Here is a 110,965-nt window from a genome sequence, read left to right on the forward strand (position 1 = left end):
TCAACAACCATTATGAAAATGTAATAAAATGAGAAATGAGATAGAACAAAATGTTAGTAAAACCAGGCATGCATACTGTACACTTACATCCTCTGTGTCCTTTACTCGTAGAATCTGTTCTCTCAGGTCTTGGAGGTCGTTGAAGGTGGACTGTGCTGTGATAGAGTATACCAGGGCAAAGCCTTGGCCATTCTTCATGTACAGGTCTCTCATTGCTGTAAATTGTTCCTACACAGGGGAAAATGAGAGGAGGGAAAGGCCATGAGCTCTGTCATGGAGCTTGAATACCTTTGGATTAATCATATATTTAGCATGGCTGTTGCTGGAAATTACTTGTGTGTACTAGTGTGTTCAGAGATGCAGTATGTATACACTGAGCTGAAAGACCAAGTTTCTCTTTATTAAAAACTAAAGGATGTGGACATTTGAAGCATTTTTAAAACATTAGCTTGAGTAAGATTAACCTCTTTCACCATTATGAGACATCATTAAAAAAAAAAACACTTATTTTAAAGGTAGGGTTCGAGATTTCATTCTAATGCACTTTTTGTTATATTAGTGTAACTTCTCTTTACAATCCAATAGCAACCAATTAGTTAGGCAGTTTCGCATTAAAACGAAGAATATTAATCATCTGTGGAAGCTATCAAATGGTAAAAACATCAGCCAATCCTCCGGGTGGACCCTGCCCGGGTTATTGGCTGGTTGTCACTCTTCCTGCTCTGCGCGCACCAGAGGTACGTGCATGATGGCCGAAGTCACAGGCCGCAGCTCGTATTCAGGCAATGCGGGTCCATGTGATTGGGGGGCGTGGCTTCGGGGTGAGCGCCGAGAGAAAGGGGGCGTGTGTTTTACTTTTCAAATCTGGCTGACTCTCACTGAGTTTTCAAAAACTCCTACCCTACCTTTAAGGTCCCAGGTGGATACTGAAACAATGCTCAAACAGTGCAGGAAAAATCTTAGACCCCCATCAGGTTTTTTCCATTACAATTGGGCAGTGCGGGCTTCTGTACACACACAGAAGTACTGATTGATATTTAACTAAAAACAGATGCGTGTTGTAATGTGTTTGCAATGTACACAGTGCGAATAAGTACTTAGTACTACTCAGATTACCTATTGCAATTCCTTTTCAGCGACTGCAGTGTAATGAAACATGCTTTGTTATTTGAAGATGCCTGCCATGCAGTCACATCTTGTATCAAATGTAGTTTTTCTGAGTCAGCCTAGAATTTCTTCAAAATAAATTACTTTCCTGGAAGAAAGAGTTTTATAATTGACTCCAATTTAGGTTTCTGTAAAGTGATTCAGGAATGTCTACACAGAGCACCAGGCAAGGGTGTGTAGGGCTGGGTATTTAAGAGATTTCAGTGCTGTGGAGTCCACTTACTGTGCCGGCTGTGTCGAGAATTTCAAGCATACATTGCTGCCCATCTACCTCAACTTGCTGTAAAAAAAAAGAAAAAAGAAGAAACATGAGATGAAGACTAAGTGCATCATATTCACCTATATAAAGGAAAAAATCCTGTGCACTGTATAAAGAAATGGGGTAAATCATTCAACATCCAAACCAGCTAGAACCAGCTAGAATAGATGTTGCAGTTGTTTAAAACACAGGCAATGATACACAGCTTACATGGAGGAGAAAAACAGGCAAAGAATACAGTATAAAGACAAAAACTACAAGAATGAAAAACAAAAACAGAGGAAAATTTAGGGACTAGGGGAGACAGATGAGAGAATTCGCAAGAACAATATAATGACGTGAACCTGCAGAGCAGCTGCTAGCAATCAGCTCATTTCAGGCCAGTACTCAGCCTCTCCCTCTCCACTTCTCAAGGGACACTCACCTTTCTGTACGAGTCTTCTATTGTAGGGTCATATTTTTCCACAAAGATTCCCTGTACAAACTGAACTGTCTGCAAGAGAAGGCAGAGAGAATACCAAACATCAGATCAATGTGACCTCCTGAGTAGAGGAACAAAGCAGCCATAACTGTAAATGCAGTTAAATCGTCTCCCAGCACTGTGTCAGTCTACATTCATCACGACTAGATAGGAGATCATGAATGAGGATGTTTATGAAGGTGTTATGGTCTAGCCAAGAGAGTCACACATGGAAATGTAAAGCCAAAAGTTTGCACTGCACTATTTGAAGCACTGTGCATGGTGGCAGGTTTACATTAGGGGTAGACCAGGTTCACATAACATCTTAATCCTCCCTGTTTGAGGGATTAACCTGTCTTTGACACCTGGTTGAGGTTAGCTAAGCAGGGCATGCAACATTTCACAGACATCATTGACAAAATACATTACAGGTGAAGTTTTGTTTCTGTTCTCCATCAATCTAAAAAATAAAATACAAAAAATAAAAAAGGAACCCAGCTGAAAACTGCCATGGATTGATGTATTAAAGTTTTTTACCGAAACCTGGTCCATTTTTACAGCTAGAATATGGCAAGCTTACGACTGGGATGGCTGTAGAATCTCGGCAAAAATAAACCGACAAATGGAGGTTATGCAAAAACAGCTATTTTGTACAAAAACTGTCCAGTCAATGTGTTGACTGGACAACAAAGGCAAGTCTCTATCTCTATAGTCAAAGCAGAACCAGAAAGTAGAAGTATCTGCACGTTCTTTTTTTACTAAAATTATACTTGCTGACTTACCTTACCTTCTTTTATAGTTTCCTTCTAAAAACTTGTAAGGTGTCTTGCTGTTTCATTGACAATTATCTACAAAGTCTTTAGGAAACACACTGCAGGGGGGTGGGAAGGGGTTCAAGAGGGCATACTCACCAGAGCGGACTTGCCCACACCTCCAGAGCCTAACACCACTAGCTTGTATTCACGCATGGCGGGATTGCTTAACTGGACAGCCCAACAGTCTGTTGAAAACATAAATAAGGGACAAGCAAAATGAGAAAATGTGTAGAAAAAGACAGCAGGAAAAAAAGTCAATTTCTGCACAGAGTAACTCTGTATTCAAGCAGGACAAAAGAATTTTCCCAGTCTGGTCTGAGTTTTTCTACTCCAGAAAGGAAGGATTCTAGTCATTCCTGGAGGTTATGGACAAGAAGCAGCACAACAATGGAGGTAACACCCATAAGTGGAGCTGCTTTAGGGTGGAGGAGGTGAAGAGTATGTGACCCCTTTCTAACACAAACCAGCTGTGGTGTGTATGTGTGTAGGGGGAGCTGAAGGGGAGATGATACATGGATCTGGCAGATATTCCTCCAAATGACATAATCATCTGGCATTCGCACACCAAAACACACCCTGATGTCAAATTTTTTAGTCACTCATTTCTGGTGTTTGTAAAACAAAACATAAAGTGTCTGTCTCTTTGACTAATGACAGGGAACAGCTGAAGGAAGTGGAAACTGCAATAGTGAGGAAATTGTGAAATCACTGGAATATCCCTTTAAGGAACGTAGAGGCTTCGGATCATTGGCACACGTTGTGGCGTTAAGTCAAATGGGCTAGCCAACTGGGTCACTACAGAGCCACAGAGATGCTAGGGTTGATTTGAAGCAGGGCAAAGTAGGGATTCCTGATTCCTTGTTGACAACCCAGCTTCATATCAAAATCCAATAAAAAGTGCTTTATTTCCAACCTCATCAAATAATCATAATAATTTATATATAATCAAGTCTTCAGCCCTTTATTACCAAGTGTTTCACTGTAAATAGGTAAATGTCCTATAATTGGCAATGTCTTTGTCTTTTAGGGTCTACTATAGTTACGTCAAAAATGCTTAATTAACACTATAACCTAAATTTCCCTGAGGAAAATCTTAAACATCAGGTTTCTTTAAATACTTTCAGGGGACTGCTAGTGTGTGTTTTAATGATCCTTGGTCCTTTAAGTAGAAGCTTTTAATTCTGGAGGGTTGAAAAGGCTGCTGAAAATCAGAACGTGGCTTATGTTAAAATTGGGTCCTAGGAAGGACAGTGTTGCCTCACTTGATAATCAATGCTTTTTTGCAAACCATCAGAAGCTAATCGTCAGCCATTCTGGGAAGCAGATGATTCCTTCCTACACTGTTCTTTTTACAGCAGACTCCACTGAAATTCTCAGGAGGGGTTGGGCAAAGGACTAAGGACCTCCAACTTCAATCAGAAATAGTGACCGCGAGGGATATGAAGCACAGACTGTGAATAATTCATATTCCTTAATCCTCTACTCACAAAGAGAAGTTCTCCCTGCACAATTAGGGAGGAGCCACTATTTGTAAAAAGAAAGAACAAGGATGGATGAGTGCAAAGCAAACACAAGCTGCTGCACACTCATGTAAACACTAAAGCACACAGTCATGTGCGTGTCATATAAAGACATATAAATCTACACAATGTCACACTTAGATTTAGACTAGGCCCTTTCTTGTCAGCTATGTGCACGTCATGTTGCATGTGTAGAAGTACTGACCCTAGCTTCAACAAAACATCTGAGGCCTGCACTGTGACAAATGCAGTTCGTAGTTAGTAGGAAAAGACATTAGAGGTCTAAGATCTTATGCATGTCTATAGGTGTTTGCATAGCAAGTGCTATCCCATTGCTGTGTAAATACAGTGCATGTAAAATTTGCACCATGGTAGCTGAGAGCATGATGGAAGTTTGTGACTGAAAATCACGTTTCCAGTTGTTTTCAATAAACAAAAAAAGTCCTACATGCATCACAGGTTGATACTGAGGAAGGGGGGTTGGTTTCCTTTATGAAATTGTGGTTGCTTAGCACAGCAAAAGGCAGCGACATTCAAAAACACTGTTGATGGTCACAGATTTTTTTCCCTGCATGTTAAAAAACTGCAATAAGGATTTTAGATGATGTGTGAGCAATAACATTGATAATATGAAAAGATTGTATTAGATAGTAGGAGTGAAGTGGCAACATTTCTTAGCTCATTCTCACACAGTGAAGTGATTGAGCTCAATCAAGACACAAACACCACCTTGACCAACACAAATGACCTTACCGATTATGACCCAAACAAACTCCACCCGATATTCAATAGCTGGCAATGCCCCTATTATTTCTTCAAGTTCTCCAACTGTAACTGAAACCCGTTAAATGGAGAGGGGAAACTAAGTGATGAGCTGATAGTCTTCTTCTGACAGCTGGTCTCCACAAACTTTCACACTAAGAAAACTACACACAGCACTGTACTCCCATCCAGCTGCATTGCACACACACACACGGCCATTTAAGGACATCAGGCTTTAAAACCAAACCTCTCTTTCCACTCAACTACACACTGTCATTCCCAACAAAACAAACACACCACCACCGTTCCTCTGCTCTCGTAGTAACCCCAGCAAATAAGGAGCGAGGGAAAGCCACATGCCACAGAAAACATGCTCCTCCATGACATCACTGCATCACTCACCCTCTACAGCCAAAGGTATGTATCCATCTAAGGCTGGAAATTGGATTAGGTGCTGCTGGTAGCAGGAGCATGCAGCGACCGGGTGTCTGGATAAATTGCAAAACTGAATTTAAAGAACATGAGATCTACAACTAAACTACAACATCAACTATTTCCTGTTCTATTAAGCAATGTAGCTGTCACAGCATCTGACTCAGCAGGATGGGATGATTGGCAGCTACCCTCTTTATCTTCCACTGTGTGCGGATGGTGAGAAAAAAATGCACGCATCCGTTGGTTAAGCCAGAAGCACGATACCAACTTGTGTATGCATCTGTTTTCTTGTTAACCCACAACCCAATTACAGGAGCTACAATGAGTTAACACCCACTTATGGTTTATGGGTGGGGAAAAAAACAAGGTGATATATAGTTCCGCCTAAAGTGTTTTTTTTTAATTTGATAAGCTTATGGTTACTCATTTACTTTCAGACTGAAGGTAAATGAACCTTGTTCAAACACAAACCTTAGGCCCCATTCACACTGGAGAAAGTCATTCCAGCTAGAGTAGGATTGAGCCCAGACAGCCTTTAAGCTGGATGCAGCCTGATTCGAGGTGTTCACACTCAGAAAAAAACACATCTGGATTGATCTGGATGCGCCCGAATCCTGCTTAAGCCACATTTTTTCCCCAGTGTGAACGGGGTATTAGAGGTATAACTCAAATGACTACAGAAAACTGGCAATAAAATATGTGTCGGTGTGTGTGAAGTCAATTCCCACATATATCCTAGTAATGTCTTTACAAAATAAGGGAAAGAGATAATTATTATTATTATTATTATTGACACAAGTTATAGGGAGTCTTCAGGGCATTTAACTACCTCACAGATGTTTTTAATACATCAAATGGTACCTGCTGAGTCCAACTAACTAAACAATTAATTAGAATGAATTAGTTTGAAGTGCATCATTTGACCCCTGTCTTTAACTTACTATAATTAGTGCCAAATTAAGTAGCTGTGGCAAGAAAACTTCCCTAGGAAATCAGGAATTTACAAGCCTGTAAAATTAATCTTTGCCAGTTTTCAAAGTGTGATCTTAAGAGAACTCCTCGGGTGAGGCAAAAACAGTTCTTAACTTCATTCAGAGGATTAAGACTTCCAAGTAACCAGGTTGTAACTAATTTTATCCCTAAATCTTTTGAAACTATTTTATAAAATGACCCACATCAAGAACATAAAATAAAAAATGATCCCATTAACTAACTGTAGAGATTGTGCATCTCTTTTTCAGATCAACCTTAAATGTCCCCATTAGTCAGACCAAAACTGCAACTTAGCACACAAAACTTTACTGTGACATAATTATGACAAAGACCTGTAACTGACAAACACTCTCAGCCAAATGCATCTGTGTCACTGGGGCCTTGACCTGTAACCACATCCTCTTTCCAAAGCGCGAGAAGACTTCATGCTGATAGGATGGAAAAGGAGTAGCTACCTACTAAAATAACCTCTTCCAGTCTCTGTTCCTGTTCAGGGCTCCAGACAGCAGGCTTGCATGCTTTCTTGTTAAGAAGAGGAAGGAGGAGGGTGGAGTTAATAGGCTGTAACTCATCTTTAAACCAAGGCTGCTATAAGGTTCAGGGCGCAGGATGAGGCATGTGTGCCATTTAACATAGAATACATAAAAAAAACAACAGCACCTTACAATCAGCCTGTTTAAACGAAAAGCTCTGCTTGATCTGGAAACTGTGATAATATGTTAATAATAAAACTGACCAGCTGTGTGTTTATAGTTTGAAGACAGAGTGCACACCTTTCCTGTTTCTCATCACTCTCCCTGCAGCAGAAATAGCCTCCAACAGGCTTGGACAGACACAAAGCTTGGACACAGACAAGAAAATGTCATTTCAGCTCTTGGGTTATCTCACTGTGAATCTACCTAATATGCTTACGGCAGTGGCATATGCTTATCACTCCAGGTCATCCTAAGCCTGCAATCTGTGGCTCTGACTATGACAGCGAAGCAGCCAACACTCCGTCGATGTGTGATTACAACATTAGCTTCCACAACATTAATCAAATTCTGTTCAAATCATAAACCCGATTACAGATAAATCCTTAAAATGCCGTAATCTATAATCCAGGCAAGTGAGGCCAGCATCTGTCCATAAACAATCTGATTTCAAACCAGCAACCATTCTAAGTCCCGTTATCAAGCTTGTTAGCAAAATGCCGCTAACTAGCTAGCTTTAACTGCCTGGTAAGGGCCGCCGACACTTCACTAACCGCTAGCTGCGGCTCGTTAGCTAGCGAGCTAACCAGCCGACACATTCCTTTCCTCGGCGTATAATCAAAACACAGCTAACCCGTCATAAACGTGCTGCAAGCTCAAGCTCTCTTCTTAATTCAAACGTCAACCGGGCATGACAGATTTTAAACGAACCCGCATTACGATGTATTTGCTCGGCAAAGACACAGCAGATAGCTAACGTTACCTGCCCTTCCGCCTGGCCTTGACTAAAATGGGAGTGCACACTCCGGTTTGTACTTGCGGACAATTCTTCCCATTTATCCGACAGATAAAACACACACCGTGCACTCTGCTGTATTTGCTTATTGCCCCGCAGGTGTCGACGCAATGTGCTCCAACGCAAATGACTTATTTGACCGCATTTAGCATCTAGCAAAGTTTGGCACTCACCGTCTCTTGCTCGCTGTCTCTCGCCGCTCCGCAAGTGTCAGTTTGCCTCCGGCCTCTGTGCGCAGCAGACGTCACTCCTGACTATTTCTCATTTTTCTTAAAAGGGCATGACACAGCGGCCCGTCCCGCATCATTTACATGATAACGGGCTGCACAGTCAGGATGAGTGTCAACACAAATACACACTCCTGATATATTCATCGTTCCTACTATATTGCAAAACAGCTACACATTTCCTCGGGGGGTTATTTTTGAAAAGCATTTAAACACTGCAAAATCACACAATTTATGAAGGAAAGTAGTAAAGTGTCAAGTGATTACTAGTCATTGGGTCACAGAGGTTTTAAGTCTTTTGGGGGAAAAGTCTTAAGTCCCCCAAAGGGACACAGACCATTTAAGTATTTTGCTTTAAATGCTGGTAATGTTGATTAGGTATTATTACAGCCTAAATGATTAGTTATTTAAAATACATTTCAAAAGGTGGATTCTGTTTTATTGCATAAAACACCAAGAGTCTGAATACTAGGTAAATCTGATTGATTCAGCATCTAAAGGGTGAACGTTTGCTATTTTATATTGTAATAATTAAAATCCTATGAATCCTCAAGACACATATCCTCTCACAAGGTCTTTTTCTATGAACAAACTATGTCATTTTAATGTATGAACCAAATTTTTATTTAAAATGTTTTTAAATAATGTTGAAAAAGCCTCAAACGTTATTATTAGAATTGATTATTTTTGAAAATTGACACTATTTTGGGCGTTTTGAACCAGGTAGGTCTATACTGTCTTCTGACAACATTTACGCTAAAGTTTTACACATTTTTCCGCCTCATTGCTGAGAGCTGAACATTGCCATAAATAAACCATCCTTGATCCCAGGTACAATATTAAACAGCTGACATGCTATAGAAGTTGCATCACGGTCCTTGTGCGTCCTTCACCTGTAAATGCATAGCCCTGGCTTTAAAGAGATAAGTGTGTGACACAACCATAAAAGAATGTGAGAGGAAAGTGATCCCTTATGTGTCTCTTTGGTAAACACATGTTAAAAAGGGTCAGCTGCACAATTTGGGCAGGCAGAGAGAAAGCAACACTGGCCTGGATATATATGCGAGGAGTTCCCTCTAGTGGAGAGAGACAATCCTGCTCTGGCAGCAGGAGCGACATGTTAAAATTTTCTTGCATGCAATCTCCTCATACAGCTTCAACAGAGACACTTGACAACTCTTTTTTTTTGATTGTACAATCTGCCAAACAGATTTAATACAGTATGGATCAATCCCTTGCTTGAGTTTCTCCATTTGTCTGAACTGCCTGTGCCATCCTAGCCATTAACAGTGTTCTCAACAGCTGTGTTGAATGTAAAAATCACTGTCACCTAAAATAGAACAATCTGTTACACTTCTTTACAATCTACAATAAATAAATCACTTCAAAAACAAAAAGGATAATCCAGGAATGGCATTATGTCTGACAGGTGTTTGGCCTCTGAATACAAATCAAATAAAAAAAGGCCAGCCAGGTGGTCCTGGCCAACACAAGCACGTGACGTTTGAAAGGCGAATAAAGCCTAAAATAATGGAAGCTTTACTGTGTATATATATACATAGACGTATAATTCATTGTGTTCCATATGTGACAATCTTTTGCTAAATTCAACACCATCAGACACCGTCTGTTACGACACATGCAGTACATCCTGTATTCGAACAAAATAGAAACATACACCTCGTCCATACAAGCCCACAATATCAGATCTGTCTACATGTCTGTATTTAACCAGCTTAAGGTGAAACAGATACACACAACAAGGCTGAGAATGGCAAATGGCAGATCTGTACATGGCTTCTGAAAGAAGGGTAATGAAGATGTGTTTGTCCTTCACTTCTATGACATGGTCCATAAAGTTAGGTGTGCAGTTTCTACTATTTGATGTGTGGTATTCTGCATCTTCATCCCTTCTTGTTGTAACTTCAGCAAGGAATTCAAAAAAAGGCCTAATGGGTAAAGAAGTGGGGAGTCCTCTCACTGATATTGGCTGTAATTGCCAAATGAAGGGGAGGGCATGGGAGCAGGGGCAGGCTCTTCTGCAAACTGGGGGCCTGGAGAAGAAAGCAAAAGTCAATAACAGAATGACAAGAGAACAACCTGAGAAAAATATCCTAAACCCCAGCTTAAATATTGTATGTATACAATTGTGTTCATCTGTGGAATCTAATAATATACATTCAGTTTGCTAGAGAAGATAAATAAGCATTGACATTTTCACATTTCTCAGAATAAAAAAAAAATTAATGTTCAACAACTAACAAAAGCCAAAAATAAGTGTACTCATTTTACATCAGAATACAAGCTTATCAAAAAATATGACTTGATTTGTGAGTATGCCTGTCCAAAACACAAGGGAATAGGAACAGGGTACATGCAGGAATCCTGAGGTTAATTTCAAAAATATTTTAAGAACCCATCGCCCCCTTTAAGCTGTTGTTAGGAACACATCTTTAACAGTTGTAGTTTGCAATTTAACAGAAATGAGGTAAGCTGAATACATTAAACTTAACGCAGGTATATTGATTCCCTTCAGGCAGTTTTCAAATTAGTTATTAACCCTTGTGCAACGTTTGCTAACACTACCCTTTCGTGTTGTTCTGGACAACAACGTCATCTAACTTTAACAGTTTTAAAAATATATCAAATAAATACTTTTTTGCATAGACCTTTTAATTAACTTAATGGCTCTCTTTCTCTCTAACATACACACACAGTGTGTAGACACACAGTTATGTGCTAAAATACTCCCTATAACTCCATATACAAGCCAGAAACTACACTACATAAGCACAGCCCTGCAGGTAAAGGGTTAATAGGGTCATCAGGTTGTTAACTGTAAAAATCACAAATTTTACCTCCTGCCAACAGGGTAAACCACCAACAATCAAGAATGCATGATTATGTAGTGTCATGGCTGTGCAGTCAAAAAATGTGGTTATAATGGAAGTCTATGGGACAAAAATGACCACGAACAACATGTGAGGGAGAAAAAAAATGAAAATCCAGTGCTGTGCAAAAACTAATAATGCAATAAAGTCAATGTTGTTACTGATGTTTGACATGACCAAGACTGTAATAAAGGTTAAAAAAATCCATTCCACATTCACCTTTTCTATTAAAAAATGAGCCATTTTGTGTGTTTTTTTCCAATTTTCAGCACCACCCCTTATGAAATTAGTGATTGAAGGGTTAAAATCCTGGGGGAAAATTATTTTCACTACTTTTGATCAGAACTGAAGTTAATTAAAAGGTCTATGCAAAAAAAATTCAAAAAAATATTTATCTGATATATTTTTAAAACTGTAAAATTTGCCAGTCTGTTATAATGCTACAACCACGTCACTCCCCCTCCCTGAACATGAACGGCTCGTTATCATCCCTCATTCAGGTCAACAGCAAATTAGCAAAACCCGCATAGTAGCAACAAATCCTCCTCCTCCGCTACATGTTCAGCAGTGAAAGGTCTTTAATACCTGTCTGTCTGTCTGTCTGTCTGTGCGCGCTGCGCGGTGCAGTGAGAGGGCCGTATGAGGAGTTCTGCACAAACAAACTTTGTTTTGTTCTCAGTACCTCGGGAACACGAACAGATTTTTCCGTTTTGTGGAGTATGGAACAAGCTTTAGCACACAGCATCAGAATATCTGATAGTTTTTTTGCCGTCGGGTGACATCGCGAAGAGGAAAGTAAATATTCATGGATACTTTCTGGAGTCAAAGTTTGAATCACAATAAAATTTAATACCTCATGAAATGGGGATTAAGACTTTTCAATACTTTTTAAAGGCCTTCATTTTCCCACAATTGATTTATCAACTTTTAGTACTTTTTCAGACCCCGCGGACACCCTGAGGAAGACCTGTAGGAAGACCCATTTTGCCATCAGCATTCAAACTTATTATGGCAGATAAGGCGACATCTTGTCATGTAAATAAATGTCACGCTGTGTGTCTGTCAGTCTGGCTGATGACATACATCTATTATGTGTAGTACAACTCACCAGTTGGGAACTGTGAAGAGGCAAACCTAGTAAGCAGGATTCCAGCTCCCTCTATCAACGCTAGCAGTATACCTCCCATGGCTGCAGAGCCAACCATGGCTACTGGACCATCTGCAAAGGAACAAGCACACAATACATTAATATCCTTATGTATCCTTTATAATCTCTGTTTAATAAGGCTTGTGATGTTTTAAAAAGAATGCACCCAGGTGTTTTTGTTTATCATATCATATCACTGGCATACAAGTCCTGAGAAAAGGTCAGATCACATAAAACAATTTAAAAAAATTGTTGCAGCCTGGTTGTTTAAATCGTAACTCAACAAGATTCATTTTTAAACTGCACAGCCACATTTGTCATCTGCCATTTGCATGAGGCATATATTTGCTTTCTGTTGACTATCAACTGGCAGTTTCATCTGAACTTACTTCTCGCAGCAAGGATCGCCCCAGTCATGGCCCCACTTGTTATTGAGTTCCAGGGATCCTCCTTTCCTCGCACTTTTACTAAACCACAATCAATCATTGAGAAGAGGCCTCCCCATACTGCAAAGCTACCTGAAACCCAAACGATAAATACATATGAGTTAAAGCAGAAACATTTTGGAAATTCACTAGATATAAAGAAACTGTCAACTTTGGACAGTGTCTGAGCATGAAGATGGTGTCAAAAAGCAGGATATTTTTACATGTTTTGACCTAATTATTATTGATTGGATTATTATTATTGGATTTTTCTTGAGATGAACTTATCAACATCACAACTGTAAACAATGACTGACTCAGCTGATTAGAACAGTTTTTACCTCCAAGCTGTGGGGCTCTGGTCTTGATGGCTGTTAGGCTACCCCTCATTCTGTGGTTCATGCCCTACAAATAAGAGAAACAACATTAAAAAAGAAAGATCAACTATCAATTCAGCATTTCAATATTCTTCCCAAATTCAATATACCACAACTGCAGGTTATAATCTTAACACTACAACTGAAACAGACATACAATTTAATTTTTTCCTGTTAAACAAGAAGGACACCAGCTCCTCTGCTGTATTTCAAACTGTCCTTGAGCAGGACACTGAAACCACAAGGCCACTACCTTGAATGACACTTCTACAAACACAAGAGTTTGTACATGAGTGACATTTAAGTTAGAAAAAAGGACAATACGAGTCAGTCCTTTTAATGATCTGATATAAATAGAACATAGTATAATGCTGGCTTGATTAGATTACACAGCATTACACTGACAGCAAGTTTGACAGCTGTCTAATTTGCTGTCAGGTCTCATGCTGTATTAAATGTGATACATGTCAGGATGTAATGTATTCAGTGTGCTGACCCATACAAGTGAACTTACAGAGGGCGCATTTCTGAAGCCCTTTACTGCCTGAAATATTCCTCCTCCAATAGCTCCCATGGTGAAAGCTCCCCCACAGTCATCCACAATCCTCCAGGGGCTGAAAGCAGAATACAGCCATTAACAACAGTTATTAATGATGTGTACGATCCAACAAAACAATGTTAATATGTCTCATGAGTGTGGCTGGCCTAATTTGGCAATCTAAAGGTATCACAGGTGAGATTCAGAAATATGATCGTATCACCATGCTACAATAAAGCTGACAATTCATAAACAAAGAGGTATCAATTTATCTATGCAAATTAATCCTCTTCATATCACATTTCTTTGAGGTATACCAAGATATAAAACCTTACTGTTCAGTTCCAATGCATGTCCACAACTAGGAAAGTGAAATCCACCTACATTAATCTTCTTGACCATGTCATGTCATAATGTCACTACATACTGAAAACATTCAAGCATTATGATAAAACCAACTAGGAAGTTTCAGGCTAAAAAACAATTACAACTTTATTGCTCCCTGATGGTAACTTTATTCATTACAGCGCCAAACATTTAGCAGGACAATCCAGTGCAGATGTACTACTAGGATGAAAAAATTAAAATAATAATACAAAACACAGTTTATATATATTTGTTTTACATGTTTGAGGAACTGAATATTGGTTTTATATGTTTGAGTAACTGAATAGAAGCAGTCTAGATATAATTCCCGTGTGCTCCCTGGTTGTTACACTATGTACCATCTGTTCAGGTGTTAATAACTTTATCCAGATCGATCGTGAAGGATAAAACAACACAACGCCAATTTAATGTCACAATATTTTGACACTGTTAATTTCGACGGTGCGGTTTAACGCACTGGATGAAATGTTAATGAAATGTACTCTTCTCTGCTTGTTGTGAAATCCTCAGGTTGTCACCCCCACTTAGCACCCAGGTTGCTAACTTAGCTAGCTTTCCAGAGCGCTTTGCAAACTGACTTATCTTACATTATCTTTAAAAGCAACATATGTTATATCAGCGGCTAGCATTCCTTGTAGACAATCTGTCGCTTTCAACTAAGTCAGTTAGTGGTGGCAGTACACTGACTGTACTGGCATGTGTGCCAGGAAGCCGACAAGGTCACCAACAACGTGACGCTTTAATGCTAGTACACACTGCTAATACACTCGTATGTAAAGCAGGCATTTCTGCTAACGTCAGTTAGCTAGCCGGTTTTGAGGTGTTTCAGCTTATGCCACGTGTCGTAACATAAAAAAAATACTGAGACACATCTGACACGATAGTAACTTCAAACTGACATACAGAGAGACCTTACTGAAACAGTGTAAACGTGATATTTTATGGTTTTAGGACTCACCATGGTTCTCTGGCATATTCCTCCATTTTGTTCTTTCGCTGTTCCCCTGACGTAACGCAACCGCCTACCTGCGTAACCCTGTCACGTGATGCATTAAAGGAGAATTATGGGGTTTTCAGTGGATGACAAGTTGACTTAACATCAATCTAACGTCCCCTGGGGCTATGTAACAAAACAGTAAGGCTTTAGCATGAGTTGGACTTTGTGGAACGACACGTTACCTTCTCCAGCTCCGACCAGCACTGACGGTTCTCTGAGGTGTTTTAGGCTCGCTCGAAGAAAGCCACTGGCTTTGTTAGGTCAGTTACTATAGTAACGGTATTGTAGCGCTGTGGTAACCAGGTAAACATGGAGTGGATTTTATCGGTGAGGTTATTTCTCTGGGGGCGGGGGGATCCAGACGGGTCATTTTAAAATGTCCCCCTCTGATATAATGGTAGCTACGCCTGTATTATAGTCAAACTCAAAGGCTAAACCGGGAGAGTGTTTCACTGATAAAAGCTGTGCGAGACCAACCATAAGTGTGCCACATAAAATGTCTACTGAGTTCTGGCATTCAGATGATGACACTGGTCTCCACTGTTGGCAGTGAACAACCAGCAATCTCAACATTTTCATTCCTTCCATTCTTTTTTTTCCTCCATTTGAGACCAGCGCTGTTGGTCAGGGGAGCAGCTACAGCCTAGAGACAGGCGGCTGGCCCACAGCCCATTATTAGGAAGGGGAAAGGAATGACTTTCAGAGCAAGCCTTCATTGAAAAATGACCAAATATAGGCATTTCATGGACGCAGAGACGGAGGAAAGGCCATGGAGATAAACTGGCCTGCTGTGGCTCTCCTCTTCTCTCTGAACACACTAAGGATGATGGCTACGTTTCCAGCTGGTGGTAGGACACTAGACAGCTCCCACTGTTTCCGTGCAGAATGGTATGTAAAGAGCAACAGAGAGTAGAAGGGATCTTCCTTGCTGCATGCAGACACAGATGACAACGAAGCAGACATCGTTCTGGGTACAATAAGCCCAACTGATGCTTATTATTATACTACCAAATGTAATGCTTGAGTTTAACTACACAAAAAACATCTCTTACTTCCCTGGAAAGCAGCTGCACACAGGATGTTTGAAGTTGCAGGCAGCTGTAGATTGCTTACTGTACCAACAGGTGTGACTCAAAAATTGACTTTTTAGGGAGTGTTTACACAATGTTGAGTGTTGAAGACTTCCTGGAGGCTCTGCATAAAAATATTGGCATGTCTGTCAGTGTGGACCACAGTAGAAAGTGATAGTTTTGTCCTAGGTTCTCTTAATGTTAACATGGCACAAAAAAGACACAACCTAATTTCTTTAAATTGAACTAATGGTCTGAAACAAGAGCATCAATGTAAATGTGTGAGCACAAAGCCTGACATGTCCAATGGTTTGATAACAACAGAAACCTGGCAGTGTTCTGATTGGCTGACGGACAAACGTCAGCCAATCAGAACGCTTCGTACTGTAGTTCCAAACCTAAAAAGAAAATATTCTAGATTAAAATCAGTCCACAGAGCAGTGGGTGGAAGGACAACCATCTATAATAAAGAAAACTCAGCAGTGTGCACAACAATAAGCAAAACACATGTAACTCAGGGGCCCCTAAATATAATGATACTATAAGCATCTATGGCTCTGTCACTGTTATGCTTTCCTAGCAACAGCCCAAAATAATATGTACACAGTGGAAATACCTGAGAGCATAAATCAGTGATTTCATATAGACAGCCCGACGGAGACATACTTCTTTTATCACGCTTACGATGGAGCCAGGCAAAACATCAGACTTGCAAACATACCAGAATCTTTTATTAAAGACATACAGGCTCTGTTAGATATATGTAACAGTGTGTCCTCCATTAACACCACTCTGGTTTTTGTTTTTTGTCACATTGGAGTTCATTCACATGAAAACTCGACATGACCAAAACAGGACAGTTGACTTAAGCCTGTAATGTTTTCCAAATCCGCCCTATAAGATTAAGACATGTAGATATATTACATAAAAGTTATGTAAGATATTCAAACACTCAGGCTAGAATGAGTCTGTACAAAATCCAACACCAGAAACTGAAGGACGGTCTTTTGCACTTCCTGTTAAAAAATGTGTTGTGTAATTATTTCCATGCATAGAAATCCTTCATCGTGCACTGGGCTGCTTTGCACGCCTGCCTGAGATGTTTTGAGATTTGACAACGAGACACACAATCAAACATGTTTTTTTTTTATTTTCCTACCCAGATTTTCTTAAGTCAGGCCGCCATGTTTGTTTATTCCCTGATATTTCCGCATTTTCAGAATTCCCAGTTTGAACAGATTTACAGCTGATAAGGTGGATTTCCTCTCCACAAATAAATAAACTGTCAAATTTATTTTCACTGTACCAATAATAGACTTTTGTATATTAGAGTTTTTATAGAGTTATTTGAATCTCTTATTAAGCTCATCACACACTCACCACGCTCACATTCAGATGCATATACTTATAAGCCAACATGTTATATGATCGGCTTCATATTTTCTAGTGCAAATAACCAGCAAAGCATCAATATGAACTGAACACCAACTCTCTGCAGTGGGCTTACAGAGAGCCCCGCGTCACTCATTCTCCACAGAGTCCCTTTGGTCCAGTGTTTGAGGGGAGAACTCATAGTGATGGCGAGTCATCCGACCATCTCCTGTTTCACTTCCTCCTTTATCCGTCCCACAGCGCAGCTTTTAAACCAGCTGGAGGAACGTAGCGTTTATCGCATAGAAAACCTGTAGTGAGATGTTTGTTCTCCCTCTCCGTTGTCTTTTTCACTTTACATTCCAACAGGAAACATTACTGCAGCCACTTTGGCACCGGCACCTGTGGGAAAAAAATAACATGTGAGTGTACTTGTACGCAACATGGCTAAGATAACCTTTTAAGAAAAACTTAGCTAACGAACCTTTTTCAGTTGCTTAAGATTGCTCCCTCTGATCGAGGCAAGCAGTTGGTCCCTTGAGTTCTTACTACTGCTGTTCTTACTACTGCCTCCTATGCCCCCATCCAGCATAGGAGGTGGAGGAGGTGGGGGTCCACCCCCAGGGGGAGGTGGAGGCGGTGGAACTGGTGGAACTGGACCCCCAGCTCCTTTTCGAGGAGTCAGCTTGGGTGAAGGCATAGGTGAGGGAATAGGAGACGGTTTCGGGGAAGCCTTAGGCGAGCTCCTCAAAGATCCTCCACCTCCGGACTTGGGCACATCCAGCGCCCCCTTTTTCTCCCCATTGGCCTGGGCCTGCTTTTGCTCCTGCAGTCGCTTCTGCCTCTGTCTGTCCATGTTGCGACTCAGAATGTTGGTCGTAGTCATTCTGGGTCCTGCTAGCTCAAAGTGGTAGCCCAGTTTAAGCAGGGTGGTGTTCTCTTTCAGGATCTTGGTCATCTCCATCTCTGTCTTCCCTCCACAAATGTGGCGCTGGTTTTGAAAGCGGAGCTCTGTCAGCGTCGAGTTGTGTTGCAGCGACTGGATCAGAGACAGGATGCCCTTACCAGTGAGATGGTTGGAGTCGAGGTTGATGCTGGTGATGGTTTTGTTGCTGCGTAGCATGCCTGCGATGGCGTACGCCACGTGGTCATCAGCACGGCAGTTAGCCAGAGCGTAAGTCTTAATGTGGGTGTTGTTCTGCAAGGCCTCTGCGAACTCAATAAGCGTTTTGGTCTTGATGACCTCCGAGTTGTTGACGTTGAGTTCAGCGAGGGACGGGTCATTGCTTCGAACCTGCTGCATCAGCTCATCAAACATGCTGGAGTCTTCATCCTCCTCTTCCTCTTTGGCCTTTGGGCTGTTCTTGGTCACACAGTTGCCAAGTTTCTGTTTTTCCTCTGCTTTTGTGACTTTTTCTATAAGTTCCTCTTTTTCTTTTTTCTCTCCAGCTTTCTTCTCCACACTATTCTTGTCTTTCTCCTTCACGTGGTCACTGTGGTTAACCAGCTCTTCGCGGTCTGTTCTTTTTTCTGCCTTTTCCCGTTTCACCTGCTCCTCACCCCTCTCAGATGGCTGTCGCTCAAGTTTGACATTAGGTTTGTCTTCGACTTTCCTCTCTTCCACCTTAGACTTCTTCTCTTCTGATTTACTCTCTTGAGCCTGACTTTCTTGTGCCTTGCTTTGCTTCTCAACCATTTTGGAAACAAGCCCTTGCGTCCTGAAGCCCTCCGATCTTCTCTCCTTGCCCACATCCTTCTCACTTTTCTCTTTGAGCTTGGAGATGATGTCTTTGGTTTTGCTGTCTTCTCTCCTCCGGCAGTCGTCTCTCCTCTCCCTCTCTTTGCCGTCATCCTGTCTGTCCTGCAACTTAGAGACCATGTCTTTCGTTTTGCCGCCCGTGCTCTCCCTGTTTTCTCTCCTTTCTCTGAACTTACTGTCCTCATGTTTCTCTTTCCCATTGGTTTCCTCCTTTGCATTGCTCCCTTTGCTTTCCAGGAACCTGTTTCTGCTCGAACGCCAGCTTTGCTCCTCTTTTGCACCATCAGGACCTTTGCTGTTTCTGTCTTCCGCCTTGATGTCTCGTTCATTGGTGACACTTGACTGTCTTCGCAATCCTGCTTTCACATCATCATTCCCCTCCTGGCTGAGGCCCATCTTCCTCAGATACTCCTGCTTCCGGCTCTCTTTCTTCTGTTCACCCTACAAGAGAGCAAGTATTAGGAGTGTGATGTGTCAAACTTTTATGACATGATGAACTTAGTGCGTCATTTTGCATCTTTAGTATAATTTCTTCTTAAAAACCTGTCACTGTGTGACATGTAGATTACTACACCATGTATGTGACACCTAATGCTTGTGCAAATATAGTATTCCATCCCTGTAAAGTAGTGCCTCATCCATCTGCTCCTTGTAAACACGCGCACTCCCTCTGACACTGTATGGCATGTGTGTTTACAGTCAGTAAAAGGACAAGGAACCACTTTTTATAGCGCAGGACACGTTCGCAGTGAGTAGCTTCGCTAAGTGTTTGATTTGTGAGCCTCCATCTGTTATGCTGTGTGAGGCTGCGGCCCTGGCAGATGTATCCTTAAAAGGCAGTGAGCATAGAAGCAATCAACCAAGGAATTCCATCAGGCCGGGATTAAGAAGCTCCACAGGGCCGCCGCCTCCATCCACTGGAAAGCCTCTCTCTTTAAATACCACAAACTGCTCCATGACACTTTACTCCCAGTTTCTACATTGATGGAATTAGGAAGAATGCCTCTGCAAGTTTCTGAGAGGCCGTCTCTCTGCGTTTGAGAAGATGATTACAGATGTAAGCGAGCCTCAGAAGGCCAAACAATGTTTTTCCTGGCACAGAAAACCAACTCTAGGGACCTCTATTTTTGAGCTGATGGACTCAGAGTGCATGAGGTCCGGTTGCTTTAAACAAATGACGGCTATCATTAGAACACCTTGGGACAGTGGATATTATTTAATGCTATCAATCTATCAGTCCCTAAAGTCACACAGTTACTTTTTTTTAAAAAGAGCTTGAATAAAAGCAGCTGAACAGAGAGATGTGACATTTCCTTACTTACCTCGAGTGACTGCTCCCTCTGACTGAGCCTCCCTTTGCTGTCCCGGACATTGTTGGTCACTGGTGCTTGCGCAGGTTGGCTCTCGCCTTGATCCATGATCTTTCCATCATCTGGGTTGAGGTCGGGCACTTTCATCATGTCCTTCTCTAGCTCCTCCATCTCCTCGGGGGAAAGGGTGGACAGCAGGTTGTCCAGGTCCGGGTCCTCACTGACCTGGCGCCCTGTGCGGGTCAGGCCTCTCACCTTTCGCCTGGACATGACTGCCTAAAAAAATTAAATTGCTACACCCGTGGAGAAGGGAAGAGAAAGTTGTAGGTATGAGGGAATAAATTCCTTTTTTTTTTGGTCAGATTGTTTCTCTCCTCTTTGTGTGAGTATCCCCGTGTGTCTCAGCTTATGTCCAGCCGCCCTGCTGCGTCCAGCTTAGCAAAAAGCCACCAGATGCATCGATCCTGGTGCAAAAGAGGCTGGACATGCAGAGAGAGGTACCAGTGATGATCTGCCAGAGGCTCGCATCATGAAAGTGCACTGTGAGGCTGGGACATTCTTTAAAATCCTGTGAAAGTGCATGTCCATATTTAGTTCAGGGTCCACACTCCATTAAAGGTAATGGGAAGGGCTGAAGTTTACAGAGATGCCAAAGCAGACTAATACAGACTTCCTATTACACAATATGTGTTTATATTGGAGACCAGTTTATGTAGGACTTACAGAGAGAAATGTCAGGGTTTCTTTTGTGGTACTTTAAATAACATATCTGTATTTTAGGAGATACACAACTCAAGTTAAACGTATTGTTTTTGGTATCCAATGTGACACCAGTGGGCAACAGTTTATGAGGAAACAAAAGTTCTCCGACAGTCACACAGTCAATAAATATTTGCAGTGATTTTAAGCTATAAATTATATTTATTTTAAGCATAAAAGATGCTTGTCCAAAACAGGGCTACACTCTTGATATAATTCAGACTGGAGCTTTCAAAGAGCACGTCTTTGTGAAGAATATATAAATAGATGTCCAAAAAATGTATGAAAACTTCATCCATGGAATTTTTTTACAGGGTTGAATTTATGTGACTGTTGCAAAGGTGGATTCATTTAACTAATTATTGTCATGTAACATGACAATAGTGGTACCCAATATACAGTAGACTGAACAAAGGTTTGATGATGTTTTGTGTGGGAAACCAACTGAAGATTCAATTGTTCGTCAACCTAAATCAACAATATACCAAACATCATGCTTTGCTGTCTTAGCAAGTTATATCTACTGTGCTAACGATGCCAACAGGCTGCTCTGCAGTCACATAAGTGTGTGGCTTACAGGGTAGGCACTTAATCGACTGTTTAACTAAACAACCTGTACTTACTAAACTGGAGTCACATTTAAGATATCGGTATTAACAATATATTCAGGTCACCCGTTTAAATTATTACTAAGCTGCTAATAGTTTACTTCTAAAAATGTATTTTTTATGCTGTACAGTACTGTTTTGTTCCAGATTTCATTAAATAAAAAATAAAATTAAACAGGTAATCAATTTAATTTGATCAGCTATAGCAGCCCAGTGTGTAATACTTTTGGAATTGTTCTGTATTATGTGAAATATAAATGTCAACTTCCCCCAATGTGAATCTGTGTTTGATGGAGGTTACTATGGACATCTAGTGGCCAAAATGATGTCCACATATATTCCTTGTTTTACACAAGCTCTACTCAAAGACGAGACAGACATATGTATTTTACATTCCAAAGTTAAATTTTATGTTAATAGAAATACACATTTTCACACACTTTATATTACAATGTCATACCATCCATATGACAACAGACAAAAAGCCATATCTACACACGTTATTCTGCCACCAGATGTCAGTCTCATTAAAACACACTCATGGAGTTGGTTTAGAGTAAACACATGAACAGAAACATCTTTGAGCAAATGTTATGTCAAACTACATATGAAAGCATCTTACTAAGAAAATCCCAGAGTTCTCCTTGTGCTTTACAACAAATCTTTACACATGGACGTTGCCACTGACGACGTGATTAATTTCTGCTGGTTAGTAGTTCACATTTGATACACGGTTTAACAGCGAGACACAGCTGTGAGTCTCAGGGCCGTGCTTCTCCAATCAACAGGGCTTTTAATACCTGACCTTAAGCTGTTTAAAACACTACACCAGACTAAGGAAGACCCAGGAATCACCTATTAGGAAGCAGACAACACATGCTTAATACACCTTAAACAAAGGGCTGCTGCTGTCTGTCCAGGACGTGGAACTGAACCCAAGACTACAGGACACAGGCACCTCTCTGGAGCCATACTCTGTCAGTGAACATTGAAAAATGTTTGACATTCTGGGAAATCCACCAATCTGCTTTTATGTTAAGAATAGGAGACATGTGAGTGTAGATATTTTCCTGTTATCTTAACACAAATATATTGTTTCTTCTTCTTTTTAACACTTAAGCTTTAGTGCAAATTAAAATCTTCTTCATGCTAACCTTGGCTAACTGGTGCCATCTATATGTAACCAACAGTTCCTTCACAACAATGGATCCAGTGGAACCAACTTATCCTCACTGCACCCTGATGACTTTTTGAAGAGAATACAGCTGAGGAGTACACTTCTCAAATATAACATCAACTGTAGATGTCAGAGTTGATAACTTTTTGCAGCACAAAATTTACTTGATCACTTCACAGGACCTCATTAATATGTCCAACAAATAATCTCCTTCAACGCCTTCACCATCACATAAGACATCAAGCAGAAAATCATCTACATCAAAACGAATTCCAGGATGTAACACTGGAAATAATGACAGTTTTGTCACTTTTTAGAAGTTTAGTATTTTTTAACTGTGCAGACGGGTGAGATGTAAAAGTCGTAACTTTCAGAACTTAAACTACACCATCTTGTAGACAGACACATGGACAGCTGAAGACGCATAATTGTTTATCCATATTAGTTTACAGATAGAATGGAAGACGCCATGATGTGCATGTCAATCAAATACTAGTGCACCTTTGTGGACTGGGGTGATGCAGAAACCATGATTAGTAAATGAGCTTATTTCCAAAAATGTCAAACGAATCCTTTACTGTGACGTGTTCAACACAGTCTACACTTGTAACAGTAGTCGTTTTTGGCTTTGTAGCTCAGTCCAGAGATGAGAACCCTTTCACAGTAAAAGTAGTAGTAATAAATACTAAATGGAAAGACGACGAAACTCCCGCTCTTATGTTACAATAATAACAATACACCACTTTAAAAGAACTTATTACAGTTCATAAATTATTAAGCATAGGAACAGATTTACAAAATATGGTTTCAAAATAGTTAATCTCTTCTTTTTCATGGTTAATTATTGTAAGGCAGGACATTTTGTTTGAATCAAGCAGCATGACCTGCGACTCCCCTGATAGGATATGTTACAAGGAATACATAATCAGAGTGAAGCATCCTAAATGGCATTATGGGATTATTAAGACTTGCTGTCTACTCATTCACAACCAGGGAATAAGCAGAGAAAGGTCAAGTAACTTTGACAGGGTTGCATGCTGATGAGATGAGAAAGGCGCCACTATTAAACTACCTTGAAGTAATTACTCAAGTTAGATGCAAAAAGGACGACACAAACTACAAAGAACTGGGAGTAGCAAAAGATTCCTTTAAGCCTTCTCCATCTAAACGTGTCACCCTCTTAAGCAGACATGCATCCCTTATTTTCCAATTAGTTCGTCACTTCTACCACCCTGAAAATCAATCGTGATTTTAATCATAATAGGAAAATACGGATCAGTGACTAATATTATCTGGAATGTTGCCATTGGCAGTTAAGAATTTATGCAGATTTAACAAATATGAGAAAATAAACCATTTTTTCCCTTAACGGTTAAAGAGTGAGTGCATCATTTATTTATTTCATCGTTTGTAAATCCCTTCGGATCGTGATCTTTATGCATCGTGAGCTGTTCGTGTCAAAGCGAACGGTGGTGGCGTGGTGTCAAGGCGTAGGCACCTCCTCACTCACTTTGAGGATCATGTGACACATGCTGTGAAACCCACCCAAAGGAATCAAGCATCAGGTTGCAGGACAGAATTAGATTTACATTAGTACTGTGGAAAAGTATGACAACACTCTAAATAAACAACAACAAATAAAACCTTAAAGTGCCTCCTGTTTTTCTCAGACTACTGCTAGTCAAGCTGTAGCGTTTATTTGAGTGTGTGATTTGCTGCATGAGTGAATGTGTGTGTGAGAAAGTGTGAGTTGCTGCCTTCTCTTTTAAAACAGTCTGTTCTCTCAGCTGCAGGTGTTTCCCCACTGTGTGTGTAGAGGAGCCCATCAGTGACCAGGATACTGAGGTGGAGAGTAAGGAGGTGGGGCTGAAAAATAAGCAGATGGAAACAGAAAGCACAGTCAAACCTTTGTAAAATATTATTTGTTCTTAGTAAATGGCCAAATATCATGTTTAGGGTTTGATGTTCAGTCCAGTTATTTCTGCTACATTTTTTCTCGCCAGGATACCTCTGCTTTTTAAAGAGGAGGTCTAGGGAGTTCAAATCAAAACATGGACATAAAAACAGACCGGAACCACACACTACAGGGTTTCAGCTAAATGCTAACATCACGTTCACCACATTAGTGTAGCATTTTAGCTTGCCAACATTCAAAAATCTGTACCAAACAAAAGGTACAGCAGTTGCAGGTGATAAAGGATCAGTAAAGTTGCTGCAGTTTATACTCAGGGAAAAGGAATGTGTTGTGTGTTTTTGGCAAAACAGAGGCAAGCTCACATCCCTTCCCGTGCACTAGGAGGCACATCATTTTTTAAAAAGCTGTACGGTGGTTTAGAAGGAAATACACATTGTTTTAGAATCTTATGTCCATAGTTTTATAACACGCTGGGCCATTATTGGCTAACTGATAATAAATATATTGAAATAGTTTGTTGCAGGATCAAAAAACATAAACTTATAGGTCCTGATAACCACCGTACTTGTTTCTTAGAAAGGTCCCATGTGGGACCACCAGAAGGGGCTGAACTTTGCCTCTCTCAAGTTTTGACACTTCACCCAAAACAATACGTCACGTCACAGAGCTAGAGGAAATCAGCAAAATCATTACCATAAGTCATCTGGTAACCATGAACATCTGTAAAAAAAACAGGTCAGAATTCTTGTTACTTGCTGGTAGTCTAGTTACTGAAATAAGTAGGAAAATTAGTTGTTGAAATATTAGGCTAAGCAGAATGTCTTTTTTTTTTTTTTTTTAAATATTTTACACAAGTAACACAAATCTAAACTTAAACATCATTATCCTTCTCCTAAAGTTATGTTGCTCTTACGCTGGCTGTGTCCAGGATCTATCGGTGGTGGTGGGTAAGGTCCTGGCTGCATCATTGGATACTGCGGGGGTAAGCCGTGGTACTGGGCCATCATCGGATAACCTGCATGTGGATACTCAGAGGGTCCAAGTGGTTTTCCATAAGCATCATACATGGGCTCCACTGGGTAGCTGGCCATAGGGAACTGCTGGGCTGCAGGTTAGACAAAGTACAGATGGGCATGAAGGGAAACTTTAAGCTCATGTTTCACGTTCATGAGCGGACATGGGCAGACATTAGAGTAGAGGTCTTACCATCATGAGGTGTTCTGCCCCTCTGCTGCCTTCTCTGGTAGAGGTAACAGCAGGAGCACATGAAGCAGCAGACCATGGTTGCAATGATGGCCACAAACAGAAGGATGGAGGAAGCGATGCCGGCTAAAGTGGTGGGACTGAGGACAGAAGGAGTGGAGGACTTGAATTACAAAGCATTCCCTTACCTACTCTGATCATCCAGCCTCACGCTGTTCCTCCCCCTCGTTCTAACTAATTTCTGCCTCACTTGACTGTGATTTGAAGCCTTTGATTCTGCCACACTCTTTACTAAAGACTGACCCTGGTATCACATCCCACAGAATCAAGCGTGCACACACACCTAGCAGCATCCAGATTCCATCGCCTCATAATTTTAGTAACAAAACCCTCCACTTCATCTCCTCCGCCGCCCACTGCTCTGATCTCCCACCGGGCCTAATATGCTGCAGGTTGTCTGCTTGCTGCTGGAAAGTGATGGATGATTTTCAGTGTTGTGGAAGAAAACTGCCATGTTGCAGCCTCTCAGGTACGGGTTTGCTTAGTGCAGCATTATCACAGTCCCTCACAAGGGACTCGTGCTGTAAGCACCACTCCAGACAACACACAGAGCGCTGATGTGATGAAACCACTAATGAGAAGGTATTAGAGTCATTAAGTCACCTAACTATAGGGGGTGTACACTGTACAGTGAATTGCTGATGCTCATAATGTACATAATAAATGGTAAGGTTAGTTGTAACCACAGAATAGCTGGAAAATAGCTGCGCCTTGTTTAATCCGGCCAACAGTCCAAAGAAAAAAGGCAGCACGAGAAGCTTGGAGAAGCTAGAACCAAATATTATTGGTATTTTTGTTTGATAAGAATTAAACAACCAACTTTAGCAAAACACTTAACACAGACTGTAGATGTTTATCTGTTTTATTATCAGAGAAGAAAGTGTTAGCGTTGCAGGACAACGGTTGGCTTTAAGGAGATGAAGGATACATGATCCTTAAGTCATGAAAGCTGCCTCTTGGGTGTCGAGCAAATGAATAAATACTCGGTTAAGTTAAAACACTGCTGCTGTGCCTATTCCCACCTGAACTGAAAGAGCATGCAGCGTTTCTGCTCCCTCTCCGTGATCATCTTGAAGCTGTCCAGGCAGCAGTAGCGCCGTTGGCAGCTCCCGCAGCAGAATGTGATGAGAGGGCAGTCAAAGCCGTTGTGCCAGGTGCCGTTTTTATCCACATACCACAGACAGTCTTCATTCCCACTCACTGTAAAACAAGTGCAACGCAAAGTGTAAGTGTAACACAGCAGGGACCATCATCAAGCAGAGAAAAGAAGGAACTTTCTGAGCACTTTTTTATTCTTATTGACAAGCCTGTCATCTGAGGTGAGTCTTAACAGATACAACTCTGCCTTCAGGGTTAGATAAATATGTATTTCAAACATTTGCTGGCACTTCTTATTTAGATCTTTCGTCATTCCAGACCAAGCCACAGTCACACAATGCATTATTCAACACTTCCCTGTGGCAAAGGTTGAAAACTGATTCAGGCAAAGGTACCACAAGGCAACTAGGACAGCAGCTAGGGATCCTTTACACCATCTGCTGATGCTCATTGAGCTCCTGATATTGTGGGCAAAGTATTTCTTTTTGTTTTATCAACATTATCAAACCATTAAATTCTTTGCCCCCCCCCTCTTATTTCCCCTCACTCTCTGCACAATACATATGGCCTTTTACTGAACTAAATATAATGCCTGCCCTTAACTGAGGTGAAAGGAGCATGATTATGTTTTCCACAACATATAATTTAAAGCAACATTAAATTACAGCCTGGTCACAACAGGCTCCTACAAACCACACTGATTTGTCTTGAAAAACTGTCAGAAATGTTAAGAATGCCAGAAAAACAGACACATAGTGTAAATGATCCTAAACTGTATACAAATAAAACAACAAAACTGCACTCGTGATCTGCTTTTCCGTGTGGAACTGTGCATTGTAAACCCAATGGAAGAGGCAGAGACTTATACTTGGACATGAAACCTGCTAAGACTAAATTTGGATGACGACCTTTTGAATGCTGGCATAATAACATGTTTTCTGCACTGTGATGCAAGTGTAACAAATCCATCACAGATTATTGTTTACATGTGCAGAGTCTGTATCTACACTGCTGCCATATTGTCATTTTTCTGGAATCCCTTGACTGGTTGGCTTCACAATGTTAAATAAAAAAAAAGGTTTTAATGTTCTGTCTTGAAGAGGTGTTATAACAGCTGTTCTTTATGGTGATGATTAGATGAGCTGCATCATACTGCCATTGTTTTTAATTATTTTGTCTACTATTAGATAGATAGTCTAACTGTTCAGCACAAACAAACTGCAGCCTCTAAAAAGATCAAGTTGCATCAACACACACTAGAATATTATAGCCTGTATGAATGTAGGATTTGTTGCTATGCATTTTATAAGCAAAGTTGTTGCTATCAGGTCCATGTTTGTGTACAGTGTTTGCAATATTATTCCAGAATTTGCCGTATTTACAAGTAATATGTGGTATTTAAGTACATGCTGTCTTGGTGATTTAGCTTCTCTCGGTGCTTGTGTGTTTTGTGTGTTTGTTTTTTTTTTACTAACTCCTAAATCCTTGGTGCTACACTGCGCATTTTTCATATATCAAGTCATTGTTGTATTCCGCTTATGTATAAAATCTGCTAGACGGGCTTAAATACGAAAGAGTTATAACTGGTAAAGTTAGCAGCTAACTGTCATGTTAATGTTCAAGTTAGCTAGCCGTAAAGCTAAAAGCCCGTTTAGCTAGTTGACGTAAACTTCAGCAAATAAATAACACCAAGTGATTTTATTAAATACACACTAACAACCAGTGAGGTCTGTTCACAAAAGAGCGCACTATTAGTGGTAAACGTGGTGCGGTTAGGGTAGTTTTCTAGGCCAAAAATAAACATGGAGCTCTTGATTAAATAGCCATCAGCATGCGATCTGCTGCTATCGGCTGTAATAAATAACAGCGGCCATGCTGGCAGGAAAACAAAACCAGGAGCAGGGATCCACCGTTAAACCGTTAGCCAGCGGCGCGGCCTGCATGGATAAAGAGCCATAATCTTACCCGAAGAAATGCAGAGGACGGCGGCGAGCAGCGCCAAAGTCAACGAGATGAGGGACATGTTGCCCGTCGGAAAGACCATCATCCCCATCCTGGATTTATACCGAAGCGAGGGTGTTTTACAGAGCAGCTCTTTTCATCGGCGTAAACGAACAGAAATGGTTGCTCTCAGGCGGGCATTATCCTGGTTTAGAAACAGCATGGGAGACGGGACGGGCTCCACGTTCGGTAATTTATCCGTCGAAATGACACATCGCTGCCTGACGCCGTTCATCCGGGATGAGGAGGATGCTGCATTCACGTATCGCCTAAAACATCGGAATTAATCTCAATCGGTCCACTACAGTTCTATTCTGAAATAAATAATTCAAATGCATCATCTTTCAAATATTACATTTCATCCGTGTTCTGGTATAGAAGAAGTACAAAGATTGTGTAAAGTGTATCTAGAAGTTTTGCAAAACTAAAATAAAAAACACACAACACCTATTAACTATTTATTAAACACTAATTTTTTTTCTACATATTTATGGCGTTGATTAGTTTATATATTGCTGCCTATCTTTTGTGGTGATCGCGTTTACGTGCAGTTGAACGCATCTTCTCTCTCCTGCCCCACCCTAAAAAAAAGAAAGACTTGGAATAGTCTGGATTTAACCACGGCACTTCTGAAAAATGTATTTATGAGTTTTTAAATCAAGTCAAACAGTGAGCAGAAATTTTGATTTGTTTATCAAAATAAGTCGACCTTTGCACTACAACCTGAAGTTTTTTTTTATTAAAATCTGTTTCCAGGTTTAATTTTCTCCAAAATGTATAACTGCAGTGTTGAGACTGCAGCAATACTACGAGCATATCCACTCAGTGCCAATAACATACATTTTTAAGTAATAATGAATAAAAAAAAAGTAAATATTTTCCAAAGTAAATGACACGCACACAAAGAAGTCTGGAAATTGATCTGGAAATGTCCATATGGGACTTTTATTTAGAAAGTTTTCATCTCAAGTTTCAATGGGTACAAGGAAATGACAAGGCTGTGAATCACCATGGCAACAGTGTAAATTCCCAAATACCCACTGTACCCCAAGATATGACAGCTGTTCTAAGAGCTTCTCATTTTCCGGTCGGAAACAGTCAGATGTTGTCTGGAATATAAGGCAGCCAATTCTTCTCTCCCTCTCAAACATCAGGATGTTTGTTTATTTTCCTTCAAGCTGTGTGAAGTCTCTTGGAAGTGTTGTTCCATGATGCATTTCACTCAGTTTGTACAGAAACACGAAAATAATAGGCTAAGTCACAAACAGGACACGGCAAAATAGTCCCTTCATGAATAATGATTCGCCTGTCCCTCGCCGTGGAGCCTCGTCATCTTTGTTCAACCCCTCTCATCAGTTTGAAACAGTGAGACCTCTGACATTCAGGAACAGACCTGCACCCGTCTGTCATCTTGTCATCCTTCTCAGGTCCACAATGTCCTCATCCCATCACACCAATAAAGAAATGGGAGTTAATGGTAAGTGCATGAGTCTCTTCCCACCTCATTCTCTCTTCAAGTTTTTTTCTTTTTTCCTTTTGCCATGTTGTAAATTCATCATGAGAGCATTAAGTAATGGAGCAATAGAAGAGTGTGTCGGGGTCACTGAAAACAGAAGAGGATGATCTGTTGGGAGCGGCAAATCGAGGAGGGCTAGAGCCCTATAGACTGGAGGGTTTGTCTCTCGGCGTTGTTGAGGTGGCCTGAGAACATGCTGTAACATGGCTGCTGGGCAAACTGTGTCAGGAAGTCGGTCAGATACGCCTGATGACGAGACAGAGGATACAGCACAGGTTAAATATCGTAATATCCATGTAATGAAGTCATGACAAGGAAGAACACATTGCGTGCTTCGCCTTTGAGGCCTTCACTTGGTGGTGAAATGGTACACTTATCAAAAGCTGCAACCAGTCTGATCTTACTACAAACAAGGTAAAGTGACTGAACAATATGTGCAGCAATACTACATCAATATCAACATCTGAAGTTTAAACAGTGTACCTGCAGGTCGATCTGATATATGGGGTCTTTCAAGGCATCTGGGTCATCCTCCTCATCATCCTCATAATAATCATCATCTGTAGAGAAAAAACAAAGTCAATGCAAAAGGATACAAAAAAAGCTGAAGCACTTTGCCACTGAGAAGGATTACAAGGTGGACAATACCGTATTTGTTAGAGGCTATTAGATCAGAAAGCAGCTGCCCTGCCAGCCCTTCATCTTCATCATCATCCTCCCCCTCTTCGTCCTCCTGTTCCTCCCACATGCCACTGGAATCTGAACCAAAAACAAACAGCTGCTGGTTACAGATTTGTCTGCCATGTTCATACTGAGCAATTTAAAAACAAAGTACAACAAATGTGCAGTGGGATTCACCTGCCAAATACCACACACTTCAATTCTTCAAATGTACTCACCTTGGCTCCAATCTGCTGCGTTCGCCCTGCTGGCGTTCGCCTCCACGACTGTTGACAGCTCATTAATGATCAATTTAAAGATCTTTACTAGCAAAGGAATGTTGGTCCACCGCTCCGGGTCTGTTGAAAAGATGCATTGGTATATAATGATTGATATGTGCTTATGTCCTTTTCACATTCAAAGACTTCTACGGTCAGATTTATTTTCAATGCAGTGGTCCTACTCTTGGCTGATTTGGAGCGTGTGCGGATGCCGTCATCAGCGTTGTAGATTTCTTCTCCCTTTACTACAATTTCTTGGAGACGCTTATCATCAGTGTTGAGCCCATGCTGCAGCAGCTTACAGAGAGCCACCGTGCTGCAGGCATTAAAACAAAACAAAAAACACAACAATAAATAAATAGACATGAGCCTCAGCAGAGAAGTGACTGTATTAAGAATGATCCCAAACAAACAAAAAGGACTGACTAAGACAAAGACTGAACTCTGAAAGTCTAAATTAATAGTGCTGGCAGGTTTTAGGTTAGAAATGACATGAAATTGTTGCTCTGAGATATAAAAGAGTTGATAGAAAAGTTGTCTGACCTGACTTTACCCTCATACTGTCCATAGAACAGGTGTTGCCTGCTCATCCATTCTGTCATAACGAACTCCAGGGCAGGTTTCCCTGTCGGTCCGGGCAAACTGCACAAAAACTCCAGCAGAGGCTCCAGCTGAGAGTGAACCAGGTGGGCGAAGACCATGATCAGGGACTACAAAGGAAGAGAAAAAGCAGGTGATGGAAACATTAACTGAAACAGGACCTAGGTGACACATCATCAATTCCATACCTGCATAACACTCAAAGTCTCCGCTTGCTGCATCTTGCTCAGAATGGCTCTGAGGATCTGATCCAGCTGCTCCCCAAGCTCGGTTCCCGCCCGAGAAATCAGAGTGGAGACCAATCTGCCCACAAAGGCAGCAGTGAACTCGGAGGTCCGGGGGTCCAGGAGCTGGTTGACAACCTGCATGACGTACCAGAGGCCACTGTTTCCCTGCTCGTCCCTCCACTGAGCAACCTGCTCGAGGGCGACAGAGACGTACGCCCGCAGACACTCGCCACCATTCTGGAGAGAAGAGGAAAGAGATAGAAAGGAGTTATTAAGAAAAGAAGTAATTCAGATGGACTTTGCTGAGTAAATCACTTGCCTGCATTATCGTGTTGTCATCAGTGCGTAAGGTGCACTGTGCCACCACAGGAAAAGACTGACACACCAACATCTCAGACAGCGGGGGTTTGGTGTTGCGGACAACCGTGGTCAGGATGTCTATGGACGTCTGTGGACGAAGGAGCAGCAAAGTATTCACTTAAAGTCTATTTGTTAGCCACGGTAAACACTGGCGAGTCCAGTAGGGAAGTAAATATAATCTAGGCTGGAATTTGTCTGAGCTCTTATGTGGAGGAGAAAAAAGCAACACAACATGCATGAGGGGAGAAGACCTTTGCGCCTTATACTTACAGCACAGAGTCCAGAGGGGATCTTGTCAGGAGGCGCCTGCATGATGCTGACCAGCGTGGGGATAAGACGCATCTGCATGGGGCCCTGGCAGCCTTCGATCTGTGCCAGCTCCTTGAAGATGTCTTGAGCCAGGGACGCCACCACAGGGTCTGAGGAGAAGAGAGGAGAACAGAGCCTGAGAAAAGACAAGAGACCGATCAAATCTCTGTTTCTCACATGTCATCCTCTGGGAAACATTGTGACTAAAGCAGTAAAGAGTAAATGGTAAACACCAGGATCAAGTACAACACAGGGTGTGGTCTGCATCAGTACCATTGTTATACTTCAGGAAAATAGCAATGGTGAGGGGGCAGATCTTATTCTCAGCGCTGGTGGTAAAGGCCTCGTCAACGGTGCAGACGATGCAGAGCGTTTCCATGACGAGCGTGAGCACCTCTGAGCTGAACTGGGCGGCTAGTTGGACCAGTCCCTCCAAAATGCTTGGGAGGAAGGGCTGAAGGACGTGTGTGCTCTCTGACAGTTTCAGCTGGTCACAGTACCTGGAAAATGTGGACAGGAAAGGTCAATAAACACACAACATCCTTACAACATTTGTGTATTGTCAGCTAACAGTTAGTGCTAGTGGCCAAACGCAGTTGCTGTTTTTATAAAACTCAGTTGCCTTTGTCAGCTCCTGCTGTACCAACAAACAAGGATTCTATACTTGTTAACAAGGTTACAGACAGTTAAAAAGACAGCCAGCTTACCCCCAGATGGCCCTGACCGCAGAGATGCGGACGGACGGCGGCTGGCTGTCGTGAAGGCCGCTGACGGTGGCCTGGAGGAACTGCTGGATGAGCTCAGGAGACATGGCTGCCGTGAAGCGGCTGGCTGCCCACAGAGCACGGCCGAGGAGGAACGGAGACGCCGCTGGGAGAAAATACAAACAGGAGACAAGGGAAAAGAGATGATTAGAAATGATTAGAATTTGGTGAAATTTGTTTATTTCTTTCTTCCGGTTAAATATACAAGAAATGTCATTGATGGTGCTACCAAAAAAATGTATGCCTGTTTGATCTCTACAAAACTTTAACTCACCTGGAGTGGGTGAGTTAAAGACTCACCTGCCAGGTTGAGATCAGCCAGGACGACACCGGCCAGAAAACCGTGCATGTCAAACTGGATACGTCCGTTCTTTACATTCTCTGTGATGATGGTCTTGACGGAACCCAGTGCCAGCATACAGGCTTCGTGGATCTTCCACCTGATTAAGAAAAACAGGAGATGTGGAGGTGTTAGCTGGCTCACATCCAGATGCAGAGTCAGAGGTCGGTCAGTGTGAAGTTTCTTTTCACCAGTGCTCGTTGCCAGTGTTCTTGGCCTGCTCTGCCTCTTGGAGGTGTCTGGTTGCAGCGGCTGCCAGCGCTGCTGCGCTCTCATTCTGGAACTCGGCAGCAACAGCCTGAAAGCAGAGGACATAGGTTACAGTCATTATACGGTCTCAAGAGGTACCACAGGCTGACAAGTGTGTTGATTAGGAAAGCTTAAACTTTTAACCCTGGTTTACCAGCAGCAGGTCCTGAGCAGAAATCCTGACAGAGTAGGAGAAAGTGTCATCATCCTCGTCCTCTACAAACTGCTGAGGGTTCGCTGTCCACACTTTGATCTGATAAAACACATAAATCACTATAAATATACATTGGATTTACATTTTTTCACAATAGATACGTCTAACATTTCTCACCTGGTCCTCTGTGATCTGCATGTACAGGATGATGTAGTAGATGAGTTCAGGCAGTGCTTTCTTTACTGTGCTCTTGAACTTGTTGTTCTCCAGGAGCGTGTGAACAAACTCAAAGATGCTGAACACCAGATTCTCAAAGCCCAAAACCTCCCCTGCAAAAATCAAGTATCAGTACACACTCAAGTGACACCAAGAGTAAATATGTAAGAAGAAAACCGTTAAGAAGATGTAAGTTATGCTCACCATCTGAGTCCACAGGGTCGTCCACTTCCTCTGTGTAGTTGACCTCTGTTCTTACATAAGTGAACATCTGACTAAGGAATAATACACCAACAACCATCCCTCAGTTTGTATGGGTCTCAGCAAAAACAGCAGAAATTATCCCATCAAAGATCTCGGACTGTGAAGGATATAAAGCTGCACTTTCGGTCAGAGTGTTCCACACAATGGGTAATATCTGTTGCATGGAGGACACCATAGGTTTGGGGAAGTTCTTCACCAGCGCCGTGACTGCCTGTGACGGGGTTAAGAAAGAAAGAAACACAGATGAAGTAGAAATACATGTGAGACTCTTAAAGGGTCACACTCAATGTCTCACCTTGAGGACTTCCATCTTGAGGCCGCTGTCAGATGAGGGTCCATCAGGCATCTGCAGAGCCTGCACAAATGCTTCTGTGAACTGCTGCACGACGGGAAAGATCAACGCTTTGGCTGCACCCTAAAGCACAGAAATGATTTGTTAAAAGAAAGAAAAAAAAATATTGATGTTTACATTTTTTAGCATTTTTAAATCTGCCGGGGGCTTTTGCAGTTGAATCAGACTGAAGCTATAATGTAGTCATTCATTTAGACACTGTGAGATCATCTCAGGGATTACGGTGTTTACCTCACCTTTTCAAGCTCTTCAATAGCACAGATGAGGTTGGCACAGGTGGTGAAGATCTCCACTGCTCTGGAGCGGGTACGAATGCTGTAAACCTGCAGCAGTTCAGAAACATCAGGAAGAAGAAAAAAAAGAAACAGGACAGCTCTCAAAATGTGTGTGTACTGCTCATTTATTCCTCTTTTAGCAGTTTAGGTGATAAATTAAGTATAGTTAAACTGACTCTATGCTGCCTCTAAACACAGCTTTTTGGTGCAGGTGGCACAACTATTGATGTGTATCATGACTTTTTTTAACACTGTGAAACTTTACAGTGTGCCCAAATATTCTGTAATATGGTTTTAAATCAGAATAAGACTTGGCTGTAGCTGTACCTCGGCCATGGTAAAGATCTTATACATCTCTGGTAAGATGACCGGAGCCACCAGTGGCATCTGTGTATCCGTCACCTCTCGAGTAAACTCTGCACACAGCAAATAACCAAACACCATCAGAATCTAAAATAAAGTGCTTCACTCTGAGAATCTATGTCATGTCCCCTGTGTGTGTTTACATGCACATACCTGTGAGGACCCTCATGGCCCCATGCACAGCATTGACATCTCCGCTGACCAGCATCTCCATCAGAAGGGTGAAGAGCTGCGGCCACGCCTCGGGCCAGTCCCAGTGGGCGATGGCCGACACAGCGTACGCGACACTGGAGCGAACTTTGCTGATCGACTCCCGCAAACCACTGGGCAGCAGCTCCCTGATGGCAGCTTTAGCCTGAAGGGTGAGAACAGGAGTTTGACAACATTTGGCTTTTCAATCCTTCAGAGGTCAAATTAAAACTATGTGCAGGAACGCTCTGGAGTGATGAAACTTCTACTAAAAACAAGGAAATGTGCAGTTGCCTCAAAAAAGGTACACTTATTTCTGATTTATAACATATTTCTGTATAGAAGATGAACAGTTTACCTGATCTGAGGTTTCAGGAGGCCTGAACTTCTCTGACTGGGAACACCAGTGAGTCTCCACATACTGCTTCAGGATGACTGATGCTAACTGCAAACAACAGCCACACAGCCATGAGTGTGATGATCAGATTCTAATCAATAACTGGAGACCTGTTTTACCAGGGAAAATGTCAGCTCACCTGACGGATGGCAAGCGCTCCCTGAGGGTCAACTGTCAGTTCTGCCAGGTGGACGCCAAACTCTAAAAAGTAAAAGAGATGATAATCAGACAGCTTAGAGCAGACCTGGGAAAAGTGTTCTTTCAGTTTGGCCCACGGACCGATCTGGCCTGCAAAGAAAATCAAAGCGACTAGCTGATAAAAGTTGAGCTGTTAAGCACAACAATGCCGATGACGCCCTTCCAACCCCTCCCTGCCTCATCTCCACTACAGTACCGTGCTCATACTTTAAAAATGGGGGTGACTGTCTATGATGAAATGTGCATTAAAACACCATGGTGCATTCAGGTGTTACCATAGTGCTGCAGTCAGCATGTTTCCTTTTCCATGATTGCATCAAAAGCAAACTTAGTAGAAGCACAAGTAAGACACACTGCACAGATATAACAAAACATCTTTGTGGCGTGTATTGTGAGCCTGGTGTAATTCAAAAAGGTAGAAAACACAACACAAAGCTAAGAGACAGGCTCGTTTCAACCTGGCATGAGCCGACAAACACGCAATTCAGGATCAGTGTCAACCTCAGCTCTGTCTGTCTCTCACTGGGTTTTACCAAGAGTGACATCAGGCGCCAGAAGACAATGTTAGTGCTGACAATCCTGCAGAGCGGCTGCCTTAGAGAGGGGCCAGCGGAAAGGGTCAGGCTCGTTGCGACGCTGCCGCACGGACGACAGACACCCGGCACACAATCAGCCTTTCAACCAGCGGCACGAGGATTGCAGGACAGACAAAGGAAAGTCTAATGGAGCATCAGTTACAGCTGCTGGGTACATTTCTACCATCTGACCCATTTTATTCCCTGTGAGCATGTCACAGTGCAAACTGTAAATCTGTGGAAGGAGAATTCAGTTTTCTGTGGCATAAAACTAAGTTTGCATGCGAACAAAAGTGCAATAAAAGTTTCAAAATAAAAGTTTGATTTAGAGGCTTATTTCCAAAAACATCCATTTTTACCATTAGGTGAGTAAGTGTTGACAAAGTTGATCAACTACAGAACTATTTTCCGAAAGTTCTCAGAGACAAATGATAAAGTCCTTGTCATTAATGATAACTCTACTATGACAGCACAGTGTTCTTTCAAAAACACTGAAGCCTAATTCAGGCTTTTGTTGATACACTTTAGGGTTTTTAAAATGTCCAGTATCGAAACTGAACCTGAACATAATTTGCTCTCTCAGATACATACATGGAAAAACTAGGCATAAAACATTAACACCATCTGTGTGTGTGTGTGGCTGAGGATGCTGAGGATGCAGGAAGCCTGTTAGGCGGGATCCGCGGGAGAAGCCGCCCCCCACCCCCCTCCGGGAGACTTTATCTTCGCGGGAAAAGCTGTCAGTCAGGCATCCTAGGGTTGCCATAGTGACCGCGGTATAAATTTATACGATTCTGTTTTAGACTCACTTAACCTTTAGCCACATATGGTTACATTAAACATGTATAAACTTCTGTCTACCATCTGTTGCTCCTGAATTGGATTCCAACGCGCACGATACTCGTGGACGTAGCTAATGTTTCCGCTTCAAAGTTGTATTAAAACATCAGCTACACACACACACAACTGAAATACACTACTGCACTGTTTATACTGAAGCAGCAGAATAAGCCTGAGTCCTGCCTGTGTGCTACTCCGCCTCTGAGGCCGGGGTCCACACATCCCCCATGTGCTTAATATAACTTACTAGCTAGTTTGATGCTAATAGTGACACTGTTAGCTGCCATTTGTCAGTTTGGGAAGTAAAAAACAACACACAGCGTCTCTAAGGAGGACTGTGACTTCACATGAGCGTTTATGCTAACTTAGTCATCACTAACTTCTGAAAATGTGGCCTAACGGGAGCTGCTGGTTCACCGGCTAACCTGACTGTTAGCTTACTCCTCACAAATTAGCCCCGATTACAGCCGCCGGCAGCTGTCCGCACGCTGCGGCTCCGTGCAGAGGCCCACGCCGTTAACGAGTGACAACAGCGTGCGGCTAACTCCGAGCCAGAAAACGGGCCCCCACCACTCACCCTCTGTCACTTCCAGCACTTTGATCTGCTCCTCCGCGGCGGCGCGCACTTCTTGAACCGGGGACAGGATGGCCGTCAGCGTCTCGATCAGAGCTTCTTTCAGACCTTGCTGGACGGGACCGGCGACCGCACCGGGCCGAGCGTTACCCGCCGCACTCATGCCTGCTGTGTTTTCACTCGTAGCCCGCTTCAGTCGGTCAGTCAGTCAGTCCACCACCACCACCTCCACCACCATCACCCGGGGAGGAGCAGAGAGCCACGGCCACAGAGGTGAAGCGCGCCAATGCATGGAAACGTGGGGGCGGGGCTTACGACAGGAAGCACAAACAGTCGTCCGGTTTCAGACACGTGTTTTTTTCATGTGGCTTTGTTTTTGTTTTTAACTCTGGCGCCCTCTAGTGGAGCGGCGTAAAACAGACACGTTAATAGAGCTTTTTTTTAAATCAAATAAATCTAATTGAATGGAACATAAAAGATATCATGTATAAAACTAACCCTACTTTAAGTCTTTTTCTCATGGTTTGTAATGAGTTTTGTCACTTCACATTATGCACATATCAATACCTGGACTCATTGATGTACTTAATGTAACTGAAAAGGAAATGAGGCGTCACATATTTGTCATGATTTGGTGATGTTGTATTAAACAACCAGAGACATTTATCCTTCATTATTAACTGTTTTTTCTTTGCCTGAATATTGAAACAGGCCTCTTGTTACCTGTAAACTCTCCCTGTGACTCACCTGAGTTTTTGGAGAGGTTTGAACTTTCATCTGTGACTCCTCACTTCTCTGTTCTTTGCACAGACAACAGTAACACTTAACCGCTGTGAGGTGTAACAATGGTGCAGTATTTTTGTTGCTTTGTGAGGTGTGAGCATCAAAAGTCTGCACGCACTGTTGCCCTGGAGGTGGCAGTGGGTCGTATTACTGAAGGAGGAACTACTAGCTGCAACTCATGATCCCTGTGGCTCTGACATGGAAGTAGGAGTTCATGTCGTCCAATTCCATCTTCTGAAGACATGCAGCAATCTTCTAAGTTGCTTCATTGTCCAGAAGGCTGCTAGCAAATCTAGAATTCCTCTGAGATGTATTCTTTCTTTCTGTCATTTCAGACCGAGAAGCAATGAACACTGAAAACATCTATTTTTTCTGTTCTAAATTAAACTGGCTCATTGCTGCAGTCTGTGTGACATTACGGAGAACACAGGTGAGGAGGTGTTGACATAAAAATAAACAGGCTATGTAATCTCTTCTCTCACATCATCACTGCTGCAGATCTTGGGGATTAAGCCATGGAAGTGAAAGTGGGAGTCAGGTCGCTCGAATGTCAGGAGGAACAATCAAACACTTGCATATTTAACACACTGACCAGAGAAAACTTATGATTGCCAGGGTGGCCCTAGTGTCATCTTTAGTGCCAGAAATAGAGACCATGTTTGTAGCGTTGACAAAAAATCCCCATAAATAAACTCATCCTTCAGTTTACTGATATTAAACATCCTGCAGGCTGTGATGGATGAAAGCTAAAACTGCTGCAGTCCAATAAAGGAGCCTTGTTATAATCTTACCGTCATGTTCAGTTCATTAAACTGTGTGAGACTTGACTGTATTATCTTGATATCTCAAAAGAAAGTGGATTTAAAAAATGATTTCTGTGAATCTGTCTTTACAAACGGCATCATACTTTCTCTGCAGGATGAGGTGAAGGTGAACAGATGATGATATCGACGACTTCTGCAGGCACTATTGAACTATAGTTCCTGCAGATCTGGGTCTATACTATCCACATCCCATCTTTTTTTGTGGACTCAGCGCTGAGTAACTTCTTTCAGGTGCAGGTAGTGTGGTCTCTCATCAGTCATGTCTTCTAGCATTTTTTCCAACACACTGTTTAACCAGCAGTTACTGCATCCCTGTCGCCATCCCCGTTTATCACACCATCCCTGTATGTAATGGGATGAGTAATAACACTTGTTATAACCTTCATGCAGGTAGGATTTACTGCAGGACTGATGTGTTGTGTAGTATTTTTATAAGCTATGTGTGCCTGATAAAATGACCCGTGCACGTGGTGTGGTCTAATATAGGAGCTAGGAATGAACCAAACACTAATACAACTGTTTCCTCTTGTTTAAGCAAAAAGAATTTGGTTTATGTAGAAACAGCAATGTTTAGCAAGTAGATACTTCCCTCTCCTTTAGAAGAGTTAAAGCTAAAATAAAAAAAAGAAAGAAATGTATTCCCCACCCCACCCCACCCCACCCTCTGCACCCAGATTTACCACCTTCTATAACCTTCGTTTGCAGATGTACCTGATAGAAAGCAAAGCTGAGCTGCAGCTCACAAGGAAGATAAATAGAAGTGTACAGGTATATATACATATATATATATATAAAATATAAAATATGAAATATATTTTATATATATATTAAATTGTGTTTCAGTATCTTACACTACACAGTGCTAAGGTGGCGTGATTGATTCGTTTTTCCTTCCTTCTTTTTGCAAATCCTATGATATAAACCAGAAAAAAAAGAAAAAAGACAAACAAATGTGGAAAAAGAAAAAGTGGAAACTAATCAACTAATCAACAGACCAAAGGCCTCCACCCCCGAACATCCACCCAGCCACCCAGCCACCCTCTGTCCTCTTCCAGCAGAGGGGTCAGCCAGGCCGGACGAGGTGCAGCTGTACAGCGCAGTGAAATATAACTATTACATATTAGCTCTTTTTTTTTTTTTTTTTTTTTTTTTTTAAACACGTACAGTCGTGATCAAGGCACAGGGATCTTCTACAAGTTATTTTTTTTTCTTCAATAAAGTTGTACAAAATAATACATTTTACAGTCTGTACAAGAATAATAGTCCAGCAGTAAAATAAAGACACACGTACTTAAAGCCGGGAAGGGGGGGGGGGGGGGGGGGGGGGGGGGGGGGAGGAGGTGAGAGAACAAGACGAAAGGTAAGAGGAGGGGGGAGGTTGTCATGTAGACAAGGAGGGGGTACTGATGAGGGCTGGAGCATGTGTGCGTGTGTGTGTGTTAGTGTGTCTGTGTGTGCTCCCAGGTAAAATGTTGCATCCAGTCTTTTTAAGTCATTTCATGCTTTTCTTTTTGAGTCTTGTTTCCTTATTGAATAAAACGTTCTCTTCTTTTCCATATGTTGAATAGTCGCATAGCAGCAGGGTTGGGGGAGGGGGGGTGTATAGTTATGTGTGTGTGTATGGTGGCGGGGCGGTGGGGGATGAATGGTGCACAGAGGCTGATCACACACACAGTGTACACCAACACACAACATGGGGTAAAAACTAACAAAAACTTAAAGGTTGAATTGTGTTATTACAGGAATATATAATATTTATATATATATATATATATATATACATATTTATATACACACATATATAAATATCTATATATATAGCTCGGATTTTTTGCACTGCATGAAGTTCACTGGTATGCATGGATTTATTCACTGTATGATATTTTTCTTGTTTGTTTTTTTTTTTAAATCTTTTTTTTGTTGTTTTCTGCCATCCCTCCTCGAGCAGGTCATGTGAGCCGTGCGGTCTTATGTTTGAGTCACGCTCACGTCCACAGGCAGCCATTAGACTAGCATTAGGCACAGAATTAGTCTGTCTGTCTCTGGGCACAAAAAAAGGCCTACAGCCCTCCTCTGTATCAGTTTGCCACCCTCCGTGTCCATCGATCTTCTTCTTCTTCTTCTTCTCTTCCATCTTCAGCACGCGGTGAATAAACTCCTCTCTCCCTCAGAATGCATTATTTAATTTAGCCTCTGCCAGCTGTGAAAAGCAGGAGAACCTGGTTTTAAAATGGTCTGTGTGTGTGATATTAAAACTCATGTAATGGTCTGAATGTCTTATTCTGTAGTGAGTGTGTGTCTGTGTGTGTACCTGCGAGAGCATGAGCGTGTGTGTGTGTGATCATATATCTGAGAGAGAGCTAAAAGGAGAGATCACCTACACCGAGGGAATCCAGTCTCGACCCTCTTTTCTGGGTCAAAGTGTAGCGCAGCTGCTGAGTACAGCAGTCAGTCCGCGATAAGAGTTGATCAAACTGTTCTGTTTTGCTGAAGTTGTGTTACCAGGTAGAGGGGAAGGGGGGAGGGCAGGTGGTCACTCAGTTGTTAGGTGAAGTTGGTGGAAGTGGAGGGGGTGATTGGCTAACTGGTCATAGCAGGGAGGGAGGGGGTGGGTAGCTAGGTAGGTTGGTTGGTTGGTTGGTTGGTTGGTTGGTTGGTAGATAAGTAGACCAGACCCCGCTGCCCATCACAAGAGCTCGTACTGTCGTAGGTGCATCCTTTGTATGATGTCACGACAGTCATTGAAGACACGGCGGATGTTTTCTGTGTCGACCGCGCAGGTGAAGTGTGGGTAACAGTAGTGCCGTCCGTCCCCACTGGCTGTGCTGATCCTCTGGAAGAGACGCAAAAGAGAAGGCAGGTTAGTAGTGATGATGCTGATGACATGATGAAATATTCAACACATTAAAATATGATGCACCTAATAATGCAGCTAATAATAATAATAATTTGAATTGCACAGGGAGAAACCTGCACTCAAAGGGAACCATCATGTCCCAGAAGACAGAATCAGAAAACTGAAATGATTTAAATGGCAATATTAGTACATATTTTATTCTTTTTTAAATTTATAATAATTCATAATTATTACTATTTAAATGATTTGAATATTTTCATTTAAAGGATCTTTTTGTTATTTATTTATTTACTTATTTCTTTTTTTTTGCCTAGGTTATAATAAAATTATGGAAGATTTACAGAGAATTAACAGAGCTGAGGATCCACTCATAAAACCACATCCAGTGTGAACCCAACATTCACGTAAAAAAAAATAGAACTGAAGTTTAAAAAAAAAAAAGGGAAACATAAAAATAGAACCGATCAAATTCAAACAGGTAAAACAACCTTTACCTGTTTGAATTTGAGCTTTGTACACACCAGAAACTCATCCCGTATGAAGTACTTTGCCCTGGTAACACGGGGGTCTTCACCTGGCTCTGGTATTGCTGTTGGACAAGAAGAAGTCTGGTCACATTAAGTCTTTGAGTCAGAAAACAAAAGCATCTTTAACATGGTAACATGTACATGGTAGGTCGTTAGCATCTCCTACATTCAAATTCTGCTGAATCACAGCAGTCAGAGTCAACCAAATCTGAGATCCGCTCTCACCATCATCAGGTGTAGTGTAGCGTGCAAACTCTGGGAAATACTCCTCAATTTTAGATTTCCCTGCCAAAACCTTCTCAGCAAGCAGGTCCTGTTTGTTCAGGAAGAGGATTACCGAAATGGTCCGTAGCCACCTGTGGAGGGAAATGAAACGACTTCAGTGCCAGGTTATCTTGGTTCAGGAATCAAGGGGATACTGCTGGAGGTCAAGGTGGACGACGTCTTTACAGCCTCTCCCATGAAACTGCCCATATGTTCCCACACGGAGAGGAGACTAAAAACCAGTGGTACAACAGCTACAGAGCACCCACTGAGCATATACATGGTGACCACCTCATGTTATCTGATTCGTTTGGGGCATCGGCTCTGCACATCCTCAGACGTTAATGTGGTTTATAGTAAGGCCAATGAATGGCAGGGGTCCTGCTTACTGTGATGTGCCAGTGCTGCTGTTCACTTACACATTTCTACTTGACAAAATGGCCTTTAGATGAGGAAACAAGCCTGAGAAAATGTTAGAAAACCAGGCAGCACACAGGCGCTCTTTAAGGCCATATTTATCTACTGTGTGTGTATATTTTCTTCTCTCTCACCTTGAGATGAACAGAACGTCAACTGGTTACAAAACAAGAAAGAAAATAAACAGCAATGGGAAAATCTAAAGAGTCTCTGACCTGTTGTTCCAAATGTTCTTGAAAAGATTGAGGGCTTCCTGTAGTCTGTTAGTCTGATTGTCTTCTCTGATCACCATGTTGTAGCTGCTACTCGCCACCACAAAGATGATAGCTGTCACATCTGTGTCACACACACACACAGTAAAACAAAATTACCAACACAAATATGGACAAAACTGCTAAAAATCCAGACACATATACCACTTTTTAACAATTAAATTCTAACTCAAACAATGTTTTGTAACTCATCAATAAATGATCATTAAAATAATATATATCAAAATAAACCGAGCTTACCATTAAAACACTGAATCCATTTTCTGCGTTCGTCTCTCTGACCTCCAACATCGAACATACTGCGAGACACAGAAACAGCACGGTAACAATGGTGAAGAGAAGCAAAGTCTAATAATAATAATAATAATAATAATAATAATAATAATAATAATAATGATTAAGAAACATCCTCTGTAACATGAAATATAATATAACATCCTATTTGTCATGCATGGAATTCAAATTTGATACAGTTTAATTTCTCTTTGGATGTTGTACTAGCAGCGTCTACTTCTTCACTGGAGCGAAGTATGCTGGAAATTATTCAACTATTTTTAACGGTTACTTTATCACCTGACATGACGATAAATAAAGTGATGATAACTCACTGGAAATTGACTTTGTCTATTTGAAATTTTGTCTCAAAGATCCCAGATGTCAGTACTCTGCATCTCAGGAGGTCCTGAAAAAAAAACAAAGAGAAGGAAACAAAGGGTTAAACCTCTTTTAATGCAAGAACTTGTCTCTATTTATATTAACAGGTTTTTTTTTTATCTTTAGGCAAACCAGAATCTAACTTAATGCAGGCAACAGTTACTATTTAGAAGAAATACATTCTGTTGTTTTTGGTTATTTGATATAAAATGTTAGCAACCAGTAAAAAAGCAGATTCTTTCATTATATCTGACCAACTGTGTAAAACCTTAAGGTTTTTTTTTTCATTTTTATTTATTTTAGATACTTCAATAATCCCAGAGGGAAATTGTTTAAGGCTGCTGCCAAGCAGTGTCATACAATGACCAGCAAGGTGTGCCAATGACTTAGGGAGGACTTGGGATTGAACCACCAACCTTTCGGTTATTGAACAACCCTGCTATACCACTGAACCACTGCTGCCCCAACAATATTAAATATTATTAAATATATATATATATATATATATATAATATTATTAAAGGAACTCCTAAAAAGTGTCTGAACCCAAAGCATCACATTTAATATATGCAAAATTAGCACTTTGTGGTTCGACAGCTGTCAGAAATTAAACAACACAACAGAAAAGAACATCTTTGCTCTCATTGCACATGTAGAGTGCAGTGAGATTAGGCATGCTGCTTCTCAGAGCTATAAATCACACAGGCAAGCTAATGCAAATATATCATTACCATACATTGTGTACATGCAGTATCTCAGTGTAATAGGTACATACTTCTACAATGACAATATTGATATATTATTAAAAGAATTGAAATGATTAAAAGTAAGAGCATGGTTTCCATGTCCAGGTTAGCATTGTTCAACGCCTGTCGTTTGCCCATGTGTGACCATGTGGAAGCGTTTGTGATCATTTCTGTGTGCAGACTATCATGTTAGGCATTCGTGTGTCATGACATACTTGTAATGAAATACACAACTTCTGTGTTATTCTGCACACAGTTAAGATTTGTGTTTTTTTTGTGTTCAGGACAGTGTGACAGGAAGCACACAAACAGGACATTAAAGCCGCAGCATGGAATTAATGGATTTATTTGTTTGTTTGGACGTCTCACCTGATCGGTGGGTGTGTAGTCGTTCTGCCTGACCACCTCAATCCTGTCTAAAAAGCTGCAAAGAGAAGAGAAAAGTACACCCGGTTAGACCTCAGCTGCTCTCCTGCAGTACCACACAACAAAACATGTGTAATATAACATTTAGAACATTTTACCAGCTGTGAGCTGCCATCCTATTATCAGTATAATGTGAGAACAGTATGGCCACACACAGCGGTGGTACACTTCAGTTACAGCAGTGGGAGCCTGAGAAAGATGGAGGAAGGCAATCCCTGAAACGGCCACGAGGGGGCGTTTGTTTGAACTCACAGTGAGATCAGAGGCAGCAAGTCTGAGTCACCAGCAGCCGTTTGCTCTGTCAGATCGGCAGAAGCCTCGTCAATGGAGCCGCTGTAGTAGTACTTCCACAGGAGGAGAAGTATGTATCTGTGTGTGTGTGCGTGGGTGGGTATGCAGGCCTACAACAGTGCGCTCAGATCTGCAGAGTGCCTACTCAAATGCACGATGATTGTTCTCCTGAACAGGCCTACATTGCTGCTGCTTTTTTTTTTCAGGAGTTTGAGTTGCCCTGATGTTTGCACGATGACTGTATCAGGGTCACCTGCTCGAGGTGTCTGCTGCAACAAGTCAGCAGCCAGAGTGGCTCCAAAGAAAGGCGAAGATGTTACACGAGCATTGGAAACAAACGAGTGTGGGCAAAAAAAAAAAAACACTGACTAATCATGCTCCACCTTTTCCAACTGCAGTCCCACTATGGACAGTGGACAATGAAACTTTAGACCAATTATTACAGAGTCTTAAACATGCCTCAATAGTTCTCCCAAACAGATACTAATTTAGGAAGAAAAGCAGTGAGTGGCTCAGGAGGAATTTCGGAAAAGTCCCACTTGCTGCAGGATTCCCAACGAAAAATGTGATTTACAAGGCAGGTTCTAAATGTACTTGTACATCTAAATTAACTATTCGCTGATTTTTGTCAGACATGCTACAAAAAGAGAGATACAGCCCTGTGTGTGTGTGTGTGTGTGTGTTACCACAATATTAACACATTCTCTCTTAAAACACACTTTAGTCCCTAAATGTAATAAAATATTCAATTGAATTTGAATCTTTGTAGAATACACCATAAAACGAGCAATAATTACATTTATTACCAAATATATATTTTTACTGTTTCTTAAAAACAGATACAAATCTTACTACTGAAGGCGACAATGTAGTAAAATAAAACAGAAGAAAAGGTCTGTCCGGTTGAACTGCTCACAACAAGTTGATACATGCAACAGGCAACAACAGGAGTGGATGGGTTTATTTTTAAGGCAAGCAGTGCGTTGTGTAGACTGTACATTTTTGTGATGATGTGTGTAAAATGTATGCCTGTAAGCCTGCCTGCTGGTCTGTCTGTCTGTCTGTCTTCAGTTCCTGCAACTTTAAAGGAGATAGGCTTGCTCGTGGCTGCCTCTCAAAGAATGGGTTATGCAGCCCCCTCTGTGATAACTAGGAATGTGGCAGACAGGGGTGAAATGTGACAGGAGGGCTGCAGGTAACACACTGAGAGGAACAGTGGGCTGGGTCTGCGGAAGCTACAGTACTGGATGGACGTACCAAAAAAAAAAAAAAAAAACAGAGTTGGGAACATTCAGTGTGAGACTGAAAAAGGAACGGAGGGGAGAAGTCGTTTCATTGTGTTTTTCTCCACACAAATGCACACTGACACAGATACTCATATAAAACACACACACGGAGGCCATTAAGCAGCCAAGTGGTCTGGTACCATCGGCTCTCTGCAGGGGCCAAGTGTCTCAGCTGTTCCCACACCACAGTGCCTCTGCTTGTGCCAGCACATCCAGAGCCCTGAGTGGACAACTGTATCCACAGCTTAGACCAAGCTCCAAGCATCCCGCTTCATCCTCCCCAAAAACAGAAACAAATCTACATGTGACAGAATCTGAAAGCTGCAACAAGAGTTAACATAGCTGCTGCCGACATCTGCCGAGGCCAAACTCATGTTTATCTACAGCTCTGGTCTGAGGCATCGACACACCCAGGACAAACACACACACACACTGCTCAATTTTTAGCAGTTCTCCCTATTAATAGGAGAAGTGCCAATAATAACCGTGCCTCGTAAGTTGAACTAAATAATAGTGGCTGCCCCAGTAACAGAGAGGTCTGCGGTGTTATGTATAACCTGTCAGGGTTATTCTGGGGTAGCAGACGGGCTGACTTACACTCTGAAAATACACACAGGAGACTTGTCTGGTGACTGAAAATAACTCAGTATTTACAAGAAAAGATTAAGTGCATATTTTATCTCCACTTTTTCAGCGTGTGTCATTTCTCTGCTGATCCGTATGTACAACAATTGTAAGAACTGTAGGAAAAAAAACTAAAAATGGATACAGTGTTTACACATTTTATAAATATAAACAACCCAAAAACCTGTTTTATTACATAGATTTTTAACTGTAATACAGCAACGGGACTTACAGGAGAATCACAAAACACTCCACAAGAAAATACAGATATAAAAAAAACACTTTAACATTTGTACTTGAGTGTTTTTAAATTGTCTCTACAATTAGAAATCTTTGTGCACTGCAAAGTTTTAACAGAATCATCAGCAGTGTACCGTCTGAGCTGATAACACTCACATAATGCATTCATCTTGTTAAAGTGGCAGGATTAAGACAAAGGATTATGCAGATTGTGAGCTACTACACATCCTCAGATCTACATGGGATTAACTGCAAAACTGCGCTGACTCGTCGGCTGGCACTCTTATTATTATTATTAGTACAATTTACCTAGATTAAAAAAAAAACATGTAATCCAGAGTGAGGTTTAAAATGTTTTAAATCATGCGGTCATAATTTACCACCAACATGATTTAAACAGTCAGCAAATGTCTCATTTTCTAGGAAAGTTTTAAGACATAACAGTGTTTCAGGTTTAATGTGAAACAAACACACAGCATCTGGAAAACTTTGCCCTGCATCTGAGGCCGGCTGTAACACACACACACACACACTCAGTGAGCAGGATTACATCCCTAAAAAGCACCTCTTTCAACATCTGCTTGAATCTATTTATGTCTGCCAGGTCTTTAAAAGTTTAAGGATTTAAAATACCTTTTTTCGTTTTGTTCATGTCACCTCCTACCGAAACAATAAATACATGACAAAGAAAGTAAAACACATAACTTCTGTCAAACAGAGAGTCTAATTAAAGCGGTAATATATCTAAACTTAAAAATAGTAGAATTAATTAAACAGCAGGTGTCAAAAACATTTCAAATATAAAATATAATTTTATGAGTCACTATTAACTTAAAATAGTTTATCATTATTGTAAACTGACACTAATAAATATTTAATATGGGTGCGTAAACTGCTTAAACTGTACCATCAAACAGTATAAAAACAATTCTTTAAATTTACTCTGAATCCTTAACTTTAATTGCACAACATAAACGTCTGAACCGAATTCCACCTTTTACTGTTGCAAAACTGAGCAAAGATTTGAGTCCGTCACTGAAATCAATCTGTGCACAAGTGAAGCTTTGCGAGTCTCCGGAGCACCAAGTCAAGTCAGAAAATGGTCTTGGCGCTTCCTCAAGGGGTGGAAGAGATCGTGCACGGCCCACTGAGCGGAGCGATTCCAGAGGCCTACTGCTTCTTTGTACATTAACGCTGCACACCGTGAGCCAACCAAACCAAAGAAACAAAAACCAGCCGATCCTTAATCTCTCACACACACACACACACACAAACACACGCACATGCACACACACACACACACCACTTCCAGAGAGGGAGGGAGACGGAGAGAGAAAGAGTAGGAAAGAAAAGAGAGAGAAGGCTGTGTCTGACATTACAGCGCTGCTCCAAAAATAGCTCCCTGGCGCCCTGGCCTCAAGCTTGGTTGTCATGGTGACAGAACCACAGGCGCTATAAATAGACAATCGGCTCCAAATCTTGTGCTACTGGAGAGGGGCCAGAAAGAGGGAGAGACAGAGAGAGAGAGGGGGAGAGGGAGAGAGAGAGAGGGAGAAGGAAAAAGAAAGAATGACAAGAAAGAACGACAGAAGAAGAGGAGGAGAGGGAGAGAGCGAGCAACAAAAGAGACACAGAGAGAGAGAGAGAAATGCAGGGAATGAAGTGGGTTAGGAGAGAGCAGAGGAAAAAAGTACAAGACAGAAGGACAAAGAACTAAGAAGAGCAGACCTAAGATGGAAAAAAGACATGCAATGATTAAAAATATTTAAAAGTAAGAGGGAACATGAGAAGAAGAGTGAAACGACAAAAACTTTCACAACCAATGTAAAAAAAAAGACTGAAAAATTACAACGTGAAAACACAAGAAAGAGAAAGGAAGACCGAAAGAGTAAAGGCAGGACTGAGGAAGGCCTGTTAAACAGCAGCTGGACACTGGGAGCAGCACAATCGCTCAACACACACGGCATTCATAAAAATCACAATACCCTGAGATTGCAGCGGCAAAGTTTCCGCTCTAAAGAGTTAAAAAAAAGCACACGTCTGCAACACTTGCATATAACACACCTAAATATATTCAGCATAGCACAACACTTAAGTACTGACATTAACACCACCACCCAAAAATAATACCCAAAAATCAGTTTGTCTTTGTCCATCCTCACTCTCTCCCCTCTCGCTCTCTCTCATCCCCTCCCCTCTCTCCTTCCCTCCTCACGATGAGTCAGAGACTCAATCCCAGCCATTTTCTGTCCCTGCCGAAACACCACTACACATCACACTGAGAAAGGAGGGCGGGGGGGGGGGGGGGGGTCTGGAGAAGACATTCAGGGGGGACTCCGGCACATGACAGCACACAATCGCCAGGATGAGATTTTAAAGAATCAACAGATAATAAATAAAGAGGCTGCTATCACACACAAAAACGTCCAGTCACAGCCGCCCTCTAACTTCCAGACTGATTTTCAGATTTTTTAGTTTGGAGGAATGTAACTAAGTGTTTGTACGTATTTATACTTTACTTACCGTAAGTTAAAATAACAGTGCATACTTAAGATTTTTACTCCATTACATTGTGCAGCTATTATCTGTACTTTCTACTCCACTACATTTATACAATGTTTGTAGTTACTTGTTACAGTTTAGGAATACAGTTGTTTTCATACAACTGTGCTGGACTGATGTGAGGTCAGACTCTGCGTGGAGGTGAAGGTGTCGCGCTGTGTTTTTATAATGTGCCTCAGTGTTAGCCTATTTTTTTATTGCCATTTATCATCATCCATTTACCATCCTCTCTGTTCACTTGATGCCCACAGCCTGGTTCTGGGTACATTTCAAAGATTTCTGTACTGAAAATTTAATTTAGCTGCACATTGTCAGTTTTAATTTTAAGATGTTTTCTTTGATTATTTTAACCTGATCATATATCCTTTGCAGTGGAAATCAATCATATATATATATATATCATGGATATAACCAGAGCATTCTGTGTCGGCCTCAAAGAAAAAAGTTTTGCAGGCAGGGACCTACTAGTAGTGACATCTGTAGAGGCAGAAGTATTACCAGGAGCTATATCTGCATTCCTCATCTAAATAGCACCACGTAGATATTATGACAACGCATTGTGTGAGTACTTTTAACTACATTTTAGCAACTTCCTGGTGCAGTTTTTACAAAAGATGGTACAAATCCCTGATAGAATAAGTTGTACTGCTGGGAGACAAGTCTGATATCTCCAGGAAACTACTGCTAGCTATGTGTAGCAGGTATATTATTCACTACTACTACTACTCACTACAGCATGACACCGGCTCCTTCTGTATGGCTTTATTCATTGTTTCCAAATATATCATAGATACATTTGGCAGATGACCCTCGTTGAAGGGCTCTCTCATAGACTCCCATGTTAAAAATCACACCGAAATTGCTTAATATTTGAAAAATGTTTGAAAAAAACTTGAAGTTGACCCGGAATGTCCTCTGTGAGATGAACATTTTGATAGTTGAATGGCTGAAATTGGTCAATGTATGCTGAAGATACGCTGCGCCAAAAAACGTACGGAAGAAGAAGAAGAAAGATGGTGAAGAACAATAGTTTTATTGCCTAGCAACGGCAATCTAACTAATTATGGAAGAAACGCCACGACTCGTTTCAAAGATGACTTATTTACAGAATAAAACTTTATAACCATTTGATCAATATATTGATGAAACCTGACAGAAAGGCTTCAGTTTCTGAGACAAAAACAAAGCCCTCGCCTCAGTCAGGTGAGGGTACAGTTACAGCAACCTCTCTCACTAAAATCTATCCATCCTTATGAATCCAGGACAACATCCATGCAAACCCAGACCATATAAAGCATCAGGAAGTGATGCTAAAAACAACAATGGCACATCACAGAGGAGCATGACGGAGCAAAAGACTTCCTTCTCAGCACAGAGAGGCATCACCACCCTGTCAACTTAAGACAGAGCTACTCACAGACAGAGCACACAGAGGGGGGGAGGGGAGCACTTCCGGTCTGGCCACCCAGCCCAGCATCTGATCCATAACACTGGGGCTGCTGGGTGTGGGAGGGAGGAGAGGAGAAGAGGGGAGAGGAGGGAAGGAGAGGAGAGAAGAGAAGACAGGAGAGAGGAGAGGTCCCATAATGCATCGAGCCTGCTCTGTTAATATGAAATCTTTCTCAAACGCTTTCTCTTCTGTCTATAATCAAAGTTCCTGCTCTCACAAACTTCGTGCTTCCATTGAAAACATCCTGTAACACTCACATAAGAACCACCTGTGGCCTTACATTCAGTGTGACATTAGACATACACACCCACTCAATTCACACAATTCTGAGGTTTGCATATTTCTATGCTATGCTACTTTATACGTCTTCTCTCATGTATTTCAAACCAAATATTGCATTTAAAAAACAAACTGTCCACATTTATATGGTTTCTATTTGGTTATGTTTTGATGACAGGAAACAGGGACTGATGGTTAGGAAGCCAGCAAGCTTCCAAACTCCTAAAATCTGATCCCATGTGTTCACTGTGTGCTTTGCAACAGAAGCTTGATAACCATCACAAGGCTAATATTGGATGTTTAGCAACACCAGACTACACACAGCTACCTGGCTGTTATTTATACTTATTATTTGCTATAACACACAGAAGTGCAACCTCACAAAATCTCACAGAGCATCACGACAATCTGCGATCAAGCACCACAGTATCATCAAGAATGAGCTGATCGAAATGATCATCATCATAACAAGTTTTATATTAAAGCGCATTCTTGCCATAGAGTTTACACGCACGCATGCTGCTCTGAGAGGCTGCAATGAGGCACAGTTAGCATGCTAATATGCTAACAATGTCAACACCAATGTGTAGCAGGTGTTCACTATTCACACCATCTTGGTAAAATATACAAGCATGGCAGCAGATAATATTTATAGATCATCAACATCAGTTCCAAAACTCCAGTATTGATCAAGCTCTGCATAACACAAACGCAACCACAACAAACTTTAAATGTATGAGCATCAATGTGCGATATCATGTTTTATATCAATCCATCTGATACTTGTGGAAATGTGTCTGTATCTATGTTCTATGTGATTATACTCTTTAGAAGGTAAGCTGGGTTTAACACCTCGGTTTCAGCAGAACGTCTAACTCACCTCCTGAAACAACAGGTCACAATAACCACACCATCAAGGCTGCACAGCCATCATTGACACCTCACAAAGAAAAAAACTCACACAGCGCACAACACGCTTATACCACGTAGATGTGTGAAGTTAAGAAGAAGAAAAAAAAGAGATGATGTGCGTGTTTCAACTGCAAGAGCTTGCATAAAGGTGAGATCAGGAGTGAAACAAAGACTTACTACTGTGCACAGTCGATGAGTTGATATTCGTTGGACCTTTCCCAGCACGCTCGCACTCCCTCGTCCTGCCAGAGGATTTTTGCATGGTCATAAAACTCCTGAGAAAACAAAAAAAGGGAGAAAGATAAGTCTCAATCAGCAACAACCACACAAAACTGCACGTCAGGCTACTGATATGTGCACAGTTTGTAAATAAAGCAGGCATATTTGTCAGTGACTGCTGCTTTGACTTGAAACGTGACATCCTAATAACCCTCTGCATGTTTTTTTCCAAGACTTGCTGATGCAATGACTTTATTTGCAAATTGATCAACAGCACATCAGAAACTAGTCTGTTAATTGATATGAAGGAGGAAAAAAAAGGTTCAAGATTAAATTGGGATTTTTGTGCTATGAGAAAGTACAAGTTTAGCTCAAAAGAGAAAGAAGAAAATAAGAGAGGCTAAAAAAAAGTTTCGATTGGCTGCTAACTCTGGACGATCCCACGTCCCTGGCTCACAACTGTTGTTTCTTCGCCTGGGTCTCGGTGGGTGAAAGCGTTTAAGGACAGATGGAGGGAGGCAGTGATACTCCCTCTCCCCCAGCTTAGTTTGGAGTTTAAGGACGTCTTGGAGAGGAGCGGCAGATGAGCAGAGGCAGGAAACAGAACAGTTCAACGAGTTCATGAAGAAATGGAGAGCTTTGTGCTGACACAAGGCTTGGCTGTCACTACGTAAGGGGCCGATCTCTTCACTACAATCTTCACTTACAAATAAGCCATTATGAACCATAGACTTTAACTGTACAGGATAAGATTATAAATATTGATTCAGCTGAGAGTGAGCAGGAGTTTTCAAAGACTAAATGACATGTAATCAGCAGCACTGTCATGTGTTTGCTCTCATCACAAGACAAAGCTGTCAAACAGGATGGTACAGACTTCTTTACACTAATTGTCTGTAAAATGTGACAGAAATTAAACAGAACACATACAAAGAGTGACGGACAGAGTGTATAGAGTGGCCAAAAGACATATGTGGCACCATCAGCTTGAGCCTGCTGACTCAAACTGAGCACAGGGACAGACCCTGATGCAGATTAAACCTGTGACACTTTGAGGGTCTACGTGGGGTAAACTCCAGCAAAGCTTTCACTTCCTCCATTGCCTTAAGAGGTTTGGTATTCAGAGGCGGTGGTGAGACTGCACTTCACTTTACAGCTGGACTGGAATATTCAGCTGTATGTGTCTGTTTAGAAGGCATTATATTTGTGTTTTTGGTAAACTGATTATTGACTTATTGTTTTTTAAACAGCCATTAAAAAAGGCTCTGTTAAAATGTGGACATACACTGTGTGACATGTCAGCTGGAATGCTCACAGCGGAGCCATGCCGGCCGTAGACTGCTGCTTTGTTTCACAATGCAAAAACATTTAAAAAAAAAAAAACACAACTTCACTCAATCCACTCATTATAATGAAGCTGCTCTTATTCACCATTTAACCAGTGATGATTCACATAAAAAAAACACAGCACTGCCCCCGGGCCTTCATCTAAACTTGACTGAAATGCATTTCTTCTCATGACAATGATAATAAACTTTAATGTAGGTTTAAATCCTACATTCTTTATTCCTAATTTTGTATTGATATAACAAAGCAGTCTGTAGACATTATTATGGTTAAAATTTAAATATGACTGCAAAAAAATGTGAATATGGACAGAAGGAAAAATTGTCTCAGTACAGTAAAAGTAAGCTATTTACTTAAAAATTTAAACCTGAAACAAAATGCACACACAAGTAAATTAATGAAATTCAAATAAAAACAATTTTGTTTTAACAAAACATAATACAAGACATAAAAAGCTGTGAACTTGGAGTGTGTGTGTGAGGGTGCTTTGGTTGCAGTATTTAGAATTAAATTGCATTTATAGACATTAGTTTGGAGGAAAAGTTGCAAAATTCCAAAAAACTATATGAAGACATAAGAGATGTTTGGTTATGTTTTTTTACTATCAAACCTTTTTTTCCTTGGCTCATCCAGACAAAATCATTTTGTTGAATAATGATTTAATATTGATTAGACTTTAGGCTCCAAAGGAAATCAAAAACAAGATAACAGATGTACAACACAGGCTCTGTGCTTATTGTGTCTCTCTTCCTCCCTTGCTGAAAGCAGAGCCAACCAGTCCAACTGGTTTCCAGTGGGCCCTAAGGCCAGGCAGGGGAAACGGGAAGAGGAGGAGTAGGCGGGCTGAGGAAGAAAATCTGGGCCTATAGATAGTTTGTAATCTATTCTCTCTGTATTAAAACACATTCAACAGGCAAACTGGATATTCATAGGTGTTGATGCTTCTGCAGCTGACTGAGATCACACTTAAAAATAACATCCGTTCTTATGACAATGTTTCTACCTGCTCTAAGCCTCCGCACCCTGACTCCAGAAAGGATTCTGTCCCTGCAGGTCTGTGGTGACTGACGGCCCAAAAGGGAAAGGGTCAGCTCCGGATAGGCCCACATAATAAATTTACCATGGCGTAACAGAGGCAATATCAGGAGACTTCCTTTTTGCTTACACACAAATACACTCACACTTCACTGGAAACTCAGCTACATGACAAATGTACACGAAATAAACGAGCGGTTTGAACCGAGGCCACCGTGCAGGGAAAAAAAAAACGCAGGGAAGACAGTGTCCTTCCTCTGTGTAACCTCTGCTGTGTGTGTGTGTTTCAAAACAACTGAAATAATATGAGACCCTTTTCTTCTTTTCCACTTTTAGAAGCCCTTCCCACTGCTTGACAGACCCAATCAATGATCATTGAAAGACGTAAAAACTGCATTTTATTTCTAAACAGTAAAGATAATTAAGCATTATTTAAAATTTCAATTCACCTGTTTATTTTACTAATAAACTAGTATATTTCTCTGAAAAAGCAAAAAAAAGTTTTAAAAAAATTATAAAACAAAGTAAAGGAGCAAATAATTATGTTTAATAATTAACTTTTGTGCTATTAAATAATTAATTGAGTACTCAATGAATGTACTCTGTCAAGTACTCAAATATTTGAGTAATTGGCTTGAGTTAAATCAAGTTTCATCATAAATGAAAGATGTCGGTGGCTAGCATGAGGACAGATTTCTTCTATCACAGACTATTGTTTTGACAACAGATGGCACTTTCATTTATAGTGTTATGCAGAAGCTGGAATTTGTTTTTGCGCCTACCGAGCTGCATTTAAGCACCAAAATGATTCGGACGATGTCACCAAATTAATGAATAAATATCCAATAGCCATAGGGACCTGCAGGGACTCCGGGCTGACAGGCCACCTGGATCAGACCGCAGCCGAGAGAGAATCCCTCCGAGCCTTCATGTTTCTGAAGGACACGTCCCTCCAGACATATTTAGCTTTATTACAGACAATCAGTGTTAATAGGCGGTGTGGATCTCTCAGGTGAGAGGCTCATTCAATTGACAGCCTCCCTTAGCGGAAGCACACCTGCTAATTAGGGAATCACAGCACAAACACACCAGGCAGCGGCTCGTGCAGGCTGAGGAGTGAGACACCTCGCTCACCTGCAGCACAAGGAGCCGGAGCACCGGGCTACAACAGGCTGAGACTGACAACCTGACACCTGTATACATGTTTATATGCATGAAATATATTTATTGAAAACTAAATGTGTTTCCTGAAAAAAAAGTTTGCTAATTTTAGACTGAATTAGATTTCTATCATATCATATCATGTTTAAATAGTTATATTAAATGTGACCAGTGAGGTTTTGCTTCAGCTGATGGAGAATTCCTCCAGGATGTAATAGTTTGATGACACGTTTTAAAGCCTGAGTGAAATTACAAAGGTTGAAGGATGAAAGACACAAACAGCAAATAAGAGTTGATGCAGCAACTTACTGAAGGAAAGTCAAAATCCTTCTGGTTTACTTGGTTCAGGACGTAATCGATCCGGGACTGGTTTGCAGGACAGGCTAACTGACAAGGAGGTGTAAGCGTGCTCATGGCGGCCACGATCGTCTGGATGGAGAGAGAGAGCAGAAGAAGGAAACGTCGTTTATTCTAACACAACACAAAATATGGTATGTTTACATCATGTCGAGGCTGAGGTTTTTATAGTGACTTTTGATTTCTGTGCAGACACAGAAACACTTAAAAAAGCAGCAAACAGGCCGCTTTGCAGTCTTAACTATGTGTTTTGCCTTTTTCAGCCCAAAAATGATTCATCGTTTGTTACTACTACTATAAAAGACAAGTAGACATGATTTAAAACATCCATTCCTTACCTCTATAGCTTCTTTAATGTTGTTTTTAATATCGTGAATTTTTTGTTTTTTCTCCCTGTGAAGGACAAAGAAGACAAGAATTCATCATGTTCAAGAAATTAAAACTAAAACCATCGAAACTAACAGTGAGAACGAATATAAACTGCAATTACTACAAAATGCTAAAGATGTGTTTGTGTGTGCATCAGTATTATGGCTGCTCCAGATACCTTTATTTAGACCAAGTGCAACTATCAAAATTTGTTTACGAGAACAGCAGATCTTGCCTTAATTTTGACAATCACATTCATTAAAGACAAAACTGGGGGTGTACACATGGGGGAATATTAATGTTCTGATGCAGTGTTTTACTATTTGAGCTTTCTTGAGATTAGTGGAAGTCAAAGTATTAGCAAATGCGATGATATGCTTTATATTTTGTGCTTTCACGGCCGAAAAGACAAACAGAATTTCAGCATGACCACACAGCTTCGCTGATTGCAGCAGTAGAGGTCTAACGTCACAAACAGGTCTGCAAGGCGAGAATTCTTTCAAATGCCCAGACAAAAGTCTGACTGTTGAAATTCAGATTCGATACTGAAATTCAACAAATATCAGAACAACGGCCTGCTGAGGATTACAGCAACACTATGCAACCCAGCCCATGATGCTTGTGTTGGCAGAAAGATTTCAAATTAAAAGCATGGACGATAATAAAAGTAACTTATCTAAAGTGACTTTGGTGGTGGTGGTGGGGGCGGGGCAGAAAATAACACTCTCAGCAATCACAGCATGTGGCTGTAATGAAATCCTCATACTGATGGAGGATGTTCTGGAGGACAACAGTGAGTTTCAGCATTACTGAGCCTTTTAACCATCTATTATTACTGGGTCGTACTGAAATATCTCAATAGTAAGGTGACTTACACTTTAAAAAGATTTTGAAAACTTTAAGGCATTATTAATGATTAAGTAAATTCAAATATGTGTTAATCCAACACAATCAGATGAATACAGCTCAAGAAGATGATAGAAATGATGCATAATTCTTTAATTCACTCTGTTTCAAATAATCGCTACTGATGACATTCTGATGTCACAAACAAACGTCAAAAATTCAGTGTAGGAAAATTGTGTTTCTCATCTGTAATACAGCCCTTTAAACAAAACCATAAAACCTTTTAAAAAAAAAAAAAGAAATCCCCTGCCATGAAACTTTACTGTAGTTTTGCATATTTTTATGCAATTTTCAGCAAAGTGAGAGTTTAATCAAGCACTCCATTTCAAGTCTGATTTTAGGCTACTCTTCGTGGTATATAGTAATCAACATTTATTCAAATATAAACATTGGACTGGACTCTGTGAGTATGATTTAAGGACTCAAATCCCTATCTGAAAAACTTGAATCATAACCATACATGAGAACTAGTGATGATTACATTTACAAATAAAATGGCTAAGCAGTGTTTTGTTATAAACACATCTGAATTTTCAAATCAATTTCTGTGAAAATCAAGATCAAATCAAGAATCTTGATTTTCACAGAATTTTGTTTAATGATAGAACGGAAATAATCAGCTGATTAATCCATTAGCGAGCTGTTAGAATATTTAATGCCAAAAATGCTTCAGCTTCTCAAATATCTGCAACTTTCAAAATGAAAACTCTAAAAATCATACCTAAAAATGAGAATACTTGTCATAAAAGTACTTAAAGTAAGTAAGTTCTTATGTCAAAGTGTGAAGAGGTGAGCAGTCTGTTTCCCTCTCAGCCTCTCAGAGTATATTCACACAGACAGAATTCCTCAGAACACCCACTGCCATACCAGTCTCCTCTCACCTCAGCCACACTACCCCTGCTGCGTCCTCCCCTCTCCCTTATTACTGCGTCACTCACCATCAACATCCTCCCGGCACCTTGCACTGACTGGCACTGGCCCTGCTGCACCCAGAGGGGGAAACCTCCCGCCCCACACAGTGAGGCCCCCAAAGAGTGAACCAAACCCTGGAACTAAAACGCCACAGCGGAGTCACAGCTGACTGTGAATTTGTCACTGCACCAGAGCGTCTGTGAAGAGCATCTGTTTGACATGACCCTAAAATAAGCACATGATTATGATGCTCCTACCCCAAAACCCCTTTCTAGGAAATAGATGATTAAGAATAGAAAAATGTGGCTTTTTGTTTCCATTGCATCAACTTGGGATCTAGTTTTCGGAAATTCAAAAGACAGGGTGGCTGAAACACCCTGGGCAATGTTTCCATGAAAACCTGACACTGACAAGTAACCCTCTTCCTGTGTCATGTAACTTTTTAAGAATATACTCCACAACATTACATAATACATTCTTTCTCATTGGACCGTATCAGCTTATTAAATCTTTAGCAAGGGAAAAATAAATCGTTTCAGAAACCCTCATCCAACAGTGTAACCTGACTTCTTTTGTTGAAACAAAACTGATGTCATGTTACAAATGAGGAAGACCAACTTAAGTTTCCCCTTTGTCCTGGTTGAGGAGGAGAATTTAGACAAACAAGGCACTGAAAGCACCCCAAAGAGGACATTTCTGCTTAAAATTCACCCATATTTTTGAAACTAAAAACCCAAAACATTGACTCATATAAGAAAATAGTACGAGGCACAAAAACTGTCATACACAGTCTACAGTAGTACTGTAATATATGTATGAGTATTGCATTTCTTTAAAAAAAAAAAAAAAAAAAAAAAGAAATATGCATACCGTACTTAACTTAAAATAAATATTATTTTATGTATGATAACTTAATGTGTAGACTAATCTTGAGATATCACTAATTTACTTATTTTCTTTTAGTTGTCAAACCAGTTCATAAAGTTAATAAGCAAAATGGAAAATAATTTAAAAGTGAACAGAAAGTTAGCTTCTGAATTGTGTTTATTTTTTGAATTTTGAAATACCTTAATAATCCCATCAGGGAAATTGCTTAAGGCTGCCCAGCAAAGAGCGCCACACACCAGTAAGTGCACTGGAGGCCAAGGACACACAACAATGACTAGGGAGAAGTTGGGATCGAAACCACCAACCTTCTGGTTATTGGACAACCCTGCTCTACCACTGAGCCACTGCTGCCCCTTATATCATGCTTATATATAATGTTCACTCAGTTTAGATCATTGTAAACTAACTTCTGGTCAGTTTTGGGCAAACTTTGACTCTAAGAACTTTTTTTTTATAATTTTATGACTGAAGCAACCATTGATTTACAGGAAAACAGCAGATTGATTGATCAGATATCTGATTCTGGACAATTTTATAACTTTATGGTAATAATAAGTTGCTTTTGACTTTTAAAGATTTCAAAAGAGAATTTGGAAAAGGTGAGTAGATGAATACTAGCCATGTAGAGAGACTAAGCCTGTCCAAAAGTCCACCTGCACCTCGTCAGCATTACAGAAGCTACAAAATCTCCTATCAATGGTGTCACCTGTATGCACCATTAGTTCTCCCCGAAACATTATTAAAGTACCTACTTGGTCAACAAATATCTCAGTATCTGAGCCCATCAGGCTAATGAGATCCATTCTAATCCTCATCTGTATTCTGTAAATAAACCCACTAAGACTGTGTTTGTCTAGTGATTCAAATGTGTTGAAGGTGTGTGGAAATAAAACACGTGAAAACCAGCGACACTTACTCTGCGTTGAAGCCATTAACGTGCAATATTCGCATCTGTTTGACTATTGTACTTTTCCCGGATTCCCCGGCCCCTGGAAGCACAGAAAGAGAGAGAGAGCACTGTGAGAAAGTCATCAGAAAGCAGTTGTACAAACCTCCATCACAGGTCCTGCCCTGTTGTAGACCACATGTGTTACATGAAGTAGCTACAAACAAAAAAACACTTAACACTTAACTAATTTGAATTTTAGGGTTTTACCAGCTTCTGCAAAACCAGTGACTAGTGACCTTCTAATATACAGCATGATGTCATCGATTAACCGAGCGGTTCCCACTTTTGTGACTTTTTGTGGTTTGTGATTTTTAACCAAAGGAGTTCCTCTGTAGAGAAAGTTCCCCTCCACACTTCTCATTTAAAGAACAATGTCAGGCCAGCAATTTCACAAAAAGAGATGTGTAGTTCAACTTTTCTACTGTGAAAGGACGTTCCTAACCCTGGACTATAGGGTCAGTATAACATAAATGTCATTATCAGGGGAGTCAATGTGAGCAGCAGTAGGGATGTTTCCATAACCACCAATTAGTTGTGGTATTGCAGATTACAGCTGGGATTACACTCCCTCGCAAACATGTAGTTTATTATACCACTTTCTAGTCTGCTTGGAGGTGACCTTCCCTGCATCCATGGTGGATTAGCATCTACAGCATCTTGACTACACACACTTCACACATCATCTCTTTGAAATAAAAACTCTTTTGGTTTCCAGTGTGTGCACAGCTGGTCCAGAGGTCGGCACATATGAATCATATCAGGTGGTCAACGTTCAGGAAACTTTAGGGAGCAAAGACGGCGCTTTCAAAAGAACACTTGCAGATGAATAGATGGACCATTTGTCAAAGACAAATCAGACCAAGCCCTGTCATGAACAAATTTGCTGTGTTTGTAAGGAAAATATGCACATGTGATCTATCTATTGTCCCCGACTGAACGTCGTCACACCTAAAACACACCCATAACTGCCACTACGTCCACACTGGATGTCACAAGCCTATAGCCTCAAGCCTAGCACAATTGGTTTCTGTGAGATGTGTGAGTTTAAGTTTTTTTTTTTTGTCTTCAAAACACTTCCACTTAAGTCCAAAAGGACTCGGCACAAGAGATGAGAGCAACTACAGGACAGATAGAACTGATTGAATATTAGGAAGCAAGAAAGTGTAATGTACCATGAGTCCGGCAGGATTAAGAATATCCTACATGTATCCTTGCAAACTGAAAACGAAAGCCAGGCCATGTCATCTCCTAACAAACACCGGGAGCTAGCTAGGAGGCTGAAGGCCTGCCATTTAGAGTGTTTGTTTAAAATCTCGGATCAATTTCAGATTAAAATGAGCCAGACAGGCGTTAAAGGGACTCTAGTAATCCTAATAGTAATCCTAATTTGCAGCTTCGTACTTCAAGAGGTTTAGCAGGATAGTAGCACCAGCCTATACAGTATCGTGATATGGAGGCCACACGTGATAAGGCCAAACACAGCAGGTTTCAGTGGCTGATTGGACAATATTACTTTCCAGAACGGTGTTTGTAAAATCTAAATAAATCAAGGTGAAGTCGTCGAGGATTTACTCTGTGAACACAAACACAAGTTCTGGTTTATGTGTGTGAGGACAAGAAACAAGCCTGCAAAAAAAATATCAGTGGCCTCCCGGCCTCTGCATGGTGCCTGCTGACTTCACACACACATGGTGGTGTCTGTCTGTACCCCCCACCCCCACCCGGTCTCTCACATGTTCTGTAATCATGCTCCATAATAACCCATGAATGCAGACAGGTCTGCTTTTTCCAACCCATCCTGTGTCAAGACACTGGTGGCGTGGTGACATCATGTCAGTGCATCATTAGCTGATGCTTGACTGTTTGCAGGTTGAGGAAGTAAAGACGGTTGTCATGAAATCATGGCATCATATGTGCATGTGAATGAGGAAAAGGATAAAAACCTACCTAATAGTAGTAGCCGGTGAGTCGCCCGGTATATCTGTTTGTCTTTTTGAAGCTGCTTCTCTATCTTTTTGTTGGCTTCCCTCTGTGCCTTCTCCTCATTTCGTTGGTCTTCAGTCTTACTATTGCCAAGACAGCCCATCTTCCCAAAAACCCAGTGATAGGTTCAGGGGGAGGCAGGGTGGTTGGTTGGTTGGCCGGGTGCAGAAAGAGAGGACGGATGGCGAGGGAGGGAGGGAGGGAGTGTGTGTGTGTGTGTGTTGTTGATCACAAGAAGAAGAAAAAAAATCAATCCTAAATTCCTAAACTGGCCCAGCAGAGGAACACCTGGCTCAAAATGGGTGACATTTATGTAGCCAGATGCAGATGAAACAGATGTCAGATAGTAGACAGTGGGGGCCCCCCACCAGGCTTTGGCACAATGTGTATGGGATGGATGTGGGTATTTACTGGCGATTTATCAGCAAGAGATCAGACAGAAAAAGGGATCAGATGATGCCGCCCTCTCAGACGCTTGATTCCTGTGTTTTTCACTGTAAATCCGCAATGAAGTCATCAACATTGATATGAGAGTAGATGTGAAATATCCAGCTTCTTGCTGCTCATGAATGAACGTCCAGTGGTCCAGTTTCCTTTAAAATGCGTTTTCAATTCAAGCTGGCTTCTTTTAATATATATGGGCTATATATATATATGTATATAAATTCACGTTATGATGCTGAATTTTCACAGAAAATGTCTCCTCCGGAGCCCATCTTCGGCAGATATCTCACACTGCCATTCAATCCATTTCCACTCACAACCAAAGCCCTGTTTTATCCCCCCTTGACTTTCTTCTCCTTCCCTCCCCCCGTTTTTGAAGTGTATATTTCAGGTTTTATTTTATTTTTGCAATCCTCCTCACCAAAGCGCATTTAGAGGGCGGGTGGGCATCAAAAGAAAAATATATATTTTCCTCTTAAAATGACGGCATGTGAATCATCAGGCTTCACCGGGGCTTCTTTCTCTATCACACCCGTCTTTCAGATCCGTCACATTATATACACTGTTTTCTGTCGTCGTTAAGTGATAGCAACCTTATCAATAATATCCTGGGGTTTTTTTTCAGCCGATGTCAAAATGATTTCCTCTCCCCTGTCAACAGATGCTGGTGCTTGCTTTTTTCGGAGGGTTTGACCAGACCCCCCTAAAAAAAGGCCCCTTCTCCGTCCTTTTTCTCTCCGTAACGTTAATTTGTATTTCTCCTCACATCGGGAAGCTTCTCCGGGCAGAGCAAAAGGCGGTGTTTTGGCAGCTGGATGTCCTTGAATATAAACGCACTCTCCAGGTGATATTGGTGGAAATCCTCCGTTATTTTCCCGTTTGGCGCAGGTACAGTCCGCTGTCAAGTCTCAGCTTTTTGTATTCCCTTTGAATCCGTATGGTAGATTATGGTTACATGTGCATGATACATGAACATACCGCGGTGTTTTCAATCACTGATTCAACGGCGAGACAGTTATTTTTACCACCGACAGGCCGCGGCTGCTCCGATGAACCGCCCCGGGAAGTGAGAATCGTTTCTTGCAGTAATACTCTGAATTATTTTTGCCCCCCTTTTCTCTGAGAATTGTACATTGAGATAGATAGCGCTGAAGAGGTGGGGTGGGGCAAACGGCTCTCACGGAACCCTGGGAACGAAGAGCCGCGGTCAAGTTTTCTGGGACGACTAGCACAACTTCCTGTTGCAACCTTCACAATAAAAGCCCAACAGGACGCAAGATACAAACGGTATGGCTACGATCTTATTCAAACGGTAAGAAATATGCAGATAATAAGACACAAAATAACAAAGTGAATCGAATGTATACAAGAAGATAAATAGACAGAATTGTCTGGAATGTTTTTCATAATTATTTAATTTGCTAAAAAGATATCAGTAAAATACATGATTCCTTAAAATAGTCATGGTTATATCACTTATTATTTCATTTGAAATCATTTTACTTATTACTATTTTTTTACCTCCTGTACTCAGCACCAAAACATAAAAAGGAAGTGACAATTCACCTTTAACTTTCTTCCCTAAAAAGTAAAATAAATGCTTTACTGTGACATGCCTTTCAAAGAGCAGAAGCAGTGGCAGTCCCAACACCTGAGAAGAATATCAAGAAGTAGCCAGAGGCAGAAGATCCCCAAATACAGGAATGTATATGACCCACCAGGTTAGAGGAGTGGCTCTACGTATGACTGATGTTTTACTGCTCACCTCAAGCTCCCGGGTCTGGTAGAAGACCATGGAAAAAGGGGAAGTTTGTCCCTCTGTATTGTGTTTAGATATGTTTTTCTCTCTGTCTTTTGTGTGTTTAAAAGTGCTACGTAAATTAAACTTTGGCCATTAAACACACATTATCAAAATCCATTTCACTGCCTGAAATGTTAGCAACTGTCATCATAATAGAAATAAAATATCATAAAGTATTATAAAATAAAAAACACGAAAAATATAGCCTAATATATAACCAATAATAATAAAACAATATAATAACAATAATACAATTACCTGTGGCCTCTAATGTTTACATTAGAGCGCAAACTGCACTTTCCAGTAATTTATAGTAAATGATTGCTTTATGTGTAACTTTGACAGAAAATAATAATAAATAAAATAATAATAATAATAATAAAAGCTTTTACATGGACTGTTTTATCTAAAATGGCCTACATGTTGAAAACACACATTTAAAGCAGCATATATATGAAAAATAGGAAGAAAAGTGATCACAACACTAAATCCTTATCTTTTTTTAGGTTCACGCTTTTAGTCTGAAGCAAAAGTCTGAGTACTTCCGGTTTTCACCTTGCTGCTGCTTGACGCATCTGGAATGAAGCAGGGTCGGATCACATGACTGCCCGGAGCGTCATGAAGCAGAGGTACAGAAGGGGAGAGGCGCCCTCTTTGAAGCAAAATGATTATCAACCAATACACCTTAATACGCCTTAAATCAATAACTGTTATAACCTGGTAATTTAATTATGTCAAACATGAAGAGTGGATATAATATTGCATTTCATGAGAGCAACACAAATACTTTATAGTGCTAATATTCAATATAATCCAAATAATCTTGTCAGTATTTTAACTCTTAAAGAAGTAAAATTTAAAAGGTCTGAGTTGAGTCCACGATCAATTAGTTCGCAGGAGTTGAATCTTAGAACAATATAAAGCAAAAGAGTATTTTTAAAGACTTGTATCAAATTGTTGTATAGTTTAAAACCTTCAAGATTGGGAGAAAAAACACTTAAAATTCAACACATCTCACTTCATCCTGAGACAAAAGGCTAAAGTTGGAGGTCCTTTTTATTTATTTATTTATTTATTCTGTTGTTTTATTGTAATCTATTAGTATCTTTGTTGATCTCTTATTGTATTTTATCGTGTTTGTGAATCACTAGAAATACACCCTCTTAAAGCTGATTTAGTGTTGAAAGTATTCTGAACCTCCTTACTGTACATAGGGGTGGGGGCTCCAGGTGCTCTGTGACATCACAGAGTACCTGGAGAAAACCCAAGCAGGCACAAGGAGAATGTAACATCACAGATTCTAATTCCCTAATTGTAAATTGTAAATGTAACACAGTGAATGATTGTCGTATTTACTTTATAGTGCTACCTAAAATGAACTGAATCCTAATGGTGAATTAAATCTCTCCAGTGAGTCAGGGACCTCTGTGTTTGCCTGGAAAATAATCCAGCTGCATCCTGTTATGCCTGGATGAATCCTCTAGATGGTAGCATCCCTCATTCATAATCTCCAATGGTCTGTCTGAATTAAATAATTACCATAACTAATACACTGACTGCAGACGCAAAGACAACATGCTGAAAATCTTTGAGTGTGTGTGTGTGAAGTGGTGTAGATATTAATGTGGTTAATTAAATGGGTGTTATCTGACACTGACCAGCTTCTATTTGTCCTCGCTGCACTTCCTTCCTATTTTTGATCACAGTTCACATATGATAATGTTGTTTTATTACAAATTATTGTACTTCTATAACTGCAGTTAATTCATTTATTTTGATAATAAAACCTTTCCCTTGTATATCTATACACAGGTTTGCACATTTGTAAAAGTTATATTTTTTTAATACATAACAGAGCATAATTAATTACAATAAATACACGGTACAAATAAAGTCAAATGAGGAGTATGCAACAAAAGTAAGACAGCAACAGAGAGGAGTGAGTTCAAAAGTGTGGTTTTTTATTGTTTATTTCTTACACATCATCTGAGGGGCTCCCTGACATCACTGGTGACATCATTTCAGGTCTGGTATAAAAGACAGATAGTACTGAGAGTACTTGAGGACTATCACAGACCCTCAGCTGTTCTGCGTACTGTAGCCCAATCATCATGCGTGAAATTGTACATCTGCAAATTGGACAATGTGGAAACCAGATCGGCTCCAAGGTAAAGAAAATATTAATGATAAATCGCTCTCCGATGGTAATGTTGACTGAAAATGTTTTGTCTATCTCAATGATTATGATGATTTTCCAATGACTTATAAAATAACTATAAAATAAGGTATTCTTTCCAGCCTAAACTACTTATTTACTTTTAACTTTATGGTGCCTATTTTGACATGTTTTGTTACTGTTTCCTTGCGTGTTACCATCGACAGTTTTGACTGACATAGGGTGTTCCCTGTCAAGCACTCAGGCAAAAAGATAAGAACCAAAGCGAGCCTGGTAATGGGTGGGACATTTTTATCGTCGCTAACAAGAGAGAGGAACTACAAGATAATAAAGCTTAAGTAACACATAATCCTTTTAGACAGTAGAGAATGTGATGTGTCAAAATGAAATGTTTGCTTTACTTTGATCATATTATTCTTCATCTGGTCAAAATATGAACATAATTAGCTCCATGGCTGTTACAGCTCAATGATGTAGAATTTATTGAAGCACAACTTCAGCAAACAATGTGTGTTCTGTTGATCTTAATGTGTTAAATTCTGTCTTTGTAGTTTTGGGAAGTGATCAGTGAAGAACATGGGATCGATGCAAATGGCATCTATGAAGGAGACAGCCACCTCCAACTGGAGAGGGTTAATGTCTACTTCAATGAGGCCCATGGTAAGAGACAAGTGTGTTTACAAACAAACTTTAAATATTGTTATTTAAAAAATGAGAATGTGTTAGTAATACATTTCCTCTCTGTTTATAGGTGGTAAATATGTGCCCAGGGCCCTGCTTGTGGACCTGGAGCCTGGCACCATGGACAGTGTAAGAAGTAGTCGCATTGGGGCCCTTTTTAGACCAGATAACTTCATCCACGGTGAGACAATTGAAGGGTATAGTGAAATATCTCTGACTCAGATTTAGCTAGTTATATTAAGATGAGAATATTTAACAGAATGCTAAGTTTTTAAAAGTTGTATCTCAGTTCAAGGGTTGCATCTGTTGAAGGATATAGCCTAATAAGGTGTGGTCGTTGTACAAACGAGACGGTCTAGCTGGACAATTTCCTCTATGTCAGATGTTCATGCAGAAAAAGTGTACCCCCCTAGAAATCATCCCAGATTTATTGAATCTTTGAATTTATTGTACCCTCTATAGAAATGTCAGAACTTGTGTTTTCATTCTTGCAGTGCACATGATGATGGTGACTGTTCTTGTGGTGTTACAGGGAACTCAGGAGCTGGGAACAACTGGGCAAAGGGTCACTATACAGAGGGAGCAGAGCTGGTGGAGCAGGTGACTGACAGAGTAAGGCATGAGAGCGAGAGCTGTGACTGCCTGCAGGGCTTCCAGCTGGTTCACTCTCTGGGGGGCGGCACTGGCTCTGGCATGGGCACCCTCATCATCAACAAGATCCGAGAGGAGTACCCTGACCGCATCATGAACACCTTCAGTGTCATGCCATCGCCTAAAGTCTCTGACACCGTGGTGGAGCCCTACAATGCAACGCTGTCAGTCCACCAACTTCTTGAGAACACAGATGAGACCTTCTGCATCGACAACGAGGCCCTCTATGACATCTGTTTCCGTACGCTGAAACTCACCACGCCAACTTACGGGGACCTCAACCATCTGGTCTCATTGACCATGAGCGGGGTCACGACTTCTCTGCGATTCCCTGGGCAGCTCAACGCAGACTTGAGAAAGCTTGCTGTCAACATGGTACCTTTCCCTCGCCTCCATTTCTTCATGCCAGGCTTTGCCCCTCTGACAGCTCGTGGCAGCCAGCAGTACAGAGCCCTCACTGTGCCGGAGCTCACCCAGCAGATGTTTGACGCCCGCAACATGATGACGGCATGCGACCCAAGGCGAGGGCGCTACCTCACGGTTGCAGGTGTGTTCCGTGGCAGGATGTCTACCAAAGAGGTAGATGAACAGATGCTCGCTATTCAGCAGAAAAACTCCAACTACTTTGTGGATTGGATCCCCCATAACGTCAAGGTGGCCGTGTGCGACATCCCACCCCGAGGCCTCCGAATGGCCTCTACATTTATTGGCAATAACACGGCCATTCAGGAGATATTTCGTCGTGTGGGCGAGCAGTTCTCCCTGATGTTCAGACGAAAGGCTTTTCTTCACTGGTACACTGGGGAGGGCATGGATGAAATGGAGTTCACAGAAGCAGAGGGCAACCTTAACGACCTGGTGTCAGAGTATCAGCAGCACCAAGACGCCACCGCTCATCAAGATTGGGAAGCAGAGGAGGAAGATGAGGAGGGACCTTCGTCATCAACAATAACTAAGATTCAGACTCAGGTGGAGGTTAGACTGGAGACAGTAAAAGAAACCAGCCAAGACACTGTAGATGAGTAAAAGACACGGAGGGGACAGTGTGGTGTGTAGATTTAACACTTTGTGGGTCTGGAATGGAACTCTTATATTGAAGTTTAAATCATACATGTGGTTGATTTAGATAGGATTTAATTAATGAAAGGTGCTATGTATAATTGAAGCACAATGCCAATTGTTCTCTGTTTATCTTAGATATGTACTTGTATGTATGCTTTTAAGGAATTAAGTCCTTTTCTATTAAATATTTATCATTTTGCCTGTATATAAAGGAACATGTTTTGCTTACCTTATATAATCTACGGCTTTAAATTTACATTGTTCATTTTAATTTATGAATGACATCGTTTGTGTTTTGTATATAATGGTAATTAAAAACAGTAAAGCCAAAGAGTGATGAGATGCAAACAAAAATATTTTTTTTTAACCAGCTTCATCAGTTGAACTGAACCAAACATAGCTGCAGTGATGGACAGCACTCTGATAGCACGCTAACTGTCACACAGCTGTCACACAGTTTCCTCCCACTTAACACAAGCCTGCAACATGGAGATTGCACAAAATTTGGCCCGAGTATCTGAACTCTGAGATAAGCATGCGTGACGTGGAAACGTCCCAGCACAACTCCAATGAAGTCAAGTAGACTTATGGACTGTGATAAAGAGGACTCATGTAAATCACATGTGAGTAAGGTGACAGATGCAGGGTTGCCACTTTGAGGACAATAACAGGCAGAAATTAGAGGGAAAAGTAAAGACTATTATGAGCAAGTATCATCAGAGTGAGTTGTAACTTGTAACTCCATAAAATGAGTCTTGATTTCACTTTAAAACTATTGAAATGCTTTTAAAAAAAATCTAAATTTTGCCATTTTGCACATATTACAAGCTGCATGGCTCAAATGTGACTCCTCTCAGGAAGCCTATATGTGAGCAATGAGTGTATGCTTTGTATTTTTATGCACAAAAGTAAAGTGGTGGTCAGAGGAGAGGAAGTAAATTAAAAAGATATAAGATTCCATATCTTTACTCCTCAGGTTAAGCAGCAAACACCTAATTAGGAAATTCGTCTTAAAAAAATGAAAGAATGACTTAAATCATTAAAAAAAAACTATAAGCTACTAATATAGCACCTACAGACTAGAGAAATAATTGTGAACAACAATAATTTGACCAATGTTCAGTCGATCTCGACCCTGTTGCGTCAGCTGTGAACCTGCAACCTTCACAGAGCTGAACGAAGGTTAAATGGACGATTTCTACAAAGTCTGCCCTGCTTAATCTGAAACACACTCAGCGGTAAGGTGGAATATTATAATGACATGTCCTCTGCAGACACAGTCAAGTTCCTATTTTCCATATAAAAATATCTTAGACCGCTGTTCTCAGGGTCAGTGGACTCTTACGGTATGTGCCAGACTAGCGGAAGTGCGTAAAACACTCACGTGACTGATTCAAAGGGGGAGGGTGGTTACGGTTGTCTCTGAGCGTGGCTCCGTGATTCCTGTCAGTGTGACACTGTCTACTTACCGGCTTATCCACGCCGTCGACTCCCGCATCCTCGGCATCGGTTGTGTAGTTGAATCATGAAGATCTGGACATCAGAACACGTATTTAAGTGAGTAAACTGTCGCTTCATACGATGCTGTTTGTTTGCAGATACTGGTTAAGGTTCACTGTCTGCTTCAGGGACACCAGCTGGCTCTGGTTTTAATCCAATGAACGCCAAACGCAGTGTTTAACGCAGCAAAGACCGATAAAGGAAAAGGCGGCTAGCGCTAACGTTATTATTACTAGCTTGTATGCTATTAGCAAAAGCTAGAACATTAGCCAGATTTTCCTGGCTAGCTTAGGTCCGTATGCTTTTTTCAAAGAAAATGTCTGAAGATAGCAAGGCATACGCAGCGATCGAACACTTAGAAACACACATGTAATACATTGGTGATACAACTATCAGTACGTGGTTGCAGAATTTTTTTTCAAATTGCGTAACCAGCTGCTCTGTTACAGCCCGCAGAGCGCGACCTTTCCCCTACATAACTGTCTGCGTCACAGGACTGCGCCGGCGCGTTCCCCCGTCTCCGTGGCAACCATTCAGTTCTTTGTGTCACTGCGTGTCTAATAAGCAAAGTCTTTCAGGGGTGCTTTCAAAAAATTAACATTAAACACAGGGATTTTGAATACATTAATTTTTCTAACTGCCAAATTTTTAAACCACAAAGTACTTTAAAATGGTTTATTTACGATCATGATCAATCATAAATGAGTAAATGTTGACATCAAATGACAGTATGTCATATATATGTTTAATAACGACTGACTGACTGAATATTGACTAACTGACTAAAACCACTTTTTTTACTCTATATTCTCCCTGTGCTATTGTTAAATTGTTTGCAGTGGCATAAAAATGCTCTTTGATTTAGTTTTTAGCCTATATAGTACCTTACATACTTACATTTGACAAAAACAGCAGTAGTGGGTGTAGGGTGTATATTTTTCATCCGTGTTTAATTGTTTAAAATGTGAAATTGTCAACAGCCATCCGTGGGAGACGGTGATCAAAGCTGCCATGCAGAAGTACCCCAACCCCATGAACCCTAGTGTGTTCGGAGTGGATGTTCTGGACAGGGACATTGACAAACAGGGACGTCTGCACAGTAAACGACTGCTCAGCACAGAGTGGGGTCTACCATCCATAGTCAAATCTGTGAGTATCAAAACCCAAATATAAATTTAATTTTCTCATATCGTACTGGAAAAAGTCAGACTATAATACATGACTCAAGCACCTAGATATAGCATGTAGCAGTTCAGTACAAGTGAGGGATTAATGCTTTCCACCCAGCAAGCGTGACCTTAACCTGCAAGGCTATTTCTGTCTGGGGTTAGCAGCGGCGGCGGCAGACCTGGTTGCTGACTGATGCCCAGGAGAGTTCATGGCTGTTTGCCACAGCTCGTGCTGTACAGGGCACGGTAGTGTCATTTTTGTCATAGCTTGGATGTAACATGCGCCAGCATGTGATGTAACTTTCCGCCTCTATGTCAGGTTGGTTTAGAACTGGAGGTCACTTGACAGCAAAGCAGTGACAGTTCTCTGAAGTGCTGCAACAAGTTATTTGGACCTGGACTTTCTGAACTCAAGAATGATAAGGCTGCTGAAAGTGTCTATGTAAACATTGGCCAATCTGCTGCAGTCCTTTAGCACCGACCTTTGCTTGCCTATCTGAGGACAGAGTTGTAGTCACTGACGACATCTATGAATAGCTTCTTTCATGCCAAGGACAGTCCGTGACACAGACACAGTCTGGCCCTGTGATTGATAGCATATTAGTGCAGTCCTTTAATCAGATTGTCTCAAAGGAAATCACTTCTTAGCCTCGGTGTTTGCGTATCAGCTTGATGTATCATGTGGACGTCTCCTTGTGAAGGCTACTCCCAAGGCTTAATGGGAGCTGAAGTTGTGGCATATTGAGAAACTAACCAAAAATCCCAGCAACAATTGAGGTTTAGAGGTTTCATCAGCAGCAGTTTATTGCTTGGTTCCTATGTCTGTGCTTCATTACACATTATATAAAAGTACATTTTAAATAAACACGTATCCATTTAAATCAAAAAATAGTTGTGGTGGTTAAAAATATTAGCTCAGATTAAACTACTGTAATCAATTTCAACCTGTAGTAAAGTGCATTTTTGCTTTTGTCTTCAGCTCATTGGTAACACACGGACATGCACATATGTTCAGGAGCAGTCAGTCGTCGATCCCAAAGAGAAGACTTTCGAGCTTCAGTCCACAAATGTAAGTACATTAAATGACACTTTTGCCTTGATATGGAACATTAAAGGGAGAATAGCAGCTAGTACAAAGAGTGCTCAGCACATAGAAAGTGGATCAGTTTTAGTAGAGATGCTGTCAAAAGTGTGGAAATTCCTTTCATTGATTGATAGTTGACCTTCTTTTAGAACACAATCTTACCTACATGTACTGCCAGTTGAATGTCCTACACAGGACATGACCTTGTCCAACAGAAACAAATCTCATGTTTCACTCCTGTTTACTGTTAAAATAGGATGTATTAATGACTGTAAAGGACGTTTTTATATAGCATATATTCTTATAAAACCCTGTTTACTATTTGTTTTACCATTTTACTTTGTCAACCAACACCACCCATTTAGAATCGCTTTCTTGACTTCCACCTGACTGAACACATGAGCTCAGTGTATTTAAATGCTGAATTAATCTGGAATCAAGTCCTGCTTGTTGCACTGGTTTTCAGCTCATAATTGACTGTTTGAAGGCTTGGCTGGCAGTTTTTACTTTGTGTTGTGATTTAAAATGTACCTTTGTGTTGATACCTCTGTTCACTAATTCACCACGTGTACATTTTCCTTGACAGATCACTTTCACAAACATGGTGTCAGTAGATGAACGGTTAACATACACACCACACCCAGAGGATCCAGAGAAGTAGGTTTTTGCATCTGTGATATTTCTAAGTGGTTGTTAAAAAGCATCTTGAGTCTAACCTTGAATTCCTTTGTCATCTACAGAACAGTACTGACTCAGGAGGCCATTATCTCTGTGAAAGGGGTCAGCCTCAGCAGTTATCTGGAGGGAGTTTTGGCCAGCACCATCTCTGCTAATGCTGGAAAGGTAAATGCCCAACATTCTCACATTCTTTGAACACTTCAAGTAAAGCACTGCTTACATGGGACACAACATTGAACCTGAGCTTGGACGTATTTCTCTTTCCTTCACTGGTTCTGTCAGTTGAAGGTCTAGGGGAGCACACGTGCAAAAAAAAAGGCTTGCTCGATGCTGTGATTTACATATAAGGCACACACTGTACAAGACAAAAAAAGTTGATTTTACAAAGTTAAAGTGGTCTTGTAACTAGTTTGAACCACATGAAACACACTGACAAATGTAAAGGTAATGGTGTACTGTATCTGTTTCAATATGTTTTCATAAATGTGGAGAAGAGGCCATATTTATTGGGAAATACAGTAGGAATAACACAATCCTTCCACAAAGGTATCCTTGTAGGTCACAGGATTACTACTTGATCCTTGAATCCTTTTTTTCATACAGACTAAAGCTGTATGTTTTGTTTTTGATCAGGGCCGCGAAGCCATGGAGTGGGTGATCAGACGGCTGAATGCAGAGATAGAGGAGCTGGCAGCCACAGCGCGCGGGACCATACGTACTCCAATGGCAGCTGCTGTCACTGAGAAATGACACCTGCTTCTGTTGTCCAAAAGAGTCTGGAAGAGACTGCTCATCAGGACAACCAGCCTCCCATTTTGATGCACTGGTGCTGCTTTGATGCTTCAGGGCTTTTTTGTATTATTTAAGGGTCAATTCAGCCATCTCAACTTCACTATCTATGTTAGATATATTTTAAACAGCAGACTGCAGCATAAAGAAGATTGTTGGGTGTTTTCAAAGAGGATGCTGCAGTGATGAGAGATGCTGGGCACACTCAGGGACAATGTAAACATTAATGTCATATGTGTGTTTGGAAGCATGTAGCATTGGCAAAGAGGAATCCGAGGCATTGAAAGACTAGGAAACACAAAAAATGTGCCAAAGCACACACTGCTTTTTGTCCAGTAGCCTCTTACAAACACATAAGCCAGTTGTGGTAAAATACCTCAGAATACCAGCAGACCTGGTGTGAACTCTGTGTTTACAGCGACAGAGATTTAAAAAACAAAAACAGTTTATGGAAATGACTGTGACAAATATGTATGTTTGCAGGAGAAGACATTATGAGGAGATGGGGGTTCAGGAGAAATGCATGTTAACGGTACAAAGTAGGTTGTAACGACAGGCAGTGAAATGTTACACAGTCAGGACCATCTCAGCAATGTTTTCCTGTGGGACCTCAGTAATGATAAAAACACTCTGTTCCAGGCAACATATGCAAGCCTGTTCCTGAAGTATATTGTTATTAATTTATAACTAATACTGTATTTCGGTATTTAAGTGAAATGAAGGGATCAAGGTACTTGCCGTATTTATGTTTTTTCATGTAGAACACCTTCTCAAATGCTTTGTCAACATAATGCAATCTGTCTGATGTGTAGAGTTGAACAAAACTGTAATACCTGAATTTGTTTCAGCACATCAGCATGTTGTTTCAGTGTACAGGCTGAGCACTTCACAGTGACTTTTTTTTGCACTTATAAAATAACTTAAAAAAGCTGCTACACATGCTGAAGGAGCTATTTTGTATATTTATGGGATTTCCGTGTGTTTGAGAAGGTCTTCTTTTCCATGAAGTGGACAGCAGTTTGGTGATGTGAGCACATTAGTTTATTTAATATATAAATATATATTTTTTACCTGTAACAGGAATATTTATTTAGGAAAACTGTTTTGATGGAGTTTAGGTATGAGTTTGGTTGAAAAAAAAAATGTGACAAGCTAGAATTTGTAATTTTTGAATTTTGATCCGAGTGCCTGTGGAAAAGGACACGCAGAATGTGGCAATAAAATAAAATGTTTCAACGTGTAAAATTAAACACTCTTGCCAGTAATCTTTGTGGCTATACTCAACCCTGGATGTTATTTTAGTGAAACTTTAACTTACATTTTGAAAAATGTATTTAAATGTAAATGTTATTTACGGTAAATTAATGATTGTTTTAAGTTGTCTTTACTGTGTCAAAATAAAGAATTTAGTCAAAAGAGTATGCATTCCTTCCTGTTTGTACCTCGAAGAAGTGCGTTACAAACTTGCTGATGCTTACTCCAAATATCATGCCATTTGGGGTGCCTTTATGGATCACATCAACAAAGGAGAAAGACATTCTCTACAGACAACTTAAACAGACTGGAGCACTGGGCCTGGCATGCATCCATATCGCTTCTGCTCCTCTATGGTGGCTTAAACTTTGGGACTTGCTTTTAATTTATACACTTTTTTTGCACACTTCATTTATATGTACAGACATGTTGAATTTGATTTGTTTTTTTGTGATGGCAGTACTGTTGCTGTGTTTTTGTGTTTTCTTATTGTATCTTATTTTAGGTGTCTTACTGTTGTTGTCTATAAAAAAAAACTTTGCATAAATAAAATGAGTAAAAGAGTATGCATTCCAACAGAGTTATTGTACAGGTAATACTATGAATGGATGATGCATCTTAGCAGGAGCCACATGCTGCCACATGGTGGCCAAGTGCTAGACTTACAATTTCACCTAAAACTGTAGTTAGTCATGCTGATCTAAAAGTTACTGGCCAATGTGTAACATGATTGTTTTAAAATAAAGGTGTTTAAATTATCTGTGACATGTTTTTCTCTATTGTGACTACCAGGAACACTATACAGGACCTTACACACCCCAACAGCTGCTGCGGTCCCTGACAAAGACTGCACATCTGTACACTCCACTTTTCATAGGCTCTTGGTAGTGTTTCAGTGTTTTAGGTCTTTTTGTATTATTTAAGGGTAAAAGTCCATAGGCTGGTACGGCTGAAGGATACATCCTCTGCTGTGATAGACTCTAAAATCAGTTATTTTACAAGAAAAGAGTCATAGTATGGCAAGTATAAAGTTGTAATATTATAAGAACCATTTTTAAAATTTTAAAAACGATGATGCCAGTTTGTTTCGTAAGGAGTAACGATTTTGTTTTTGTCTTTTTGTTCGTAGTTTCTTTTTACTTCCTGTTTTATTTTGGTAACTTTTTTTGACCGGAAACGAATCGGGTGTTTTTTCTGTTTAGTAACAGAACGCATGCGCTGCTTTGACGGTTTTCCTCTGCTGTACGTGCTCTTCCTGTCTGGGTGGCACATCATCCAATTAAAAGCGAGTGTCGGCATTCCTACAGCCAATCGGAGCCCCCGGTGTATTTAAAGGTTTTGAACAGAGGGACGTTTGAAATCAAACAGGCAGCGTATTAGTGAAATGTTTGGTCGGCTATTGTGAATGTTTGCGATCTCACGTCTTTGTAATTCCTACCTATTCGTTGTCTAAACTGTAATAGCCTTTTTATAACACACGGGAGGCTTCACAACAACAGAGTGATTTAAGGTAATTTTATCCTGGCATTGCAAATGCTGTTTTTTGTGTATGTAGGTAGCAATAAACGTCCAGTCTCTTAGCTAGCCAACATAGCTGCTAGCTAGGTTGGGAAACGTCTTCTGCGTTCGAGCTGTTACAATTCTTGATAAATTCCTGGACTGTGGATGCTATTGGTCATTGTGCAATATTATATTTAGGTAAGGGGTGTTCTCTTATCATTAGCTACTTCTCGAATCTAGTAAAGGACGTATTATTTGACTGAAGCTAACGTTAGCTTCGGTCCATAATATTAGCAGCCACGCGACGGTGAGTAACAATAATAACTTTATTTAATAATATCTTTATTTATATAGCACCTTTTTAAACACACAGTTTCAAAATGTCCTTTTTATTTAGGTTTATTCATAATTTCATAAACATTAACAGACTCATGAGGATAGCGCTATGCTACCGCTGCTACTCAAAATTGCATATTTATTCAGACTTGTTTTGTTATTTTACTTTAATATCATCTGTGAAATACTTAAATGAATAAACTACAATGTTCTCAGACTGTGGACTTTGCCATGGACTCTGCTGTGCTCCAGGTTACCAAGGGAACATTACTGAACAGGCCTGAAGTGAAGGTAATGCACTACACCACCACAGCGTTAATGATCATGAAACCACTCTTTCTGGTTAACTTACTAAAGATGTTTGTGTGTTAAAGCAAAGGCATTTTGATTTACTTAAGTTTCCTGAATGTCTGTTGATACTTTTGATTTGAAGGTTTCAAAAGCCATATGACACTGGTTGTGCTAAGATTGTATGATTTCACAGAGTATGTTTGACTACATAATGTATACATTTAGACACGTAACCACGAGACGATGACAGACATGCTTAAAATAATAGAAAACATAGCAATTGAATCTTAGAGATAAGTAAAGCTCAATCTGATTTATGTAGGGTATGGTGCTTTTTCATCAGAATCTGATTCTGATTTTCCTTTTGAATACAGTCAAACAGTGATGGTCCGAAGCGGATTCCTGTGTCGCAGCAGTCTCTGAGTGTTCAGAAGGCCGTAGTCACACCAACTCTACATCAGCGGGTCCTAGGTGTGTCAAATGGACCACAGCGCATTCCACGGCCAGTGAGCCAGCAGAAACCTGTACCTCATGGCTCACTTGTTGTCAAGTCCACGCAGCCTGGTGATCAGAACGAGAACCCTGCTACTCAATACAGAAATCCTGTGCCACACCCCAAACCTGGTTTCCAGCAAACTCAGCCAAAGACACTTGTGAAGCCAGAGACCAAGTTGATGCCAAAGTCAACAAACCCCCCATCAGATTCAGAAAAGCCAGAGCGGCCCCAGAGTGAGCATACTACTTTCAAAAATGCCAAGCCTTTGTAGGTTAGATTTGATGCTAACATATATTGTCTTTCATTTTTTTAAGGCAAGCCTGCAAGAAGTGAGCACACAGATGCTTCTGTATCAAAGTATGCATTGAGTATGAATCCTTGTACTGTTGTTTTATGTTCTTTATGGATCATGTCATCATTAGTGTAACTGCGGTGCTATGCTCACACAGGAAACGATGGAACCTGGAAAATTTTGACATAGGCCGTCCTTTAGGAAAAGGAAAGTTTGGCAATGTCTACCTGGCCAGAGAACGACAAACTAAGTTCATCTTGGCCCTAAAAGTGCTCTTCAAGAAGCAGCTGGAGAAGGCTGGGGTGGAGCACCAGCTAAGGAGAGAAGTGGAGATCCAGTCTCACCTCAGGTAATATGTCATGGAAGTTGTGTTAACAGAATCGAAATGGCAGAGTGACAAGGATAATTGTTGGATATGAGTATTTTGTAATTTCTGTTTTTTTTCCATCCCACGTATGACATTATCTTGGGTTTGTGAGAAATTGACAGCCGAGTGTATTTTTAATGTGTAGTAGCTGTAAGGTAGTAACATATCAGCAATTTTTTTTAAGTCTTTTTTTTTTAGGAATGTTTTTTCTCATTCTGTGAAACTCTTTCAAAAGCAGCTGCCCACCAACTGTCTTTGTGAAAGTCTCCACAAGATTTATCAGGGTATTCCTTGGTGTCCTACAGGCATCCTAATATCCTGCGCCTCTACGGATACTTTCATGATGCGTCTCGTGTGTATCTCATCCTTGAATTTGCACCCAAAGGAGAACTGTTTGGCGAGTTGCAGCGCTGTGGAAGTTTTCCTGAGAACAGAAGTGCCACAGTAAGTCCTCTTAAAAAAAAAAAAAAAATAGTTAAGCATGACATGCATACAATGAATTGTCTTTTATAATTAAAACACTGCTTTCTCGGTTAGTACATCATGGAGCTTGCAGATGCCCTGAACTACTGCCACACCAAGAAGGTGATCCACAGAGACATTAAACCAGAGAACCTGTTACTAGGGGCCAATGGGGAGTTGAAGATTGCAGATTTTGGCTGGTCTGTCCACACACCCTCCTCCAGGTAAGCACACATTTGTGTATCTGTATATTCATGACTGGGAAACGGAGATACTAGAGGAGAATATTTACCGTTATCCATAGAAGTAGGTAACGGGTGTGTTATTGGATACATAGTGTACAAGAACAGAGAAATTGGTTTGTTTTCTCGAATGGAGGACTTTTCATGCTTCATGAGAAACATATATGAAGTAATTCTCATAGAGCCCTGCAGCGCACGTCACACATGCAAGTGTGTTGAAGACGTTTTGCTGCTGAACAATGGAAGTTTTTGATTTGGAAAAGGTGGAGGCGAACGTGTTTGAAACAGAGGAGGGGGAACATGTTTCACAGTTGGTGATTTTGCAGTTTCACATAATAGATTGAACAATAGGTCTGGCAGACAGCATTGTTTAACTTCTGGAATGTTTGCATTCTGCACTAGTGGTGAAGCAGTTTTTGCAACGCCCGCTCTAAAATTCTGACCAATCGCAATAGTTCTTGAATCATTATGCTCAGACGAGGTGTCAAGAACAAGCTGCAAGAATTCCAAACCAGGGCTCCGAGAAGAAAGTAATGTAATTTTATTCTCGTAGCCCTTGAGAGTATGTAACAGCCTTAAGTCATCTCAGGTTTTTGGAGTATTTGTGATGGTGAACTTGCCGGTCGCAACACCTATAAGCACCTCCTCAAAAAAATTTTTTAAAAGCTACATTTGAAGAGTATGCAAATTTTATTTGGCCTGAGTCACAGACGGATGTCAGGGGTACATCTGCAGTCAGCACCTGCACAGATGAACCCTCTGAGGATGACGTGACTTAAAGTGAGGCATTGACAGCTTCATCCACTTCTGCAGGTAACTAACCAAACGAATAGCTTATTGTTGTTGTAAATATTTTTGTGTCAATATACACATCTTGGTGGAGGTTGGCTTAGCCTTTTAGTGGTGGTTCTGTTCTATTTCTTTTGGTATAAAAAATGGTATTAAATGAAATTTTATGCAGAAGAATGTAAACACTGGTACTGACCACAATGACGTGTAACGGCAGTGATTGACGAGGGTACAGAGAGTACAGGAGCGAAGAACTGTTAAAGGTACCTTTGGGTATCTGTGTCGGTATATGTTCAAATGGAAATGATCCTCAACCCTGGTTTGTTATGTAGCCTTCTTCTTTTTTTAGGTGTCTGCTCAAGTTAAGAATGATTCTGGTTTTGTCCGTGTCAAGGCTTCTGTTTTCTCTAGACTAAGTGCCTTAATTTGTAACTTTTTTTCCTGCACAGGAGATCCACTCTGTGTGGAACTCTGGACTATTTGCCCCCAGAGATGATTGAGGGGAAAACTCATGATGAGAAGGTGGACCTGTGGAGTCTGGGAGTCCTCTGCTATGAGTTTCTGGTGGGGAAGCCCCCCTTTGAAGCAAAAACCCATGAGGACACCTACCGCAGAATTTCAAGGGTATGACACACCAACGGCAGACGAGTTTCCAATTGTTACCATCTGTTTGCTGTAGTAAAGCTTTTCTCTTGTGACATTTGATATAAAATCTTTGTACCACTTTCTGTCTCCCCAGGTGGAGTACACTTACCCTCCACAGTCCAATATCAGTGCCGGAGCCAAAGACTTGATTGCCAGGCTGCTAAAGCACAATCCTATGCACAGACTACCCATCCACGGAGTCCTTTCCCATCCCTGGGTGGTTGAATACTCGACCAAAACCCCCACTACCCAGAATAATGAGCAGCCGTGTGAGTGATGGCTATCTGCCCAGCAGCTGAGGGATGAACATGAGAAGGTGGATCAGATACATGCCACACAAAGGTGTGGAATATGAACAAAAAGTATTGCTGGTTTATCAGACTCTGCTTCTGCTGCTATAATGACTACAAAATCCCTCGATGTGTTTGGTATGTGTCTGCAAATATCTTGAGCCACTTGTTTATCTTTAACTTCTTATCCTTTGAGTTTGTCCTACCTTTGTACAGAGCCCCTTAAAGAAGTTCAGTCAGTAAAAGCTGTCATCCAACTCTGCTGTCATAATTTGAGCTGCAGTCTATCTGCTCAGTGAACCAGTCCCCGTGGTTTTACTTGTAAATGTATTTGTACATCTAGAGTGAGTGGCAGATGATGCACTGATTCTCCATTAATCAGAAATCTTATTGCAGGCAGTGCAAAATAGCCCTCAAAAATCATCCTCTGCATTTCTGGGGCTCTGTACAGGTATTCTGTTCTCTTCACTGTAAATATTACACCGTGTTTTTTGCATAATTAGGAGAATTTTATTGCATCTGTTTAAATGGCGTTACTTGAAATAATAAATTCTTTAACAACTAAAATGTCCGGTATTGGTGAAATTTGTCTTATTTGCATTTCTAGCGCTCACTTGGCAAATGTGATTGTGCACTAATGCCAGGTGGGTGAGGTTGTTTGACTGTTACAAACATTTTTATGAAGAGTCTAGTAGTGTGCTGTCAACAGAGGGCGCTGGAAAACCCCTACAAATGGGAAAAGGGCATTAATGAAAAATGGGAACTATTACAAGCTAAGGTGAGTGTTGCTGATAGGTGACAATTACTTTTTTCCTCAAGTTTTCTGGGCTGCATGTCCATTTTAAATCATTTACTTAAGCAAAACTGTTTACACCTTAAACCGTATTTTAAAGGTAAATCGATTTTGATTAGAAAATTAGGGTTTGTATAAGGCAATGATGTAAAATAATTGAACTTAACATGAATAGTTTGTTTAAAATTGAACTCATCTGGTTGCAGTTTGCAGCACTAACTCTAGGCCTCATTGTTTTCTGCAGTTACCACTCCTCTTCACTAGATGGCGCTACATGCATGATGATACTTAATAGAAAAGGCCTAAACCTGTGTTGAAGGTTTCAAAGGTAAAACAAACATTCTTGTTTTTTTTTAAACCACAAAACTAGTAATTGTAATGCTTAATATATTTGATAATATTCTTTCTTTCTCTGATAATTTATTGAAGATGGTTTTGCAGTGAGATGTTTGCAGGCTCTTTAGTTTTATAATATGCAGTTAATCCGGTTCTCGCTGTATAAATATTCAGCCTCCCCCCTCGACCCATTCGCGTAAACTGGCCCTGGGGCCTTTGCTATAAGATTTAATATGTGCATTCATATATGCACCTGCTACACTCGGAGTCGTTCAACAGCTTGAGATGAGGCCACTCAGAAATAAATAGTTTGTCCAGATGTTGCCTCAGCATGCAGGGGCAAATCAACAGAGTGGATGAACAGGTCTGCCACGAGGCCTAATGCATGCCTGCGGCAGAAAATCTGTCGAGGTGCTCATTTTATTTCAGCATGCAGGAATGTGAGTGGAAAGACACGCATGCTCTGAGTGTCTCTGCAGACTCAGGCCTGCCACATATAATACAACGGATCGAGTCTTGTCAGTGTGATCCCCCTTCTCTCTCTGAGACGTACATATTGTATGATTATTAATGTTTTTCAATCGGCACAGCCTTTAAACTCAAATCCAATAATCAGAAAATAATAAATATGAATGCAACTAAAAAAAATCATTTTTGTCTTTTATTATAGAGAAAAAATACATGTTCTGACCGTTTTTCGTTTTACATAAAACCACACACATTTTTACAATATAATTTCACTTATTTCTTTATTCTTTAATATTAATTTCACGATATATGATAACGACTTTGAGATATACATTCCATCTTTTTGAAACCACAATAACACACTACACATACGGTTTTATAACATTTCCACAGGACCCATTGGATTGCACAGAATGAAAAATGTCTGTATGCACATTTTCCTCTTTAATGATCTTCATTTTTTTTCATCTTTAGATTTTCAGACACCGAATTTTTTTTTAATGCATTGTGTTAAAATTGAGTGTGCAGTATTTTATTTTGGGGTCCCCATCTAGCTGTAATTTGGGGCAGGACGTTAGCAGAATTTTGTTATTGCCAACTGGAAAGCTTAAAAAAAAAAGAAGACACATACTGAGAATGAAAAATAGGCCTATCAAAGCATTAACACGTTCACACAGAGGAACCGAAATTTAAGAATTTTTTAAAATTTCTACTTTCCAGTTTCATCATGTTAGTGTCTGAAATATCATACATTCAATGCATAGTATGTATAGCTGCTGTGTCAGATATTTAGTATTTATTGACGGGAAAAGGTCCAATTTTTCTCTTTTCTAACGAAACTTCTTATCCTTTTATATATTTCTAATTGCATGTGTTTCTACTGGTTATTGCCTTTTCTCTGTAATTTGTTCATCACTCTCAACCCGCATACATATTGCAAATTACCTAGAAGAAAGTGGCCTTTCTGTTATTTTTTAAAAACGTCTTAATCATCATGAAGTCACATAATATCCGTCCATCACAAACTCGAGTGTTACATGAAGTGAAGACTCATGTGGGGAAGCACCACAAGAGCGACGAACAGGCAAACTGCCCTTTTTGCAATTTTGTTTAAGGTCAATATTGTAAACGTTCACTCCACTGGAAAATATGTATATGTACTCTGTTCGCATATTTATACAACGTGTATTGTCCCTATAGTGTGTGTGTGTGCTGTAGATGCATTAGATTCCCTCACTCACCTCACTGCCACCGACTGTGTGTGTGTGTATTGTTTGATGCAAATACTGTATGAGTGCGAAAATGTCCGTGTGCGCTTTTACGCATGAATTAAGCAGAGGGGAACTGCGCTGCGCAAAGGTTGGGGAAAGTCGTGTGTTTTTTATTTTTATTTATTTTTTTCACTAAATGGGGATTTGCAGTTAACATCTAGTTCCAGCAATGATCTGCATCTATTCTTCTATGTTATATCTGAAAGCCTCTATGAGCCCCTCCATTGAATGGATAAAACCAGATATGCTGCATATACCTCCTATTACAAAGATGGCGACATCAAAGAAAACCTGGTGCCACAGCAACTTTCTCCATAAAAGCTTGAGGTGGAAGAGACTGGGGAGCAGGAAGCAAAGGCCTGCGCCTGTCAGGCTTCCGGTGAGACCCATGAGGAGGGCAAAATGCGGCACATAGATCGCCATGAGCAAGGTGAACACAACAAGGCTACATCGGAGAGTGAGTCCCCAGGATTTTAGGCGTCCATCGCCTCCGTAGCAATCTGGAAAGTACGCACGTCCCCCATCCTGGAAAAATGTTTTCTCTAATACCTCGACGGCAGCAAAAAACGGCAGCGGATACGACAGCAAAGCTTTGGCCACTAGGAAGATGTTGACGACAGCTCGGATGGTTGGGGGCAGGTTGTCTGTGATGACCTCCTTGGTTTCGTCAGCCCAGGTTAAGTAGGCTACAAGAGCGAACAGGCCCTTAAGGATGCAGGCAGCGATGTGAGTCCAGTTCATCATGCAGTGGAACTCGCTCGGTCTCTGCATGTTCCCCTCCAGAGATGGCAGGAAGATCTGCGAGGTGTAGCTGAACACGATAATCCCAATGGAGATGGGGAACTTCTTGACATCGATGTAAAACTTGACCTTGTCCCAGGCCCAGTCCCTCGCTCTGGAGAGGCAGTACGCTATCACCAGGATGTTGATGACAAAGTGTGCCATCGTGCACAGCAAGCTGAACTTGGAGACGGCTTTCAGGTTCTTGAGGAAGGCGCAAGGGAGGAGAGCGGCGGTGGCGATGATGGCCCACGACTTCTGGGATATTGGCATGTTAGGGAAGCTGTTGTACATGAGATTACCACTGACCACCACGTACAGGATGCAAGTCATCACTAGCTCTATGATTTGGGCTACATTCACGATATGGCCACCTATAGCTGGGAACCTGGGCGCACAGCAGGCGTTGGCAATGTCCACATAGGAGTCCCTCACACGGACGAGCTGCCCGTCTTCGTCCTCCTCATACAGACAGGCAATGAGGATTTTCCCCGTGTAACAGCACACCACGGCGGCGAAAATAATGAGAAAGAGTCCGAGGTATCCTCCATGCAGAATAGCGTAGGGCAACCCAAGAACAAACATCCCCTGCAAACACAGAAGGAAACACAGGGAAGAATAATTAGAGGATAATCACTTAGTGTTAGTGAAGACATTTTGATTTTGTGAAAATGTTTTTTATTATTTTGAACTATTTTATATCATTTTGGGGACTAGGGGGCTTCTCTTCAGTGAATGCCACTCCAGTTTTCACTTGGTGGGTTTTCCACTTCGCTTTGAGCGCATCCGCCCGCCTCTGACGTCATCATGAGTTGGAGGAGACACACTCTGACGTCACGGTGGCTGCCGTGACCACGGCCCTGATAAGGCATCAAAAGGGTTGCGTCTAGGGACTTTTGTCGCATAGCTTCCTCACACAGACTCCTCTCTTCAGTAAACCCCTCTCGCTTTAAACGTGATGTCTCCTCGCACCCAAAAAAAAACAATCCACCGATGCGCGCGCACACTGTAATCTGTGCATAATGTGATATGTGATGTTCTATTCAGTTTATATATATGTATATTGGCCTTTTGCGCTTTACGATGCCGTGCGTAAAAGTCTCCAGACAACTTAGCCCATTTCCCTGGTATGGATGAGTTTTATTCAATTAATTAAGCAGCATCCTGTTTTTAAATCAGATCTATATAGATGATATAAATTTAGTCTGTCTGTACAAATGCTCCAGAATGTTTCCTTTGTCCATGCATTCATCGCTATGCGGAGTATTATGTGAACAGTTATCAGGGACATGCATCTGTGACACTGGACATCACTACAGACAAAGAATGTGAGTGAGGGGGAGGAGGGGGCACAGGGTATCAACTACCTCCATTTTTCAGCGCATTGTAACGCCCAGGGGATTTCTAAAACATCTCTGCACTGCTCTGATATGAAACCCTCAAAATATTACTCTATTTTTTCAGACTGATTACTTTATAAATATTAATATCGAGCAACTCGATGAAGTTTCTTGGAAGGGACAAAACCTTATTTTTGGTTTATGGCTGAATATTTTAAAGTTCTTATGTGATCGCAGGTGTATATTTATCTCACAATTTCACAGTCGCTTTGGAGGCGGCTCAGCCAATTAGAACAGAGCACCGAAGCCGCTCGCTTATAATCCATGAAGTGCGTCTTTACCTGGATTGCGTTTGTGACGTTCCAGCCCGCCTCCCATGCGGTGATTTTTGGTCTGACTTCAGTCAACTCGTTTGTCGGATCTCCATCCTTTGAGGCAGAGTGCGGTGGACCGGTGCCGTCCCTCTGGTAGTGACTGTCCCCTTCCAGTGCGCCTCCGTCTCCGCTCCCCTCTCCTCCTCCTCCTCCCATCTCATCGGATGTCAAAATGTCCATCTGCATGCCTTGCCGGTGATCGTAGTCCAGGTCATCGCAGGAGGCGAAGCCCAGAGCCTCCTCGTCGGTGGCGGCCTGGAACCCCATCCTAGCGAACATTCCGCTCACCTTTGCCTGGGATTTGTTGGTCACAGCCGTGGCTGCATTTGACAGTTTATTTGAAATCTTGCTTCTAATTAACGTCGCCATTTTTCTCTCCTCTCCCGACTCTCAACTGTCTGCAGCTCAATTAGTATTTTTCTCTTCCAGTCAGTATAAAAATGAAGCTACTTTGGATTGCAGCTCTTGATTTTCTGCATGAGATTAAAGCCACGAGGGAAAAACGCAAGTTTTGCTTCAAGACACCGACGGTTTTCAGTTGCTATCTCCACTTCTTGTTCACAGTACGCCTGCTGCTCTTGATTATCCCCTGGCTCATGTCACCTTCAGACGTCGCTGCTCCGTTTCTGCATCCTGGCACTGCGCTCTTATGCTCGACGAGTAGCGCACCTATTCAGTCTCTGAGGCAGTTCAGCGGTGTGCGCAAAAGCTTTACGCACGACAAAAGGCGAGCCACAGGTTCTTCCAGGGCCTATAACTATCGTTTTCTTTTGTGTTATATGGCACACGGCGTCTCCAGGAGTTGCTTGTCGGTTTTCAGGTGCTTTTACTGCTGCCAATGCGGTACCGTGGAGCCCGGGGGGGAAGGCAGGGAGGAGACACGTGTCCTCATCAGCCTGCCAATGCAAAGCACGTCTCCAGCCCTCCCAGTGCCCCACCAGGAGAAAACGGGAGAGATTTGCTGCATTTCTAGGGGAGGTGCTTGCAATACCCCCACCACCACTTCCCCAACCCATAATCTATAATACCTCATCCTAACATCCAATGACATTCCGGGGGCCTCTAATCTTGCATAACTTTACGCGTATAAAAGGAAGCTTGAAATTTGAAGAAAGCTCAAGCTCTTTGGATAAAAAAATACTCAACATACAAATCTAGGCCTACAAATGTTATTTTTTCCAAATATAAAGTTGCGCCATTCATCTATTTTCAAACGAAGAGGACTCGGAGCATCAAAATAGTAACCAAACTTATTATTGGGATTACCTGGATCGTGTTTAAAATGCGTTGGTGATCAGGAACAAATATTTTCGTGCATTTTGTCTTTGCTAAATTATGGTAAGATGTCGAAATTGAGGCTGCACACATTTTAAAAAGTCTTTTCTTTTCTTTTCTTTTCTTTTTTTTCAAAAACGCAGCATTTAATTTTTGTACAAAATTAAAGGAAACTTTAATGTAGTCTTATTTCCGCCAGCTCTGCTATCAGTCTTCATTCAGAATGCTCATTCATTCACTCATTCATAACTCTGAGTGCTGTGGAAATGATGTGTCTGACCCGTAGCAGTGTCCTCATTGAGAAAAAAATGCGTTTATGCTGCGGTATTTATGATGGAAAGGCCCGTTTGAAAAGATTAGATGACAGTGTGTGTGTGTGTGCGTGCGCAAGCTCACGTGATGTCTGGTTGCATTTGTTCTTATTCTTTGGCTAGACAGTCCAGACAAACCTTACTATAAATACACAGGGAGGCAGAAAAATAAAAAGGCATTTTAAAGTCGAGTCTCATGGTGTCATTGGCACATTTAATGTGTCTTGACACGATCTAAAAAAGGCTTTTAATTGTAGTCATTTTTAAATGAAGCTTAAGTGGGCCAGTAACAAAGGCCCCAATTGCTGTAAACAGTTTGTTGACATTGCTTGTCACTACTGTTTTGTGTCGACCATGTTCAGTGTTTCCTCAGGCTGCAGTATCAGAGTTCATCACCATGATACAAAGCCGCTTGGCCTATAGCTCAGTAGGCTGAACTAACATACAGTACGCTGTCTGAATCCATTCAGACGATTTGCTTTCAGCGTGAGAAAAATAAATATTAATGCGCTCTATTAAAAGCTCGGTCTGGTTTCTTTTATAGCCTGTAACCTGATAAGATCCGTGATGCAGTGGAATTAATAAAACACACAACATTTGTTTGCTTTTTATTATTTTTGTTAGTTATTGTTGGGCCTGTGGGTAAGAGGATGACAAAAGGCACTTTGGTACTTTTTGGGTTTATAACCTTTATATTTGGTCAGCATGAAATGCGTCACTGTGAGAGCATCCACAGACAGCCATAAAAGGGTTGTTTTATTTTTCATCTTTTTACAAAAAAAAAAAGAAATGATCTTTCAGCTTTAAGCCAGACTGCATAACGATCATGTGCTGTGTCTGGGTCGGGATGGAGGAGCAGGCCGGACTCTATCAGGCCTTTGCATCACGAGTAAACACCCCCCCCCCCCCCCCTCCAAAACAACTGATTATAAAAGACGAGGCATATAAATCGCTTGTGTGCTTTTTTTTGGTTCAGCTTTCAGCTGTGGGAACGAAAATGGCTGCTTTCTGTGCGCTGAATGAAAGAGTTAATGACGGAGGCTGTTATCAGCGCGCTGCAGCCCTCCTCTGATCCGCGCGCTGCGCTGTCTGATGGAGTGTGCAGCAAGATGAAAAGAGCAGCCCTGACACCACCAGCCAGCAGGTTACAGCGGCTGCAGACCTTCTCACGACCTGCTGTACACAATAACTAATAATAATAATAATTAATAATAAAAAATAGGACAATGTGTTGGTCTGGCTTTGCAGAAATAATGACACCAAGTGAAACTTTTTCAAAACGCTGGAGTCAAATTCACACATTTTAAGGTTTCTGGGAGTTTTATATATATATATATTTTATTTTCACATGGTCTCATTATATATATATATATATATATAAATGCAACACCGAGATTTGCATCCGTTTTTCCACCCATACACTCTCGTGTCTGATTTTGTTGAGCTGCCTCGTTATCGTTCATCACCAAAAGAGGAAAGTGATTCTCCCAGTTTATCACCCAGCCCGAGAGTCATCAGAAGGTCACGGTGTCGCGTCCCAAGAGGACCCTCATCTCTGTCGAGGCAGATATGCCCAATCAAAGCTCTTTTATCTGTGATGTCCGAGTTTGCACTGTCTATGCGTTTTAGTGGTTTATAGTTATAATACAAAGACAAATCCAAAATGGCAGTGTGGTCGTCAAATTCATTTCCTCCAATGTGCCCACCACCACCATATTCCCCCACCCTCCTCCTCGGTACTGTTTCTCCCCCCTCGGCTCTCCTTTTCGCATTACACACATGGGTGAGCTGGCACAAGGTTCTCCGCCTTCATGTAACCCCTACCACGCCAACACCAAACCATCCCCCAACATTTTTTTCCTCGATTCACAAAATAATTTTCGAAACATGTTTTTTTTTCCTGGGAAGAGCTTTCTATGCACCAAATAAAGACCCGGACAGACTGGCACTGGTGCTGATACACAAAAGAAAACGGAATGTGGGCCTTCTGATGTGTTTGAGCGCCTGGAGTGTCAAAGATTACCTGCAATTTAATGTATGTTTCCATGGCATCGTTAACAGCAGTTACTATAGGATCACAGTGCTTTGCTGTTTTTACCTCACCCACTACATCTTTTTAATGTAATGACACTGTGTGTGTGTGTGTGTGTGTGAGTGAGAAAGAGAGAGAGGGAGTGTAGAAATCGCACCACCCATATTGAGCCAGGATAAAGCAGAGAATTAAACGCACAAATCCTTTGGTTATGTGAACATTTTTTGGAGACTGAAACACAGTCATCTTGCGTGCCACGCTACACCTGCCGTTTAACCCATGATTGTCTGGCTGCATGCTTTCTGTCTGCCAACCCAGCGAGGCTGAAAATACCACCAATACTCCTCAATTAATAAGAGACAGTGAAAAGGCACTCTGCGCTCTCAGGGGAGCGCGCAGGAGGGGAAATTAGCCCACATCAGGCTAATCAGTGGACCTCAGAGTCCATTAATATTTGCATCACAATCACAGGTAGCTCTCTGCCTGTGTTATCGACTGGATTATGTGTATCTGCTTCACTGGGCTGTTTAGTGCAAAGCAGAAGGAGTCTGTGGTTTTTAAATGTTGTGAGGGTGGTGGTAGGATTTCTATTCAGTTTGGTGGTTTAAATGACTCTGATGACACAAAGTTAACTTTGTTTGTGATAATAAATAAACAGACAACAGACAGGACGACAGAGGGTTTTTTTAGATCATCCTGTTGTTTTTGTGCAGAAATCCTATGCATGGCTTTGCAAATAAGCATGTAAAAATGGCCACACCAATGGGTGTGGAATCATCATCACCATGAACATCATCATCATCATCATCGTCATCGTCAATTCTGAGATGAACACACACAAACAAATCACATGAAACCCCAACAATCAGCTCAGCTGATGGCCATGACAAATGCTTTCCAAAGTGAGACATTGTCCCTTAAGAGACGTTTTTACATGGAGAGCCTCTGCAAAATGAATATTTATGTCATTTTACGACTGTGGGGTCTTTCTCTAAACAAAAATTCAGTCCCAGATCAGAGACAGGCGTTTGGTCCATGTTTACTGTGCGTTTTTCTCACCGTTTCCAGAGTGGTGCAATCCAAACTAAAAACACTCCATGACAAGGAATTCAAATTTTTTTTTCCCTTCCCCTCACTGTGCAGCAGCCATCAAGCAATCACAGCCGCCGCCCACTTCCACGCAGACAGAGAAATCCAGGTGGCCCGCAGTGGTAAACCACTAAGAGCCTTTTCATTACTCCTAATGCGCCTGTTTAATGGCTTATTATGGGCTCCCGAGAGACTTCCTCAGAGAAGGGTTTGTATTAGTCTTGCATGGTGGCTCCTGTCTGCATGGAGACAATGATAAATGACACCAGATATCTATCTATCTATCTATCTATCTATCTATCTATCTATCTATCTATCTATCTATCTATCTATCTATCTATCTATCTATCTATCTATCTATCTATCTATCTATCTATCTGTAGGTGTTTTTCTTCCTCCTTGCCTTCCTGCGTGTTACAGAAACGCTCCCCTGACGCCGTTTTGCTGTTAACCCACGCTGACTCTCGCTCTCTCCATCAAACCTTTCGCGTCCTCCTTCCCGGCGCGGGTCGGGTTCACTCTCCTGCTGCGACACATTAACATTGTAATTGCCTTTTTTTGAGCACAATAAACGGAGCCAGTCCGCGGGGACCTGCACGGCCCGGGGGCTGGCACAAAAGCTATGCCATCGATTTTTCACACACACTGCCAGCATTAAAAATCTCAGCCATCAACAAACACAGACCTGACCTGGACATGCGTGTTTTAGACTCAGCTTGAACCTCTGGTGTACATCTGACACTATAGCTTCAGGGCGAATAGAATGAATTGTCCAATGCCAGAGCTAATTATTATTTTAAATGGCCTATTAATGATTTAAAGCATCACCATCAGTCTTATTTGGTGGAAGTAGCAAAGCAAGGAACATGTCTTGTATTGATCAGGACTTACAGTGATGGAAAACCATCAATATCTATCACACCTAATCTACTATAGTAAGAGCTCCTTCAGCTGAGTGTGTGTCTGTGTGTAAATGCTTCATATTGAGTGTGAGCCTGTGGTGGTGTCACCCAGAGCATGTATGTGTCTACCACTGTGTGTGTGTGTGTGGTCTTGTCAGACAGAGTCTAGTCAATAAAGGAGCCGACCTCAGCGGCTGCTTAACTGATGTGTAATAGTTTTGTTCTCATTAAAGTTTTATGTCATGAGAGCAGCCTCGTCTTGTTGGCTCTCTCAGGGATTCCCACGCTGGGATCAGCCTGTACTTTGACTGAAAGAGCTGAGAGGTTCACAGTGTTTCATCCTACACGTTTGCCTGAGCTCGTGTTAGTTGTAGCACTTTCTGTAGACTTATAGTAGCTCTATATAGCTTATACCACAACTTACAACTACAGAAAAAAATGAAACCTCTCACTCAGTCAGGACAATCCCAACGTGAATGATTTATTCATATCTATAATCACAGTGTTTCATATGGTCCTTCCTATGTGTAGACAGGAGGTTGGCCTTTTAACCCCATGTTTAGTTAGGCATGGATAAAACACGGTTTAAATTCTTACATTCTAAGTACAAACCCAAAGATTCTCTAAATAATATTTAGGAATTATTATGCTATTTTCTAAAACCTGTGCACATTCATTGTCTTTGTAAGCATCCTGTCAGTGTTGTAAAGATAATAAGGTGTCGTATACATAGAACAACTCACTACTTCTGGAATCTTCAGCCAAAAGAACCCTACAAACTAATGTAAAATGATTCACAGTTTTCCGAAACACATTTATGTATAAAGAGAGTTTTTAAATGAGCCACCATGTTGGTCCGGTTTGAAATCCAGCAGCAGGCAGCCCACAGGTGAAAGTATTTTTCCAGTTGGAAGCAGCCAAAAAGTATTCATGAGAGGATGTAATTTATTTATTTTTATTGATCAGTGATTCACAAGCAAAGGTCAATCAGACCATGGTGGAAATGCCCCAAAAGACCCCTGTCTGTACCTACATTTTGCAGCCGATGTAGCTTATAATTATCATGACTAATTATTAGTAATGATGCTTGTAGCCCCCAGCAGAGAATATAAGGTCCAAAATATCACACTGAAGTCTGCTTTAAAAGCCCACGTGTAGTCTCCTTGACATGGTCGTGCTCACTACACACTGAAAATATAAAAATTGCTTCTTCTGCTATAAATTGCTGTATTTTTTTGGATCAAAAGATGAGATGAAACAAATAAAGCCGAGCGATACAGGGAATCCTCTTTTCAAAGTCGCAGTGATGCTTTGTTTATTCTAACCCATCCCTGTGTTTTTATTAGTATAACCCCTCCATTTCCTCTCCCCATCCAGTCTGAATGATTCATTGAAATGCACATCTTGTTTGCAATTGACTACATTCACAACCTGCTGAAAGCTTTTTGTTCTGTCCCTGTGATGTCGGCAGGCCTTCAAACAGCTTTGATTTAATTGAAACTCGCAGCGCTCGTGGAGAGTGCTTGGAGCTTAATAAAGACAACCGCTGGCCATGTTGCATGAAGCTTTATGAATAAAAGCCACGTATGCTTTTGAAAATAGGTTTTTTTTCCTCCCATTTTTGTCCTCCCATCCCCCCACCGTCCAACCGTGCAGCCACTCTCTGCTGTCATTAACTGCTATTGTCAGCTGTACAATCAAGAGTAGGGGGAAAATACCCCACCACTTACTATGAGCTCAGCCACAGGACTCACACAGACACACACACACACAAATGCACACCAGGAGAATAGTTACTATTGATTTCTGGACTGATGTGTGAGACTTTGCACAAATACAGAGGCCTGGCTACAAAAGGTGTTTTTGTCTTTCGAGAGCTATAATTGTTCTCCAACACCAGGCCTCTGACTGGCTCTATGTTTAGACATCGGGTCAATACTCCAGCTGTGGATCACATGCAGTCTTCAGTTTGATTGCAGCCCCTCCGGCCTGCTTAGGGAGCTGGATACCAGCTCATTTATCAAATATTCTCATGTGCTGAAATGTTTTCACTGTCACACATGTTTATTTCATTACATACATACTCTATGGAAAGCAACCGGTAATGGAGGCCAGCGGCAAGTATTTGTTGTGGAGCTAAAACCTTAACAAGCTTTATGTGTTCCAAAATAGACCCGTATGTTGAAAGTAAGGAACTGTTAGTGCTGTGTTATTGGTTTATTAATTCACCATTTAAATCATGAACATGTGCTCAATGGTTGAAGCAGGGCAAGTAGACGTGAGCTCTAGCACGTCCACGTTCCATCCTTCAAGTTCTTAAGTGAAAAATCACCGGCATGGTAAATATCATCAAAGTCTTATGTCACATTTTATTACAGTCTACAGTTTTAATGGGTTAAATACCCGAGAAGATGCTGTTTGCTTAAGAAAATATTTATCAGTTTGCAGATCAATATACACTCCAATATTTATATTCTGAATCATATACAGTTATACATTTCCACTCTCATATTATGTTTGGGAAACTTTGTGATCTCCATTTTGAGAAAAGCTGGTGTAAAGCATATTTGGTGGTTCAATAGGATGGAGGAGGTTGTCAGACACAGTCTGACATTGTGATTTCGATGGATCATGGTATGGGATGTATTGTGGAAGGAAAACAAGTGAATAAACATTAGACAGGAGGAGCTGCTCACCTGTTTTTAGCTTAACGTGGGCGTGCTGGCACATTACGACTTCCTTGACATGGCTTTCATTGTCATCTTCACTGGCCACCAGCACATGTGGCACGAAAAGGTGGAGGCCCAGTCCTGATGGAGAATATGTAGTTTATGCAGCTGCAGCAGATCATCATGCAGAGTGATGATTGGATGACTTATGTATGTATGTAGCATAGATGGTAGACATGGCGGCTTTGGCGTCCATGTGCCAAAGTTGGGCAAAGAAATGAATAGTGACATCTCCACCTACACCTGTTAAAAATTTAAAGAAACTTTTACATCTAATTTAACCAAAACTATAACATTAATATGTTTAGATATTTATGGCAAAAAGTGTTATTTAGAAAACAAATCAGTTAATTCAGATAATAAGTTCTATTAAAAGACTGTGAACGCACTATTGATTAATGCCTCACACGCTTTCTCCTACCTTTGTCTTTGACACATCTTTCGTTCCCCTTCATTGACACACAAGAGGTTAATCTATCCTGTTGGTTTCTGCCTCAGTTGTGCTATAGTGAGCTGCATCCCTGAGGGCGACTGCAGTAACACATCTCATACAAACCTGTCAATAAGCTCAACTTCTCCCACTGCGGCCCTCAGGCTGCCAACCTGTGTGTCTACATTTCACCACTGATTGCTTTCTGATCTCTCTCTTGTAGTGTTTAAACAGAACACTGTAGAACACACACACACACACACACACACACACACACACACACACACACACACAGCTGCAGAGGGCACACACAGGAACTGACACCCCTTTGGATCTACAATGAAGCTGTAGCTTAAATCCAAATCTGCACAACGTTATGATGTCACACCGAAGTCAACATTTGACCTTTTTTGATATTAAATGTTGGCACCAGGGTACTGTAGAGAACTACCGGTATATGCAAGTAACCCAAATTTGTGTTAAATGGATAATAATTAGCACACAAATGTGCTTGTGACCTGTCTGCTTACCCAGTGACAGCTGGGATAGGCTCCACCTTGACCCTGTACAGGAGAAGCAGGTTGAATGGGTGGATGGATGGAAACATTTCCTCAGTGTGTTTCAGAGACATCAGAAAAATGATTGTGGTTTACACTTACGGCATGGTTTATGGCAAAGTTAAGACCATGCTGTCACTGGCATTCCTATAAAAACAAGTAAATATTCTTCTGGCCACAGAAGTCGAGCTATCCGATTTCACTTCTCCCTAATTCAATCGTGAATGCGGCGTATCACGTTTCCACCCTGATCTGAAACGTTTCCCACCCTTAGGTGGACAAGATTACATCTCTATTGTGCGCCCCTGTTTAGTTGAGATAAACAGCAAACAATATTAAACACCTTCATATCTGCTCCTTACCCTTCCTCTCCTCTCTCACAATCCAGCTATCACCATCACTGCTGCCTTATTGCATTTTAATCTCACCGCTCTCTGGGTTCTCCTGTAATGTGCCTGCCCCCACCCACCACCCGCCCACCCTGGGTCTATATTGGTATCACCCATCAGTGTAGTTTGTGTGTTTCCACTTTTAATGTTTGGTTTATTAATAATAATTGTCATTTTAAGCTACACCTGTCAGTTTGCTAATGTTAGCATGCAGCACAGACATTGCATCTGTTAGCATTAGCTGGATCAGTACTATTCTGCAGTCGGAGCTGTTCACATGGCTGCAGCCCTCTGATGTTATTATGTCTGTTCACAATAATTTTTCCACAGTTTTTTCTTTATTGCATTACTTTTATATCTTCATCAATAGAAAATTATTTTTAAGTAATAATTAGTCAAGTGCCTTTTTGCAGTATGTGTTTGATGCCTGTTTCTTTTCTGACAGTATTTTATGCTTAATAATCTAAACATGACAATGTAGCATGTAATTTATTATAAATTTATTTACATAAAATAATAAAAGATACTGAATGCACATTTTTATTTGAAAAATATAGAAATTGTTAATTTTATTTTTGATCTACATAAAAAAGTAACAGACATAATCATTAGTTGGTAGCCTATAGTTCTTCTTTATCCTCTGTTGTTTTATTATTTTAATTTTATCCTCTTCCCATTTGCCCTTGCCGTGTCCCTCCTCGGCTGTGTCCTCCCTCTGTTGTGATCATACCTCCACCCGGGCACCTGACTGCTGATAATCACCCCAGAAGAAAGAAAAAAAGCTCAGTTTTTATCTGCAGCCACAGCTGCAATTCATTGTAGAGTGCTGAATGACGGAGAGAGATTAATAGCACCCCTCGCTCTCTCTCCATCTCTCCCCCCCCCCCCCCCTCCTTTCCTCCACTTTTGGTCGATGCTTTCTCCTACAGCTGCTGCTTTCTGAAGGGTGAAAAGACCCAGCTCCATTTGAATGCCCCATTTTGAATTTGCTGAACAGCAGTTGTAAATTGCGGGCAGTTGTAAGAGTTGCACATGATCTTACACACTGGATTCAGCAGGCTCAAATCAAGTGTCCCCCTCTGCTTTTACAATTATTCATATTTTTAACTCCATCCTATAGTTTTAGAAAGTTTGTTTGCAGATGAAAGAGAGGTGAAGTGCTATTAAAGGAATGGCTTGAAATTACAAAAAGAACAATTTTGACCCAAGGCAGCACAGCGCACAGTGTGATGTAAATGACAGAGAGGGGGGGGGGGTTGCAGGCTTCTGTGGAAATGGCACACTGGCAGGTTTGAACAAAAACACTTTGCCTCGGCCCAGACAGGCAGGAGGGGAGACAGAATAGATCCGGGCTATAACCTGTACTGACTCCCTGTCCTTTCCTGAAAACATCAAACAGGAAACAGGAACTACATCTTTTTGATTTCTTCTAACTGTGTCTGACATCAAATTGAGAGAGGGACACTCAAGCAGACTATAAAATTCTTTATTTGCTGAGGTTGGATAGAAAAGTGTGCCACAAATAAAAAAAATAAGCTTTGGTTAATCTTTTAGATTTTGTGCAAGAAAACAAAAATAAGAATTTTGTGGCATGTGTGGAAAAAAATGACGGATGAGTTTATTCTCATATTGCAGGTCGAATAAAATGCACATGTGTGCATGCAGACAGGAAGTAGAAACATATGTGGCTCATGGTCTACAGAGATTACTACTAACAGTGCCAATTAGTGTGTTGATTATTGCACATATTAATCATTTGGTCAGACCTGTCATCAAATTATTTAGCAATATTCATCGGTGTTTCACATATTTTGTTTTACCTGATTTAAATAAATGAATAATTAAAAAAAATATTAAAGAATAATTTAGAATTCAAAACTTTGATTTTAATATTCTGCCTTTGCAGCAGATAAATCTGAACACATCACTGTGGTGTGTTCAGACTGCACTGTTGATGCCTCCTGTCTGCAGAGGGAGGGAAAAAAACAACAACAGATGACTCACTGATGTCAAATGATTACACAACTGTCGTGATTTTACTCTGCTCCTGCCTCTGTGTGTGTGTGTGTGTGTGTGTGTTGTTTGAATTCCTGCTCGTGGGAGTCATTTTATCGAGTTTACCCCCCATAATGCACCTGCATCACTTAACAGGAGGGCAGAGAGAGAGAGCTCAGTTCTCCATTTGCCGACAGAGTCAGTGTGTGGTAGATGTTTTTTTCTCAGTTTAAGAATCAAGAATCTTTATTGTCACTATGCAAGGCACAATGAAATTTTCTTCAGCAGCTCTTGGCTTAGGCACACAGTTGGACACATAATATAAAAGAGAGATATGTTTAAAATATACCTAGATAAATATAAAATAGAATAAAGAATAAAAAGAGTAAAACTAACAGTACAAATTAAATGTTTAACGTGACCAGTATGAATATATTGTGCAAAATTCACTGTATTAATGGTTGAAAATACACAGTGTCTGTGTACAGAGGTTTATTTCTCAGTCTTTGGGTGACTGGGATGTGTATGGAAAAGTGGGGTGATGGATTTCACAGCTCTGGGGAAGAAGCTGTGTCTCAGTCTGTTGGTGTGAGTTCTGATGCTCCTGTACCTCTTTCCAGAGGGAAGAGGTCCAAACAGTTGGTGTCCTGGGTGGGTGGGGTCTGCAGCTATATGACCAGCCCTCCTTTGAATCCGGCTGTCGTATATGGAGTCCAGGTGTGGGAGAGGACTTCCCACAATCCCCTGTGCTGTCTTCACCACCCGGGCCAAGTCCTTCCTGTCCTGTGCAGTGCAGCTCCAGTACCACACTGTTGCACTCAGACAGAGGATGCTTTCTATTGTGGCCCTGTAGAAGTTTGTCAGGAGCTGAGGGGAGAGTCCAGGCCTCTTGAGCTTCCTGAGGAAGAAGAGCCTTTGTTGGGCCTTCTTCACCAGGTGGGACGTGTGCAGGGACCAAGACAGGTCAGATGTGATGTGGATCCCCAGGAACTTGATGTTGTCCGCCCGCTCCACCTCCTCCCCATGAATGAGGAGAGGGGTGTGTTCCATCCTCCTGGATCTCCTTCAGTCCACAATGACCTCCTTGGTCTTGCTGGTGTTCAGGACAAGGTTATTGCCTGAACACCATCCTGTCAGGTGCTGGATCTCCTCTCTGTACTGAGTCTCATCATTGTTTGATATGAGACCCATTAAGGTGGTGTCATCTGCAAACCTCACAACCATGTTTGTGGAATGAGCGGCAGAACAGGATGAACAGGGTGAAAAGAGCCGGGCTGAGCACACATCCCTGCGGTGTGCCTGTGCTCAGGATCAGCGTGGATGAGGTGGAGTCCCCAGTTCTCACCACTTAAAAAAAAAAGTTTGGTTGTATACATGTATAATACTTAGTCAATTTAAATTTGATTAAAATAGATTTGATTTGAATCCCCGAATGATCTATATACTTGTCAATACAGTGGACATGTCTCACCCTTAGCGGTCGCCATCTTGGTATGACAGAATAAGAGTGACCACGAACCAGTCTTAATCTTCAGCAGTGAACATTGCACCATGAACCTTTAATATCATTCAGCCATTTTTCGTCCTTCTGCTTATCCACAGTCAGACTGTGGTAGTAGCACTATATTCCTCAAAGACAGGGATATAAGACAGCTCTATACACCAAATGAGATATGAAACCCATCCAGAGAATTAAGAACCTATTTGTGGGATCTCCTCCTGACTAGGCATGCCCAGTAAGCCTTTTAAGAAAATGTGCCCAGGAGGCATCCTGATCAGCTCCCCCTGCCCACCTAACTGTCTCCCTTTGAGATGAACAAGCTACTGCTGTACTTCAAGATTTTTCCAGATGTTCCAGCTCCTCACATGACATCTGTCTCATGTGGCTTTTGTCCTTCTTGGCTGTTTGCATCCACTCATAACCATAGCTACCCCTTCATCACAACAATCCAGACATCCATGCATTTGTTTGCATGTAATTTCCGGTGTGTGCAGAGCTCACAGTTTTTGTGTTTAGTGCACTACATGGAAGTGCATTGACCAAAATAAACTCCACAACCAGAAGTGGCAAAATCTCATTGACCAATCAAAATCTACAACACAGTCAAGTCAGTCTGAATTACAGTATTTTAAGAAGTTTAGTTGACAGAATATGTAAAGCTGATAAAATTCTTCAGATTTACACAATAAAGGACCATAAACTTCTGACCTGTTATCCTCCTGTTATTAGCTCATATAGAACGTTGTGTTACACTTCAAATCATCTGAGATCTGTTCCCCAACACTCTGAGATTATTTCTGCCCCATGAAGCGGCATGGCTCTCCACTCCGCTGTGTGAAGGGGTGTCTTGGGACGTGGACATGGGTCGCAGGCAGTGCCACATCAGGGCATCAAGCTCCAGCCGAGTGGGAATTCATGTTGATTTTTATGCTTGGCTAAACCTGTTTTGCCAGCTGCCATTTATGCTCAGACATTCATTCTGAATGAGTGAATGTGTGTGTGTGTGTATGTGTCCTATTTTGGACAGCATTATGTTGAATTCAGCTTAAAATGAAACTCATCATTTCAGCACAGCGTTATCATCAGAAACTCCTCAAAGACAAAAAAACTCACTTTTTTTTACCACAAACACAGGCTCTGCAGCTTTTTCTTATTCCTATCACTTCAAAAGAAAAGGCTGAGAGCCTTTCTTCCCTGCCCAACATAATTCATCCTGCCGTCTAATTCATATTATTACTGAAATTGCCTCAAATTTGTTGCCATGGTTATTTTTCTCTCCTCTCCCTTTTAAGCTTTGTGCCTCCTCAGTGGCTGATGATTAGAGCAGACAGCAGCTAGAAGGAGTCTGTGTGTGTGTGAGTGAGAGAGAGAGTGTGTGTCAATAGGAGGACAGATAGGCTGCAAGGCAGTGACCTGGTAATAGTGAATGTATCCACAGGCCATATTCCAAGATAGTTGCCATGGTCACAATAATTGGGAAGCAGAGCAATGAGAGAGAAAGAGTTTCTGACAGACAGTGAGAACGAGACAAAGAAAGAGAGAAAATGATTGACTTTAAGGAAAGGAGGCTTGAGGCAACACTGCAGACTAGCAGTAGGAGACGGTACTACATTAACAGCTGCTCACAAGGAGGGGGGACGAAAAAATAGGAACACCTAGCTGTATTGTATTCAATACAAGTCAACTGTAATCTAAAGATTTGTAGCAGAAGTTGAGTCAGAGACTTAGAGCACAGTAAATATTCATACTGCAACGTGAAATGTAGGTGATAAACAATAAACACCTGCTTTTTCACCTGTCCCATACCAACACTATGAGTAGACCGAGCATGAACCAAACTGTACACAATCAACAATAAACAATGTAAACCTATAGTTCTGCAGGTCTGTCATGCCAAGACAAAAATACTAAAACATAACTGGATTCTGTGTATTTGATTTATCATTTGTATATAAAAATATCTGGGAGCATGAGCCAAAAAAATTGTCTTCTTCTTCTTTTTGGACAGCAGAACGTGTGCTGTACAGTCACTTCATTTCTGTGATCATCACACTGTTAATGACTTGAATGGGATCACAACATGCTGCCGAACAGGGAGGGTATAGATTTTTTTTTGCACAGAACTTGTCTGTCTACAAGTCTGCAAACAGTTCTACTGAATACATCAGCTAAATTGACGATGAAGACTTCCTCTTCATCATCTGAGGTCACTTAAATGGCTTGCTAAACAGCTTTTTAGGCTTTCATACTTTCACTGGACAAAAATTGATCAAATTTAACTAAAATTTAAAAAATAAAATAAATATAAATAAATTTAACTAAAACCACCTCAAGATGGAATTTGAACTTGTCAACCTTTAAAATTAATAATGGCTCCTGTAGTGCAAGTTGATGCACATATGTTTCATTAAAACAGTATGTACAAAATGCCTTCATATTAATTCATTATTATTTATGATTGATTAATAATCAGTTTGCTCGGGTTGCAGTTGCTTGGCTGATGTATGTGTTTTACCAGTTTTTGGCAGTTCAGTTTTGGCTTTGGTCTTTTTTAATGAGTTTGGGCATGGATTATTACAGGACGCCTCGTTGTGCATCAGTGGGATTCCCCTAATCCTGACGCTACATATCATGTTGTAATATTGCGTTGCTGTCTGGCTGTATCTGTCAGCGTTTTGTGTAGCCCCCTCTGCATGTCTCGTCTCTCTGTCACAGCAGAGCAGCATCTTCCTCTGACACACAGGGGTGTCCCATCCCCCCCACTCTGACTCACACACAGATTTGAGACTGACTTGCTAACCTCCGGCATCCTACTGTCATCATTAACTACTGTCCACCCACATATCCCCTCTTCTTCCTCCTCCTCCTCCTCCTCCTCCTCTTCCTCCTCTCTCCTCCATGCCGTGGTCAGGAAAAGCCCCCTGGAGGGAGCGCTGCAGCGTGGGTGTTTCTTTACGCTACACATGCTGTTTAAAGTAAAGCCGGGACAATGAGGCGGTGACGTCGTGGGTGTGTACTGAGGTTGTGGTTCTTCATTGGATGGTGGATTTGCGTGTGCATGATCACAACTGCAGTGCAAGGAGGTGTTGCACATTTGAGGACAAACCTGAAGGACGGAGCTGCATGTTCAGCTTCTTGTCTTCTCACTTGAGAACTTGTTTTTCCTTTCACTCTTTTCTGTCCTTTCTCTTCCTCCTTTGTCCTGTCTGTTGCCTTTTCCTTTTCTCTTTATGTGACTGTACTTGTTTCATTATCTCCCCTTTCTTTCATATCCTTTTTTCCTTCCATACTTGTCAGTCTTTTTATCCTTTCTTGTCTCTCCTCTCCTCTCTTTCCAGTTTCTTCCACAGTTGTTTCAGACAATTAAACAAAGAAAGCAAATGTCAGTCCATATTTTGTTCTGTGTGGGTGCGTCTGATGCATGTGTTTGTGTGTAATGAAGTTGGGGGCAGTACTGGTGGGAGCTGTGATGGCAGTGACACATTGTGTGTGTGTGTGGAGGGTGTGGTGGTCTTGAGTCATGAGTCATGTTGAGCAGCCTCACAACCTCCCTCAGTGGGGTTTTTGAGATGCAGCACCAACATCACGCTTCAGGCAGCAGCACTCTATTGTTACTGTGTTATAGTGATAAGGTCTGTGTGTGTGTGTGTGTGTGTGTGTGTGTCAGCATGTGCACACTGGTATGCAGAAACATGCAGAAACCCACTCTCTCCTTGAAGTGTGAAGGCATCAGTTTGTGTTCACATATAGTCAGATCTGTTCAGTGTGAGACATGCTGTCAGTCACAGTGTGTGTGTGTGTGACCCTGGATGTGTCTATCATTGTGAGTGTGAGCAGTGCTACCAGCAATGTGTGTGACTCCTGCTGCACACACCCACACTAGCAGCTACAATCCAGTACCAGATATCAGTTTATAATTTATAATTAAAAATAAAGTATAGAAATATAATATAATTATAACGTTGGTTAAAATAAACATATATGCATTGATGTGTGTTTAGTCAGCTGGTAGAAATTATGAAAATGTAACGTACTTTATTCTCCACTCTGGAATTGGTATAATTCATTGTCATATTGATATAACATTTAATTATTATTATATTTTTAAGTGAAAAAAATTAAAGCGCTTATTTATTCTTATAGAAAATGTTTTTGTGTCATCTGTGCACATAAAAACATAAAAAGAACATCTCCTATGATTAGATGAGTTAAAAAGTTTTGAATCTGGAGGAAAGTCCACATCACAACCTCCAATTCCAAGATGGCTCCTCAATGTATCCATGAAAAGCTGAATACTCCTCTTGTGTCCAACTACGATATATAGAGATTTATGCCACAGTGTTTTTATGTGCAAAATATGGAACCTAAGATTAACACAACACCTGACTTACACTCATTTAATGTCAAACAGTCCAATCTAAAATTGGTTTGTTGACAGCAAACCAAAACAAGCGACACCACTTAGTTTTGAAGAAATGCTTCTAAGATGACACATTAAACAGGTTATGGTGATACAACACAAAAAATACAAGTGAGTCACATTTCATCTCAGCTATGCAGGGCTGATGTTAGCTGAGCTTGAGATGACACTATGGTGTGTATGTTTTTTTTTCTGTTGAGAAAAGGCCGTTTTCCACTTTTTATCATCTTTGTGGCACCTCACCAGCCCCCCCCCATCCCCAATTATTATTATCAATATTAATAATAATGTTTTCACATCAGTTTCAATGCTGAATTTATCGTAATAGTGTCTTGAATGGTTCTGAATTCTCATCTGCTGCAGAGTGAATCAGTGCGGATCATCTGGACCGGACGCAGCCTCCTTTTAAGCATATTTGCACTGATGGATATTGAAAGATAAGAACAGGCTTTTCCATGCAATCATTTTATCTTTAATTATGTGTTTTATTAATGGCACTTTTTTATATGGAAATTGGATTATATTAACACTACATACGTATTGCAGGTTTATTTAAAGCCACTCTGTTTTTAATTTGGCACTTTTCCTTCAAAAAAAAAAAAGGCCGAAGTGGCCATTTGAATATCTTTGATGTGCTTTTCAGTGTATCTTCCTGATTCACAATCTGCTCTCTGCCTGTCTGACGGCTTTCTGCAGGAGAGATAGCAGTCTCTTCATTACGCGCTTCATTAATTTAAATGCTAATTGATTCTGTGAGGGCCTTTCAGACCGAGGGCCAAGTCCTGTCTTCCCCCATTGATTGTGTGTGTGTGTGTGTGTGCACCTGCTGGATCCTGAAGTGACACATCCTGACAGAAAAGCCTCTCCTGCCTGTCTGTCTGCCTCAAGTGTGGCACTGATATGGTTTGAGTGCTGCAAGCCTGTGAGACAAGTAGCACACACACAAAAAAAACACCAACAACCAGAGGAGCGTTTTAAGACCTCTGAAGTGAAAATAAAAGAACAGAGAATGTGAATAAAGGCAGTTAGCAGACTGTATGTAACAACTGGAAGGCTAAAACAGAGGATGCAGGGGCAGTTAAATGATCCATGCTCCGTTGCTAGGAGACACCAGGGCTGGATGGTAGAGATAAACGCTGGGATCCACCCCTGGCAGCGAGTGGAGGGTGGGAAAGAGTCAGGCGGGGGAGGAAGGGGGGTAGGAGGGTAAGAAAGGGAGAGTGGAGATCGGAAAGGGGGGGGGGGGTCACATGACAAAGACAAGTGTCTCCTTTCACTGCAGATAAGCTTTGTCTCCTCATCACAGCTCTGTTATTATTGCAGCTCTTGTCTTCATGTTCTGATAAAGTAAAAGTTGGGTGATTACCTTCAAATGTGTGGATGATCTGTATATGTAAGATAATCTATAATCAATTACTCCTCCAACTATAATTGTTGTGCTTCTGGGACACAAAACTATTAGTTTTTCTAGTTTTATTGAAAAATCTTTCATGTTTTCAAACTAAAGCTACTAAAAAGCAAACTAAAAAGACACACAAATACTTGTTCTTGTTAAAAATCACAATTTCTGTATTCTGTATTTTAATGGAAATTTTTTTTCCCCATTAAAATAGCGCCATGTGACCATGTGACTCCAAACCTAAGCTGAATTGTATAATTTCTTATAGACAAATAGGACACGCATCTTGGATTTCAGGGCCTGTTTTATTTTATAATAACATTCCTAATTGAAAGGTTTTTTTTTCACTCTCACTCTAACTTGCTGCTGTGGTAATAGGTGCATATATTCTGTGAGGCCCACCTCACACTGCACAGAGGACAGAGTGGTGTTTAGGGCCCTGACTCACAATAACATTAACATCACTGTAAAAAAAAAACCTGGTAATCAAGCTTCCTGCTCTCCACTCAAACTGCGATTGCCTCGGTCCTGTAAACCTGTTTCTAAAGCAGTTTTGTTTCCTGCCTACAACACATCATTAGTCGAAATTAAAGCCTGAGAGTAGAACTTTACATTCAAACTGTCTCATCACCAGCTGGTGCCAGGAGGGAAACCATGGCTGCCTCCATGTCAGTAAAGCAGGAAGGAGCTTCATCTCATGCCGCCATCCCTCATCAATCCGGTCAGTGCGACACAAAAAAGACAAGAGAAGAGCGCTTCCTCTGTCAAATGTGAGGGAAGTGGTGAGCTCTGAGTGCACGTCGTGATTAGTTGTGAATGGGACGCAGAGGTCTGATTGGTGGAGAGAGCCGGGGGTCAGGCGTTCTGCCAGCAGCTCATACAAGGCTGCTGATTGCTATTCATCCACTGATTACAGTAATTTAGATCTGCAGCAGGCCAAAGGGGCCTGCGTCTGGCAGCCTGGCTGCTGCTGCTGCTCATCTGTCTGGTGAGGAGGGAGGGGGGGTGCAGTTACATTTGATTTTGTTGTTGTTAGAAGTGAGTGAATGAGAGGCTGGAAAAAGAAGCAAACATACAGTATGAGCTCAGGAAAAAAACACATGATTATGTCTCAAAATATATAAATTATTCAGTGTTTCACATATTGATGTTGACTTAAATCCTAAAAATAATCCCAAAGATATTGATCATTTGATTTTAGATTTAACTCTCCACCTTGGCCTCCAAAACTTTCAAATGCACATTTTTCAAATGTTTTATTCTCTTTTTCTTCTGAGCGCCCGTTTGGACACGCTAAGACCCTGAATAATCGAAGTTGATGAAGCAGTTAGTCACAAATGGTTTTTTCCAGGAGTGCTGGGAATGATTAATCAAGGAGCTGAGCAGCTCTGGCCTCTCCACCCAAACACATTACAAGGTTAATCTCTCTATTGATTATAGCAGCCGAATACTTGACTACATATTCTCCCTGTTTTCACACACCTATGTTTTTTTTTAGCTTTCTGTGTGGATGCATAAATATAAAGAGATGGGTGGCAGATGTGACTGTACAGTTGATGAATGATGTTTTTGTTGATAGCATCTTTCTACTGCAGCTCATATTGAGAAAATAAATCATGTTTAGCACATTAGATTCACATTTATTCACAAAATGGGAACAGTTTTTAAAGTATTTTCACAGACGTTATAAAAAACATTGACTCATGTAAAGGGTTTAAATATACATTCTGACGTCAGCAGCTGACTGACGTCTAAGATTAACAATAAGAGGTCCAAACAAATGTTCCTGTCTGTCACGTAGCTTTAAGAGAGTTCCTGGATAATCATACAGATAACACTGTTTCAGAGACACAACAGGAGTCATCCTCTCTCTCTCACACACACACACATTCACATATATACAAACAGAGTCAACACAGTACTGTGAACTTGTGTCCCCTGTTTTGGTGACTTCACATAATGTGTGTTTAGACAATATGTGTCCATGTGCTCTGCTCCTCGGGGTGTTTGGACTCACGCTGCTCGCCCTCTGGGATGCTGCTTCAGAGGTGACCTACTTCTCCTGATTGTCAGCAGAAGGCAGTTTCATCAGCTTGCTTTGTGCCGAGGCACTGAACTGTGCCTGGGACCCTGGGACAGGCCAATTGGACTTGTGTAATGAAGCTCATCATACACATGCATGCACACACACACACACACACACACACACACACACACACACACACACTGCTGTCGTCAGGTCCAGGACAGCAGAATTTATAACAGCCATTTATTGCCTTCTGCATTATCAAAGAAATATGATTCCTGTGTGTGTTTCTGATGCATGCACTCGCACTGCCATTATGGTCCATTACTGGAAGGTGACAGAGATGGAGCAGAGGGTGTTGATAGATGTTGGTGCCGGGCCCGCTGTCATTACTGCGCCTATCGAGTAGAGCGTGCGAGACACTTCCCACAAAATGGCCGCGGAGCACCAACATGGCTCCGACTGCCAGGAGCAAATGATTCACATCTGACGATCGGTACAAATGTTAAATACATTCATTTGCTGCTTGCATCTGTTTGGAATAGTCTTCGAGTAGCAACACAATCACCACAAACAGTTCCACTGCGGTGAGGGGTCCTCACAGCTGAAGGAATATTTACATTTATGCAACTAACATGTAAAGAGATCCAGAATAAAAAAAACAATATGTACACAAACACTGCAAATTCCCACACTGAGTAGGGGCAACACAACATACTGTTACAGGGAATGCAGCCACTCCACATTATTCTAAAGCCTTTCTATCCTACTGATCAAGTACAGAAGCAACAACGGCATTACAATCATATAAATAATAACCCCAGTACCCCCCATCAGTCACTTCAGTGCTTTTTGCCTTCATTCATATGTTTAAAAACTGAAGACCAGCTTCACCGTGTGTCCTTAAGAAATCCCTTTAGAGGTGCAATAACTGTCCTTGAGGGTATGACACCAAATCCCTCGATTTCAAATAAGAGAAGTCTCTCTGAGCACTGCTCTGTGCAGGCCAGGGTTCCATGGAAGGCCGAGGACTTTTATAATGCCCAGGAGAGCGCAGGGATTCGCAGATAAAGGGATATCAGCTCAT

General features: G+C 41.1%; 11 protein-coding genes across 20 annotated transcripts in view; 3 read left to right on the forward strand and 8 right to left on the reverse strand.

Moving 5' to 3' along the window:
- Positions 1–8,220, reverse strand: part of LOC114435559 (ras-related protein Rap-1A-like) — an 18,411-nt gene extending 10,191 nt beyond the window's left edge. The window contains exons 1-5 of one of the 4 annotated variants that reach the window (XM_028405315.1): positions 8,073–8,220; positions 2,798–2,886; positions 1,851–1,919; positions 1,391–1,447; positions 88–228 (exon numbers count right to left, since the gene is read on the reverse strand). In XM_028405315.1, the coding sequence (XP_028261116.1) occupies positions 88–228; positions 1,391–1,447; positions 1,851–1,919; positions 2,798–2,854 (324 nt within the window). In that variant the 5' untranslated portion in view covers positions 2,855–2,886; positions 8,073–8,220. Of the gene's footprint in view, positions 1–87; positions 229–1,390; positions 1,448–1,850; positions 1,920–2,797; positions 2,887–4,974; positions 4,998–5,385; positions 5,523–7,866; positions 7,926–8,072 lie in introns of those variants that run through there. The other 3 variants (XM_028405317.1, XM_028405316.1, XM_028405318.1) reach the window with 3 other exon arrangements.
- Positions 8,221–9,834: 1,614 nt separating this feature from the next.
- timm17a (translocase of inner mitochondrial membrane 17 homolog A (yeast)) lies at positions 9,835–14,947 on the reverse strand. Its single transcript, XM_028407297.1, has 6 exons — positions 14,850–14,947; positions 13,481–13,580; positions 12,931–12,994; positions 12,554–12,682; positions 12,126–12,236; positions 9,835–10,180 (listed from the first exon to the last, which is right to left on the reverse strand). The coding sequence occupies exons 1-6, from the start codon at positions 14,873–14,875 to the stop codon at positions 10,104–10,106; spliced, it is 507 nt and encodes a 168-aa protein (XP_028263098.1). The 5' UTR covers positions 14,876–14,947; the 3' UTR covers positions 9,835–10,103.
- A 1,720-nt stretch (positions 14,948–16,667) lies between these two features.
- On the reverse strand, positions 16,668–20,937 carry lmod1b (leiomodin 1b (smooth muscle)). Its single transcript, XM_028407216.1, has 3 exons — positions 20,411–20,937; positions 17,814–19,529; positions 16,668–17,731 (listed from the first exon to the last, which is right to left on the reverse strand). Exons 1-3 carry the CDS (start codon positions 20,666–20,668, stop codon positions 17,705–17,707), a joined length of 2,001 nt encoding a protein of 666 aa, XP_028263017.1. The 5' UTR covers positions 20,669–20,937; the 3' UTR covers positions 16,668–17,704.
- A 1,214-nt stretch (positions 20,938–22,151) lies between these two features.
- On the reverse strand, positions 22,152–29,464 carry shisa4 (shisa family member 4). 2 transcript variants are annotated; one of them, XM_028407127.1, is made up of 6 exons: positions 29,184–29,464; positions 27,143–27,320; positions 26,064–26,200; positions 25,771–25,962; positions 25,551–25,577; positions 22,152–24,808 (listed from the first exon to the last, which is right to left on the reverse strand). In XM_028407127.1, exons 1-6 carry the CDS (start codon positions 29,269–29,271, stop codon positions 24,768–24,770), a joined length of 663 nt encoding a protein of 220 aa, XP_028262928.1. In that variant the 5' UTR covers positions 29,272–29,464; the 3' UTR covers positions 22,152–24,767. The 2 variants fall into 2 exon arrangements, with proteins under 2 accessions (XP_028262928.1, XP_028262929.1); XM_028407128.1 differs by lacking the exon at positions 25,551–25,577 and having other exon boundaries at positions 24,663–24,808.
- A 664-nt stretch (positions 29,465–30,128) lies between these two features.
- ipo9 (importin 9) lies at positions 30,129–39,228 on the reverse strand. Its single transcript, XM_028406968.1, has 24 exons — positions 38,926–39,228; positions 36,875–36,936; positions 36,697–36,783; positions 36,303–36,504; positions 36,114–36,202; positions 35,748–35,834; positions 35,455–35,574; positions 35,270–35,370; positions 35,100–35,158; positions 34,857–35,008; positions 34,680–34,778; positions 34,468–34,574; positions 34,237–34,376; positions 33,880–34,042; positions 33,446–33,672; positions 33,134–33,282; positions 32,823–32,951; positions 32,465–32,740; positions 32,220–32,386; positions 31,859–31,992; positions 31,635–31,754; positions 31,384–31,494; positions 31,219–31,295; positions 30,129–30,981 (listed from the first exon to the last, which is right to left on the reverse strand). Exons 1-24 carry the CDS (start codon positions 39,083–39,085, stop codon positions 30,871–30,873), a joined length of 3,129 nt encoding a protein of 1,042 aa, XP_028262769.1. The 5' UTR covers positions 39,086–39,228; the 3' UTR covers positions 30,129–30,870.
- Positions 39,229–41,739: 2,511 nt separating this feature from the next.
- On the reverse strand, positions 41,740–66,098 carry LOC114436391 (guanine nucleotide-binding protein G(s) subunit alpha-like). 2 transcript variants are annotated; one of them, XM_028406628.1, is made up of 12 exons: positions 64,427–66,098; positions 62,447–62,519; positions 58,794–58,848; positions 58,408–58,527; positions 54,514–54,611; positions 46,636–46,690; positions 45,475–45,548; positions 45,107–45,165; positions 44,810–44,930; positions 44,139–44,269; positions 43,881–43,975; positions 41,740–43,362 (listed from the first exon to the last, which is right to left on the reverse strand). In XM_028406628.1, the coding sequence occupies exons 1-12, from the start codon at positions 64,563–64,565 to the stop codon at positions 43,216–43,218; spliced, it is 1,167 nt and encodes a 388-aa protein (XP_028262429.1). In that variant the 5' UTR covers positions 64,566–66,098; the 3' UTR covers positions 41,740–43,215. The 2 variants fall into 2 exon arrangements, with proteins under 2 accessions (XP_028262429.1, XP_028262430.1); XM_028406629.1 differs by having other exon boundaries at positions 43,908–43,975; positions 64,427–66,097.
- A 2,673-nt stretch (positions 66,099–68,771) lies between these two features.
- Positions 68,772–71,627, forward strand: tubb1 (tubulin, beta 1 class VI). The gene is made up of 4 exons (XM_028406132.1): positions 68,772–68,875; positions 69,435–69,543; positions 69,635–69,745; positions 70,097–71,627. Exons 1-4 carry the CDS (start codon positions 68,819–68,821, stop codon positions 71,239–71,241), a joined length of 1,422 nt encoding a protein of 473 aa, XP_028261933.1. The 5' UTR covers positions 68,772–68,818; the 3' UTR covers positions 71,242–71,627.
- Positions 71,628–72,662: 1,035 nt separating this feature from the next.
- prelid3b (PRELI domain containing 3) lies at positions 72,663–77,747 on the forward strand. Its single transcript, XM_028407199.1, has 6 exons — positions 72,663–72,834; positions 73,758–73,926; positions 74,926–75,015; positions 75,617–75,687; positions 75,771–75,873; positions 76,342–77,747. Exons 1-6 carry the CDS (start codon positions 72,803–72,805, stop codon positions 76,456–76,458), a joined length of 582 nt encoding a protein of 193 aa, XP_028263000.1. The 5' UTR covers positions 72,663–72,802; the 3' UTR covers positions 76,459–77,747.
- A 1,373-nt stretch (positions 77,748–79,120) lies between these two features.
- Positions 79,121–83,988, forward strand: aurka (aurora kinase A). Of its 2 annotated transcripts, none has more exons than XM_028406180.1 (9): positions 79,121–79,261; positions 79,804–79,878; positions 80,253–80,607; positions 80,689–80,731; positions 80,824–81,015; positions 81,339–81,477; positions 81,571–81,719; positions 82,976–83,150; positions 83,266–83,988. In XM_028406180.1, the coding sequence occupies exons 2-9, from the start codon at positions 79,819–79,821 to the stop codon at positions 83,446–83,448; spliced, it is 1,296 nt and encodes a 431-aa protein (XP_028261981.1). In that variant the 5' UTR covers positions 79,121–79,261; positions 79,804–79,818; the 3' UTR covers positions 83,449–83,988. The 2 variants fall into 2 exon arrangements, with proteins under 2 accessions (XP_028261981.1, XP_028261982.1); XM_028406181.1 differs by lacking the exon at positions 79,121–79,261 and adding an exon at positions 79,323–79,558.
- A 1,598-nt stretch (positions 83,989–85,586) lies between these two features.
- slc32a1 (solute carrier family 32 member 1) lies at positions 85,587–89,738 on the reverse strand. Its single transcript, XM_028406650.1, has 2 exons — positions 88,791–89,738; positions 85,587–87,697 (listed from the first exon to the last, which is right to left on the reverse strand). Exons 1-2 carry the CDS (start codon positions 89,190–89,192, stop codon positions 86,510–86,512), a joined length of 1,590 nt encoding a protein of 529 aa, XP_028262451.1. The 5' UTR covers positions 89,193–89,738; the 3' UTR covers positions 85,587–86,509.
- Positions 89,739–109,483: 19,745 nt separating this feature from the next.
- Positions 109,484–110,965, reverse strand: part of arhgap40 (Rho GTPase activating protein 40) — a 19,452-nt gene continuing 17,970 nt past the window's right edge. For all 4 annotated transcript variants that reach the window (XM_028406975.1, XM_028406974.1, XM_028406973.1 and 1 more), the window contains exon 15: positions 109,484–110,965. This exon is cut by the window's right edge and continues 1,215 nt beyond it. The gene's annotated coding sequence lies outside the window, so the exon portion shown is untranslated.

The sequence above is a fragment of the Parambassis ranga genome, chromosome 5 (assembly GCF_900634625.1).
Source record: "Parambassis ranga chromosome 5, fParRan2.1, whole genome shotgun sequence".
Classification (NCBI taxonomy): Eukaryota; Metazoa; Chordata; class Actinopteri; family Ambassidae; genus Parambassis; species Parambassis ranga.

Coding starts and splice junctions, on each gene's coding strand:
- timm17a (XM_028407297.1), bottom strand. CDS start 14,875: ATGGAGGAATATGCCAGAGAACCATG. Junction 13,581..14,849: donor GAATATGCCAGAGAACCATG/GTGAGTCCTAAA, acceptor TTCTGCTTTCAG/CCCCTGGAGGATTGTGGATG. Junction 12,995..13,480: donor GCTTCAGAAATGCGCCCTCT/GTAAGTTCACTT, acceptor TCTTATTTGTAG/GGCATGAACCACAGAATGAG.
- lmod1b (XM_028407216.1), bottom strand. CDS start 20,668: ATGTCCAGGCGAAAGGTGAGAGGCCTGACCCGCACAGGGCGCCAGGTC. Junction 19,530..20,410: donor AGAGGGAGCAGTCACTCGAG/GTAAGTAAGGAA, acceptor GCTCTCTTGTAG/GGTGAACAGAAGAAAGAGAG. Junction 17,732..17,813: donor ATCTTAAGCAACTGAAAAAG/GTTCGTTAGCTA, acceptor TTTTTCCCACAG/GTGCCGGTGCCAAAGTGGCT.
- shisa4 (XM_028407127.1), bottom strand. CDS start 29,271: ATGGGGATGATGGTCTTTCCGACGGGCAACATGTCCCTCATCTCGTTG. Junction 25,578..25,770: donor AGATCCTGGACACAGCCAGC/GTAAGAGCAACA, acceptor TTTTTTTTACAG/ATGTTCATGGTTACCAGATG. Junction 24,809..25,550: donor TGGTTACCAGATGACTTATG/GTAATGATTTTG, acceptor CTTATTTTTCAG/CCCCACCTCCTTACTCTCCA.
- ipo9 (XM_028406968.1), bottom strand. CDS start 39,085: ATGAGTGCGGCGGGTAACGCTCGGCCCGGTGCGGTCGCCGGTCCCGTC. Junction 33,673..33,879: donor GCGGTCAGGGCCATCTGGGG/GTAAGCTGGCTG, acceptor CACATTTTCCAG/GTACTGTGACCAGCTGAAAC. Junction 32,952..33,133: donor TCCCCTCTGGACTCTGTGCT/GTAAGTATAAGG, acceptor CTTCGTCCACAG/ACGTCCATAGACATCCTGAC.
- LOC114436391 (XM_028406628.1), bottom strand. CDS start 64,565: ATGGGCTGTCTTGGCAATAGTAAGACTGAAGACCAACGAAATGAGGAG. Junction 54,612..58,407: donor AGGATTTTGACTTTCCTTCA/GTAAGTTGCTGC, acceptor TTGTTTTCTCAG/GAGTTTTATGACCATGCAAA. Junction 45,549..46,635: donor ACTACACACCCACCGATCAG/GTGAGACGTCCA, acceptor TTTTTTTTTCAG/GACCTCCTGAGATGCAGAGT.
- tubb1 (XM_028406132.1), top strand. CDS start 68,819: ATGCGTGAAATTGTACATCTGCAAATTGGACAATGTGGAAACCAGATC. Junction 69,544..69,634: donor CTACTTCAATGAGGCCCATG/GTAAGAGACAAG, acceptor CTCTGTTTATAG/GTGGTAAATATGTGCCCAGG. Junction 69,746..70,096: donor ACCAGATAACTTCATCCACG/GTGAGACAATTG, acceptor GTGGTGTTACAG/GGAACTCAGGAGCTGGGAAC.
- prelid3b (XM_028407199.1), top strand. CDS start 72,803: ATGAAGATCTGGACATCAGAACACGTATTTAA. Junction 73,927..74,925: donor TACCATCCATAGTCAAATCT/GTGAGTATCAAA, acceptor TTTTGTCTTCAG/CTCATTGGTAACACACGGAC. Junction 75,688..75,770: donor CACCCAGAGGATCCAGAGAA/GTAGGTTTTTGC, acceptor TGTCATCTACAG/AACAGTACTGACTCAGGAGG.
- aurka (XM_028406180.1), top strand. CDS start 79,819: ATGGACTCTGCTGTGCTCCAGGTTACCAAGGGAACATTACTGAACAGG. Junction 81,016..81,338: donor GAGATCCAGTCTCACCTCAG/GTAATATGTCAT, acceptor GGTGTCCTACAG/GCATCCTAATATCCTGCGCC. Junction 81,478..81,570: donor CTGAGAACAGAAGTGCCACA/GTAAGTCCTCTT, acceptor TTTCTCGGTTAG/TACATCATGGAGCTTGCAGA.
- slc32a1 (XM_028406650.1), bottom strand. CDS start 89,192: ATGGCGACGTTAATTAGAAGCAAGATTTCAAATAAACTGTCAAATGCA. Junction 87,698..88,790: donor ACGTCACAAACGCAATCCAG/GTAAAGACGCAC, acceptor CTGTGTTTGCAG/GGGATGTTTGTTCTTGGGTT.